The sequence below is a fragment of the Pseudopodoces humilis genome, chromosome 12 (genome assembly GCF_049639895.1).
Source record: "Pseudopodoces humilis isolate 2021_Gansu_Grassland_sample_001 chromosome 12, ASM4963989v1, whole genome shotgun sequence".
Classification (NCBI taxonomy): domain Eukaryota; kingdom Metazoa; phylum Chordata; class Aves; order Passeriformes; family Paridae; genus Pseudopodoces; species Pseudopodoces humilis.
Window position 1 is genome coordinate 16,258,359 of NC_142211.1, and position 144,179 is coordinate 16,402,537.

The 144,179-nt window shown below is 43.3% G+C and overlaps 2 protein-coding genes across 2 annotated transcripts; one reads left to right on the forward strand and one right to left on the reverse strand.

Annotated features, from left to right (window-relative positions):
• Positions 1-4,977: 4,977 nt before the first annotated feature.
• LOC148183436 (zinc finger protein 131-like) lies at positions 4,978-64,444 on the reverse strand. The gene is made up of 7 exons (XM_088061396.1): positions 64,157-64,444; positions 53,664-53,802; positions 35,899-36,000; positions 34,112-34,256; positions 29,750-30,432; positions 9,810-9,940; positions 4,978-7,406 (listed from the first exon to the last, which is right to left on the reverse strand). The coding sequence occupies exons 2-7, from the start codon at positions 53,785-53,787 to the stop codon at positions 6,747-6,749; spliced, it is 1,845 nt and encodes a 614-aa protein (XP_087917522.1). The 5' UTR covers positions 53,788-53,802; positions 64,157-64,444; the 3' UTR covers positions 4,978-6,746.
• A 66,396-nt stretch (positions 64,445-130,840) lies between these two features.
• On the forward strand, positions 130,841-142,144 carry LOC148183437 (nuclear factor interleukin-3-regulated protein-like). Its single transcript, XM_088061476.1, has 2 exons — positions 130,841-130,860; positions 140,703-142,144. The coding sequence occupies exon 2, from the start codon at positions 140,900-140,902 to the stop codon at positions 142,142-142,144; it is 1,245 nt and encodes a 414-aa protein (XP_087917602.1). The 5' UTR covers positions 130,841-130,860; positions 140,703-140,899.
• The last annotated feature ends 2,035 nt before the right edge of the window (positions 142,145-144,179 follow it).

The window sequence follows — 144,179 nt, forward strand, 5'->3', positions numbered from 1 at the left end:
AAACAGTCCAGGAAGACCTCTCTGCTCCGGCTAGTTGGAAAGCCAAGGCGATCTGTGTCTTGTTGTCTGTCTGTGCTGTAGTCAAAACTCCCGATGCGGGGGGAGCAAGTACAGTCTCTGATAACAGACTCGGTGCTTCTTTTCCACTCACTTTTACTCTGAGATGGAATTTTAAGAATACAAAACCTGTGTCTGGGTTAGGTGGACGAATGGGGATACAATTTAACATCATAATCAACCCAGGACACTGTTAAAACCAGCAAATATCAATACCCCCCTTTTCTTGGGAGTTCTGAGAAGTCAATTTGCCACTGTTGTCCAGGACCATGGCCTTTTCCAATCTGACTGAGTTTTGGTTTGGGGGTATTCTTAGGTTTAGTCTGGAGGCAAATGTCACACTGCCGAGTTACCTGAATGACAGTAGAGTATAAATTTCTGGCAGTAATCTTTTCAATTAGATAGCTATACAGGGGATCTATTCCCCAGCGTGTTTTCTGGTGCTCTTCTCTTACTAGTGACCATAACAAATGAGAAGGGATGACTATTGTCCCTTCTGCAGTAATAGTCCATCCCTCTTGGTTATATTTTCCCCCTTGATCTTGAATTAGTTTTCTATCTTTTCCAGTATATACTGGCTTACCTTCAAGGGAGATCTGTCCATCAGGAATTAAGGCTCCCTCAATTGTTATCTCACCTTTTGCTGCTTCTTTTGCATCTCTGTCCGCCAGCTCGTTCCCTTCCTCCAATTCTGAGCTCACCTTCTGGTGTGCCTTAATGTGCATAATTGCTACCTGCTCAGGTAGCTGGACTGCTTCCAGTAGCCGCAATATCTCCTGCGCATGTTTGATGTTTTTCCCTTGTGAGTTTAACAGTCCTTAGATCTTGTACTATCCGGTATGACCCATCAGGTTTTCGGACTGGCAAAATGGGAGTATTGAACTCAGATGGGCACTCTTTTAACAAGCCTAACTGCAAAAAGTCTTCAATTATGGGACTAATTCCTTCCCTATCTTCTCTTTTCAGGGGATACTGTTTAATTCTAACTGGTTGTCTTCCTTCCTTGAGTTTGATTAATATTGGGAGTGCATTTTTTGCTCTCCCTGGTACATTGGAGGCCCACACTCCAGGAAATACTTGATTTATTATTTCTTCACTAATTTCTCCCTCTGTGTGGACGGCTGTCAACATTAAACTCAATGCCTCCATGTACTGTTCATCATTTACCTCCAGAATAACCTCTCCATTTTTAAATGTAATAGTTACTTCTAATTGTTCCAACAAGTCTCTACCCAACAGATGTCTCGGGGATCTGGGCAGATATAGGAATTTATGAATACCCCATTGCTTTCCAAGCTTATACTTTAATGGCTTGCAAAAATATGCTTTTTCAGGTTGACCAGTTGCTCCTATTACTGTAACATAATCCTTCCCCACAGGTGCCAAAGTCTTATTCAAGGCTGAATATGTTGCCCCCGTGTCAACCAGAAATTCCACCTCTTTCCCCCTTTTCCCCAGTTTCAATTTTATAACCAGTGGATCTTCTGGGGTGAGATCTACCGCTCCTCTTCAATCTTCATATGCAATCATTTTCCCTTTTTCTCGGTCTCCCTTTTCCTGGAAGCCACCCCGTCTCCGCTCTGGGCACTGATTTTTCCAGTGACCATATTTCTTACAGATGGCACACTGGTCTCTGCCCAGTCGGGACGGGCCTTGTCTATATGATCCCTGTCCACGTTTTCCTCTCTCTCCCTCACTTACAACAGCTACAAACTTCTTCATTCCTTGTTTATATCCTTCTTCCCAGTTACAAAAAACTCTCCACACCTCATCTAACAAAGTCTCTAAGTTCCTCCCATCTGCCCCCCGAAGCTTTTGGAGTTTACGCCTTATGTCACCCGTAGACTGCCCCAGGAATAAATTAACTAACTGCTGTATCCCTACTTCAGACCCAGGGTCCAGTGATGTGTGACGGCGCATGGCATCTCTTAATTTTTCGAGGAATTCGAATGGTGACTCAGAGGGCCCCTGCCTGATTGCATATAAGGCTGACCAATTTATAGTTTTGGGGATGGCTCTTTCCATCCCCTTTGCGATCCACTCTTGATAGCTTTCTAGTTTTTTTAATTCTGCTAATCTGTTTGGATCCCACTGTGGGTTTTGGAGTGGGAAATAATCTTTCACATCCAATTGTTGGGTTTTATAATAATCTTCTGCCAGATCCCCTGCCATTTTTATAATTAATTGTTTTTCTGTCTCGGTCAGTGCATCCAATAATAATTGCATATCACTCCAGTCTGGATTGTGTTGTTTTATTATATATTGCAGACGTTTAGCTGTGTTAACTGGATCATTGCGGTAATTTTTAGCAACCTTCTCCCATGCCTCCAAATTGATTGTAGAGAAGGGAGCCTTAACCAATACCACTCCTCCCTCTGGTGCCACTGCCTCTCGCAGCGGTGCCTGTAATATGTGTGTCTGTTGTTTAGTGCGGTGTGCAACCGGAGGGGTGTCTACATCCCCTGAGTCCACATCCTCATCCTCCTCCCTTTCTGGTCTTATGTGGGGAGGCTTAAGCAAATCATCTGCCAGATCTTGTTCTTGGGCCTCAGTCTGGTAAACCTTATCTGATTTTGTGCATCTTTGCCCTATGCTACATGCTGAACAACACCGCTTAAGCCTCCCCCTCTTAGTCTTACTCTCCTTCTCCAGGGCCAATGCCAGAGGGTCAGAGGGAGCCCTGATCCCACAGTCCCTCTGCCATTCGGGGTGAATTCGAAGGGAGAAAAACATATCAGCATATGTTACCTCTGTCCACTTCCCTGCTGAGAAAGAGCATGAGTGGCAATAGCGTGTTATAGTCCAAAGTTCCACTAGGTGGCCACCTCGCTCCCTCATCCAATTTATATAGTGGCCACCAGTCCTTACAGAATTTTATTAAATCCTTCTTGTTCTCAGTTCCTCCACGTCCAGCAATACTTTTCCAATGTGCAAGAATACAACCTAGCGGACTTGCTTTAGGGATTTCTTTACTTTGTCCAGTGCCCATTGTTTCCCTTTCTTGTCCTGTCCCGTTTCTACCCAAACTTTTCCTCATACACAATTGCAATTAGTAGGTACCCAATGTGACTTTTCACACACAAACTTCAAAGTTTTCACTTTGCACGTGAAGCATATGCCCTGATGGTTATTAAAGCAACAATACCAGCGTCTACCCACGGTTAAAACAAATATTAATCACTTCGCACTCAAACACAACACTCCTCATTTACACTTGGGTTTGCTTCACGCTGACCCCAGTCTTTTCGCCTTTTTCCGGCCGCCTCAGTCGCCCAAGGTCGGAACCGCGGATAGAGCTCCACACTCGCTCCACACCTCTGGTGCGTCTCACTCGCTCATTCACACACCAAACACACTCAGTGACTCAACGTGTCCGGACTTAGCATTCACACAAAACAAGGGTTCGCTCGACTCACCCCCAGAGTCGCTAGCGGGCTGCTCTATCAGCTCAGCGAGAACCCCCCCTTGTCGGCCGCGCTATCGGCCAGGATCGATCCCTTTCCCTCTGTCCCCGGCCCCTCCTGGCCGGGTGCTTGCAAGCCCACCGGGACTGTGCTGTACGACAGACGTCTCTGGTCGCTTTACCAGCAGCCCTTCCCTTAATATTTAATTCATACCTTTATCCGCAGGCCGGCAGGTTGTTGTCTGTCCCCGCGGTGAGCTAACCGAGGCTCGGGGTCCCTCCCGGAAAGTCCTGGGGGCGTGCCAGGGAATCCGTTCCTCGGCCGCTCCCGCAGCCAGACAGAGACCCTCCTGGCTGGCTCGCCAAAATGAAGTGCGGAATAAAAGGAACCCTATAACTCGCAGAGTAGTTATAAGAGCAGGTATGAATTTATTCAGCGCTGAGGTGCATGGGGATATCTCCTCCAAAAAGCATGCACACCTTTTTGATTGGGTTTTCCCTTTTTATCCTTTACAGACCAGGTTTACACGATACGCCTAATACATATTAATTTCCTAACCCCGCCTGTCTTTACTTCATATTACAATTAGCCCCGTGCCCCTTTCAGTCCTTTGGTCACTTTTTTTTTTTTTTTTTTTTTTGGGACTTTAAATCCATTTCTTCTGGCTTAGGGTTTGAGGAATCTCCTTTATCCTGTGGTGCCTTTGTCTTTGCATCTTGCTTGTGTATTCCAGCTCCTTATCTCATCTTGCAGTCTGACTCTTTTTCCTGTTCTTGTGGATTAGGGTGTCAGGGTCTGGTTTTTGTCAGACACCCCTTTTAGTTAAGCTTTTTTTTTATTTTTTTTTTTTTAATTCTTAATTTCTTTGTTTCACTCCATGTTATCAAAAGGCAGGCTTCTTATCAAAAGCCAGGTATAAATCCAATAGCTATCTTTTACTTTCATGATTAACATCAGGCCACATTCTTTCCTCTGCACATAATCTCATCCCATATTATTTATATCTCAGAAAATACAAAACATCACAAAAAAAGAATGCAAGTTATGTTAATGATAGAGTTTGAAATTTTAATTAAGATTCATGTTTGTTTTCCAACAGTTTCTCCAAGGCTAGCTATCATGAAACACAACAATCATTTTGAATGATACTAAATAAAAGCACAAATCTAAAAAAATAATTTTGCATTTGGAGAAGACTGAATAGAAAAGCTTGATTTTAAGCAAGATCTACAGGAATACCAAGAGCATTAGGGAACATCCTTGCAAAAATCTCTCCCTTTCCTTAGGGCTTTGAAAACAGAGTTTTTCAGAAGTAGGGAGGCACCTCTAATCTCAAGGCAATAATTGAAAATTGGAAGTTCTTAGCATCCTTAAACATAGAGCCAAACAAGTATTTTCTAAACAAACTTAAGATTAATAGGTCATTACTATAAAGTTATTAAAATTATATAGATTCTTGCCACTGGGATTGGGCACTGTAATTGACAGTCACTCAGTTGTTCCTAATTCACCGGATTAAGCAAATAATGCAATATTTCATGGATGCTATTGTTTTGTTGTCTAATACCGATACAAATATTTACACTTCTACTTTTCAATTCACCTTTTAGCATTCATACCAATGGCTTTTACTTTTAGTACGTCTTTGTGTCAAGTGTCAGAATTTCATTAAAAAATGTTAGGAACTGGATACCATATAACAAGCCTTCTCTATATGTTTAAAAACATTCCTTTTCAAAAATGAGAATTTATAAAAAAAGAGTCTGCTAGTAGCTTTCTTCCAGCTCATGTTTGCCACAGATTCTACTGAGCTTTTCCTAATTTAAAATATCCCTTTTAGAGTGTCCTTCTGCCTCAACATGGAATCTATTTCCTCCCTCATCCCCTCTTAAATTTAATGAAACCAAAACCCTAAATCAGTAGCTGACAAAGCAAAAATATAAAGCACTATAACATTATCTGCATTGCCTTTTATTGAACTAGGTTGAACACTTTAGGAGCTTTGTGGAAATTTCACCTCTGTCAAAAAAGCACAATATTTTTGTGCTCTGAGACCTCCAGCAACAATGTTTTTTCCCCAGCCCGAAAGTTAGGGACTGCTGTTAGGAAACAGCAAACAAACAGTGTGTTAGAATCCAAAATAAGTCTCTGAGTCCCTCATAGAGAGAATTAAAATATATTAAACCACATAGACATGAAGTAAGAGTGTAGGTTTTAGTTTTAAGTAAGTTCTAATATAGCTTAAATGCCTTAAGAGTCTGTGTTAGCTTGTGAAAAGCCTTATTACCAGTTTAAAGTTCAGTGAAAATACCCTTCACAGATTCAACTTAGCTCTAGACATAATAAAAATATAGCTTGCATTCTTAGATAGAACAGACAGAATTATTCACGTAAACAGATAATATCCTATATGTAAGATTTAGGTAAAAAGAACACTGCTTTCGCATGTTAGAATTAAGCTTGGATTGGTGTAGAAAGTTTGTTTTAGAACAATGTTTTTAGCTAATTGGATGATTTACAAGTTTAATCCCCTGTACTGGGGATCTCACACACACACACCAGAAGAACAGGAGCACCATCATCACCAAGAAGAAGTTCTGCAACTGCTTCTGCGGCCCAGGACAACGGAACTCCACGCCGAGAAGCTGCTGCCCAGAACATCAAGACTTTATACCAGAGCTGCTGCTCAGAATTCGGGACTTTATGTCAAAGCTTTTAGCAAGGACTTTAATTCTCTGAATTCTTTGCCTTCAAGACTGATGCTTTTATACAATAAATATCTTTCTAGCAACCAACAACTGCTCATGTCTCCTTGAGACCTGGCAATCCCCTTGAATCCCCATTGAATCATCAACAAGTTTGCCCAGAAAATTCACAGATATCTGATTATCCACTTACATTAGAACCCACCAGATTTTACTGATTCTTCTGCCACAGACACCCTGCAAATCTATAACAAGAGTTTGCTCCTATAGCAAGAGGAAAAGAGGCAAAGTTACTCTTACATATACCCAGGGGTGATGCAAATGATACAAGCTATTCATTATTAAAATCATAACAAAGTTGTGGTGGTTTCTGTTCCATGACATTACATGAATGGTAAAGTTATTTTTCACATATGAGAGGTTTAATTGTACATGAAGAAAACTAACTTTGGTCCACTTGCTTCCTAAGGACAGCATATTGGAAAGGTGATCACTGATCATTGGTTCAAAAACCAATGTAAAAGCTAGCAAAAATAATTGGGTACTTAATTCCTAAAGCTGCACAGTGTGGTTATTTGTCCTAGTTATCCACCTTTTCGTTCTGTGTGTCCACTAATTGATGAGTTTTTAAGTTTTCAGCTTGTTCATGATCTTCCATATCTGCATCATCTACTTGACTAGTTTCATTTTCTTCTGCTTCTTGATCAACACTTTCATATTCTACTTGTTCAAGATGTGTTCCATCTATAAGTTCTTCCTGTACTTCTTCCATCTGTATTTGATTTACATGCCCAACATGCAATTGCTCCACATGAACTTCAGCACCTTGTTCAGTCTGAATGTGTTCAACTTCTAAATAACTAATTTGCACCTGTTCTTGCAGTTCCTCCATCTGTGTGCCTTTCACTTGATTGTCCTGTATGAGATCCTGGTGCATCTGTTCCACAGTTACCTGTGCAGGATCCACTTGTACCTGAATTACTGGTAGGACATGGACTTGTTCCACTTGTTCTATTATAGTCATTGATGTTACTGGTTCAGCTTCCATAGCTTCCACTGGAAGAATCTCTTCTGTCACTATTCGTTCTGAAATATTGTGCATGTCTTTGAGATGCCTTCTCAACTCACTGCCTTGCATAAACCACAAATCACATAAGGTACAGTGGTTGGGTTTGTCACCAGTGTGTATTACCAAATGATTTTTAAATTGATCCCAGCTGTTAAACATGCTGTTACAAACCTGAAACAAAAGATACAGTGTGTTAAACAGTGCCAACAGAAATATAACAAATTATAGTGCCTATTTCAGATCATGGCTTCACATAACGTAGCTTCTTGCTACTTGGATTAAAAAAACCCACCATGTATGTTAGAGGTAAAAGCTGAGAAGTCAGCTTCAAATGAACAGAAGACCTGGTATTTATTTATTTTTAAGATACAGTGTGCAATTTTGAGTTGTGCATACAGAGGATACATACAAAATTAATGAGCCAGTACAGCATGTAAAAGCTTTCTTATTTTAACTTTATGTGAAATTCACATACATATTCACACCCCAATAAATGTCAAATGCTAGAATTTTGAGTGGAAATCTATTTATGTGATATCATATGATCAAAGTGCAATTCAAACTGTTCTTTTACTGAAGTTCTAGATGCAGTTCTAATAGCCTACTTTTACTTATCAGTTTTCATTTCTTCATGGCATTGTAAGATTTAACCTGGATAGACTAAACTCTCACATTTTGCCATTTCAAAAAAAATATTTGAGCGATTTTAGCAGATAAAAATCTCTTAAAACTCCATCTTTTTAAGTCTCTTCCAGCTAAAAGTACTGCTCTGACTGCAGACATACTATTTTCACAAAGCACATGAGCACACTTCCTTCCCTTTAGCTGGCAGTGAGGTAAGTAGCTTGAAAACAATACACAGACTGCAGAAATGAATGAGGTGCCAGGGTAGAAGAGAGAGAAGAATGGGGTAGAGTCAGACTTGGAATAAAGAAAGGGGGTTTTGTCCACACAAGTGCTCTTGGCTTCAGAAAGAAGCAAAGAACATGCATTTCACTGTTGGAACCCCTTCCCTGTTGGCAAATAATTTTGAAACAGAATGTTCCATCTCCTCAATTTACAGCAACAGCACAAAAGTATGATAGAGTATCTGACAGGGATTAACTCAAGGAACAGGTCTGTGTAATAGAGCTGAATATCCCCATTTTGCTGTTGAAATCTTAAAACCACATTTGTGATGCTAGTAACATGCTTTTTGCATGTGTCCCCCTTAGGCTCATGCTTTAGAAAGAAGTTGCACACACAGACTTCTTAAAATACTAACCTTATTGATAAGCATTCAAAATTAATTAGTCATACATAAAGGTAATGACTATCAGTAATGCCCAAGTACATAATTACTGTTCTTGAGATGTGGAGCCTAATTCAATACTCAAGGCATTCACTGAAGAGCACCAAAAGTGCTCATCAAGCACGTGCAATTTTGTTTTTTCCTTCCTGTTCAGTGAGCCAAGATTTTATTTATTGAACACTATTCAAATTCAGTTCTAAAGAGAAAAAAAACCAAGAAGAATTTATCCAAGAATTCTTGTAGTTGCTGCAGGCTGAAATAACACTAACCCACATTGACAGTTATCTGTAATAAAGAAAGCTACAAGGTGAAGTAATTAAATCAAAGGGTCACAAAGACAGAACAGTATCTTCAATGAAGCTACTAGGTACAATTTTGCATTATATGGTAGTTGTCATGTTCAAAACAAACTTATCTTTAAGACAAAGGCATGCTCCCAAGAATTAACTTCAGTCTAGCATAACAACTAAGCAATGCCACAGCATTGGTGAAACTTCTGATTAAATGATGAATTTATTCACCTCCTGCAGTATTTGCTGCTTTCTGTGAATAAGATCACTCTTTTTTTGAACAAATAATGCCAATATCCAACAGTTTTCTTTACTACATGACCCAATTTAACCTCAAACCACAGCAATTCTATGAACTGAATAAGGTGAGAGCCTTATTTGAGACTGTCACAGTAGTGGGGCAGCAAAATGGCAAATAAAAATGCTACAACCAACCTCAGCTCTCGTATTTTATAGCTTTTCAGAATCAACTTTTAAAAGCTAAGTAATATTCTTCTGAACAGCTTTTCACATGTCAGTTGTGTAGTGACCAAGTACCCTAGCTATCCATCTACAGCATTTATATTTGCTTAAAAGACATTACGGATTGTCATCATAAGTAGAAATTACTTTCCAGCCAGTCAGTATATTTGTATTAATCAAAAAAATAATAAATTAGGAAATAAAATAGTAGTTTGTATTTTGGACTTCAGTGAAGCATGCTCACAAGCACGAAAGGCCTAGGTCTGTGCATCAAGAAGCAGAAAGATCAGTAAGATGCAGATGAACACTTACCTACTCACAAGAATCTAAGTGATTAACTATTATGAAGCTCCATATCAGTAATTTCATATTTTAAATGGAACTACTTAGATATAAGAATTTACCTTCATATCATGTTTGAATGCAACCTTTATAATTTATTTTGCTAAAAATAGTTCTTAGAGACAAAAGTCCACTCTTACTCCCTCCCTCAGCTCAGGAAGGGTCTAGCCTCAGACTTCTGTTACCCACCTGACATTCATACAGCTTCTTTCTTCCCTTTTTAGCTCCAGCTCCAGACTGACAGGCTGTCAGGTGACATTTGAGTGTACTATTCCTAGCAAAATGTTCATGGCAGTTTGGACATTCGAATGGTTTTTCACCTGTTAAGACAAACACAGGGATTTGTAAGTGTATAAAACCAGCCAACTTTTGGTCAGCTCTTCCTTTTGTGTAGTTTGATAAATATGCTGTAAAGATGTGCCCAACTGGACTATTCTACAGAAGAAAAAGACATTCTATGTAAATTTTATGCAAATAAAATTGAAAAAACCTAATGTGGAGTCATAACTTTCATTTATAAAAACAAAGCAAACTGAACAAAACAAAACAAAACCCAGACATGATAAAGTAACATAATTACTGGCCTGTATCAGGAATAGTGTGGCCAGCAGGACAAGGGAAGTCATTCTTCCCCTGTACTTGGCACTTGTGAGGCTGCACCTTGAGTACTGCGTCCAGTTCTGGGCCTCTCAGTTTAGATAGAACATTGAGACGCTTGAGCACGTCCAGAGGAGGGCAACAAGGCTGGTAAGGGGCTTGGAACACAAGCCCTATGAGGAGTGACTGAAGGAGCTGGAGTTGTTTAGCCTGGAGGAGACTCAGAGATGACCTTATCACTCTCTACAACTTCCTGAAAGGAGGTTATAGTCAGGTGGGGGTCGGTCTCTTTCTCCAGGCAACAACTGACAGAACTAGAGGACACAGTCTTAAGCTGCGCTAAGGGAAATATAGGTTGGATATTAGGAAAAAGTTTTTTACAGAAAGGGTGATAAAGTATTGGAATGGTTTGCCTGGGAAGGTGGTAGAGTCACCATCCCCGGATGTGTTTAAAAAAAGACTGGATGTGGAACTTGGTGCCATGGTCTAGTTGAGGTGTTAGGGCTGGGTTGGACTCAATGATCTTGAAGGTCTCTTCCAACCTAGTGATTCTGTTATTCTGTAATTCCCAGCGTCATTTAAGGTATATTCAGGTTTTTATGAAAGTTAGATTATTATTCTGATGAAATAGCCTTAAGAAATAGAAGCTATTTCTCTCTTTTTACCTGATAATAACAGTTAAAGACTCAACATTAGTATATACAAAGTGACACATTAAAGAAGGAGGTATTTAAATAATACAAAGTTTTATTTTCAAGAACAATGACAGCTTATGCTTGAGAGCTGAAACAAAGCTCCAGAAAAAGAAGTTGGAACAGAATGACCATGAAGTAACAATGCATTGGTATTAAAACAAACCAAGCCGAGAAACTGTAATTCAAAGTAGTATACTGTTATTACCATCATCAAATAGTAACAAAGAAGAACTGCTGTCTCTGTTTACTATTTTCATCATGTACAAATACAATGAAATTCAAGGAAATTAAAGTACAAAAAATTAGTAACAGTGTGTTTCTTCTAAGTCTGATAATCTGTGGAGGTACTGATACCAACATCACTATTGAAACAAACTATTTAATGAACTCCAAAAGAGGCTGAGACATTTCATTGAGTAACATAAGAATCTATTGTAGCTCGATTTAGTTTAAAAGCCTACATTTTCAGGGATGTAGTAATTATTGACAACTGAGATGGAAAGCAAATAAACCTATATTTTAAAAAATAAAGATATTCAGCAACATTTAACTAACTTTTCAAAAGAAATCCACAAGTAGCCTATAATTTTCACTTATACACCCAAAGGCCACAGAAAAATGATAAATGGAGGAAACATTCCCCTTAATGGCTAAAAAAGGCTAAATTTTTGGAAACTTTCATACAGGTAATGCAGAGTATGCTGAACTACCATGTCTCACAGATCAAAAATCACAGACATTGTACGAGCAACTGAATACATTCTTGAGCCTAAAGAATATCCCAGAAGGTGATCCCCAGGAATAAAAAAATGGACAAAGAAGGCAAGAGATTAGCATGGCTGAGTGGGTAACTGCTGGTCAAACTAAAGGGAAAGAAGGAAACGCACAGGCAGTGGAAACAAGGACAGCTGTCCTGGGAAGAGTATAGAGATGGAGTTTAGTTGTGTAGGGATGGGGTGAAGAAGGCCAAGGTGAAGCTTGAACTGAACCTGGCAAGGGACACAAAGAATAACAGGAAGGGCTTCTACAGGTCTGTCAGACAGAAAAGGAAGGTCAAAGGCGTTACCCCCTGATAAACAGTGCTGGAAAACTGGTAACAATGGACAAGGAGAAGGCTGAGGTGCTCAACTTTTTTGACTCTGTCTTCAATGCCAACCTCTCTGCCCACACCTGTCAAATGGATGGACAGCAGGACAGGGACTGGGGAAGCAAAGTCCCTCCCAATCCAAGATCAGGCTCATGACCACCTGAGGAACCTGAATGCACATAAGTCCATGGGACCTGATATAAATGCATACCAGTCCCAAGGGAACTGGCTGATGTAGTTGCCAAGCAACTCTCCATGATATCTGAAAAGCCATGACAGTAAGGTGAAGTCCCAGGTGACTGGAAAAAGGGAAACAGTCCCCATCTTAAAAAACAGTAGAAAGGAAGACCCTGGGAACCACCACCCTGTCAGCTTCACCTCTGTGCCTGGGAAGATCATGGAACAGATCCTCCAGGAAGCTCTGCAAAGGCACATGGAGGTGATTCAGGACAGCAAGCATGGCTTCATCAAGGGCAAGTCCTGCCTGACCAACCCAGTGGCCTCATCTGATGGAGTGACTCCATCAGTGGACAAAGGAAGGACTACAGATGTCCTTTCTGTGGACTTCTGTAAAGCCTTTGACATGGAGCCCTACAACATCCTTCTCTAAATTAGAGAGAGATAGATTTGATGGGTGGACTCTTAGATGGGTAAGAAAGTGGTTGGATGGTTGTTGTGGTTTGACACTTGCTAAATGCCAGGTACCCACGAAAGCCATTCACTTACCTTTTCGTGCTACAGTTGGGCAGAGGAGAAGGAAAAAAATTAACGAAGGATTCATGAGTTAAGATAAGGACTGGGAGAAAAGCACTCTAAGGGCAAAACATGTTCAAATTTAAAGGTATAAAGTAAATTTATTATTAACAGAGTTAGAGGAGGATAATGAGATGTAAAATAAGCCTTTAAAAAACTTTTTCCTCCTAGTCCTTCTCTCTTTTCCACTGGTAGCGCAGGGAGACAGGGTGTGGGGGTCTTGGTCAGTTTGTCATTCAAGACCTTTTTTTTTGTTTGCTCAGAGAGAGGAGTCTTTTCTCTGCTATGCTATGGAGTCCCTCCCATGGGCAAACGGTCTTCCCAAAACTGTTGTGGCATGGGTCACTTGTCCACGGGGTGCAGTCTTTTAAGACTAGGCTGCTTTAGTTTGGAAGCAAGGGTCTTTTCGCCCTATCTCTGGAAGCAGGGGCCCTCTCTCTTTATTTGGGTTTCTTACTAGATAACAGCTTTCTCTGGTATCTACCTGCTTCAGCGTGAGCACTTTTCTCATGGGCTACGAGTGGATTCTGCATCTCCCATGGACTTCATGCATTACAGGGGGACAGTTTGTTTCACCATAGTCTTCACTATGGCTTGTAGAGGAATTTTGGCTCCGACGCTTGGACCACCTCCTCCCCCTCTTTCTTTTCCACTGATCTTGGTGCCGCCATGTTTTTTCCTCACATGTCCTCACTTCCTCCTCTTCTCTGACTAGAAGAAAAATTGCTGCTTGTGGGTACCATTGCCAACAAGTTTCACTAATTCAAAGATTCCTGCAGGATCCCACAGCACCAAGAAGTTGATTTCATCCAGGTTCCGCACTGGAGAGTCGCTTGCCATGTTTTTGCCATCGGCCACGTGGCCCCACTGCCACCATGTGGGCAGTGGCGACTGCCGTGGTGCTGGTGTTATTTAATGCCTTTCTTCAGGTGGGGCGCCGGGAAGGAGAAGCCACCACCGCCACCCCTGTCCTTTTGTCCATGGGAAATTGAAAGAGGAACTGGAAAGGAAGGACCCATTTGTAGCCTTTAGAAATGGCTTCTCTCAAGCATGAGGGCAAGATATCCATTTAAGGAAGATCTTGTGAAATCCCCAGGGAAGTGGACCACTGCAGATGAAGGTATTCAGTACTTGACAGAACTAGCAGTGCTGGAAGTCTTCTATAGTGATCTGAAGAATGACAGTGTCTCTAAAGATCCAGAGGATGTCCCTTGTACACTAGCCATGTGAACAAAGGTGGTTCAAGGCACTCCTACATCATATTCCAGCAGCTTGGTAGCACTGTATTATCCGCAAATGGATACACCAGCTGTAGAGGTGGCATCCTCCTGGTTCCAAAATGTAGAAAAAACTCTGGGTACTCCCTCATCCCTATGAGCCAGTATCCCAACTTTTAGGGGCAGCCCAAGAGATTGCTCTTCTACAACCCCAGTCAGAAGGATGGGAAGCCCCAAGAACAGGCCACGTAACGGACTTTGGTTCTTTCTGCGCAACCAGGGGGAGGACATGAGGAAGGGGGATGGTGAATCCACCTTTAAGCCAAAAGTCTGTGTCTGTGAACTGAGAAGGAAGACACCCGTTCTGAAGGGGCTGCCCAAGAAGACAGTCAGTGTAGTTGCCACAGAGAGACCAGAAGACAATCAGAGATCTCCCAGATATAAGAGAACTAAAACCATTTCTTACAGCCCTGATGAGGGAACTTCTGATCTGGCATTGCAAAGATCAGATAGTGAATATTCTGGCCAGGAACAGGAATAGAGGGTCCCTGCCTTCAGCCAGGAGGAAGAAAAGAGATGACAGGGTATACTGGACTTTGTGGATTAGATGGTCTGGCACATTGGATCCACAGAAGTATAAAGCTTTAGTAGATACAGGTGCACTGATGCCATCAAGGCACTAGCGTGCAGAACCTATCTGGATCTCTGGAGTGACAGGGGGATACCAAGAGTTGTCTGTAATAGAGACTGAGGTGAGCTTAACAGGGGACAGATGGCAAAAGCACCCCATTGTGACTGGCCCAGAGATCCCGTGTATCCTTGGCATTGACTACCTCAGGAGACGGTACTTCAAGGATCCAAAAGGGTATCAATGGGCTTTTGGTATAGCTACAGTGAAAACAGAGAAGATCAGTTATCCACCCTGCCTGGCCTCTCAGAAGATCCCTTCATTGTAGGATTGCTGCAGGTAGAAGACCAACAAGTACCAGTTGCTACCAGGGCAGTGCACTGGCAGCAGTATCACACAAACTGAGACTCTGTAACTCCTATCCAAGAACTAATTTGTTGACTGGAGAGCCAAGGAGTAACCAGCAGAACCCGCTCACACTTCAACAGCCCCATATGGCCTGTGCAGAAGTCAAATGGGGAACGAAGGCTGACAGCAGACTATTGGGGCCTGAATGAAGTCATGCCACCTAAAAGTGCTGCTGTACCAGACATGTTGGAACTCCAATATGCGCTGGAGTCAAAAGCAGCCAAATGGTATGCCACAACTGACATCGGTAATGCATTTTTCTCAGTCCCTCTGGAGGCAGAGTGCAGACCACAATTTGCTTTCACCTGGAAGGGTGTCCAATACACCTGGAACCGACTGCCCCAGGGGTGGAAACACAGTCCCATCACCTGCCATGGCCTGATCCAGACTGCCCTGGAACAGGCTGGAGCTCCAGAATACCTACAATATATTGATGATATTGTGTGGGGCAATTGTGATAGATTGGCATTTAAGAAAAAAAAGTAGGAAACACCTATGGTTTCTTATCCTTGTAGTTTTGTTAATAAACTTTCTTTATTCCTTTTAAGTTTTAAGCCTGTTTTTCCCTTCTCCTAATCCATATCTCACAGTGTTGTGGTTTTAAAGCATTAGCTAAAAAAATCACTAGAAAACTTACTAATTTCTTGCTGTGAGATATGGATTAGAACAAGAGCAAAACAAGTTTAAAACTTAAAAGGAATAAAGAAAGTTTATTAACAAAACTACAAGGATAAGAAACCAGAATAAAACCTCCAGAAACCTTCTTTCCCCACCACCCAACCATTCCCTTGTTCACATGACAACATAGAGACAAAAAAACCTGGTGGTTAAAACAATCCCAACTTTGCTATAGTCTTTTCATCAGTCTTTGTAGAGAAAAAGAAGTTCTCTTTTGTCAATCTCTGGAGTTTTTCACAAGAAAACCATTTTCTCATGGCTTTCTATTTCTCTGATGCCAGCCGCCAGGAAAACTCTGCCATCAGTTCTTTCCTCCCATTTCACATCACTCTGATGTGTGTTCGTGGGCCATAGGTCAAGGGGTGTCATTTTAAGGATGAGTTATTCAAAGGCAAAAGTTCTCTTCATCTGTCTCTGTGATCATCTCTGGAAACAGAAGTTTTCTTTGTCTCTTAAGGGCCACAAATCTTCAACAACTCTCACTTCCCCTTTTCTCTTCCAGCATCTCATAGGATTACAACTACTTCACCATTTGCTTAGATCCACACTTTGAAATACTCCATTCCTCCCAAAATACTCTGTCATGAATTAAAGGAGTTTTTCAGAACATTATTGTCAATCTCCATAGCTTTAGCAAAAGAATATTTCAGCTTATTAGTGCATCTCCTTATTCTCTTCCCATCTGAGGCTTAATTCCTTTCTTCACTGTCTTTGATAGTTTGTTGTCTCTTTAAATGTTGATCACTCTCTCTCTTTCCCTCTCTCTCTAGAAAAAAGGATTAAATCTGCAAGTCTCATCTGGGCGTTGAAAGGGTTAAAATCTTGCCCCGGCCTTGTGGATGATCCCGTAATCTCTGCCAGAGCAGTGGCGGGAGCTGTCTGCAATGGAAGATTTTTATTTCCATGGCTGCTCTGGAGGAGTGTGGCTACTATCTCAGCATGCCGCAGGCCAATAGTTTTCCCTTCCCTTACTCAGCAGTCTCTGGTGAAACTCAGCAGCGGCAGAAACTGCAGCCGAGCTAGGGACCAGCCTGGCTCGGCAGGCCTGCTGTACAAGGCCCAGTGAGCCCTCCGGGAAGGGGCTCCTGACACTTCACAGTCTCCATCCTCCCCGGGACCCGCAGAGCTCCAGCCAGCCCCGCTCCCCCCATGGCCTTGTCCAGCCTGGGGGAAGGAGGTTGAACTGGAGCCCTGTTGCCTCTTCAAAGCCAGAAACCAAAGAGAGCAAGAAATTCCCGGGCTTAGGTCTTAAGGTGGTGTTCACAGGTTGATCTCACTTTTCAACGGTCAAAACTACTGTCAAGTCTCAGAAATGGCCGGTTATTGGCCAGGAGAAAAACTCCCATCAGCCTCCAGCAGTTTTAACTTCCTTAGGTGCTTCCCTTTGTTTTTTAAATGCCAATCCATCACACACAGCAAGAAATGAGTAAGTTTTCTAGTGATTTTTTAGCTAGTGCTTTAAAACCACGACATCATTTGGTGTGTTGGCCAGGAAACAAAATTGGCGAATCTAAACTACTACAAAATAGTGTTTTCTGCCTGGTTTTTGAACTGAAGCTGTGAGATAGGGATTAATTAAGAGAAATAAAAGGCAAAGCATGATTAAATACTAAGTTTATATAGCAGTAATGGTAAAATATCTAGGGGTGGAGGTTAGTGAATTTTTGTTTCTTCCTTTCTGTCAATTTAGTAGTTCTATTGTTTTAGGTAAAGTTTTATGTTGAATATAATTCTGATAATTTTTGAAATAAGTGTTCACAGGTTGAAGGGGTGGATTGTGATAGATTGGCATTTAAGAAAAAAAAGTAGGAAACACCTACAGAAGTTAAGGCTGCTGAAGGCTGATGGGAGTTTTTCTCCTGGCCAATAACTGGCCATTTCTGAGAATTGACAGTAGTTTTGACCATTGAAAAGTGAGATCAACCTGTGAACACCACCTTAAGACCTAAGCCTGGGAATTTTTGGCTCTTAGTTTCCAGCTTTGAAAGGTAACAGACCTCCACCTAGCTCCTGTTCCCCCCCCTCCCAGGCCATGCGGCCCGGTAGGGGCTGGGCTTGGCTTGCTGCAGCTCCTGGGTGGGGGATGGAGCCTGTGGGACTTCCCCTCCTCCCAGGCTGGAGCTGGGCTCTGCTGTGGACCCTGGCCCTGGGCTGGAGCAGGTCACGGCTGCTCGCCTCCACAGTTCGCACAGACGACCACAGGCTGAAAAAAAAAGCATCTGCTGCTTTTCCAATGCTGCCGAGCTGAAATCCGACACCATGAATACCTGCTGCAGCTTGAGCCAGATTTTAACCTTTTCACTACCCAGATGAGACCTGCAGATTTAATCCTTTTTCCAGAGAGAAGAAAACGAAAGTGATCAACATGTAGAGAGACAACATGAACTATCAGAGTTAGTGAAAGAAAGAATTAAGCTTCAGATGGGAAGAGAAAAAGGAGATGCCTTAATAAGCTGAAATATTATTTTGTTAAAGCTATGGAGATGGACAATAATGTTCTGAAAAAAAATTCCTTTAATTCATGAAAAAGCATTTTGGGAGGAATGAAGTATTTCAAAGTGTAGATCTGAGCAAAGGTAATTCATTGATGAAGCTGAGCAGATAGTGAAGTAGTGTTGTAGTTGATAGCTTGAAATGTATCTTTTCCCTTCTTCTAGTTGTGATTTCACCCCCCCCTCCCACTTCTTTTTCTCCTATTGCTTACCTGGAGGCAGGTTACCATGGTTACTGAAGTTTTTTATCCTCAGCTCCGCAGCGAGAAGCCAGATGGAGTGGAGGGGAGATCCTGCTGGCATTTCCAGCTGCTTGAAATCTCTTCAGCCCAGGAAAGCACAGGGTTGGGAGAAAAGAGACCCTTCTTTCCAGCATGGAAATTTGTAACTTTGTTTTTCCTGTCCCAGAATGCCTCTGAGCTATGGAAGCCTCTGAGCTATGGAAGCTGAGAGGGCATTCTTACCTTCCCTTTCTTTCCCTCCTGCGTTGCCAGGAAACCATTCCCTCCCCCCTCTCTCCCCCTCTGCCCCTCTGTGGAGTATGCTCCTACACCTTTGTGGGCATTTGAAGAAGTTTGTCTGTTATTTCTTATCTTAGCGTGTGTAACCTTGATTTGTAGAAAGTTTGTAATTGTACTAGCTAAGAGAAATAATTGGTTCTCTCTCTGATGTTCCCTCCCTCCAATAAACCCTGTTAAAAGAAACCCCCCGACCCCAAATCCTTTGTCTCCTGCCCTTTGGATTCCCCTTCACAGAAATAAACTGTGGAATGCAACCCAGGGAGAGATTCCACCCCTTATTTCTTTGCTCACTTGATAGACTTGACTTCCAAAAGTAACTGTAGTGGTTTAGATTTGTCAATTCCGTTTCCCGGCCAATGCACCAAATAAATGTTGTGGTTTTAAAGCAGTAACTAAAAAATTACTAGAAAACTTACTTATTTCTTGCTGTGAGATGTGGATTAGAACAAGAGCAAAACAGGCTTAAAACTTAAAAGGAATAAAGAAAGTTTATTAACAAAACTACAAGAATAAGAAAACTAAAATAAAACTTCCAGAAAACCCTTTTTCTCCCACTATCCAACCATTCTTTTGTTTACATGACAAAATAGAGACAAAAAACTTTGGAACTTTGGTGTTTAAACAGTCCCCAATTCCTGCTAGAATCTTTTCATCAGTCTCTGTAGAGAAACAGAAGTCTTCTTCTGCTAATCTATGGAGTTTCTCACAAGAAAACTATTTCTGTTATAGCTTTCTACTTCTCTGACGCCAGCTGCCCGGAAATCTGTCATCAGATTTTCTCCTCCCATTTCACATCACTCTGAGGTGTGTTATGGGCCATGAGTCTAGGGATGTCATTTTTAAGGATGAGTTATTCAAAGGCAAAAGTTCTCTTCATCTGTTTTTTGAGCCCCTCTGGAAACAGAAGTTTTCTCTTTGCCTCTCAAAAGGCCCCAAATCTTCAACTATTACTTCTCCCCCTCTGTTTCAGTATCTCACAGCATCACAACCACTTTACCATTTGCTCAAAATCCACACTTTGAACACTCCATTCCTCCCAATATACTCTGTCATGAATTAAAGGAGTTTTCTTTTCAGAACACTATTGTCCATCTCCATAGCTTTAACAGAAAAATATTTCAGCTTAATTAAAGCATCTCTTTATTCTCTCTTCTTTATCTAAAACTTAACTCTTTTTTTCACTGTCTTTGATGGTTTTATGATGTCTTTTTCATGTTGATTATAGTTCTTCCTTTTTTCTTTTTCTGGGAAAAGGAGTAATCTGTAAATTTCATCTAGGTAGTAAAAGAGTTAAAGTCTTGGAAAGTTGCAGATGTTCATGGTGTCAGGTTTCAGTTCAGTGGCAGAAACTGCAAACCAAGTCAGGCCGGCCGGCTCCGTTTCTCTCCCCCCCCCCCCCCCCCCCCCCCGCGGCCTTGTCCAGCCTGGAGGGGGGGGAGGAGGCCGACACAGAGCCTTGTTACCTCGTCAGAAGCCAGAAAGCAAAGAGAACAAGAGATCCCTGGCTTTACATCTTAAGGTGGTGTTCACAAGTTGATCTCACTTCTCAATGGTTAAAACCGCCGCCAATTCTCAGAAATGACCGATAATTGGTCAGGAGAAAAGACTCCCAGCAGCTTCAACTTCCTTAGCTCCCAAAGCTATCTTAAAGGTAAAGTCACCCCATGACAGCCCCAAAATAAAACATATGCTGGCTCGAAACCAGAGTGAAGAAAAACCTCATCACTGAGCTAAGCTGGGCCACTCTGGAGGTTTGAGTCAAAGTAGTTGTGATATCATTAAATGCTGGAATAGAAAAAGAGAAGTGAGAGTTGATAGAGATACTTGGCCCCTAAGAAGAAATGAGAAAACCTCTGTTCCCAGCAATGATCACAGAGATAGATGAAGAGAACTTTTGCCTTTGAATAACTCATCCTTAAAATGACACCCCTTGAATTCATGGCCCATGACCTCAGAGTGTTGTGAAATGGGAAGAGGAGCCTGATGGCAGAGTTTTCCGGGCAGCTGGCATCAAGGGAATGAAAATCCATGAGAGAACTGTTTTTTTGTGGAGAACTCTCCATAGAATGACAAAAGGAAACTTCTTTTTCTCTATAAAGACTGATGAAAAGACTATTATATAGTTGGTACTGTTTTAACCACCAAGTTTTGTCTCTGTGTTGTCAGTTAGACAAGGGAATGGTTGGGTGGTGGGGAAAAAAGGTTTCTGGAGGTTTTATTCTGGTTTCTTATTCTTGTAGTTCTATTAATAATCTTTCTTTATTCCTTTTAAGTTTTAATCCTGTTTTGCTCTTGTTCTAATCCATATCTCACAGCAAGAAATGAGTAAGTTTTCTAGTGACTTTTTAGCTAGTGCTTTAAAACCATGACAGCAATATAGCAGAAGTTTTTGAAAAAGGAAAGAAAACAATCTGAATTCTTCTGAAAGCTGGTCTTGCTATAAAACAATGTAAGGTGAAGGGACCTGCACAGGAGATCCACTTCTTGGGAATAAAATGGCAGGATGGACACTGCCATGTGCCTACAGTGGTTGACAAAATTGCAACTGTCTCCACCAGTTAATAAGAAGGAAACACAAGCTTTCCTGGGCCTTGTGGAGTTCAAGAGAATGCACATTCCAGGTTATAGTCAGCTTGTGGGCCCCCTCTATTGAGTGACCCAGAAGAAGAACCACTTTGAATGAGGCCCTGAGCAACAACAGGCTTTGAGCAGATCAGACAGGAAATAGCTTGTGTGGTAGCTCTTGGGCCTGTTCAGACAGGACCAGCTGTGCAAAATATCCTCTACACTGCAGCTGGGGAGCATGGTCTCACCTGAAGCCTCTGACAAAGGACTGCAGGAGAAATTTAAGGTTGACCATTAGGGTTTTGGAGCCAGAGATATCGAGGATCAGAAGCCCACTATACTCCAACTAAAAAAGTGATACTAGCAGTTTATGAGAGGGTTTGAGCCACCTCAGAAGTTGTTTGGACAGAAGCGTGTCTCCTCTTGGCACTGTGATTGCCCGTGCTACACCGGATGTTCAAAGGAAACATTCCCTCAACACATCATGCAACCAGTGCTACATGAAGTAAGTGGGTAGCATTAGTTACACAACAAGCCTCAATGGGAAAACCCAATTTCCCAGGAATCCTAGAAGAGATATTGGATTGGCCAGAAGCCAGAGATTTTGGAGCACTGCTGGAGAAGGTGACTCGTGCCCAAGAAGCACCACCATATAACGAGTTACCAGAAAAGAAAAGAAGCTATGATTTACTGATGGATCCTGCCAAGTGATAGGAAACCATTGGAGGTGGAAAGCTGTTGTGTGAAGTCCCACACAACAAGTCATTGAGACTGCTGAAGGGGAAGGTGAATCAAGACAATTTGCAGAGGTGAAAGACATTCAACTAGCCCTAGAGATTGCTGAGTGAGAAAAGGGGCCCATACTTTATACCAACTCCTGGATGGTGGCTAATGCCCTATGGGGATGGCTGCAGCAGTGGAAGAAAAGCAATTGGCAATGCAGGGGTAAACCCATCTGGGATGCTGCATCGTGGCAGGACATTGCTGCATGAATAGAAAACATGACTCGGAAAGTACATAATGTAGATGTGCACATGCCCAGGAGTCGTGGCACTGAGGAGCATCAAAACAATGAATGGGTAGATAAGGCTGCCAAAATTCGTGTAGTTCAGGTGGACCTAGATTGGGAAAGAAATGGTGAGCTATTTATAGCCCAATGGGCCCATGAAACATGGAGGCATCTTGGAAGGGATGCAACATACAGATGGGCTCGTGACTGAGGGATGGACCTGACCATGGAGGCTATTTCACAGGTAATCCATCAGTGTGAAACATGTGCTGCCATCAAGCGAGCCACACGAGTGAAGCCTCCTTGGAGTGGAGGGAGGTGGCATGGTTTCCAGTATGGTGAAATCTGGCAAATTGATTACATTGGGCCATTGCCACAAACATGCCAAGGCAAGAGTTATATCCTCACCATGGTAGAGGCCACAACTGGCTGGCTAGAAACATACCCAGTAAACTATGCCACTGCCTGGAACGTGATTTCAGGACTTGAAAGACACATTCTGTAGCGACACGGAACCCCAGATAGAATTTGATCAGACAATGGGACTGTCCTGGGTTGATTATGATGTTAAATTGTATCCCCATTCATCCACCTAGACCAGACACAGGTTTTGTATTCTTAAAATTTCATCTAAGAGTAAAAGTGAGTGGAAAAGAAGCACCAAGTCTGTTATCAGAGACTGTACTTGCTCCCCCCGCATCCCGGGATGGGGTTTTGACTACAGCACAGACAGACAACAAGAGACAGATCACCTTGGCTTTCCAACTAGCCGAAGCAGAGAGGTCTTCCTGGACTGTTTTCTTTTCCTTGAAACAGATCGAACCTGCTCTGAACTGGGGACTCGGGGGAGCACCAGGAGCTTGCATCCGTAGACTACCGAGAGCCCAGCCTGGGCAGCGGCATTTTCCAGCAACAGAGGGATTGATAACAGAGCGAACACCCACAGGAAAGAGACCCTCTGAATTTTGTCATCTCTTCAGAGCGACGAGAGGTTTTGTAATTTGATATTGCTCATTCTTGTGCTGGGTACTGCTGTGCCTGTTAAATAAACAGGTTTTTTCCACTTCTCTCAGAGAAACCTCTTCCCAAACCGATTGGGGGGTGGGAGAAAGGGGCCACGTGGGTTTGCTTCCTGGGGGGGGGGGGGGCATTGGAGGTTTTCTCCCAAATTTGCCCTAAACCAGGACAGAGACTCATTTTTTAAATAATCTTATAAACTCCTGGGCAAAGAGACATGGCATTAAGCAGATATATCACATTCCCTATCACCCACAGGCCTCTGGGAAGATTGAAAGATATGACAGGCTGCTAAAAACTATGTTAAGGGCATTAGGTAATGGGACAGGGGAGCACTGGGATGCAAACTTGGCAGAAGCCGCTTGGCTAGTCAACACTAGGGGATCTGCTAACCGCCCTCATCCTGCCCAAACCAGGCTCTTAGACACTGTGGAAGGAAACGAGGTCCCTGCACTACATATAGGGAAGTGGCTGGGGAACTCAGTGTGGATTTCTTCCCTCATGGGAAAAGGCAAACCCATTTGTGGGATTGTCTTTGCCCAAGGACCTGGGTGTACTTGGTGGGTGATGTGGGAGGATGGGGAGACCTGGTGTGTACCTCAAGGAGATTTAACCTTGGGGTAAGAATAACCTATATTCTAAGTTGTATGCTACAGAAGGTAAAGTAGCAGGAGGGACACGAACTGACGAAGAATGAATTTTGCGAGGAGCAAGAAGAATGCGATGATGAACAGGGATGGTGGCAGTATCCAACCATGAACCATCAAATGTACTATTTCTCCTGTCCTGATCCCACATCCTGAGAGACCACCTGAAGGGATGTGAAAGGACAGGTGATAGTTAATAAAATGCATGTTTAATATAGAGATGGTTTAAGGATCCTAGTACTGAGAGTATATAGCTTATATGGGATCCAAGCATGATGCAAATGGTATAGAATAAGGAGTAGAGATCATATTGGGTCTGACCAAGGTAAAGTTCACAGCCCTTACAGTGCTGTGCTTTGTATTGGTAGCTGGACAGGTGTTGATAACAGACTAGTGTTTTGGCTACTGCCAAGCAGTGCTGTCCCTCTGACATTCCTTCCCCCACCAAAGAGAATGGGAGTGGGCAAGATCTTGGGGACACAACCAGGCCAGCTGACCCAAATTGGCCAAAGGGATATTCCATACTATATGATAGCAGCTCAGATATATAAGCTAAGGGAGAGAGGAGGAAGGGGAGGCATTTGTGAGTTTTCAATGTTTGCCTTCTGGAGGAACCATTACACGTGCTGAAGCCCTGCTTCCCAGGAAGTGTCCGAACATTGCTGCTGATGGGAAGTAGAGACTGAGCTTTTTTCTCTTTAGCCCATGCAGATCTCTGCTTATTTCTTTCTTTTACTGTAATAAAACTGCCTTATCTCACCCTGCTGGTTGTCCTCCATCTTATTCTCTTCCCTGTCCCAGTGGGAAAGGGCATGATAGAGCGACTGAGTGGGCACCTGGCACACAGCCTCAACCTGCTACACAGTGTTATTTAATATCTTCATTAATAACACACACAAAGGGGTTGAGGGCACCCTCAGCAGGTTTGCAGATGACACCAAGCTCAGTGGTGCAGGTGACACACCTGAAAGACAGGGCCATCTAGAGGGACCTGGACAAGCTCAAGAAGTGGCCCATGGGAATCTCATAAGGTTTAAAAAGACCAAGTGCTGGTGCTGCACCTGGGTCGGGACAATCCCCAGGATCAATCCAGGCTGAGGGATGAACAGATCAAGAGCAGCCCTGAGAAGGACCTGGGGGTACTGGTGGGTGAGAGGCTGGACATGCTCCAGCGGTATGCACTGGCACCCAGAAACCCCCTGTGTGCTGGGCTCATCCCACAGTGTGGGCAGCACAGGAGGAGAGGATTTTGCCCCTCTGCTCTGGTAAGACCCCGCCTGCAGTGTTGCCTCCAGCTCTAGGGTCCCCAGCACAGAAAGGACATGGACCTGTTAGAGCAAATCCAGAGGAGACATCAAGATGATCAGAGGGATGGAGCATCTTTCTGTCTTGGAGTGAGTTATTATGATAGTATATTTCCTGATCCTCTGCTTTGTGCCCATAAAATGGTTGCTGTATCTTTAAGGCAAGGGATTGGATGTGTGTGGGGCTGGTGGTAGGGAGAGCCCCTGTTTTGGTGCAGGCGTTTTTAAAAGCGTTGCTGTCCAGGTTTTCTGCAGCTCAGGGGATATCATGAGAGGTGCAAGCTCGGCCTGGGACTTGGGGGGGTGGGGCCTGGGGCTCTCTCACTCTCGCTCTCTTCTGGTTCAGTATCGAGGTGGCAGCCGCGTGGGGACACAGTGAGTGCATCTGGCTTGAAATACTGTTGCCCTGTGTATTTTTCCTGGCACTGCAACCAGGGCCTGCCTGCTTGCTTCCCCGCTTCTCTGTTGTTCAGGAGTCACCTGGGACTGGGACCATGTCCCACCAGACCCCAGCCTGCAGTGTATTGGCCGCAGCTACTCCTGCATGTTAGGCTCCAGGACTTTGATCTGCCCCAGTTTCTGCACTGCAAGCCTGCTCGTTTTTTCCCTGTTTCTCAGCCGTTTGGAGGTCCAGAGCCAACGTGTGGTATGCTGTCAGGACTGGGGCTGCTCCCGCCAGGCCACTTCTCTGCACAGTAGCCCAACATTGTGACCAAGCCCTGCCCACCTCCCCAGAGTGTGCCATCTCCCAGTGGAGGTACCAGGACCAACTGCTGCCCATGAGCTTTGCAAAAGGAGCGATCTCCTGTCTTCCTCTTTGCCTGAGCTCCCACCATCACCTGAAGAGGTTGCCAAGCTCATGTCAGAGCATCCCCTAAAGCTGTGGGGAGTCACGGCAGTCTCTCTGCCCTGCTAGGAGCCAACAGTGCCCCCTGCCAGTTGTCGTTGTAACTACACCCAAGGGAAAAATTTACTTAACAGGTGGGAAAACTTCTGTTATCGTTTTGTTGTATATTATATTATATTTATTATATTATATTAGCCAGTAAAGAACTGTTATTCCTTTTCCCATATTTTTACCTGGAAACCCTTTCATTTTGAAGTGATAATTTGGAGGGAGGGGGGGTCATCTTTTCCATTCCTGGAGGATTCCCACCTTCCTTGGCAGACATCTGTCTTTTAAACTGAGACACTTTGCTATGAAAGGCTGAGAATTGGGATTGTTCAGCCTGGAGAAGAGAGGTTCCAGCGTGACCTAATTGTGATCTTCCAGGTCCTAAAGGGAGCTGACAAGAAAGATGGATACTATTTTCAAGGGCCTGGAGTGAGAGGACAAGCAGGAATGGCTTAAAACTGAAAAGGAGTAGGTTTAGATTAGATATTAGGAAAAACTCTTGACTGTAAGCAGAGTGAGGCCCTGGCACAGGTTGCCCAGAAAAGCTGTGGCTGTCCCATCCCTGGAAGTGTTCAGGGCCAGGTTGGACAGGGCTTGGAACAACCTGGTCTAGTGGAAGGCACTCATGGCAGGAGGGGCTGGAATGAGATGAGCTTTAAGGTCCCTTGTGGATATGATTTCTGAACCTGAGAGAATTTCAAGCTCTCAGGGGCTGATTGTTCCCAAGGGAAAGTATTTTGAGAACTTTTCCTCTCTCAAGGACTATTTGTGTAAATAAGGTTTTACTTTCCCAAAACAAGACACAGATGTTCTGAGAGTGTTTTCTCTCTTGTCCCACCAATGGGATGAGGGAGGTGTTGTTCCTTCTACCAATCAGGATAACCTGGATCAGAACAGCTTACAAAAGGGTTGAGAAAACCCTGAAATAAAGGCTTTTTGCCTCATGAAGAAACCTCTGGTTGTTGTGATATCGGAACCTTCGCTCTGTACTTCGTGTCCTCTAGCGACAGTCCCTTCCAATCCAGGCCATTCTATGATTCTATGAATAATACAGAACAAAACTCACACCACAAACCTTCACCTGCTCTGCAAGCTGGTCACATTAAAAAAGTTATGTTAAGTGAGGCACTGCCCAGTTAAGGACAGATTTATTCTATTTTTACCCAAATTCTTTAACAATCTTCATGTTCTGCCCAAAGTATCTGAAACTGACAATTCAAACACAACAATGGCAATATCCAAAGGCCAAAAAGACATTGTGTGACTTCTCGCACAGAGCAAATCAATGCTGTGACTTCAGCAGCAGCAATGGAAAACAGAGAGCGTATCAGCCTGCCTCTAGCTTGAGAAGTACACTGCCGAGCTGGGAACTGAATTCTTCTGCTAAAGGTGACAACTTGCTTCTCTTCCCCTGGGTATCATTAAACTATGAATTTGAAAAAAATCTCACTTAGGTAAGACTAAAGAGGAAGGGTTCTTGGCCTGATCTAACAGGCAAGATTTCACTTGCCAGTCATAAGTAACTCACAGGACAGAAATTCTCATCTAAGATAGTCCAATATTTTGCTGGACCTTTATAATCCCTGCAGCCGCAGGAAGGGGACTGCCCAAAATAAATATTTTTTTAAGCCAAAGACATTATTAATAACACAGTGACTTCTATTTGCCCAATATGTAAGAAATACCAGGGAATTCACCCATAACCATAAAGCTGCCATATCATTATTTAAATTTGGTTTAGAGAGAAATAGTAAGGTTTTTGGGATTTTTTTGTTTGGCTTTCTTTTTTTCTCCCCCAGAAACATAAAGGCAGGCATTTATCAAATGAACTTCTTGGGATCATTTATTCATGGTATGTAAATAGAGTCCATTTATTCACTCCTATGGAAGATGTTATTTGCAAGTCAAAGTACACTTCCTGTGAAACATATTTTGCAATCATGAAGAACGGCAAAGACCTTGATGAATTTCTCTCAAGAAGTTTGTATAATCTGCATACAAATTACTTCAATTACAGAGTTTTCAGACATGGGCTGATTAATTTGGCTGTTTCAAGCACATCACTGGAACTGGAAGTAATTAGATTCCATGTGTGATACTTGCATCAATAAATATTTAGAAAGTATTCTGCACCTCCTGTGATATGCTAAGTTGCTTCATCCCCAAAATCCTTCTGTCACAATAGCAATAAATATACTGTTATACTTGGCTTATTCTGTTAATCCTCTGTCGCTAGAGGACACAAAGTATAGCGAGGGTCCCGAGAAAATCACACACAGCAACCAGGTTTCGTGAGGTGAAGGAGCCTTTATTTCAGGGTTTTCTCAACCCTTTTATAAGCTGTTCTGATCAGGTCACCCTGATTGGTAGAAGGAACAACACCTCCCTCATCCCATTGGTGGGACAAGAGAGAAAACACTCTCAGAACATCTGTGTCTTGTTTTGGGAAAGTAAACCTTTATTTGCACAAATAGTCCTTGAGAGAGGAAAAGTTCTCAAAATACTTTCCCTTGGGAACAATCAGCCCCTGAGAGCTTGAAATTTTCTCAGGTTCAGAAATCATGTCCACAATCCTCCAGAAACTTTTCTCTGAAAATACTTTTGTTAGGTAGCTTGCATTTGGCTTGATCATAATGGAGAAACACTCCCTGCTTCATAGGGAAGAAGGATTTGCCAAAGAGTTTTCATAAATGCAACTTTTAAGGGGCTATTTGGAGTAGATTTGATGCAGTCATATACAGATGCAAAGACATTCCAATTAAAAGGCTTTTGCAACAGCAAGCTACAAAAGAAATAAGACTGCTACCCCTCTATTAAATTCTTACTGATGATTCATGACTGACATATTAAACAAAAACATCTGAAAGATCAGGACAACATATATTTTACATTCAGAGAGCTATCTATATAATACTTAGTACCTATTCAGATAGTACAGACTTTTCATGACATGAAGAAATAGCATCTTAACCTCCCATATTATATAGAAACACAAGTAATTTTTAACTCAAAAGATACTGTTCAGATTTCAAAGAGGCAGATTTTACAGTAACAAAAGTCTACTATAGTCACTAGAAATGTTTTGCTGCATTAATTAACAAAGAAAATGAAATCAGATGAGATGTCAAGAGCAAGGGGGTACTTTATGCCTAATGCATTAATAGGCATTTGCTCATATGTTCTGCTAGTAAAAGAAACTCTTTTAAAATGTATATTTCACTGAGAAGCTCATGGTTTAGATCATATTTCAACAGAAACATTTACTAGTAGAATTGCAAAAATAAGAGCAGCTCCTCAGTTTGGTACTTTTCAAAAAAAACAACATGCTTTAAGAAATTATTTTGAAATAAATATTTTAAGATTTAATAGACTGAAAAGAGAAGCTTCATTAGTGCTTCCTGGTTTTAGGCATTTCTTTTTAACCACCTCAATCCCTCAAAGTTTATATCAACATAAAACAAACAAAAGAAATTAAAACTAAACCAGCATTTTAGTTGCAACTAGAAGCCAAGCATTTCTAGCACTCAGGACTCATGCATTTTCTTCAGCACATTTTGTATTTCCCCAAAACATTAGATGCAAAGCCACAAGAACAGAACCATATCAGTATTCTTACCTGTGTGCTTTCGGAGGTGCTCTTTAAAATGTCCAAAGTGATCAAACTGCTTATCACAGTATTGGCATATATGTATTTTCTTGCCAGGTCTTTGCTTCTTGCTAGCACCACCTTCATCAAGGTGGTGACAAGTGAGGTGTTGTTTCAAAGCACTCTCTCGTAGGTAACTTTTATTGCATGTGTCACACTTGTAGCTCTCAGCAGAGTGTGTTTTCATGTGTTCCTTAAAATGGTACAACAATTTAAATGAACGGTTACATTTTTCACAGTGGAATAAATTCTTCACATGTGACAACTGAAGTTCCACAATTTCAATATCTTCTACCTGTTTGCATGAGGGATCAGTTGCACTACCACCTTCTTGAATCTGGCATTTTGTCTCTCCTTGACGATACTTACTGGTGATATCTGCCAAAAGAGCCAGAGCAGATTCATCTGATGTACCTGTTGCATGTATGTACTTTATAGATTGCTCTGCAGAAGCTACTTCAAGTGTTTCAATGCTGTCATCTTCCACTTCAATTGTCCCTTCAGCAATCTCAACCTCAATTTCAACAGGCTCTGATTCTGCAGATGGCAGTGTTTCTGTGATAACATTAGACGTTTCAGCAATCTTCCTCTTTTTTGCTTTATTTTTACCTTGCCTTTGATTTGATTCTAAGGGTGATGAATTTTCTTTGTTCCTGAAAAACATTTACATAAACATAGTTAAGATACATAAGCACTTACATAACAATTCCTGCCTGATGCTAAGCTTCTACATTAAACACTAGCTAGATATTTCTTAAAGAAGTTGAATGATGAGTTACCACATAACCTGCCCCCATTTCAGATGTTAATTTGTCCTTAATCTATACTCCTTAGAGCTGTAGAACAGCAGTTAAAGCTGTGGAGCCTTTAACATAAGGTTATTAAAGTGTTTTAAATGGTTCCACTTGAATGATACAAAGCACCTATCAAGATGGAAGGCCAGTTAGCCTAATGACATAGGTTTATATAAGAAATGCAAAATTCTGTACTTTGGCCTGCCTACTCAGAAATAAGATTCAAGTTCTTCCTACACTATTCACTTCTCAAGCTCTGGAGTACATGAAATTGCCTGCAGCACTTACAGCTTCTTAGAAAACACTACAGCTGTGACTTCACACAATGATTATTATAACATCTAGTACTCCAGGAAAACACACAGCTAACAGTTGTAGTAAAAAAGAAAAACGCCACTGGGATGTGAAAAGAGTATTTTAATTTAATTTATCTGGACTTAAGCACAGCTCCCAGCTCTGGTCTTCTTTTCCTTGAACCATAAATACAAAACCCCTTTCCTCCAAGATGTCAGAGATAGCATCCCAACTCAAACACGGACAGAGCTGACTGGGTGTCTCGGTTTAGAAACAAATTCTAGGAGAAAAACGTTCTAAAACAAGTGTTTTTTCTCTAAGGAGAGGGCTTCAATAACACCCTTTTCTTCTGCCAATGAGAGATATGGATACCAGGGGATGAAAGTGAAAAAAAGAGTAAAACTGTTTATTAACAAAGCAAGATGATCCACAAAGCACGGGAAAAAAAAATAAAAAAAATAATAAAAAAAAATAAAATTAACTTTACACCTCACCCCCACCTTGCCGCATGGCTGAGAGGCAAAGATGGCAACTGCCCTTTGTCTCTGTCAGGGGAGGAAAAAAAAAGAGTTCGCAAAGCAGCCTGGAACCTGCTGGATTTCTGGTGTGGGTCTTCTCCTCGCAGCCGGCGAAGTTAGTGGAGTTTATTATCCGTTCTTTTGCCGGCTGTCTTTCCAGGGTTCGGACTGGCCGGAGCCGCCCTGCAGGTTCCCCAGGCAGGAGCGAAAAAAATACCACAAACCCAAAAAAAACTTGCTGAAAGGATTTGCCAGTGAAAAGCCTCCAGGCCAGAGGAAGGGAAAAAAACAGAACACCCCCCCCGAAGCTTCTTGCCTAAATTGGCGAAAATTAATCCAGCAAACAAGTCAACGAAGTAACAATCCACGTAACCACCAACCACATCGGAGAGAGCTTTAACAGAGCACGAGCCCCAGGCTCCCCGCCCCACCCCCCGGGCCCATCTTAAAGCTACAGCAGTTGTGTTCTGGGCATAAAGCAGACAGGGAATAAAGAATAATCATAAAATCACCCCAAGACACTGGGCCAATGCTTTCAAGTCAAACACTCATGATTATCCACAGCATTTACATGCCGGAGGTTTAAATATTGATTATCAGTTTTGAAAATGAGTGGCTATCTTCCCCTCAAATCAGACTGTAATCAGAGTAATTTGTACCTTTACCTTCCTTTGCAGCCTGATAAATCCTTTTATGTAACCTACTCCCTATGACTTTCAGGTTTTCTAGCAATAGGGGTGATAAGGTTTTTCTCCAGTATCAGTATGTCATACAGCAAAGATGTGTGGCTAATGACCTAATGCAGGATACAGCTTATTAAACTGCACCTTATTATATTCAGACACAGGAAGACAGCAGCTAAACTTAAGAGTTTCACCTAGGCCATATTTCTGATGCCTAAAAGGTGACAGTTACTTTGCACATTACTGCAAGGAGCTCCAGGACCACGTACAAAAATAATAATCTGCTCAGCAAAGAGGAGACTACTGTCCTTGAGTACATTGTGTGGCTCAGGTGTGAAACTGAATGAGGACACACACATACAATACACAGTACCTCAAGGAAGGATAGCTGGTTTTCTTTTAAGTCTAGATTATATGCTGTGCAACTCTGATGCATTACACAAATGGTTAGTTCTATAATAACCTCTACTTTAGCTGAAGTTTCTGATGCTTGCCCCTTTTAGTCAAAGCTCAGCTAGAGGCACTGTATTGCAATTTGTCCCCTTCCTACTGTGAAGAAGAAAACTGAGACTGACAGTGGTACTCAAGTTTGTTTTTCTAACTAAAAACACTCATCCAAAAATCTATGAACAATGGAAATAATTCTAAGAACAGACTGGCTTGCACATGTGTGTGTTAAGCCAAACATTTATTTCCTTGTAACATAAGAATTACAGCATTTACTAGTGCTGCATAACCAACAAACATTATACGTTAGTGGGAATTAATTGCAGACTAGACAGTTTAACTTGACGGACAGATCTGAATCCTGGTCAAACAGCTCTACCAGTGTACAGAGACTCAAAGTGATACCAATTAGAACATAGTTTTTTCAATTTCAAGTGTCTTAAATTTCTCAAACAGACAGCAAAGGTCTGCTTTTCCCTAAATGAAGAAAAAAAAAAGTTATTTTGGTGATACCATGTTTAATCTCAATAATGTCAAAAAAGGATATTGTTGGGGTTGGAGAGTAGAACTAGAAATGCACAATCCTATCTTTTCTATTAAAAAACCGCACTACAGTTATTCAGCTCTGCTACCAATCAACAGAATAACTTGATTCCAAAAAACAAAAAAAACCCCACTGTTGTTGAAAACCAAGTTTCCAGGGTATCGTGTCATGGAGGTTTTGTTTGTTTGGCTACTAGAGGAACTCAGTGTCAGAGCTACTCTCCTTAGCTTAGTGTGTCTATGGGGAGATAAAGAAGAAACAACTGTCTTTCCTTAGCCTGAACACAAAGACCTTTCAAAATGTCTAGAAGAGAAAGCAAGGATAACTGTAATGCTGGGAGTTATTTATTGCCCCTCCCCCTGCTTCATGACAGGAGAACAGTATAGCATACAGAAGAAATGAGAACATGACAGCACTTTGTGAAAGAGAAGGAAGGGGAAGAAAAATAGCATGATGGAAATGGCACCTGTTTTTCTCAGGTCGGAGTTTGGTAATGGATTACAGTTCCTTTTACTGGATAAAAGGTGCTACAGCAACATTTGATTAAGTACTGATCCCATATAAAACCAATTATAACAACTACATTTGTTCAAGAAGTTTGAGAGACTAAATTTGCAACAAGAAGCTTTAAAATCACGGCCTATTCTCTTGAAAGCAGAAAGCTGCATGAAATCAAGAGAGCAGTGCAAACTTGCTAATGTGGTCTAATTACCTGAGAGATATCATCACTGTACAGCCAACTGTCAATCAGGTGTGGGCAGTCAGTATAGAGGTCTGGTACTAGTTATCATAAAGTCACAGTCCTACAATGTCTGCAACATTTACCAGCCATGTCACTTGTCACTGAGTTCTAGCCCAAAGAATGTGACATTCATTTTTTTAGCTTGTATAATTCTGACCCATATCTTATAGTAGAAGAGTATACAGTACCACATGAGTTTAGGAGGTTTCAGGATAAAGAAGAGCACTGCAAAATACTGGCAGCTCTCATACAAGGATTCTTAAAACTCTACATTTCAGTGTTGGGAAGAAAAAGAGGCTTATACGTTTACCTGATTTCAAGTGCTTTGATAGCTTCTAACATCTGTAGATACTCAGCTGCTTTCCAAACATCATTTGCTTCTTCCTCACCTTGGACCATTAGTTTTGCTGTATAGGTGAACTCAATTAGGTGACGAAATGCCATATTACTTACACCTGTTTACAAGCAAGAAAAATGGCCTCTTTTAACAATTCCTCAGTCTTTCACACTTGCCTGCTCACAGTACTCCAATAGCCAGTTTCAAGAAGATGCCACCCTTGAAAGGCTTACATTGGAATAAAAAGTCTACTATAGGAACAGGTGAATCTGGAACATCTACAGTCATTCCATGACAAAGATAAAAAGAAGGATAAAATAGACAAAAAGCTACTTGTATAAAATAAAAAAGTTCAAATTTAAACATAAAAATATGATATCTCTCTCTCTCAAGAGATCTCTGAGCAGCAAATTATTAAAAGCTGCATTGCTCCAGGAAATTTCTTCTTACTTACCAGGAAGATATTGCTCCACATCTATCATGTTCTTGCATCCCAGCAAAAGTATCTTTTTATTTTAAATTTTTCTTCAGGGGAAGTTTTTTCCACTGGCAATAGGTACCTGTACTGGTTTTGGTTGGGACAGATTTAAATTTCTTCATAGTAGCTAGCATGGGGCTATGTTTTGGATCTGTGCTCAATCATAGAATGGTTTGGGTTGGAAGGGACTTTAAAGATCATCTAGTTTCAACCCTCTGCCATGGACAGGGACACCTTCTACTAGACCAGGTTGTTCCAAGCCTCATCCAACCTGGGCTTGAACATTTCCAGGGATAAAAAATCCACAACTTCTCTGGGCAACCTGTGCAGGGCCTCATTACCCTCACAGTAAATAATTTTTTCCTAATATCTAATCTAAACCTAGTGTCTGTCAGTGTGAAGCCATTCCTCCTTGTCTTGTCACTCCAGACCTTTTTAAATAGTCTCTCTCCATCTTTCCTGTAGACTCCCTTCAGGTACTGGAAGATCACAATTAGGTCACCCTGAAGCTTCTCTTCTCCAGGCTGAACAATGCCAATTCTCCTAGTCTTTCCTCATAGCAGAGATGCTCCAGACCTCTGATCATCTTGGTGGCCTCCTCTGGACTTGCTCCAAGAGGTCAATGTCCTTCCTGTACTGAAACAGTGTTGATAACACACTGATGTTTCAGTTACTACTGAGCAGCACTTACACAGAGCCAAGGCCTTTTCTGCTTCTCACACTGCCCTGACAGCGAGCGGGCTGGGGGTGTGTGGGCAGTTGGTAGGAGACACAGCGAGGACAGATGACTCCAGCTGACCAAAGGAATATTCCAGACCATATGACATCATGCTCAGTATATAGTGTGTGTGGGAGGCAGGTGAAGGGGTGACTGCTAGGACATTGGTCAGTTGGTGGCAAGCAACTGTTTTAATGTGCATCACTTGTCTTCCCTGTTTTTTTTTTCCTCTTTCTTTTCTCTTTTACTTATAATTTTTTACAAAATTACTATTTCTTTTTAAGTATTAAACTGGTTGTATCTCAATCCATGAGTTCCTTTCTCACTTTTACATTTCTGATTCTCCCCACTATCCCACTGGTGGAAAATGAGCCAGCCTGGCTCTGTTGTGCTTAGTTGCCAGTGAGGGTTAAGCCACAACATTACTTCACAACTCAAAAGCTGATATCTAGAAAGCTAATCAATATGATCAAGCGTGCATTTAAGCTCATACCAGGGATACTACATTCATTTTGAGCATGGGCACACAACTCTGAAGGTTTTAATTTGCATGAATCGGACTACCTTCAATCTCCACCAAGGGCTCCTGAGTGAAATCTTGGAAGAATTTGTAGAAGAACTGGCTACAGGCAGCAAGAACAGCCTTATGAGCTTTGAAATAGTGACCTACAAAGAGAGACAAAAAATTTGGTTTAGGATAACACCTTCTTTACTCATGGTGCAGCATAAGTGCAGATGCAGAGAAGACAACAGCTGCAGAATCACCCAGTCTACAAATCTATTCCAGCAGCACACAATCACTTAGCATGTCTCCTTGTAACATGGGATACCACTGCAGCTAGCTTGTCCCATCTCATGCAAATCCTTGCTGACATCAGTGACCTTGCTGAAGCTCTGCAATTCAATCAGCTGAAGGACTCATTCAGGAGTGTTTCTCTTTTCAAATATTTAAGTTGTGGGAAATTTCTGTTCAAACTTTTTCCTGTGTGTCTTGGGCTCAGCTCTCAGATTTTATCCAAGCCTGTCATGGTTAAACACTGGCCAAACATCAGGCACCCATTAAAGCTGTTTGCTCATCTTCTCTTGCTCTCAGATGCGCAGAGGAGAGAGAAAAAAAATAATGAAAGGCTCATGAGTTGAGATTACGTATTGGTTTTATAGGGCCTGTTTTTTGGTAGCAGGGGGGTGTTGGGGGTTAGTTTTTTTTTTTTTAGTTCTGGCTTGCCTGTGGAATTTTTACCCATTAGTTTAGGGGAAAACCTAACTCTGGGTACTTGGTGGGTGCTTGACAAAAGACAAAGAGTTCGGCCAGGCTCGGGAGGGTGGGGACAGTTTGGCGGGCTTCTTCAGCTTTGGAAAAGAACACTTGGGGCGCAGAGCTGTTGCGGTGGGGAGAAAGGAACCTCGCAATCACCTAGAAGGAGCTGCTGCTTCTTCTCCTTCCCTCTTCGTTGGTGGCCTTGCACCCCTTGTCCTGCCGGGACGTGTGGCAGTGCCAGGCAACGCCGCGGAGCTGCTGATCCACCTCAGCCACCAGCCCGGGATCTCAGCTCATCCCTGCTGTTCCAGCTGAGTGTTCCTCAGAGCCCTGCAGGAGCACCGGGACTGCCCGCCCGAGGGGGTTTGTGAAGCAAAGCCTGTCCTCCATCCCTTCCCGTCTCAGCTGAGAAAGCTGTCACGGTGCCCCTGGTTCTGTTTTCTTGCTAATGCTGTAGTTATTGTTGTTTGTTTGCCTTGTTATGCATACTAGTAAAGAACTGTTATTCCTATCCCCATATCTCTGCCTGAGAGCCCCTTGATTTCAGAATTATAATAATTCGGAGGGAGGGGGTGTACAATTTTTCATTCCAAGGGAGGCTCCTGCCCTCCCTAGCAGACACCTGTCTTCTAGAACCAAGACAGATTTTGGCGCCCAATGTGGGGCACTGAGAGAAAAAGGGCAAAAAAGGAATAACAGTTCTTAAATAACCTAACTTTTGTGTGCTGGATTTAGAAACCTTGTTAGGTAGAACCATGTTGTTGAGCTTACCCAGGTTCGCGGGGCATGTGGTCACAGCTATATTTCTTCCATTTCCTGCACCTTACCTAAATATGGGTCCTATAGTTGTTGTGAATTCATGTTGTAAATATTGGCTTTTCACAATTATTCTGATAAATATATATGCTTTCACTATATTCTTTTCTCTCTTAGCAAGTTATAGGCTTAGATAGGAATTCTGAATGGTAAGAATATGTTTCATCCGGACAAGGCAAGACAATGGGAGGATCAAGCTGTGGAAAACAGGCTGTTATCAGCAGCAGGAAATGGAGAGCAAACTGTTATCAAAAAGCCGGTACCAGGACGTGGGCAGGGGGGAAAGATAAGCCCAGCTGCCCTCAGAAGAAGGATGAGGGGCCCGGACCCTTATCAACAACTGACCATCTGCAGAAAAAAGGAAACCAGACTCCAAAAGAATGCTGACCAGCTAGAATAATGATGACCAGCAAAAAAATTATGCTGACCAGCAGAAAATGAGACTGTGCAAGAGCATGATCCAAGAAGGCGGAACCAGGGAGGGGACATGCTTGAATATGCATTAACCCCTCACAGCAAGGATGGGATAAAAGGGGTATCCCTGAGATACCAGGTGTGCTCTTGGTCAGCGTGCCAAGGCACCCGGCCGTAACTCTTTGCTTTACTTTATGTCTCTTATTGTCTTTATTAAACTTTTTTAAAATTTTACAGGAGTGAACTTCGTTTTTCACAGAAATTGGGGGCTCGTCCGGGATGAAGCACCTCGCCCCGGGGAAACCAGGAGATTCCAGGCGGGGGAAGGCGCCTCCCTGCCAGCTTTGGTAATCCGCTTTGGCTCTTCTGGTGTCATCGGTGGTAGCAGGGCAACACCCGGAGGACAAGAGAGAGACAAGTAAAGCAAAGAAAAATAAAAAAATCAAAGTAATAAAGCGCTCCTTCAAAACCCCATAATCTTTCAGGACCTGAACAGGAATTGGTACATACTGATCAGTGGGGTGGAAACGGGGGGATGAATGTGTGTGAATGAGACGCAAGCTGGTTACCCCAGACCTGCGGAGCGAGAGCGGAGTCCATACTACCGCGGTTCCTATCTTTCGCGAGAAAATAGGCCGGGAATTGGACGAAGCGAATGAAAAAGGAGTGAAAGAATCCCCCCGGGGTTACTGGGACTGGGGTCTCAGGGAGGGGTTGGACCCCTGGAAAGGAAGGAGTCGGGAGTTCTCCTAAGTTCAGTGTACTAGGAGACAGGACAAAAAGGGGATAAAAAAATAATAAATCCCCGGGAATATTGCCAGGTTGAGGGTGCAAACCACGGGAAGTGTGGGATACAGTACCCAAGAAAATCTGGGGGGTTGGCCAACAACACTGAAGGTACCTTATTATTGTATTGTCTTGGTGTGAGTGAAAGTGAGTGTGGAAAGCCTATTAAAGAAATGAGAATGCATGTGTGAATGAGAGATCATGTATAACTGTATCTTGAAGGGGGGAAGGTGGACTCTAACAAGAACATTGAGAGAGGGATTTGGGGTTTGTTGGTTTTTGTTGGTGGTGCTGTGAAGGGTGATTAGTGCTTTAAAGAAGTGAACTCGTGTTTTTTCAAGGGAATTAACATAGGTATTTTAAAGAAGTGAACTGGTGTTTTAAAGGAGTGTAATTGGTATTCTAAAATAGTACAATTGGTGTTCTAAATAGTGGTACTTAAAAGGAGTAGGGTGAAACAGAGAACACTTGGAAAAATGGGACAGAGAACCAGTAAGCTGGCCTTAAGAGAAAAAAGAATTAATAAAATACCAGAGGATATACCTCAAGATAGTCCCCTCGGGATCAAACTAGCAAATTGGGATACAGATCCAAATACAAAGGGGAAAGACAAAGTAAAAATGATCCAATTCTGCATGAAGGAGTGGGTAAAAAAGGAAATTAGACCTGATCATGTTTACTGGCCAAAATACGGGTCCTCGGAGGCTTGGATCTGCCAGGCTCTAAATATATTTGTGAATTCAAAAGAGCCATACAATCCAGAAGAAAGAGAATATGCCTCTTGCTGGTTAGGAAACACAGAACCTCTGGGAGCCAGAGTTTTTAAAGTATCTAAAACTCCAGAGTTTGAGCAAACAGAAAATAAAAAAAAATGGGACCCCCTGGATGTCTTACCTCCACCACTAACACAGGGAGCCCTCCCGCTGCAGCCAGCCGCAGGGGTTCCCCAGCCTCCGGGAATTCCTCCGCCTCCAATGGCGCTGGGAATCCTCCCACCCCCGCTGATGCTGGGAATTCCACCCATCCCTGGAACTCCTGCCCCCCCCTTTGAACTGGGGAGAGCGCTGCGTGTCCCGACTCTGGCTATTGCTCCACCCGCCCTGGCGGCCCCGGCTTCACTGCTGGACACCAGCACTCCGGCTGCAGCAGCTCCGGCTTCAATGCCGGACCCCAGCAGCTCTGCACAGGCGGCCCTGGCTTCACTGCCAGGCCCCGCCCTCACTCCTTCTGCACTAGGGATCCCAGCTTCCCTGCCGGACTCTGTTTCTGCCTCTTTTCCTTTGGAGAGTTCAGCACCTGCCGCCCAGATAACATCCCTTCTTAACGAAGGGGCACCATATCAGAACACAAGGGGAGCAATTAAAGCTCAAAAGCAGCCTGATAACCTCTCTGTTACCAACACTAATACAAAACAAGGGAAGGGGGGTGTAAAAACAGATAGACAGGGAGAGTGGAACCAAGAAATCAATTTATTCCCATTACGAGAAGTACCTATGGGAGGAGTCCAGGGGGGAATGGGATTTGTGAATGCTCCTTTAACTTCTACAGAAGTTAGGAATTTCAAAAAGGAGATTAAAGGGCTATTAGAAGACCCTATAGGTACGGCTGAACAATTAGATCAATTCCTAGGGCCCAATATTTTCACTTGGGAAGAAATGCAATCAATAATGAAAATAATATTTTCCCAAGAGGAAAGAGATATGATTAGAACTGCTGAGATAAAAATATGGGAAAGAGAAAACCAACAAGGCCCACCAGGAGAACAGAAATTGCCAACTGCACCTCCTGATTGGAACCAGAATGATGAAGTTGGGAGGGGAAGTATGAATGATTATCGTAATTTGATAATCAAAGGGATAAAGGAGGGAGCGCCCCGAGGGCAAAATGTTAGAAAAGCCTTTGAGAGACAACAGGGAAAAGAGGAAACCCCAACTGAATGGCTGGAAAGGCTCCGAAAAAATATGAAACAATACTCTGGAATAGACCCTGAGTCCCTAGCAGGACAAGCCCTGCTAAGGGTCAATTTTGTCACCCGGGCATGGCCAGATATTAGAAAAAAAATAGAAAAATTGGAAGACTGGCACGACAAACCCTTAAATGACTTATTAAGAGAAGCTCAAAGGGTTTATGTACGGAGAGATGAAGAAAAAGCTAAAGTGGAAGCAAAAATCATGATAGCCACTATGAGGGAAAACACTTTCCAGAAAAATCTGAATCAAAAACCCTCAGGAATTCCTCCTAAACACTCAGGGGCTAGAAGTGGGGAAAAGGGAAGAAATAAAAATCCAGCACAATCAAAATTCCCGGGACAACCCAGGAATACCTGTTTTTATTGCAAAAAGGAAGGGCATTTTAAACGAGAATGCCCTCACTTAAGGAGGGATCTAAAGATATTTCAAGAGACACCCCCAGAGGAAGAATAGGGGAGTCACGGGCTCTATTTTTTGGGGGACAAATACCATCTGGAGCCTTTGAAAACTTTAAAAGTGGGCCCCCAAGAGGAGACATTAGAATTTATAGTTGATACTGGGGCAGAAAGGACTTGTGTTGTTAATATTCCAAAGGGATGCGATATAAGTAATGATACTGTAAAAGTAACAGGGGCAAAAGGGGAAGGGTTTAAAGTTCCTGTCATTAAAAATGTGGTCATAGAAGGAGAAACAAAAATAGGAATAGGAGATGTTTTACTAGTTCCTGGGGCTGGCAGCAACTTATTGGGAAGGGATTTACAGATACAATTAGGAATTGGGGTTATCCCAGTAGAAGGGAAAATGACAGCCAAAGTGTTAAAACTTGGCCAAGAAGATGAAGAGAAAATTAACAAAGAAGTTTGGGCTGGAAAAGGAAATAGGGGTGGATTGAATATTGACCCCATAAGGGTCACTATTGAAAGGGAAGAATGTCCCATACGTGTACGTCAGTATCCTATTTCTTTGGAGGGGAGAGAAGGCTTTAAAGCCAGTAATAGAAGAATTGATAAAGGATGGGACATTGGAACCTTGTAAATCTCCTCATAACACCCCTATACTCCCAGTAAAGAAACCTGATGGAAATTACAGATTAGTGCAAGATTTAAGGGAGGTAAATAAAAGAACACGAGCCCGTTATCCTGTGGTTCCTAATCCTTATACTCTTTTAAGTAAAGTCCCACCTCAACATCAGTGGTTCAGTGTGGTGGATCTTAAAGATGCTTTCTGGGCCTGCCCACTGGCAGAAGAAAGCCGAGATATTTTTGCCTTTGAATGGGAAGATCCAAATACCGGGAGAAAGCAACAATTAAGATGGACAAAATTACCACAACGATTCACAGAGTCCCCAAATCTATTCGGGCAAGCCTTAGAAGAGATACTACAAACTTTCCCCACTCCTGTAGGAATACAAATTATCCAATATGTGGATGATCTCCTAATATCAGGAGAAATAGAAGCTGAAGTTAGAGAAGCTACTATAAAACTTCTGAATTTTCTTGGGGAAAAGGGACTCAGAGTATCAAAAGGAAAGTTACAGTTTGTGGAATCAGAGGTAAAATATCTTGGTCACCTGATAAGCAAAGGTAGCAGGAAATTAAATCCTGAAAGAATTGCAGGGATCCTATCCCTTCCTCCTCCCTCTTCAAAGAAAGAGGTTAGGAAACTGCTAGGACTGTTGGGATATTGTAGATTGTGGATTGAAGGATACACACAAGCAGTAAAATTTTTGTATGAGAAATTGACAGGGGGAGACAATATAAGATGGACTAAAGATGATGATGATAAATTAGAACAGTTGAAATTGAAACTAGCCTCAGTACCAGCCCTAAGCCTACCCTCCTTAGAAAAACCCTTTCATTTATATGTTAATGTGGAAAACGGAGTAGCTCACGGGGTTTTAGTTCAAGAATGGGAGGGGTTAAGAAACCAATAGCCTTTTTATCCAAATTATTGGATCCAGTGAGCCACGGCTGGCCAGTATGTATTCAGGCAATAGCAACTACTGCTATTTTGGTGGAGGAAAGCCGTAAGCTCACCTTTGGAAGTAAATTAATTGTATGCACACCCCATGCTGTCCGAAATGTGCTAAATCAAAAAGCTGAAAAATGGTTAACAGACTCCAGGATGTTAAAATATGAAGCAATCTTAATTGACAATAATGATTTGACAATAGAAACAAGCAGGAGTCTCAATCCGGCCCAATTTCTGTATGGGGAACCAAAAGATGATTTGGCACATAATTGTCTGGAAATCATACAATGCCAAACTAAAGTTCAGGAAGATTTAGCAGAACAAGCCCTTTTGGAGGGAAAAAAAATATATGTTGATGGTTCATCCAGATGCTTGCAAGGAAAAAGAATGTTGGGATATGCTGTAGTTGATGGGGAAAATATGCAGACCATTGAAAAAGGAAGTCTACCTTCAAACTGGTCTGCTCAATCTTGTGAATTATATGCTCTAAAAAGAGCACTGGAGCATTTAGCACATAAAAAGGGGACCATCTATACTGACTCAAAGTATGCCTTTGGAGTAATTCATACCTTTGGGAAAATTTGGGAAGAAAGGGGGTTACTAAACTCAAAAGGGAAGGGACTAGTACATGAGGGACTTATTTTAGAAGTTTTAGAAGTGTTAAAACTGCCTGAGGAGATAGCTGTAGTACATATCAAAGGACACCAAAAGGGAATGACACCTGAAATAAGAGGGAATAACTTGGCGGATCAGGAGGCTAAAGAAGCGGCAGAAAATGGGGACAAACGAGTAATGTTAATTTTAACCCCAGACAGGGAAGAATTGGAAATCCCTAAATTTAGTGAGAAAGAAGAAAAAGAATTGCTTAAGATAGGGGGAGAACGGGATCAGTCTAGAAAGTGGAAACTCCCTGATGGGAGACAGTTACTTAATAAGCCACTCACCAGGAAAATATTAGAAGATATGCATCAGAAAACTCATTGGGGTACTCAGGCTTTGTGTGATCACTTTCTAAGGGATTTTGGATGCATTGGAATTTTTGGGGTAGCAAAACAAATAACTGAAAACTGCATAACTTGCCAAAAGGTAAATAGAAAAATAATGAGAAAAACACCATTAGGTGGCCGTGAATTAGCCTTACGGCCATTTCAAAGTATTCAAGTGGATTTCACTGAATTTCCCCAAATCCAAAAATGGAAGTTCCTATTGGTAATAGTAGACCACTTAACTCACTGGGTGGAAGCTATTCCCGCTGCCAGGGCCACAGCTAATGTGGTGCGTAAAACTCTTTTGGAACAGATTATTCCCAGGTATGGAATGATTAATAAAATAGACTCAGATAGAGGAACACATTTTACATCTAAAGTCTTACAGCAAATAACCCAAACCTTGGGAATAAAATGGGAATTGCATACCCCCTGGCACCCACAAAGTTCAGGCCGGGTGGAAAGAATGAATCAAACTTTAAAGAAGACCTTAACAAAATTAATGATTGAAACCCAGATGTCCTGGGTAAAATGTTTACCTCTGGCTCTATTAAGGGTTCGAACACAACCCAGGTCAGACCTGGGAGTGTCACCCTATGAAATGATGTTTGGACTACCCTTCCTTATCACCTGACATGAAACTGCCACTTATGAAGTAGGGGAAATAAGTGTCAGAAAATATGTCACCACAATTGCTAAAACACTTGAAAACCTAAGGCTAAAAGGAATGATCCCTCAAACCACCCCTTTGGAGTTCAAAATTCATAATATTCATCCAGGAGAATGGGTACTGGTAAAGACATGGAAGGAACAATCTTTAACTCCTCAATGGGAAGGTCCTTTTCAGGTACTGCTGACAATGGAGGCTGCAATCCGGACCAGGGAGCGAGGTTGGATCCACGCCAGTAGAATCAAGGGACCTGTGAAAAGACCTGAGGAGTGGATTATAACTTCTGAACCGGGTGATACCAAATTGACTCTAAAGCGGGGGCTGGGTGGTAATGAACTGGGACAATCCACAGGATCCAAGGGGTATGAGCAAAGAATCACGCCTAATTGGGAAGTGAGACCAAGCCTGTATCAGTGGTTTCAAGTCCTGCCTGGACAAGTTCTGAGACACCTTCGATATCCACCTTGGGGAGGAATACTCCCTCTCCAAACAGGAGGATCAGGGCTGTTTCGGTCGGGAAATCCTCATATTTTTGCTTTGGCCTGTGATCTGTATAAAGAAGGGGGAGAATCACAACTTCCATCAGTGCCACACCATATACCTTGTATAAATCATCCCAATACAGGACATGCTAGCTGGGTTAAATATAAGTGTTTAAGTTGTGGGAAAAATTGGTATTGCAGCTCACACAATCGGCGTTCTTGTTGTAGGGAGTGTTGAGCACATAATAGATCCTCTATCCAAACAGAATTGCAGGCAACTGAAATAATAACTCTGCTCTGTGGATGGGAATTACTGGTGCCTGTTGAGTGGGAAATACCTGAAGAACGGTGGGATACTACTGTTAAAAGGTGTCAAAAGAGATTTGCTTGGAAATTACAAAAGAGGAAGTGACAAGGAAATAGGGGGCAAGACCAGATTGGCCTCTATAACTCGCCACCAAGAAGAATATAAAACACCTGCTGTGAGCCGCAACCTCATAGGCAGGATGGGTGGGGGTGTAAGTCATACTGGACCCCTATTATTCCTTCTTCTGTCACTTATCCTTTTCCCTTTTGGGACACCAGCAAAGCCATGTTACAAATGCTATCGAAAACTTTACATGGAAAGACGCCGGGGTTTCTTTCTTATTACCCACACCAATATCAATAGTCACTGCTATAACCCATCCAAGTTAAGTGCCTGTATACATAAAGGGGAAAAATATTGGATCACAGAAAACTTAGGAGTCAGTGGTACTAGATTGGGAAGCACTTGCCCAAAAGGGGAAAAATGGATTTGCTTCACGGGGGCGGTCAAGGTTTGATAAAAGAGCAAGTGATAAGAAAAAAGATAAAACCAACACAGAAACCTAAACCTAACTTAACCTCATGTCAGGACCTGTATGCAAGGCTCAAACAGCAATTAAAAGGGGAAATAGATATCTCAAGACTAGGGAAAAACCTGTTTGTGGATTTAGGGGAGAGGATAAGTAAAGAACTTAACATAACGAACTGCTGGGTCTGTGGAGGAGCCTTGATGACGGAGGAATGGCCATGGAAAGGTAGTAGCATAGGCCCGGTGGAACTCCTTAAGTGGAACCGGACCAATATAAGAGGGGGGACTCGACCAGAAAGATGGATTCTAAGTTCAACAGTGATAGGGGAAGAATGTTTATGGCGAACTGGTAAGGAATTTATTAAAGAAATAGGGAAAACTCCCTGTAAAAGGTATAAGGTTAGCAATGGAACTTCTACATGGTGGATCCCAGAGGAACCAACTTTGTATTGGACTCAAGGAAAAGTAAAAGAAAAGAATTGTGTGTATGATAATCGAACCAGACTCTTCAGATGTAATGGTAAATGGTAATTCTGCTAGAAGCTGGCTTTGCCATCAAGAAGAACAAAGTCAAAGGTCCTGCTTGAGAGATTCAGTTCCTGGGGGTAAAGTAGCAAGATGGACGGCGTCAGATTCCCACTGAGGTCGTCAACAAGATCACAGCAATGTCTCCACCCACCAGCAAGAAGGAAACGCAAGCTTTCCTAGGCGCCGTAAATTTTTGGAGGATGCACATTCCTGAGTACAGCCAGATCGTGAGCCCTCTCTAGCTGGTTACCCGAAAAAAGAATGATTTCCACTGGGGCCCTGAACAGCAACAAGTCTTTGCCCAAATCAAGCAGGAGATGGCTCATGCAGTAGCCCTTGGCCTAGTCAGGACTGGACCAGATGTGAAGAACGTGCTCTACTCTGCAGCTGGGAGCCATGGTCTGTCCTGGAGCCTTTGGCAGAAAGTGCCTGGGGAGACTCAAGTCTGACCACTGGGATTCTGGAGCCAAAGCTACAGAGGGTCCGAAGCCAACTACACTCCCACAGAGAAAGAAATCTTAGCAGCCTATGAAGGAGTTCAAGCTGCCTCAGAAGTGATTAGCACAGAAGCACAACTCCTCCTGGCACCCCGACTACCGGTGCTGGGGTGGATGTTCAAAGGAAAGGTTCCTGCTACCCACCACGCCACCGACGCTACATGGAGCAAGTGGATCGCCCTCATCATGCAGCGTTCCCGTATTAGAAACCCAAATCGCCCTGGGATTTTAGAGATAATTACAAACTGACTGGAAAGTGAAAATTTTAGTCTCACTGATGAAGAGGAGCAAGAACAAGTGACACGAGCTGAAAATGCTCCACCGTACAACCAACTGCCAGCAGATGAAACATGCTACGCTCTGTTCACTGATGGTTCCTGTCGCATCGTAGGGATGAACTGGAAGTGGAAAGCAGCCGTATGGAGCCCCACACAACAGGTCGCAGAGGCCACTGAAGGAGAAGGTGGATCAAGCCAACTTGCTGAACTCAAAGCTGTTCAGCTGGCCCTGGACATTGCTGAAAGAGAGAAGTGGCCAAAGCTCTACCTCTACACTGATTCATGGATGGTAGACAATGCTCTGTGGGGATGGCTGGAAAGGTGGAAAAGGGCCAATTGGCAGCATAGGGGAAAACCAATCTGAGCTGCTGATGAGTGGAAAGACATCGCTACCAGGGTAGAGAAACTGTCTGTGAGGGTCTGTCATGTAGAAGCCCATGTTCCCAGGAGTTGGGCTAATGAAGAGCACCTAGACAATGAGCAAGTAGATCAGGCTGCAAAGATAGAGGTGTCAAAGATAGACTTAGATTGGCAACACAAGGGAGAGTTGTTCCTAGATCGATTGGGCTCGTGATGCCTCAGGTCATCAGGGTAGAGATGCCACCTATAAGTGGGCACGAGACTGAGGGGTGGACCTATCCATAGACAGCATTTCTCAGGTCATTCATGACTGTGAGACATGTGCCACGATCAAGCAGGCCAAGCGGTTGAAGCCGCTATGGTACGGTGGGCGTTAGTCCAAATATAGGTATGAGGAAGCCTGGCAGATTGACTACATCACATCGCTCCAAACCCACCAAGACAAGTGCTACGTGCTCACAATAGTAGAAGCCACCACTGGATGGTTGGAAACCTACCCTGTGCCTCATGCTACAGCATGTAACACCATCCTGGGACTTGAAAAGCAGGTCCTTTGGAGGCATAGCACCCCTGAGAGGATTGAATCAGACAATGGGATTCATTTCAAGAACAGCCTTATAAACAGCTGGGCTAGGGAACATGGCATTGAGTGGGTGTACCATATTTTTTATCATGCACCAGCAGCTGGGAAAGTTGAACAGTGCAATGGCCTGCTTAAAACCAGCTTGAAGGCACTGGGTGGGGAGACTTTCAAGAACTGGGAGATTAACTTAGCAAAAGTCACATGGTTAGTGAACACCTGAGGTTCCACTAACCGAGCAGGCCCTGCCCAATCTGAGCCCTTTAGAACAACAGATGGAGATAAAGTTCCAGAGGTACATATGAGAGGTATGCTGGGAAAAACTGTTTGGGTTAATTCTGCCTCCAGCAAGGACAATCCAATCCGTGGGGTTGTCTTTGCTCAGGGACCGGGTTGCACTTAGTGGGTGATGCAAAAGGATGGAGAGACCTGGTGCATACCTCAAGGGGACCTTGTTTTAGGGTGAACTACCCATGACACTGTACTTGTATCTGTATCTGCATGTACATATGTATATAGTTAAAGTAGTGTGTGTTTGTGTATAATTTAAAGGTTTAATATTTGATGTAACATTTTGGTCTGGGAAAAAATTTGGGGTGGATAATGTTTGGGCTTAGGTGGTTTTTTTGTAGTTCTGGCTTGCCTGTGGAATTTTTACCCATTAGTTGGGGGGGGGGGGGGGGGGGGGGGGGGGGGGGGGGGGGGGGGGGGGGGGGGGTGTGGGAAAACCTAACTGTGGGTACTTGGTGGGTGCTTGAGAGAAGACAAAGAGTTCGGCCGGGCCTGGGGGGGGGGTGGGGGCGGGCCGGAAAAGGGGAGGGCGGGGACAGTTTGGCGGGCCTCTTCAGCTTTGGAAAAGAACACTTGGGGCGCAGAGCTGTTGTGGTGGGGAGAAGGGAATCTCGGCATCAGCCAGACGGAGCTGCTGCTTCTTCTCCTTCCCTCTTCGTTGGTGGCCTTGCACACCCTGTCCTGTCGGGACCTGTGGCAATGCCAGCTACCACCACGGAGCTGCTGATCCACCTCAGCCACCAGCCCGGGATCTCAGCTCATCCCTGCTGTTCCAGCTGAGTGTTCCTCAGAGCCCTGCAGGAGCACCGGGACTGCCCGCCCGAGGGGGTTTGTGAAGCAAAGCCTGTCCTCCATCCCTTCCCGTCTCAGCTGAGAAGGCTGTCACGGTGTCCCTGGTTCTGTTTTCTTGCTAATGCTGTAGTTATTGTTGTTTGTTTGCGTTGTTATAAATACCAGTAAAGAACTGTTAATCCTATCCCCAGATCTCTGCCTGAGAGCCCCTTGATTTCAGAATTATAATAATTCGGAGGGAGGGGGTCTACATTTTTTCATTCCAAGGAAGGCTCCTGCCCTCCCTAGCAGACACCTGTCTTCTAAAACCAAGACAGGAGGCCACAGAGGTGGCTCTTGTGGGAAGCTGCTGGAAGCTTCCACCATGGCCAGCAGAGCGAATTCCTGATAGTTCTGAAGATGGACATGCTGCTGGCCAAAACTGGGCCAATGAGAGAGGTTGGTAATGCCTCTGTGATTACATATTTAAGAAGAAAATCAACACAAAGTGACACAATTTTTCTTCTAGTCAGAAAAGAGGAAGAGTGTTGGAAAACAACGTGGCGACACCAAGGTCAGTAGAAAAGGAAGGAGAGGAGGTGCTCCAGACTCTGAAGCCAAGATTTCTCTGCAAGCTGTGGTGAAGACCATGGTGAAGCAGGTTGTCCCCCTGCAGCCCATGGGTCCACGGGGCATGCAGAGATCCACCCACAGCCCATGGGGGAGGTGCCCATGCCGGAGCGGGTGGATGCCTGGAAGAGGCTGTGATCCAGTGGAAGACCCGGTGGAGAGAGGGCCCTTGCTTCCAGACTGGAGCAGCCTGTCCTTGGAGGACTGCACCCTGTGGAAAGAGTGACCCATGTCACAGCAGTTTTGGGAGGACTGTTTGCCCATGGGAGGAATTCGCATTGCAGCAGGTGTGGTAAGACTGCTGCCTGTGAGAGTGGACCCACTCTGGAGAAGTTCATGGAGTCTTCCATGGGAGGGACCCCATGGTCTCACAGGGGAAGGACTCCTCTCCTGGAGCAGTGGGAGAAAGTCTCTGTGATGAACTGACCCAAAAACACCCATGCCCTGTCTCCCTGCACTGTTGGTGGGAAGGAGGAAGGGGCTGGAGGTGGAAAAAGGTGTTTTAAGGGCTTATTTTACTTCTCATTATCCTCCTCTGATTCTGTTAGTAATAAATTCACATTGTACCTCTAAGCTGAGCCTGTTTTGCCCTTGAAGTCTTTTTCTCACAGTCCTTATCGCAACTCATCAACCCTTCATTAATTTTTTTTCTCTCCTCTGCTCAGCTGTGGCAGAGGAGGGTGAGTGAGCGACTTGTGAGTACCTGCAGTTGGGCCAGTGTCAAACCATGACAGATGAGGATTGGGAGAAAACATTCCAGGGCAAAACAGGTTCAAATTTAAAGGTATAAGGTAAATTTATTATTAACAGACTCAGAGGAGGATAATGAGAAGTAAAATAAGACTTTGAAACACCTTTTTTCCCTCTCAGCCCCTCCCTCTTTCCCACCAACAGTGCAGGGAGACAGGGTGTGGAGGTTTTGGTCAGTTTGTCACCCGAGATCTTTTTCTGTTCGCTCAGGGAGACTTTCCTCTGCTATGCCATGGGGTCCCTCCCATGGGAAGACAGTTCTCCGTGAACTCCACCATGGCTCTAATCTCATGAGCAGCAGTCCTGCCAAAATTGCTGCAACATGAGTCCCTGCCACAGGCAAACAGTCTTTCTGAAACTGCTGTGGCATGAGTCACTCGTCCAGAGGGTTCAGTCCTCTAAGGCTAGGCTGCTCTAATTTGGAAGCAAGGGCCCTCTGTCTCTCTCTCTGGAAGCATGGGCCCTCTCTCTCTATTCAGGTCTCCCACTAGATCACAGCTTTGTCCGGCATCCACCCACTCAGGTGTGAGTACTTCTTTCACAGGCTGTGGATGGATCTCTGCATCCCCTATGGACTTCATGGGCTGCAGGGGGACACCTTACTTTAACATAGTCCTCACCACAGCCTGCAGAGGAATCTTGGCTCCAGTGCTTGGAGCACCTCCTCCCTCTCTTTTAACACTGACCTTGGTGCCACCATGTTGCTTTCCCTCACATGTCCTCACTTCCTCCTCTTCTCTGACTTGAAGAAAAACTGCTGTCCATAAGTACCATTGCAAATAAGTTCCACCAATTCAAAGATTCCTGCAGGATCCCGCAGTGCCAAAAGGTCAATCTCATTTAGGTTCCGCACCAGGGAGTCGCTCACCGTGTTTGCAGCCAGGCGGCCCCACTGTCACCGCATGGGCAGTGGTGGCTGCCATGGCACTGCTGCTATTTAACGCCTCCCTTCATGTGGGGCACTGTCCTGATGGGACACTTGCGGTTGGGTTCTTTTTCCCCCTTGGACTGTGATTGATGAGAGAGAGGCAGTTTTCTCTTGTTCAGACTTGGTTGTTTATTCTTCTTTTATCTACATTATATGCATACAAGGTACAAGGAGCTATGTGCACTAAGATAGAAAGGTGCAAAATAGCTAACAAAGATCTTCAAGGTTTTTTATATGTCCATTTACCCAATTAACAAATGCCAAGTAGATTATTTTTCTTAGTGACCCAACGACCCAACACCTGTGTGCTGCACTGCAGCATTCTTTATCCAATCACCTACTACTACCCAAAAACCTCTAGAAGAAGATGAAGAAGGAAGAAGGAAAAGAGACAATGCCCTATTTCCTCCATCTTGCCTCTTATTTCTTAAACTAGCTTAAATCTCAAACTTTCTTACCCAGTAACTTAAGAAAACTCTCTAATTTACACACATTTTCAGTTTCTCTACTTAACTTTGTTGTCTCCATGGTGTTATGTGAAATTCAGTGCTTTCTTGGGTGTCAGAGTTAGGCATCACAGATAAAGGTATATATCTTGCATCTCTGACCCCAACAGGGCACCAGGAAGGAGACGCCACTGCTGCCACCCCTACCCTTCTGGCTGCAGCACAGCTAGCTAAGGGTGGCCAGGCAGGCAAGGCTCACCGCAGGCTGCACCAAGATGGCAGCGGCTGTGGTGCCTTGCCACCCCTGGAAAAACTGTGCGTGCGCTGTTTTGGTTTTCTTCACAAATATGTCATCACAGAGGCATTACCAACCTCTATAACTGGACCAGCAGCATGTCCATCTTCAGAGCCATCAGAGATTGGCTCTGTCAGACATGGTGGGAACTTCTAGCAGCTTCTCACAGAAGCTACTTGTGTGGCCCTCCTCCATTACCAAAAACTAGACCGTGCCAAATCAACATAATGCTCTCCTTGGATTTTGCTGCTCTTACATATGGATGTATTTAATCATCTTTTCTGCCAGCATAAAGATCCCTGCAGATCAAAATTGGTTTATCTCTGTTCTTCCTGTTTTCCAGACTATGTATTCCCATCACAGTGTTGCCTTCTCCCTGGTACAGGCATGAACATCCAGAATGCTCCGTGGGACAGAGCTAAGAGAACAAACATGTATTAGAACTACACAGCTGCACAAGAAAAAACAGTTTTGAGCTCAACACATGGATTTGGTAATACTAGAACAGGAACAAACATTCAGGATAAGTTTTGTGCAAGTGTTGTCAGTGAAACTACAGTGATTCCAAAGAATAAATTTTTTCTTCATTTGCTTACTTTTTTCTAATCCAAGCTCTGTAGGTCCCTTTTCTTTCAAGTGAATCCTTGCTATCCTTTTAAGGATCAGGTGGTACTCCTTTAGCTAAGTCTGTCCTAGTGGACACTGCCTATCTTCACTGAAGTGCTCATCCATTCTATGACATGTTTGGGATAAGAAGCAATCTTAGGTGACCTATCAGACACCACCTTTTCTAATGAGATAATAAGCATTTGCATCTCCATCTTCCTTTTAAACTAATACTTATGTCTTTAGAACACATAGAAAAAGTGAGTTGCTCTACCCTATTTTAACTATAGATTAAAATAGTAGGTAGATACCCAAGAAGCAAGGCGACCTCATTTCAAGCTGTTTTTTTTTTGTTTTTATTTTTTTTTTTAATAATTAATAATCAACCAATATTTGTACAAATTCAGCCCCTTGTTTGGAAGGGGCTCCCTACTCTCCCCCTCTACTCTGCTCTCATGAAACCCCACCTGGAGCACTGCATCCAGGTCTGGAGTCCTCAGCACAAGAATAATGTGGACTTGTTACAGTAGGTCCAGAGGAGGCCACAAAGATGCTCATAGGGCTGAAACACCTCTCCTATGAAGACAGGCAGAGAGAGTTGGAGCTGTTCAGCCTGGAGAAGAAAATGCTCTGAGGAGACCTTAGAGCACCTTCCAGTGCCTAAAGGGGGGTTAAAAAAAAAAGAGTGACTTTTTACATGGGCAGATAGTGATAGAAGTGGGAATGGTTTAAAACCAAGAGGGGAGATTTAGATTAGCTATTAGGAAGAAATTCTTCCCTGTAAGGGTATTGAGGCCCTGGCACAGGTTGACCAGAGAAGCTGTGGCCACTCCATCCCTGAAGTGTTCAAGGCCAGGTTGAACGGGGCTTGAAGCAACCTGGTCTAATGGAAGGTGTCCCTGCCCATGGCATGGGGTTAGAACCAGATGAGCTTTAAGGTCCCTTTCAGCCCAGGCCATTCTGGGATTCTATAAAAAGCAGAAACAAAATTATTAATCTCTGCTGGAGACTCTGTTCAGCCCAAGATTAATAACTGAAACTCTGCAAGCAACTCACACACCAATACAGAGCCAAGAATGTTAGCAGCCCAGTTTGACAGTTGACCTGTGACAAACCCAACAGCTTCCTAGCACAGCTTTCAGAATTCTCTGGGTACCAATGGTTCTCAGGTGTATACATACCATCAACAATCAGCGTGATATCTGTAAACTGGTCCTGCTCACGTTGTTCATTCAGTCTATCCAAAATAACTTTATAGTGTTCAGGGAATTCCTGGATACATTCCATAATTTCTTTGGCTTCCATGGCAAAAGGATTAGTCTGCAAAAGATGTGGTAGGACAGTAAGAATACTGTGCCACTTAAAAATTACTAAGCATAGTCAGCTTATTATACAGACATGAACTAACTAGCACTTTTCAGAGACTACAAAACCAATTGAAACATCAAACTGTCTTGGTAACAGGTTTACCTGGTTTTATCTGTCAGGTAGGAAACATGAGGGTTAATGAAGCATGGCCTTATTTATATGCCATTTATAAGTAGTTTCTTTTACTTTCCTCCAAGAAATTCCTTTCGGTGGGAGGAGGGAGTGCCAAGACCTGACTTCTTCAGAGAAGACAATTTCATAATGTTTCCTCCTAACTTGTCTCAAACCAAGACAGCACAAAGAAACAGTCAAAGTTGGTAAATGCATTTCTTTATTCTACAAATTCAGCAAGGACCCACCTCCCTCAAAGCAAATATTGCAGGGGTGTAACGTCTCCACAGCTAACTATTCTCCATCTTGGCAACATAATATCAGAATCTTTATAGTTACTTCTTGCAATTCTACCAATCCTCTGTAAAAGAATGGTTCTAAAATTTTTCATACTTAAGTCACATTTTGTATCTAGTAAACTCAAGATGTTTACTTCCTTTAAAGAAGGATATAATAAAACAACACTTTTCAGCTTCTGGGTATACAGGAGTTGCCAGGGATTTAATGTGTTGTCACATCCAGGAGCAAAGAGCTTATTATCCACCCAGGCTTCTTATACTTCTCCCCCTACAAAGTGAAATATTCTTTGCCAACTTTTAAGAGACATATGGGCTTGTAATCTCATGGCTTTTCCTCCCTTACTTATACAACAAACATAGCTGGAGGTGGGAGTTGCAGAGATCCTCAAACTTGAAAAAGTTTAGCAGAAGTCTGTGCCTGTGGATGAGACACAGGTGTGCTGCTGATGCAAAATAATCTCTGGAGAGAATTCAAATGCTTCAATGAAAGCATTTTACAAATTAACACTGGGCAAAATTACTTCAGATCTGTGCGGCAGCACTCATCTTCAACTTCCACATTCACATGGCTCACACTGAGAATGACACAAAAAAAGCAGACATTTCAAAGTCACATTAATGCAGAAACTTTTCTTGTCATAGTCTAACACTTTGAAGAACATATGGTTTCTGAGAGAAGATGGTTATTAGGCTTGAATGACTTTTATAGAGAAGGGTATGTCTCAAATTACTTTATTTTTGTACTTAGTATGGACCAAAGGAAGTATCAAACCAAACATTGAATACAGAGATGGAAAATTAAGGTGTGGCTAAGAAGCAGTTTTCTTTAGTGCTAGAAGAAACTAGATAGCAAGTGTTCCCTAACTTGTGCAGATTTTTTGTATGGGATTAGAACTGAAAAGTCCTGAGCTGATGCCACCATGCTTGCTAACACCCCTGTGCAGATGTTTAAATCCTACCTTGCATCCAACAAACATACTGAAGAAGAATTACTTGGTTATGATAAAAGCAAAGTTATTGTCTTATAACTAACAGACATCAGGTAAAGGAAATTGTGGAATTCCTATTTTTACCACAAAACACGCTCTTTCTTGCATCTCAGAAAAACTGTCCCATGGAGAAATCATTTTGCCAAGAGATGGAAAAGAGCAGAAGCAACTGATTATGGAAGTCTAGTTCTATCTGCTATCACTGCTTTGCCAAGCAGATGCTGAGATACATATCAGGATCTTGTGAGGGCAAGAGAGAAAGCGAGGCTGAAGAAAAAGAATGCTGCTGCCTTCACCTCATCTGTAATGATGAGTCTAAGACAGATGATCGGCATCTTTCTTCCATCCATCATTCCATAAAGTTTCATGTACAAAGTTGTCAGCCATTTACTTCACTGTTTAATTTTTCTTGCCCACTTTTGACATATACATATACATTGATAGGGGACTTGCAGTTAAAAGTGTAATTCCCTAAAAGTTAAAGCAAATTTCAACCTCAAATCTCATTATTTCCACCTATCCAGAATTTACTTCCAAATTGTGTTTATAGAGAGATCTCACACTCCCAAAATAACAGAGCAAGTCCCCCAATCTAAGAAATTTTTAAGTTTCAGTCTCTCAGAACACTAAAAATCACAAATAAAAAAACAACTTATGATAATTTATTGTCCTGAATTAACACAAGACTAGTAAAAGTGAATTTATCACCCATCTAAATACAGTTGCAGCATTCATTGAATCTTCTCATTTCAAACTCAGTGGTATTGCAGAAGAAAGCCTAATATAACAGCATATGTTCAATGAGAGCATGACTACTTTGGAGCAAGAAGTGAAATGCAGTCCTGTCCTGGGTTGATTATGATGTTAAATTGTATCCCCATTCGTCCACCTAACTCAGACACAGGTTTTGTATTCTTAAAATTCCATCTCAGAGTAAAAGTGAGTGGAAAAGAAGCACCGAGTCTGTTATCAGAGACTGTACTTGCTCCCCCCGCATCCCGGGATGGGGTTTTGACTACAGCACAGACAGACAACAAGACACAGATCGCCTTGGCTTTCCAACTAGCCGGAGCAGAGAGGTCTTCCTGGACTGTTTTCTTTCCCTTTTTTGAAACGAATCGAACCTGCTCTGGACTGGGGACTCGGGGGAGCACCGGGAGCTTGCACCCGTGGACTACCGGGAGCCCAGCCTGGGCAGCGGCATTTTCCAGCGCCAGAGGGACTGATAACAGAGCGAACACCCACAGGAAAGAGACCCTCTGAAGTTTGTCATCTCTTCTGAAGGGCGAGAGGTTTTATAATGTGATATCATTCATTTTTGTGCTGGGTAGTGCTGTGCCTGTGAAATAAACAGGTTTTTTCCACTTCTCTCAGAGAAATCTCTTCCCGAACCGGTTGGGGGGTGAGAAAAAAAGGGCCACGTGGGTTTGCTTCCCGGGGGGAGCCCCACTGGAGGTTTTCTCCCAAATTTTGCCCTAAACCAGAACAAATATATTCATTGGCGCCCAACGTGGGGCTCGAGAGAGTGGAAAAACCCTGTACTGATTGTACTGAAGTGGCAATTACTTTGTATTGGGATAAGATAAAGCAGTCCCTAGCCATCCAGCCATGCTGCTTGAATTAATAATGTCTTTTGGGGTGCAAGCCTTCATGTGTTTCTGGTCGCTAGGCTTTTTTGAGGTTTTAATACCTTTATGGTCCCTTGGTTTATTTTCTTATCCACAACTAGCCCCGGTATTGTCCCTAACACATAGCTTTTACAATAGAGGAGCACGGATTAGAATAGCTATTGGGCTGGGCCTAGTGATTATGATTTCCAAGAAGTTTATTCAGGTGCTGCAGTCTGTTCCAAATATAAAGGATTCATGAGTATAGTTATGCACCCAGTTTGTTAGAGGAGGAGCAGGGAATGAGGCTTTTCAACCTTTCCTTTCCTTCTTCTCTGAATCGGTTACATCACTATTGGCGAGTGTTCAGTTTCCCCTGAATGTTAAAGAGACCATCTTTCTGGCATTTAATCTGGTAAGTTTCCTCTATACAGTCTTCAGCCTCTCTAGAATGAGGGCTGAGATTTCTAGAGGGACTGATGAGACCCCTGAACCAAGCATGGAAAATCCTGAGTGGGGTGGAGAATGGGAGGATATGGGCCAAATCCTGAAGGAATTTTCTGACCCTGTAGTTTGGGACTTTCCACATGAACAAATTCTGAATCCAGCTGAGGTGGGGAAATATCTGAAAGAGAAGTGTCAGGATAATTCCAAAGAAAAAAAGATCATTGCAGTAAGCTGGGCCCTGGCATATGCGTACCGTAAATTGCTAGATACTGTAGGGCAGCAAACAGGAGGAAGGGGACAGAGAGATAAATCAACAGCTACCCCAATTACTCAGGCTGCAGCCAACCTCCCAGTTACAAAGCTGGTAGCTAAACCGGACAGCAAGCCTCAACCAATGGCTGTTACTACTAGCACAAGAAGTGCACAGATAAAACCGATCGACCAGTGGATGATGATGATGATGATGATGATGCAGGAGAAGGACCCTCAACACCTCCTGACACAAAACCGAGAGTCAAAGCAACTGGCACAAGATCAGAGGCTAATATTGAGTCTTTTTCTCTGAAAGATCTTCGTGGCCTGAGGAAAGACTACACTCGACGACCTGATGAATCTATAATTAGTTGGTTAGTCCGTCTGTGAGACGCTGCAGGTGAAGCTACAGTTCTGGATGGCACTGAAGCGAGGCATCTGAGATCCCTGTCACATGATCCGGTTATCGACCAAGGGATGATGAGGGGGGCTAACCCTCGCAGTCTCTAGGCACGGGTCCTTGAAAGTGTAGCCCAAAGATATCTGTGTGTAGATGATCTCTACATGCAGCAAACGCAGTGGAAAACCATCGAACAAGGGATCCAACGCCTGAGAGAAATGGCAGTGGCAGAGAGTGTTTTTTCAGATGACATACCAACTAAGAATCCAGACTTGGTGCCATGTACATCTGTGATGTGGTGAAAATTGGTACGACTTGGGCCACAAGAATATGCATCTGCTTTAGCAATGATGAAACGAGATGAAAGGGAGGAGACCGTGCTGGATATGGCGAAGAAGCTTCGAGCATACGCAGATGCCGTACATGGCCCCACACATGCAAGAATTGCAGCTGTGGAAACACGTCTGCAGAAATTAGAAGATAAGATAGAGGAGAATCACAAGAAACTTAGAGATGAGATTAAAGAGGACCTTCTCCAAATCTCAGCAGTACAGATCAGAAGTCCTGGCACTCAACACAGACGTTCCCCCGATCGGGAGAGAAGGTATACCCCACGAGCTGAGCTGTGGTTCTTCCTGCATAATTGCGGAGAGAACATGAGGAGATGAGATGAGAAATCTACTGCAGCTCTGGCACAACAGGTGCGTGAATTGAAGGAGGAGAAGAGTCACAAAAGAAGTTCCACCAAAAGGGAAGCAGCTCCAGTTGCACGTAGCCAAACTGCCAGGTATGATGATGATGACATGTCCGATCCCCTTGAAGGAACATCCAAGACATATACCAAAGGAAAAAAGGATAACCAGGCTTAGAGGGGCCCTGCCTCTAGCCAGGTAGAGGCTAAGGAAAATCGTGTTTTTTGGACTGTGTGGATTCGTTGGCCTGGCACATCAGAACCACAAAGATATGAGGCCTTGGCTGACACTGGTGCACAGTGCACGCTAATCCCATCAAGACATGTTGGGGCAGAATCTGTTTCTATTGCTGGCGTGACAAGGGGATCACAGGATTTTACCTTGGTGGAAGCAGACGTGAACCTGACGGGAAATGAGTGGAAGAAACACCCCATTGTGACAGGCCCAGAGACCCCATGCATTTTGGGCATAGATTACCTCCGAAGTGAGTATTTCAAAGACCCAAAAGGATTCAGGTGAGCATTTGAGATAACAACTGTGGAGACAGAGGGTGTCCAGCAACTGAACACCTTGCCTGGACTGTCCGAGAATCCATCTACAGTAGGACTTCTGAAAGTGAAAGAACAACAAGTACCAATTGCCACCTCGACGGTGCACCGCCGACAATATAGAACAACTCAAGATTCTGTGATCCCCATCCACAAGATGATCAGAGAGCTGGAGAGCCAAGAGGTGGTCAGCAAAACCCACTCACCCTTCAACAGCCCCATTTGGCCTGTGCGTAAATCTGAAAGAAAATGGAGATTAACTGTAGACTATCGTGCATTGAATGAAGTGACTCCACCGCTGAGCGCTGCCGTGCCGGACATGCTGGAGCTCCAGTACGAGCTAGAGTCCAAGGCAGCGAAGTAGTATGCCACTATTGACATTGCTAATGCATTTTTCTCCATTCCCCTGGCAGCAGAATGCAGGCCTCAGTTTGCCTTCACCTGGAGGGGAGTGCAATACACCTAGAACCGACTGCCCCAGGGGTAGAAGCACAGCCCCACCATTTGCCATGGACTGATCCAAGCTGCCCTGGAAAAGAGTGAAGCTCCAGAACATCTACAGTACATAGATGACATCATTGTGTGGAAGAACACAGCAGCAGAAGTGTTTGAGAAAGGAAAGGAAATCATCCAGATCCTCCTGGAAGCTGGTTTTGCCATCAAGAAGAGCAAAGTTAAGAGACCAGCTCGTGAGATCCAGTTCCTGGGGGTAAAGTGGCAAGATGGACGGCGTCAGATTCCTACTGATGTCATCAACAAAATCTCAGCAATGTCTCCACCAACTAATAAGAAAGAAACGCAAGCTTTCTTAGGTGCCATAAGGTTTTGGAGAATGCATATTCCTGAATACAGTGATTGTGAGCCCTCTTTACCTGGTCACTCAGAAGAAGAATAATTTCCATTGGAGCCCTGAGCAGCAGCAAGCCTTTGCTCAGATCAAACAGGAGATCGCCCACGCAGTAGCCCTTGGCCCAGTCAGAACAGGACCAGATGTGAAGAACGTGCTCTACTCTGCAGCCGGGAACAATGGCTTGTCCTGGAGCCTCTGGCAGAAAGTGCCTGGAGAGACTCAAGGCCTAACATTAAGATTTTAGAGTAGAAGCTACAGAGGGTCCGAAGCCCACTACACCCCAACAGAAAAAGAAATTTTAGCAGCCTATGAAGGAGTCCAAGCTGCCTCTGAAGTGATTAGCACTGAAGCACAACTCCTCCTAGCACCCCAACTGCCAGTGCTAGGATAGATGTTCAGAGGAAAAGTTCCTTCCACCCATCATGCAACCAGTGCCACATGGAGCAAGTGGATTGCCCTCATCACGCAGCGCGCCCGTATTAGTAAACTGAATCGCCCTGGGATTTTGGAAATAATTACAAACTGGCCTGAAGGTGAAAATTTTAGTCTCACAGATGAAGAACAAGAAGAAGTGACAAGGGCTGAAAAAGCTCCACCATATAACCAGCTGCCCGCAGAAGAAACACGCTACGCTCTTTTCACTGATGGTTCCTGTCGCATCGTAGGGATGAACCGGAAGTAGAAAGCAGCCGTATGGAGCCCCACACGACAGGTCGCAGAGGCCACTGAAAGAGAAAGTAGATCAAGTCAACTTGCTGAACTCAAAGCTGTTCAGCTGGCCCTGGACATTGCTGAAAGAGAGAGGTGGCCAAAGCTCTACCTCTACACAGATTCATGGATGGTGGCCAATGCTCTGTAGGGATGGTTAGAGAGGTAGAAAGAGGCTAATTGGCAGCATAGAGGAAAACCAATTTAGGCTGCTAAAGAGTAGAAAGATATTGCTACCAGGGTAGGGAGACTACCAGTGAAAGTCCGCCACGTAGATGCCCATGTCCCCAAGAGCAGAGCTAATGAGGAACAACAAAATAATAAGCAGGTAGATCAGGCTGCAAAGATACAAGTGTCAAAAATAGATTTGGATTGGGAACATAAGGGAGAGTTGTTCCTAGCCCAATGAGCTCATGATGCCTCAGGTCATCAGGGTAGAGATGCCACCTATAAGTGGGCACGAGACTGAGGGGTAGATTTAACCATGGACAGCATTTCTCAAGTTATCCATGACTGTGAGACATGTGCTGTGATCAAACAGGCCAAGCGGTTGAAGCCCCTCTAGTACGGTGAGCGGTGGTCCAGATACAAGTATAAGGAGGCCTGGCAGATTGACTATATCACACTGCCCCAAACCCGCCAAGGCAAGCGCTATGTGCTCACAATGGTAAAAGCCACCACAGGATGGTTGGAAACCTACCCTGTGCCTCATGCCACTGCCCGTAACACCATCCTGGGACTTGAAAAGCAGGTCCTTTGGAGGCATGGCACCCCTGAGAAGATTAAGTCAGACAACGGAACTCATTTCAAGAACAGTCTTATAAACAGCTGGGCTAGGGAACATGGCATTGAGTGGGTGTACCATATCCCTTACCATGCACCAGCAGCCGAGAAAGTAGAAAAGTACAATAGACTGTTAAAAACTACCTTAAAGGCACTGGGTGAAGGATCTTTTAAAAACTGGGAGCAACATCTAGCAAAGGCCACCTGGTTAGTCAACACCAGAAGTTCTACCAACCGAGCAGGTCCTGCCCAGTCTGAGTCTTTACATGTAGTAGACGGAGACAAAGTCCCAGTGGTACATGTCAGAGGTCTGCTAGAGAAGACAGTTTGAGTCAATTCTACCTCGAGCACAGACAAACCCATTCGTGGGGTTGTCTTTGCTCAAAGACCAGGTTGTACATAGTGGATAATGCAGAGAGATAGAACAACACAATGTGTACCTCAAAGAGACCTGATCATTAGGTAAAAGGTTACTGCCATTGTCTGTACATTAAACCACGCAGACATGAAATAGAAAGAAATGTGTAAGTGTTAAAAGTATGAGCAAGTGAAAGATGGTGTTTTGAGTGAGTAAAATGAGAGAGTGGGAAATCCTGCAGCTCTCCAGCGTGGGGGTCTGGATTCAGTAGCTTAGTGTGGGGCGTGACAAGGGCATGATGGATATATTGCTTGCATTTTTTGGGTGGAATGGAGGGGAAGTTTCTATGTACATAAATGTGTGCAGAGTTAGAATGTTAGTTTTGGCAGTAAGTCGACGATATGGGGATAAGGGGTGGAATGTCCTAGGTTGATTATGATGTTAAATTGTATCCCCATTCGTCCACCTAACCCAGACACAGGTTTTGTATTCTTAAAATTCCATCTCAGAGTAAAAGTGAGTGGAAAAGAAGCACCGAGTCTGTTATCAGAGACTGTACTTGCTCCCCCCGCATCCCGGGATGGGGTTTTGACTACAGCACAGACAGACAACAAGACACAGATCGCCTTGGCTTTCCAACTAGCCGGAGCAGAGAGGTCTTCCTGGACTGTTTTCTTTCCCTTTTTTGAAACGAATCGAACCTGCTCTGGACTGGGGACTCGGGGGAGCACCGGGAGCTTGCACCCGTGGACTACCGGGAGCCCAGCCTGGGCAGCGGCATTTTCCAGCGCCAGAGGGATTGATAACAGAGCGAACACCCACAGGAAAGAGACCCTCTGAAGTTTGTCATCTCTTCTGAAGGGCGAGAGGTTTTGTAATGTGATATCATTCATTTTTGTGCTGGGTAGTGCTTTGCCTGTGAAATAAACAGGTTTTTTCCACTTCTCTCAGAGAAATCTCTTCCCGAACCGGTTGGGGGGTGAGAAAAAAAGGGCCACGTGGGTTTGCTTCCCGGGGGGAGCCCCACTGGAGGTTTTCTCCCAAATTTTGCCCTAAACCAGAACAAGTCCTCAGAGAAAAACCAAGATGCCAAGGAAGGCAGACAGAAGTGATTCAAGTTGACACTTACATGCAGGCTCATTTATGAGTGATGAAAACTGGATTAATTCAGTTATTTACCTGGATTTTTCAGTAGACCCAGTTGACTACTGACTTAACCATATTAACTTCTGACAATAGATGCATCTCACAATATGCACACAATTAGCAATTTTTTTCTTATAAATCTACCTCAGTGAAGCCACCCTATTACTTTCACACTCCTAGACTTCAACAGGAATTCCTCTTATTTCAGGCAAAAGATATTTGTTTTCTTTGTCTATATGTATTGTATGCAAATGCAGGCAGGCAAAGCAGACAACACAGAATAGCAGACTGAGCACTGGCCAAACCCCTGCCATCTCATTGTAGCCACATCAGGAAAGGAGAATGAGGGGTGTTTGGTGGGCAACAGCAGTAGTTGCTCCAAAATATCACAGACATGAGAACTTCTTGTGCACTTTTCTATTTATTTTTCTTCAAAGATAGCAACCACAGAGCAAGGACACAAGCCAGTCCCTCAGTTCCCTCTCAATTACATACAAGGCCTCGCTATCGCTAAGACAGAGGCGACCAAGGCACCCACGCCCTAACAAGCAGGGTAGTGCATACATTGGGGTGTCGCACTTCCAAGGGGCAGGAGAGGCCTCGCGCTGTCCGTAGCAGCTAAGAGGCGGAACTGCGACGCGCCACCAAAACCCCTAGTAGTTCCCGTCAGCTCGAGTCTGCGCGGAGCTCTCGAAAGCGACACCGAGGCCCAGCCCTGTCTAAGCCCCTCACAGCCCCGCGGACAGCCGCAACCCCACTGGCGGGCGTTGACAGTGGTCTGCGCGAACCCCGCCAATCGTAAGGCGGCAGCAGAGCCCGCCTCAGGCGGAGAAGCAAATGTGCGTCCGCCGAGTCTCAGAAGCGGCAGAAGGCCTAATCAGCGGTAAGTGTCTGCCGGGCACGGACATTCCGTGAGTTGTGCACAACCGTCGGCAGGCGAAAGTATCCCACAAGGGCGCCCTTGAGAAAGGGACCCAACCAGTGCCAGCCCGAGCCATGCGTTTAGCACACCGCCACCTCATTAGTCGTTATTACGTCATCAAAGGGCGCATTAAATCGATTCCTTTTCAATTCCCGGCCGGGTCACACTGGAGGCAGTTCTGTTGGGTAACTCACCGTGAGGAGCCCCTCACCCTGCCGCGATCGCTCTGCCGTTACCGCTTCCTGCGTCCCTGCACGTTGAAAAGCGGGGCAGGCGCCGGCCAATCGCTACTCGCATTCCCGGCCTGCACAGCGTGAGGAAGTGACGGTAGGGTCACCTTTCACACGACAGGGTGCGCAGGTAGTGAAGGGCGTAGTTCGACTGCTCGGAGCATTCTGAGAGTTGTAGTCTGGGACGTGTGCGTATGTCAGCACCGCATGGCTGCGGGTGTGGATAGGACGTTAGGGGCGGGTGACGCCGCCGTGAGGCGCCGCAGCCGGCTGGGTTGGGCCTGGGAACGGCGGGGGGAGGGGGCAGGGGGGCTAATTCCCCTAGGATTGGCCCGCCTCCGTGTCGCTAGCTCTCTCCGCAGGGGAGCCGGTAGTGCCCACGGGGGATGGGGTAGCAGCGGGAACTAGCGGCTCCGACGGTTATTTCTCGCTGTCCCGGTCCTGAGCTGTGGTGGAAGTCCTAACGCCGGCGGGTGGCTATTGCACCTAGCAGGACGGTTGGCTGTCGGAGAGGCTTTGACTGTTCCGGCACCGGGAGGTACACCGATGCTTTCTGAACATGAAAGAAAAATACAATTTAATTCATCATTAGGATAAGATTAAACACCGTCGTTTTTTCCCCAGACTTAAAGTCTACGTTTGCCAGTTTCATAAATGAACCAACAAGTAAGTACGTGCAAATTGCTTGTAACCGAGTGTTGGCAATAATTAACTGCCTTTACTGTGTTATGGAAATTATACATGCTGTCCACCATAATAGGGTTCAATTCTAGGTTTCTGCTGAATCAATAAGTCGAAAGGAGCTTCTTTTATGTAGTCCTTTTTATTCATAGCATGATAGCTTAAGTTGGATATTTCCGAAGAGGGACCTCAAATAAAAAAAATACCTAGGCAATTATACCCTTATAATCTCAATTCCCTTCCCCTCATGCAACAGTTCAGACCAGTAGTAATATTAGGATCTTGTGTCTTCTGGTTCTTCATTGTGAGAAACTAAGCCTACTCCTCAGTTAAAATTTAAAGAAAATTTAATAAGGGACAATAGGGGACAAGGTCAATAAAGCAAAAGGAACAGTGCTGGAAGGCACGCCAGTCATCACAGTAGCACCCCTTATATACCCTGGGTATTGCATCAGCCTAATACATATTTAAAAATGGTTATACATATTCAAACATTTTAATAGTTCCTCCTCTGTCCTGTCTTTTTGGAGCATGTGCAGTTGTCCTAGTGGTGGTCATTTGGTTCTTTTTGACACATTCAACAGGTTTCCATTAACTTCATTGGTTAAATGTTAATATTACAGCAACTCTTCACCAACATTGGCATCACAACACATTTGCATTGAAAGGACTCTAAACTTTAAAACCACGGCACATGGATTTGCTTGAATTCCAAAAGGGAAAAGACAATAAAGGAGTAACAGACAAAAAAGGAATAACAGAAGTCTAGTATGGCGTCTATCCCCACCTTCCATGCCTATGTGATTTCTACCCATAGCAGGTGTATATGATATTCTTGGCAGTGAGTACAATGACCAACCCGATCTTTCCCTCTATTTCCTTGTCACTCTCTTTTTGCTAATTTCTAGGTAAATCACTTTTTGCACTTCTGTATTGTGATTTTTTCACTGTTCCTCAGGTACTTCCCATTCAACCGACACTAGTAGTTCCCATACACAAAGTAAAATAATTGTATTAGTACAAATCACATGCTAATGCCAGTACATTATGACCCCCTGACCAATACAGTCCTGATCCTCCTGCTTGGAGTGGAAGTGTCCCTCCCCAGAGGGGTATTGGAAGTATCTCAAAACTTGTCCAGACAGTACTTGAAACCACTGATATGAACTTGGCCTTGTTTCCCAGTTATCTGTGATCCTTGGAACATTCCTTGGATCATTTGAGTCAGTTCATTACCAACCAGTCCTTGTTTAAGAGTCAGTTTTGTATCACCCAGCACTGATGTTATGGTTCATTCCTTAGGTTCTTCCACAGGTCCTTTGATTCTGCTGGAGTGGATCCACCCTCTTTCATTGGTTTGGATCGCAGCTTCAGGTCTCAGTAGTACCTGAAAAGGACCTTCCCATTGTGGAGGTAAAGATTGTTCTTTCCATGTTTTAACCAATACCCATTCTTCTGGGTGAACATTATGGATCTTGAAATCTAAGGGGGTGGTTTGAGGGATTAGCCCTTTTAACAGTAAATTTTCTCAAGTTTGTGCAATTGTGGTGACATTTTCTAACACTCGCTTCCCCTTCTTCGTGAGTAGCAGTTTCATGTTGGGTGGTCAAAAAGGGCAATCCAAACATCATTTCATAGGGTGGCACTCCTTAAGCCTGATCTGGGTTGTGTCTGGACCCTCAGTAGTGCCAGAGGGAAACACTTTATCCATGACATCTGAGTTTCAATCATCAATTTAGTTAGTCCTTTTTAAAGTTTGGTTCATCCTCTCTACCCAGCCCAAATTCTGTGAGTGCTACAGGGTATGTAATTCCCATTCTATTCCCTGTCGCCCTGAAAATTAAACCTTCTGATAATGTGTTCCTAGTTTTAGTTACTTCCCCATGAGAGTCCTGTAAACATAAGTTGTTTACACATTCCTTTTGAGAAATGTCTTTTGATGGACGTTTTGCATGACCAGTGTGCTTGGGAAGGTGGTAACTTAATTATCCAATCCCTGGTCATTGTCAAGAATCTATAAATACTGGAGTCAGAAAATAAAGTGACGTGGTTTTGTTCTAACCCTGAAGGTAGTAGTGTGAATCATTTAGTGTCCTTTAGTGACAACTCCCAGGACTTATTTGTTGTAAGACTGGGCATAAAATGTGTTCCTCTATCCGAGTCTATCTTGTTAACTATTTCATACCTGGGAATAATTAGTTCCAAAAAGGTTTTATGTGGGTGCGGAGGAGCGAGCCCGCGGAGCCCAAAATCCTGGCTCTCTCCTGGAGGCAAGACACCTTTCACTCAGAGAGAGACAATGTATCGCTCCCAGGGGTCTTTGAGTTAGATATGTTAAACTGTTGTGCCCCATTGGTGTTCCCCCCTGCTGTCCCACCCCAATACATGTATCTCGGGCTTCCCCCCACCCCTCTCCTTCCCCATAAATACCCCGGGTTTTCCCCTGTTCGAGAGATTCGCTGTTGCCGGCGCCCTTCGCCGAAGCTCTGCCTGAATAAAGGTTTGTGCCTTGGTGGAACGCTGGACCAGCTTTCTCGTCCCTGCTTCCTGTGTTGCCTGCCTGCCGCCACCGAGCTGAGCTGAAATCACTCGACTGCTGCTGAACTGAGCTGGAATCACTCGACTGCTCAAAGCTGCTCACGCGCTTCGGCCCAGCCCTTCTCAGGGCTATTTCTTTAGAGAAGTCGCGGTGCTCCAGGCTTTCCGTCGCCGCAGCAGTTTTACATACCACATTAGCTGTAGCTCTAACAGCTGGAACAACCTCCACCCAATGAGTTAAATGGTCTATTACCAATAAAAACTTCCATCTCTGCACTTGGGGAAGTTCAGTAAAGTCCACTTGGATGCTTTGAAATGGTCACATAGCTAACTCATGACCTCCTGGTGTTCTTCTCATAACCTTTTTATTTACCTTTTGGCACGTTATATGTCTCTCAGTTACTTGCTTTGCTAATCCAAAGATCCAAATGCACCAGTAATTCCTTAAAAAGTGATCACACAAAGCCTAAGTACCCCAAAGAGTCTTCTGATGTATGTCTTCTAATATTTTCCTAGTAAGGTGCTTATTAAATAACTGCCTCCCATCAGGGAGTTTCCATTTTCCAGATTGATCTCGCTCTCCCCCTATCTTACTTAACTTCTCTTCCACTTCACTAAATTTTGGAGTTTCCAGTTCTTCCTTGCTTGTAGTCAAAATTAACATAACCTTTTTTGTTGGGGAGGATGAAACAGGGAAACCTTATGAATGTGATTGTTTGGCACTAGATTCTGAAAATATGAAGGCTAGAATAAAAGTAGAAATGAAAGCCTGCTTTGAGTCCTAGGATACTGAGTACTGGTTAACCAAAGAACAATAGCCTAGCCAGTTGAAGGAGAATCCCTGCTGACAAAACAATGTCCTTCTGCTGGTAGAAAAGTCCAAAGGTAAAGAAGCAAGGAAAGAACTTGTAAAGCTCTGTAGAGTATAAAATGCAACACTGTATGTTAATATAGGGAAGCTCATAGGTTGTATGTAAATTCTTTAGTGGGTGTGTCTCATGGTGATTGGTTACTAAGAATTAGAATATTCACTATAGGAAAGCATATAATGGATTGTAACAAGAGCCTCGCTCTCTTACTCCCTCCCTCCCCTTTCCCAACCTCTCCTCTCCTGCTCTGCCGTCTCTCCCTCCACGTGGACGCCGAGGCTGGTGGCGGACACGGGTCTCCCCTCTTTTTACCCTTATAATAAATTGCTTATACTTGAACAGCTTGACCCAGGAGAAGTCTCTCACCGCGAGTGAGTGTTTTTACACTCCAATACTTTTTGCTCTCATTTTTAGCTGCATCTCTAACCTCTTGGTCTGCCTAATTATTCCCTCTTACTTCTAGAGTCATTCCTTTTTGGTGTCCCTTAAGATGTACTACAGCTATTTCTTTGGACAATTTTAATGCTTCTAAAATCGCTAGAATGAGTCCCTCATGAATCAGCCCTCTTCCTTTTGAATTTTAGTAACCCCCTTCCCAAATTTTCCCAAAAGTGTGCACTACCCCAAAGGCATATTTCAAATCAGTGTATATGGTGCCTTTCTTATGTGCTAAATATTTCAATGCTCTCTTTAGAGCATATAATTCACAAGACTGAGCAGACCAATTTGAAAGTAATTTCCCTTTTTCAATGGTTTGCATATTTTTCCCATCGACTAAAGCGTATCCTGACATTTTTTTTCCCTGTAAGCATCTAGATGAACCATCAACATATATTTTTTCCCCTCCCAGGAGGGCCTGTTCTGCTAGATCTTCTCAGACTTTAGTTGGTACTGTATAACTTCTAAACAATTATGTGTTAAGTCACTCTTTGGTTCTCCATATAAAAACTGAGCTGAGTTTAAATTTTTGTCTACCTCCAATGTCAACTCATCACTGTTTATCAAAATTGCTTCATATTTTAACATCCTGGAATCTGTTAACCATTTTTCAGCTTTTTGATTTAGCACATTTTGGACTGCATGAGGTATGTACACAATTAGCTTGCTTCCAAAAGTAAGTTTCCTGCTCTCTACTAGGATGGCAGTAGCTGCTATGGCTTGAATACATAGTGGCTGTAGGAAAACATTTTAACAGAGCAAGGGCATGATATTTTAGTCAAAGCCTGTCTGCACAACTCAGCTTTCAACTTAGACGACAATTCCAAAACCAGTGTCCTTGGAACTTGCCTGGAGCAGTGAGAATGAAGAAAAACAATTATGTTGTATACAAGAAAAGGAATGATAAACAAAATTTATTAGTCAATAGTAACTTGTTAAGCCGTGTGAACCCTGTGGGACCCTATAAGAGTGTGCTAAAGATAGAAATAAAGTGAAGTTCACTTTTACCTCTATGAGGACTCCGTGAATATACCGAGCGGTTTTCCATTAAGTGGCCAGCCACAACTCACTGGATCTAACAACTTAGATATATAGGCTCCTGGTCTCTTCACTCCTCCCCATTCCTGGACTAAAACTCCATGAGCTACTCCATCTTCCACATTCACATACCTATAAAAAAGGGCTTTTCTAATGAGCATTAACTCAAAGCTGGTACTGAGGCTAGTTTAAACTTTAATTCCTCTAATTTATTGCCATCTTCTCTGGTCCACTTTACCTTGTCTGCCTCTGTCAGTTTTTCATATAAGAACTTCTCTGCCTGAATATATCCTTCAATCCACAGCCTACAGTACCCCAATAATCCAAGCAGTTTTCTAACTTCCTTCTTTGAAGAAAGAGGAGGAAGAGATAAAATCACAGCAATTCTTTCAGGATTTAGTTTTTGGCTATCTTTGCTGATTAAGTGACCAAGATACTTCACCTCTAACTCCACAAATTGTAGTTTTCCTTTTGAACCCCTCAATTCTTTTTCCCCGAGAAAATTCCAAAGTTTTATAGCGGCCTCCCTTACTTCAACCTCAGTTTCTCCTGATAATAAAAGGTCATCAACATACTAGGTAATCTGTACTCCAGGAGAAGAGGGGAAGGTCTGTAATATTTCCTCTAAAGCTTGCCCAAATAAATCTGGAGATTGAGTAATACCCTATGGCAGTTTTATCCATCTTAATTGCTGTTTTTGTCCAGTACCTGGATCTTCCCATTCAAAAGCAGAAATATTTTGACTATCTTCTGCTACCAGAGAAGCCCAGCATGCATCTTTAAGATCCACAACACTAAATTATTCAGAGACCGCCAGCTATTCACGACTCTTCACAGAAGTAAAAGTGAACACCATTTATTTCTATCTTTAGTACACTTTTTGTAGGGTTTGCCAGGGTCTGCGGGCTAAGCAAGTTGTTGGTTAATGCACATAGGTTTACATTTTTTCTCTTATACACAAGGATATTGTTTTGCTTTACTCTCTCTTCTGCAAGAAGGTTTCAAGGACTTTAGCCTTTAATATCACGACTTATTCCAAAGGCTGGTTTGTGTAGACAGGCCTTTACTAATATATAAATTATTCTCTACAAATCCCCCTTTCTGTTTTTGCACAAGCCAGGCTTTGGATGCGACTCGTTCTACACTTCTATGAAGACAAGATAACATACAACTTAAAACCACTATCCCAATTAACACCATAAGTAAAATCCATCCCCCTTCTAGCACAAGAGACTTCAGCTATTCAGTGATGCTCCAGCTGGCGAACTAACTTCCAATGGGGTCACTATCTTCTTTCAGGGCATGTAGCCCATCTTGTAGCTGTTGTAGTTGCTTATGGATGGAAACTGAATGATCAGTAAGACTCAAGCAGCACATGCCTTCAAACTCTTCACAACCATATCCTTGTGCTAACAGCAAGAAGTCAATTGCAGCTCGATTTTGCAATACTGCATGACGTACACTACCACATCAGCGGAAAGTTCACTTAACATTGTTGATATTAAGTTTAATTTTATTTTTTTTTCTAGTCGAGTAAGCAAGACTTTTTAGAGTTGCTAATCCTTTAGCAGCAGCTGCTCTTGGAATGAAGAAGGAGGCTGCTTATATCATGATTCTAAAAGTTTGGGTCTCTAACATCATTACATTGTAATTCATTTAGGCTTCGAGTTGACTGTTTGATGTTTTTTATTTTGTTAGCTACATTTAGTAATGGATGTAAGCTAGGGTGGAACAAAGTAAGTTTCCTAAGAAAACAGGGTCTTCTATGTGGACTAGGCTTAGACACATTGATTTTTGGCTTGTCAAGTGTGCTAGGGTGATGTCGTTCTAATTAGGAACGGTGAAAAGAACGACATAGACTCTCAAGGGAGTCAGAACAGGAGAATCTCTTAGTTCATTGCTTCAGGCCTGTTTTATAGACAGATACGTGGAAAGTACAGAAAGGAAACTCTTATTGGTTAGTTAACTGCTACATTACCATCATTGGTCAGTGGGGCTCACCACCCCCTGACTTTCTCCTGCAAGGAGAACAAGAGGACAGACAAACAGCACCTGGCATGGCTGTTTTCTGTTTCTGAGGATTGTTTTGAAATCCTCCTATGAATTTCTCAGGCTAGCTCTCAGGCAGGATCGAGCTCTGTGTAGCTTGTAATAGCCACAGGCACTCTGGTTCAGATTTAGCATCCATAGGGTGACCCATATGTTGTGTCGCTTTTGGATGTTAGTTAGAAGACAGTTGACTGGGACTATGCACAGCACAATTACTATAAGCAGTTTGTTCTATGCAAATGACACCATGCTTTCAGGATCACAATTAAGATTTTAACGTTAAATGAATTTTCAAATATGCTTACACGAACTCTTGAAGGGGGAATACTTATACCTTATACTAATATCTTTTTGAAACTTAGCAATAACCTACTGTAAGAGACGGTCCGAAGATTCCCTCATCTGTCTCACAACCGTCTCAAGGACTGATACCGAGACCCTGAATATCACAAGGGACTTGGTTTGGGGATTTGGGCCTAGTTGAGGTGGATGTTTGCTAAGTGATTGTTTGCAGGTGGTTGCACGGTACACTGCTCTCGTTCCTGCTGGTGAGCAGAGGCTTGTGCGTGGTAACCTGCGCAGTGGGTTTTCCACGACACATTGCCCTCGTTCCTGCTGGTGAGAAAAGACTTGCAAGGCGTGGTTTGCTCTGTACCCTACACCTGCCCCCTGTGCAATGGAATTCATCACAATGATCATCAATCTCCTCTGTTTTTGGCCCTGCGCCCTTCGCTTTGCAAAAGACTATAAAATTAAACCCCAAACTTACCTTCCTTTGAGATCTCCCCAAGGGACAGAAGACTCTGCGTCGTTGGACGGCTGAGTGGACTTTGACGTTGGTAGCTATAATCCCATTACTCTCTTTTTCTTATGCTTTGCTTTCTCCTCTTTTCTCTCTATTGCATATTAGTGCTGATGAGCACTCAATAAAGTGTGTTTTGCTGTTTAAGTTCTGGGTTTGCTGATAATCTTTTGTACTCTAAGACCAACTAAAAGAACCACATCACTGTTACCGCTGAAGATGAATAGATAACGCGGACACAGGTCGAGGTGTGGTGAAAGAAAGAGCAGTTTATTTTTCCTCCCAGGATTTATAGGCTTGTGACCACGGCCAGGGATTGGATGGTCAGGATAACACTTCCTCACTGCACTGGCCATGAGAGATGCCCATCACAAGACGTGTAACAGAAAGAATGTACACATATCTATGTTTACAGTTACTGTCCTGGGAAAGTCCTTAGATAACTATGTTAGCAAGCTCAGAAGCTGAGTTTTCAGGGCGACATCTCACCCTTTTTGGTTTAACAAAAAGAAAATAAAACAGAGAAAATGAACAAAGAAACTACCAACATTATAAACAATCAAAAAGATAAATAATAGGAAAATACAATACTCCATACAATCAGAAGGCTGTAATTTCAGGGTGATATCTCACCCTTTTGTTATTACAAAAAAACAAACAAAAAAAACAGCAAAACAACAGAAACCCAAAAAAAATAAATGAAACAAATGTCTAACATCAACACCTGCTTGTGGATGGCTCTCAATTTGGTCACGGAGGCAGAATCCATGGCCAAATTGAAAGGTGCCTGGGAAAACTTATGAAATGCTATGACAGCAGTCTGTAATTCTATCAATTGGGCTGATCCAGCCTCATGACTCTCTAAAAAAAAAAACTAAAAAACAAAGCAGCAACATCAATGGAAAGATTAATGTAATAAACTTGAGGAGCAGAAACTGCTTGCAGAACCTCCTCCAGCATCTACTGTGCCTCTGGGGTCAGTGTCAGAGGTGACTTTAAATCAGAGTCCCCCTCTAATAGACCAAACAAGGGAGACATTTCTGTCGTGGTCAGTCCCATATAGGGACACAACCATGTGAAAGTCCATTAATATCTGGACACCACTCATGCAGTGTCTGCACTGAATGCAAAAAAATAATTGCACCTCCAAATGCGGGACTGTTTGTCCCAAAATTATTTTGACCCTCAATTAATTTCAAGGGGGTTGTTTCTGGAGTCACTTGCAGCTCCATATCATTGGCAAATGCCGGCAAATTTTGCATGCCTTATGGCAAAATCTCCATTGATATCTCTGTGTGGGCTCAGCATTAATGATAGCTGGCACCAAAAAGACAAATTTTGGTCTGTCATCGGGATGCAAAAGAATCGTAAAAAACAATCCTTCAGATCCACAATGAGGACTAGCCAATCAGCAGGAAGCATGGCAGGTGAAAGCATGCTAGCCTGCAACATCCCCATGCTTCCCATCATAGCATGAACTTTCTGGAGGTATTGTAGCAACCTCCATTTCCCAGACTTCTTGATACAGAAAACAGGAATGTCCCAGGGACTGGTCTAAGCTCCAGATCACTGTGATCCAACTGTTCCTGCATCAAGTCACGGAGGGTGACTAGTCTATCATGAGAAAGAAAAACAGAATCTGCTGAACAAAGAGTAAGTCTCAAGTTCTTCTTTGCCTAGAATGTGTCAGCATCAGGTCCAAGGGTCACTCCAGGGCCCATCAGCAAACCTGACAATCGTGATGTCCATGCCAGTGTCAAAAACCCATGGAAGCTAATCTCTGACAGCATCTCACCAAGGATGGACAGGGTGCAGACCCGTTCAGGATGATCCCTGGCTGTCAGAACAGCAGTCCGTGAACCCAGGGAGGTCCAGGGAACCCGAAGCCACCATCTCCCCGCAGCTGGTTCTCAGCTCTGCGAACATAAAACTCAAATGGCACAAGGTGAGCAAATCCAGGTCCCGCAGGGATAGGAACAGGAGGGGTGAGTGTGGAACCCATGGCAGAAATGCACCCCAGGAAATCCAAATCAACGTCCCCTAGGTGAACAATGGTGCCCTGAGCAGTGGTATTCAACCACGCCACAAGAAGAGCACTCATGGCCTCACCCACCGGACCAAAGCATTCGGAAGCACATGGAATGCCTGATACGCTCAGCTGCACAGTCATTTGAAAAGAGGACAAGGTCCACAGGCCAGCCGAAGAAGCTCCAGCAGCCTGGGAGCCTTTGTCCGTCAAGGCCACCGGCTTCGCCCCCGCGGCAGCACCACCGGAGCCAGTGGTAAACAGCTCAGGACCTTGGTCTGCCACAGCCACAGGAGGCGATGGGGGAGGGCCGGCTCCAGCCGCAGGCTCGGGTGATGCCTGGGAATCCGAGGCGGGGGGGGTTGAAGGCAGTTCGGCACGGCCCGCTCCCGGCGCGGGGGGGAACCGGGGCGCCGGTAGACGCACAGCCTGTGAAGCCGCGGCACCGTCCTGCTCTGCTGCCAGGGAACAACCCGGGCTCGCAGGAGGGGAATCTGGCAGCATGGGGCCAGCAGGACCCAGCCCGGCGTCCTCAGCACCCGCCCCCACGCCCCACGAATCCGGCGCGGGGGGGGCAGCGCTTGGAACCACCCCTAACAGTGGTTCCTCAGGGGCAAAAGGTCCTAGAAGCGGTGCTGGCCGCTCCTGCACTGGAACAGTGTGCATGGCCGCTGGCGCGGAGCCCGGGCCCTGCCCGCCCCCCACCGCGGGGCAGGGCACGGCCCAGCCGCAGCAGGGACACGGACCGACCCTGAGGCATCCCCCAGGGCCGGTGTGGCCCCCCGTTCAGGCAGCCCCTCATCGGTCTGTGCCGGGAGGGCACACAGGGGAGGCAACCCCGCCCCGGGCTTCCACTGCTGGGGCGCTGGCCGAGGCGGGGTTGCGCCCCCAGGGTCCACGGCACCCCCGACAGCTCTCTGGCAAGGATCAAACCCCGCCCCGGGCCTACAATGCTGGAGCGCCAGCCGAGGCGGGATCACGCCCACCGGTCCCACAGCGGCCCCGTTCAACCCGCCGGGAGCCCCGGCAATCCCGGGGGAGCCGACCTCGGGACCCGACCGCAGAACACCGCCGCACATTCACCAGATCCCAAGCAACCGGAGCACCCGGGGCTCATAACCGACCAGCAGAGACTCGATCAGGGAATCGCCTAAAGTGTCCCAAGCTGACTGCGAAAAAATCGCTTCAACCACAGGGAAAAAACCCTCAATTCTGCCATACTCACACAATCGCTGAAAGTCAGCATACGAAACATCAATCCCTCTCTGATCAGACACCGCATGCCATATTTCTATAACCAGGCCCTCCGTAAGAGAAAGCCCAAAACCATCCATAGCCACAGGCTAGACAGTACCCTGTAACACACGTGCAAGACACGTCGGGGTTCACCAGATGTTACCGCTGAAGATGAATAGATAACGCGGACACAGGTCGAGGTGTGCTGAAAGAAAGAGCAGAGTTTATTTTTCCTCCCAGGATTTATAGGCTTGTGACCACGGCCAGGGATTGGATGGTCAGGATAACACTTTCTCACTGCACTGGCCATGAGAGATGCCCATCACAAGATGTGTAACAGAAAGAATGTACACATATCTATGTTTACAGTTACGCTCCTGGGAAAGTCCTTAGAAAACTATGTTAGCAAGCTCAGAAGCTGAGTTTTCAGGGCGACACATCACGAATCCCACCTTGCGGATCGTGACACCTACAAATAATTACCACACAAACTAAAACTCCTTATCTTAAACTATTATCTAACCACCTTTAACACGTGTGCTCCGGCACACATGCTGTCCAAGCGTGAAAGCAACCCACCCAAAGGGTAAACACACAACTACAATTTGTTTTGTACACAGTTAGATGGAGTCTCCACACTCTTAGATCTTCTACAGAGTTTCTCTCATGAACAGACTATGATTTAACACGATTTAGTCTTGAAACATTTGCTGCTCTTGTGATGTCAGCTGGCAGCTGATCAACGACTGACTGAGGGCATCAACGCTCTGATTGTTCTTCAGATCTTTCGTGGCTGGTTTGGTCCATCGGCTAGGCACCCATAGTGGTCCAGCATCTGTGGAAACACAACTGTAACCTCGCCTGTTAAACAGCAATGGATTTGGTCCCTCCCAGATACTTGTCTTTGGGTCTTTATAATATAATTTAATTTCTGGGGTAGCTTGCATCTTTACCTGACTATTATGAATTACCACTGGGGGCTGCTCTAAATCTCCAACTAAACTGAGGAAATTTAGAGTGAATAACACTTGCTGCAATCGCATGGTAGGGTCTGATTGTTCAGGTGTTTTCGATTTTCTTAAGTACTCTTTTAAGGTCTTATGGGCTCTTTCTACAATGGCTTGTCCAGTTGACACATGGGGAATTCCAGTTACATGCTTGACTCCCCATTTTTGTAAGAACCGAGAAACTCATGTTCCTACATATGCAGGCCCATTGTCTGTTTTCAGTTCTTTTGGAACTCCCATTACAGCAAAGCAAGCTACTAAATGTTGAATTACATGTATGCTTCTCTCTCCTATTTGTGCAGTGGCCCAAATCATTTTTGAAAAGGTATCTACTGTGACATGTACGTGTTTGAGGCAATCTAATTCAGGTACATGTGGTACATCCGTTTGCCAGATCTCACAGGCTTGAAAGCCTCTAGGGTTAACACCTAAGCCTACAGTGGTTCCATATTGACTACATTGTGGACAGGATTTTACAATGCCTTGTGCATCTGTTAAGCTGATATTAAATTGTCTCTGCAAGGCTTTTGTGGCTTGATGAAAGAGAGCGTGACTCTCTCTTGCAGCTGCAAACGAATATCTTGGTGCTGCTACAACAGGACTGACAAGCGTATCAGCTTTTGCATTGTCTAACTCTGTTTGATGACTACAGATGTGAATGATGCAACAGGATTCTCTCCTGTCCTCAACAGCTCTTTTGATTTCCAAGAATAGTTGACACAATCACTTATTACTCGGTGGCTTGATAAGAGCATGTTCAATACGTTGTACCACTCCTACCACATATAATGAATCTGATACAATGTTCAGCTCTCTGTCTTGCCAATGAGACAGTGCCCATGAGACGGCGGTAAGTTCTAATGTCTGCAGTGAGTCATGAGCATCTCCATCTATGGTTCTGCTTTTCCAACTCGAGCCTTCTCGCCTGGTGCAGGCTGCTTTTTTCTGCCGATTTCCTGCATCAGTATATACCGTAAGGCCTTTCACTGGCTGCTGCACTACTTTGGGCTGTTGCAACCACTGCTGCTTTAGGATGATCTGTAGATGTGGATCTTTAGGTTGCTTGTTGTGTACAGTTCCTGGATAATTGAGCAGCGCTAATTGAATTGGTTCTGAATGTCTCAGCATCCACTCAAAGTTTTCTATCTTTATTGGTAGACTGATATGCTCTGGCTCAGCACCATTAATTTCCATGATTCGTGTTCTCGCCTTTTTGATGAGATAAGCAATTGCTTCTGTCCTCTGCCAAATACTCATTGGTGGCGTATGCGGCGTAAAAATCCATTCAAGGATTGCCAAAAGCTCTGCACATTTCCTTGCTAATCTCACTGACCGTACCTTCTTGACAGGCTGCTTGGCATCTTGACAGCTCTCAGGTGGGTCTTCTCCCCCTTTCTCTTTTTGCCAAGCAGGCCATTGGAATATGATAGCACATGGGGCAATAGGGTGGTTACAAATCAGAAGTCCCAAAGGCACATCTGGCAATCTTCTGTCTGCTAGTGTTGAAAGCAGTTTCTTCCCTAGGTATTGGAGATATTCCTTCTGTTTTACAGAATGGGTAATCGGAGTTTGTGGATCTGTGCCTTTTAAAAGGTCCATTAAAGGTGCTATCTCATCATTTCTGATACCAGCAATGGACCCATTGCAGATCTCCAATAAGTTTCTGTGTGTCATTAAAGGTGTTGATCTCAGTGGTCAATTCTAATTTTTGTGGGCGAACTGCTGAAGATGTCAGAATCCACCCTAGATACTTCCCTGGAGCTTGCTTTTGAATTTTCTCTGGGGCAACCACCAAGCCTAGTGCTGTGAGTTGAGCGGTGATAAATGCAAGATCTTCATCTTGGAATGGATCACGTTGACAGAATAAGATATCATCCATGTAGTGATAAATAATTGTCTGGGAGAGTTTGGCACGCACAGGTGTCAGTGCCCAGTGTACAAACAGTTGGCACATTATTGGAGAATTTTTCATCCCCTGTGGGAGGACCACCCACTCAAATCTCTGAGATGGACTTTCTTTGTTGATTGATGGTAAGGTGAAGGCAAATCACACTGTGTCTTCTTTTTGCAGGGGTATTGTGAAGAAACAGTCTTTCAAATCTATAACTAGAAGATGCCATTCCTGTGGCAGCATTGTGGGAGAGGGCATCCCTGGTTGTAATGCTCCCATTGCCCACATCTGGTCATTTACCTTGAGCAGATCATGCAGCAATCGCCATTTCCCAGATTTCTTTGGGATGACAAAGATTGGAGTATTCCATGGGCTGAGCGATGGTTGGATGTGCTTTGCTTGTAGCTGTTCTTTAACAAGTTCATGCGCAATTGCCAGCCGCTCCTGAGAGAGAGGCCACTGCTCAACCCACACTGGCTCATTAGATTTCCACTGAATCCTTGGGGTCGGTAGCCTGTCAGCAGTGGCGACTACTGAAAAAGCAATTGAGTAGGAAGAGTTAGTGTTGCCCCGATCTGGCTGAGAACGTCTCGACCAACGAGCCCTCCAAGGCTCCCAGGCAAAGGCATGACATATGGACATAAGGTGGTAGTCTGTCCTTCAGGAAATCGAAACTGAATTGGATGTATGCTTCTCAGCGGTGTGGAGTATCCTCCTACACCTTGTACTGAGCTTAAAGCTCTGTGGAGAGGCCACTCTTTTGGCCACCAAACTCGACTGATGATGGTAACATCAGCTCCTGTGTCTAACATCATCTTGACTCTCTGCTGTTTTGATCCGTGGCACAGGGTGATTTCAACTACCGGCCGATGGTTCATTTGTTAAACAAGATTCACCACTGTGTCTCCTGTCGACCCAAATCCTCTGGCTCCACATCTAGGAGCACTTTGAAAAATGTCTTTCTCAGTTGCCACCTTTGAAGCAACACCAACTGAGCAATTCTTGTCCCTTTTCTAATCGTAAGTGGAGGGGCTAAGGTGTAGGCACAAACTTGGATTTCACCGGTATAGTCAGCATCAATAACTCCTGGGAAAACAATAAGTCCTGCAATTCCAGCAGATGATCTTCCAATCAACAAGGCACCAAGTGCACTGGTGACAGAATAGATGGGTCCTGTAACTCCAGTTGGGATCTTATGGATGGTTCTGTCAATGAGAGTGACATCTACTGATGTTGCCAAATCAATTCCCAGGCTTCCTCTGGTTGCTGGTGGGTTGAGCTGCTGAATAGAGTTGTGCCGGCAACTTGTGTCCCCACGCAGCGGCTCCTCGCACTCTTGTTCATGTTTTTTGTGAAATGGTAGGCAGCAGTGGCATGAGTGTCCATTTGGCATCAGTCACACCACACAGGGACTCGACAGAATTTTCGAAAGTGTCCTTTGTTGCCACATCGGTAGCAAATGCTTGAAGTAGTAGCAGAAGATTTACATTTGTTTTTTAGTTTACTAACTGCAGCAGTGAGTAGACTTGTAGTTGGTTTCATGGCTTCTGCAACTGCATTGGCTACAAGTTGTCCTTGTTGTGTCTGATTAACTCTCAGAGCAATATCTAGCATGTCTCCCACATCTGCTTGTTTTGGGAGCATGGCAAGAATAGGCTTTATTTTTGAATTAGCATTCTCAAAAGTTAATAGCTTAAACATGCTGTTTTACCTCCTCAGTCATGTCATTCTGAGCCTTCAGGACTGCCAACAGACGGTCGATGAAATGAGGATCCGGTTCCGTGAGGCCTTGCCGTACTGTTGTGAAGGAAGGATGAGGTTTAGAATCAGGCACAGCATTGAAGGCTTGATGAGCAAGCTGTGCAGACAAATGATGCATTGCAAGAGGGTAGTTTAACTGTACAGCCATATGACTGTAAATTCCTGAACTGGTGTGCATGTCAGGATTAAGTCCATACAGTATATCATTCTGATCTCAAGGTCGATGGGCTTCCAAAACTGCTAACCTTTTCTATTCCTTCTCCCACACCATAAGCTGTGATGGATTTAAAAGCAGACATGCGAGATTTTGGCTGTCTATGGGACTATTAACATCAGAGGTGAACAGCCAATCCAATGCAGTGTTTGCAGCTTCAGATTTAATGCTATGCTCAGTAACTGTCTTTTTGGCTTGCTGCAAGATCTTCCAGTCATGCTGTTCATAGCGTGGATTTTGCTGATCATATAAAATGGGACAAGCTACTGCCCCTACTGCTTGCCATTCTCCTTCAAGGATTGCGTCTCGAATGATGCCAGTCCACCTTTGCTGTGCTCTGTGTTTTCTGTTCTCTTCCTCCAGGGTAGTAGAATTAGAGCTGGAACAAGATTGTGGTGTTAGCAGTGTCTCCAAAGGTGGAGCAGATGGTTCAGGATGCAGCATATCCTGCAGTTGTTGAACTGACTCTGCCCACTGCCTTGGTGTTTGCTGCAGAGCTGTTTTCTCTTGTTGATGTTGTGCTCCGTTTGCACGTAGGGTCTGCTCAATCTGAGCTTGCAGCTGGTGCACGAGCTGCTCTATTTGTTGTTGCCATTCCAGTAGCTCTTTCTTTGATGTATCATCGCCATTAATTGGCTCTGCTCCTGCTGGAGGCCGTCCGTCATCGGAGTGCATAGAGATGTCATCATCTGGGGGGAGCGGGACATCTTGCGGTCTTACCCAGTGAAGAGTAGATGGCAGCGAAGGGTAGATCTTTGGTTTGCACTCTGTGGCTCTTATTTCCATTGACATATCAGGCTCTGCCTGGCTGGAGCTGGCACCCACTCCTTCCGGGGAACCATCATTTCTACATCAGCGTTTGGCAGGGTAACTTCCGGCTTAGGCTCCGCTGGCATGGATGCAGCCGCACCTGAGCACCCCTGAGATTTTAAAAGTTCTGATACGGTGATATACTGCCTTCCTGTGAGCCCCTTCACTGGCTGAACGTGCCCAACCCCGAGAAAGGCACCCAGATGGCTGATTGATGTGGCAGGAGGTGAATGCGGTGGCATGTCCATTTTGGGCCGAGCCATGGCTTCTAAAGCAGCGGCTGCGACCGACGACTCTGCCTTCATATCTCTTAAGGTATTCAACACAATTTTCCATATCGAACCAAGCACTACTGCGTCTTTACTCTTTCCCGTGATTGCCATTTCCCACATCAGATTCCCTATATACATCCATTCTTCAACTGCAAAAAGCAGTGGGGGCACCGCTAAGCGCCTATGTTTTTTAGCCCATATAATGAGCTTTTCCTGGTCCTTTTCCCTGACTGCTTCGCCTCGTTTAACGAGAATACAAAGAAGCAGTTTTTTAGCTGCCGCTAACTCCACATCAATTTTTCATGCGGCCACGGCGGGGAGAGGGGCGCGCCCCCTCACTTACTCCTCCGCCTTCGGACTCCCCCAGCGACCCGACACCCTTTTCACCGCACTCAGGTAGTCTATCCGGTACTGATCCAAGGCAGCGTCTATCCGTGCTCAGATCCACTCCACCAACCTCGGTCCAAGGCCTCGTCCCACCGTGCGTGGACCTGCCGAAGCTCCCCTGCCCACAGGGTCCTGTTCTGAGCGCCAGATATTGAAAGACTGCCAGCTATTCACGACTCTTCACAGAAGTGAAAGTGAACACCGTTTATTTCTATCTTTAGTACACTTTTTATAGGGTTTGCCAGGGTCTGCGGGCTACGCAAGTTACCATTGGCTAATGCACATAGGTTTACATTTTTTCTCTTATACACAAGGATATTGTTTTGCTTTATTCTCTCTTCTGCAGGAAGGTTTCAAGGACTTTAGACTTTAATATCACAACTTATTCCAAAGGCTGGTTTGTGCAGACAGGCCTTTACTAATATATAAAATATTCTCTACACTAAACCACTTATGTTGAGGAGGGATTTTACTTAAAAGGGTATAGGGATCAGGTACCACTGTGTAGCGTGTCCAGGTCCTTTTGTTAACTTCCCTTAAATATTGAACTAATCTATAAGTTCCATCCAGCTTTTTTATTGGGAGAATGTCGTTCTATTAGGAACGGCGAAAAGAACGACACAGACTCTCAAGGGAGTCAGAACAGGAGAAAATCCCTAGTTTATTGCTTTAGCTTTGTTTTATAGACTAGTTCGTGGAAAATACAGAAAGGAAACTCTTATTGGTTAGTAAACTGCTACATCACCATCATTGGTCAGTGGTGTACACCACCTCCTGACTTTCTCCTGCAAGGAAAACAAGAGGACAGACAAACAGCACCTGGCATGGCTGTTTTCTGTTTCTAAGGATTGTTTTGAAATCCTCCTATGAATTTCTCAGGCTAGCTCTCAGGCAGGATCGAGCTCTGTGTAGCCTGTAATAGCTACAGGCACTCTGGTTCAGATTTAGCATCCATAGGAGAATAGGTGTATTATGAGGAGACATACAAGGTTCCAATCTCCCATCCTTTATCAATCCTTCTCTTACTGGCTTTAAGCCTTCTCTTCCTTCTAATGATATAGGGCACTGACGTACACGTATGGGACATTCCTCTTTCTCAATTGTTAACCTTATGAGGTCAATGTCCAATCCTCCCCTATTTCCTTCCCCGGCCCAAAATTCCTTGTTAATCCTTTCCTCATCTTCTTGGCCGAGTTTTATCACTTTGGTGTTGTATTGCATTATGTTACAAGAAATGGTTTATTCCTGTTGTCCCCCCTCTGGATCTGTGGTTGTGCTGGTTCCTTCCCCCTCATTTCTCCCCTTCGGTTTCTCCCCATTGGCTGTAACCTGCCTTCCCCTGCTCCCTTTCCCTCTGCTCAAAATCTCCCGCCAGCCCTCTTTCTCTCTCTTTTCTTCCCTGGATCGTTTGGAATAAACTGAGGGACAGTGTCCCAGAAGAAGAGAGCCTTCTTTATCTTTTATCTCTGTCCTCGCCATTTTTCCCCCTCCACCCCAGTTGGACTGGAGCTAGCCGGAAGAATTCTCGGGGCTGGGAGTGAGGGAAATTTGGCACTTTGGCTTCCATTTTCCTTTCTTCAGGTATAACCCCTATTCCTAATTGTACCTGCAAGTCTCTCCCTAATAAATTGCAACCTGCTCCAGGGACTAGTAAGACATCTCCCATCCCTATTCTAGTTTCCCCTTAAATTACTGTGGGTGAGTGCTTTAAATATTATGGGAACCCCTCCATTCTTGTCCCCCAGGGGGATGTGCCCGCCCTTCACAGAACACGGGCCGGGGGGAGGGGGTTGTTTCATAATATATTCAGCATGAACTTAGGTATTTAGACAAAGGAAGCTCAATTTTGCGGGACGTGGTCCCAGGTTTATTGTATGTGAATGTCCCGGGGCAAGAGAGAGAGCGAGGTGCCTCGAGTGCTGTCTCTTAAACTAGGGGAAGGGGGTGGTCAGGGGATACAGGGGAGTTACAGCCAATGGGATAGGGAAAAAGAGAGGGAGGCTAGATAGGGACTAACATTATACAAAACCAAGGGTGAGTTCTTCCTCTGGGACATACCATAATTTTTAAATGCACTACAGCAGGTGAGGTTCCGTAGTGACGCAGAGTCCTCCAGCAGATGCAAAGGAGAGCCGTTTTGTTGCAAAAAGCAGGCCTTTTTAAGCAGTTAGGCCTTTATGAGTTACGTAGTTTTAAATCATAACAAACATAATTCAACCAACCACCATACACCATGATGTGAACACGTGATGGTTATATAACTTGTTTTTTTACCTCTAATTCAGCTGAGTCACTCCTGAGACAGGGGTTTTACAGGGTTTAGGATTTAATTAATTAAGGAGATAGTTAACCTGAAAATGTATATCGCCTTCTAGAATGTATTAAGCTCAGTAGAAATCACATACTGTTTGTAACCATTTATCATCCCCATGTAAGCTTCTGCTGTGCTTGCAAGAATGTAAGCAATCTTCTTGTCCTCTTGTGTGATAAGGAGAGAAAATAACCTAAACATACAGGGCCAGGAGTGCAGAAGACCTAGATAAGAGGGGCCCTCAGACTCCTGAACTGGATAGAGCTGGTCCAGTGGTTTGGACAGTTACCAAAAAACAACTGCGTACGCACAAAGCAGAAAGGTGAAAAGTTCAGCGAGATGAAGAGTTAGAGCCTTCATCCTCTGATGAACACCCTGCGACCAGCAGAACGAACTGCGCATGCCCAGAGGGGTGTGGAACTGATTACCATATGAAACAGGGATTGGTGGGTGTCTCAGTTTTGGAAGACAGGGGTCTGCTAGGGAGGGCAGAAGCCTCCCTTGGAATGAAAATTTAGACCCCCCTCCCTCCGAATTATTATAATTTTGAAATCAAGGGCTCTCAGGCAGAGATCTGGGGATAGGAATAACAGTTCTTTACTAATATGTATAACGAGGCACACAAACAACAATAACTACAGCATTAGCAACAAAACAGAACCAGGGACCCCACGACAGCCTTCTCGGATGAGACGGGAAGGGATGGAGGAGAGGCTTTGTTTCACAAACCCCCTCAGGCGGGCAGTCCCGGTGCTCCTGCAGGGCTCTGAGGAACACTTAGCTGGAACAGCAGGGATGAGCTGAGATCCTGGGCCGGTGGCTGAGGTGTATCAGCAGCTCCGCGGTGGTGGCTGGCACTGCCACACGTCCCGGCCAGGACAGGGGGTGCGAGGCCCAGCAATGAAGAGGGAAGAAGGAGAAGAAGAAGCAGCAGCTCCGTCTGGGTGATGGTGAATTCCCTCCACAGCAACAGCTCTCAGCAAAAGTGTCCTCTGAAGCTGAAGAAGCCCACCAAACTGTTCCCACCCTCCCTTTTTCTTGTCCCTTTCCCCCTGGGCCCTGGGCAAGTTCTCTGTGTTTCTCAAGTACCCACAGTCAGAGTTTCCCAGCAACTAATGGGTAAAAATTCCACAGGTGAGCCAGAACTAAGAGGACACCTAACCCCCAACAGTGGGATCAAGAAATGAATATACATTAAGCGAATTGTGCAATCCTATGCATATGCAATACTTCAAGGGATAAATAGAGAATGTAAGCCTTGTGATTTTCACACACATTTTTGGAGGAGCAATTCCCTATGTGTCTGGGCCTGCCAATAAAGCATACCTAGTTTAAAACCACTACAGTTTTGGAGTCTTTCCGCAAGTCACTCCCATAGTCCTTTTCTACTTAGCTGAACTAACAGGCCTGAGACATGATTTTACAAGGCCTTCCTTTTGTAAGGTTTTACCTATATGCAACAAATTGCTACATTTTTGATTACAGGAACCTTAAACCCTTCTCCTTTAAGCTCCCGTTACTTTTATAGTGTCATTGCTTATTTTACACCCCTTTGGAATAGTAACTACACAAGTTCTCTCTGCCCCAGTATAAATTATAAATTCTAATGCCTCTCCCTGAGAGCCTACTTTTAAAGTTATCAAGGGCTCTAGATGGTATTTATCCCCCAGGAAATAGAGCCCCGATGGAATAAACTGGTCAGGAGACAGACTCCTGTTTTATGCCTCTATTAGGATTCAGCCTTGGGGTGGGGGCCCGAGGGGTCACTTGCACCACGACTGCTCCCACACTGGCAGCTCCAAGGAGGAGGCACAATTCAGCTTTGCAGCACACACTGCAGAGCTGGGACTTCCATCCTCATGAGAGTAGCCAGGAGGCCTGTTGTTCTGGCTCATTGTCCAGGGGGGGGGGTCAGTCGTTTCCAGTCCTCTTTAGGTCATGGTGATGCAGGAAGATGGTTTCTAAGCAGGCTTAGGTGATGCAGGAAGACGATCTTTTATTATAGCTTGCTAGAATATGTTTCTTTGTCCTTTTATTCCTTTGTTAGCTCATTGTTTTGGTGTCTTGCAAGCCTTAGTTTGCATATTACTCAGGCGCACAGCCCCCTGGGAGCAGCCTTGTTACATAGTAACAGGGAAGTAAGGGAAAGGGGTAGAGGTATGTCTTATAAGAACTCTTAAAACACTTCAGTAACTGGTAAGTAATTAACATTACTAACAACTATCGGGGTAAACAAGGGTTACAACAAACAAGGTTTACAAATGCGACAAGAACATTAACTGTACACAACTAAGCACAGTATTTTAACCGGGGTGGATTTCTTGAGAGATTTTATTCGTGACACTGACATCCCTAGTCTGCTAATTCTTCTAAATGTACCTCTGAATACTTTCAGGTCCTTGTTCTGGTGAGGGCAATGTCTCTTATAGTGTCCCTCTTTACCACAATAAAAACAGACATTTCTAGTTTGCTCCTGAGACCTTGATCATATGGGGGGCCCCGTTTCCTCCCCTTTCCTTATCTCTGGAATCCAAATATCTGGGAATAGTGCCTGGGAGCTGTGGATTCCTTGAGGGGTTACTTTCTTGCATGGTGGCTACCATAATTTCAGCTTTTGCCTTGGCTTTTTCTTTATCCTTCCACACAGAAACTTTTTGGTCTTCTCTCAGTAATTTATTTAACCCCTTATCTTGCCATTCCTCAATCTTTTCCAACTTTTTCCTAATATCTGACCAAGCACAGGTGACCAAGTGAACCTTTAATAGGGCTCGCCCTGCCATACTATCAGGGTCTGTCCCAGAGTATTGCCACATGTTTTTCCGGAGCCTCTCTAGCCATTCAGTTGGATTTCCTTCTTTGCTGCTCATCAAAAGCTTTGCTAACATTTTGCCCTCGGGGTGCTGTCTCTTATCTCTTTGATTATCAGATTACAATAATCATTCATATTTCCTCGTCCTGATGCATCATTGTGTTTCCAATTAGGGGATGCTATTGGCATTTTCTGGTTCCCTGGTGGGCCCTGTTGATTTTTTATTTCCCAAATTCTCATTCCGGCAGCTCTAATGATCTGCCTTTTCTCTTGGGAAAATATTATGCCCATTATTGACTGCATTTCTTCCCAAGTAAATATGCTTGGGCCTAAAAATTGGTCCAGTTGTTCAGCTAAACCTATGGGATCTTCTAATAACCCTTTAATTTCCTTTTTAAAATTTCTGACTTCCGAAGAGGTCAAAGGAGCATTTACAAATCCTATCCCCCCTTGAGCCCCTCCCATAGGCACTTCTCTTAAAGGAAATAAGCCAACTTCTTGATCTCTTTCCAAATCATACCAGCCTTTCTGTTCCTCAGTCACCATGACCTTAGGAAAAACCTTTTTCCCTTGCTTTGGGGTGGTGTCAGGGGATGATGTCTTGAGTGGCCCTCGAGTTTTTACTGAACTTCCCCTAGTGTTTTTGTATGGTCCCCCACCAGTGGGAGGGGGAGCCGGGGAAGCAGCAGGGGCCGCTCCAGCAGCAGGGGCTGCTGGAGCAGTGGGAGGGTATGGAGGGGGTAATGCCTCTAACGGTTCCACCTCTTTTACTTCTTTTCTTCTGCTTGCTCTGTCTCTGAGGCTTCTGATACCTTAACATTTACCCTCTGGGGCCAAATTTCTCCTGTCCAACAGGAGGCATATTCACTTTCCTCAGGATCAAGAGGTTCTTTTGCATTTACAAATATGTTTAGTTCGACAAATCCAACCCTCAAAAGATCTGTACCTAGGTAAATAGAAATTATTTGGTCTTATTTCCTTTTTCATCCACTCTATCATGCAATACCAAATAATTTTGACTTTATATTTTCCTTTTGTACATGGATTACTATCCCAGTTAGCTAATTGAATTCTTAGGGGACTGTCCTGGGTTATGTCTTCCTGTGTCCTTTTGCTTCCCTTCTTCCTTGGACCTGACTTACTTGTTCTTTGTACTATCTTCCTGGGACCTGACCTGCTCGTCCCTGATTCTTAGTCCTTTGCTGTAATTCACTCCTCTGGCAGCTTGGACATCACCCACTCCTTGCAGTTCTTTCTTACACTAAGCACAGAAAATCTTTCCTCTCCAGTAACACAATCTGTTATAACGCAGTTAGGAAAAATTGTATGACCCAAAAAATGTACCCCCGAAAATGTAGAGTTGTAAGTTGCTTTCCCTTATCTTGTTCTCCCCAGTTCCCCTTATTGGTTGTGTAAATTCCTCCACACCCCTTTCCCCTGTCTTGAAAAACGACTGCTTATCGATACCTCTTCCTCTTTCCCTCCTGCAGCCTCACCCTGAAAGATCCCAAGAAATAAAGCTGTGACTGCCATCCCAGAAAAGGGAAAGAGCTCGTGTTTAGGATCTTCTTTGGCAAGATAATCTAACTCCCCTGTCTCCCTGGCTGCTGCGGGCGGACAGTGGTAGAGAGAGGCAGGGGACCTTAGAAATTATAGCAGGTGGCACCCAATGTGAGGCTCGACCCCCTTAAAACTGGCTGGAAATACACGTGTGTTTCGCAAGCCTGGGCTTGTCAGCTACATTGAAAAGCTAAATATAGTTTACAAGGACTGGATTGGTAACTTTCTCATGCCCAGAGAAAATCAATTCACAAAGGAGAAGTTTCTACTGTTTGGCAACGTAAGAGTGGTGAGTCAGACCAGCCAGTACGGCAAACGTGAAAGCGGGGCGAAAGCCGAGCCGGGATCAGCTGAGCGCGCGCCCGAGCTGACGGCAGTGATGTGTCCCCGCGGGCAGCAGGGAACAGCCACATGGGCTGTGGCACCAGGTGTGCGCGGGCGAGTGCGGGCCGGTGGCGGCGGTGGCAGGCGCGGGGAGCGCGGGCGGCGTGGGCCGGGAGAGCCATGCGCTGGGGCAGCAGCGCGGTGAGCTGGTGCGGGCCGGTGCTGGTGGGTGGCGGCGCAGCAAGTGGCGGCGGGCGCGGCACGGGCGGTGCGGGGACCGGCAGCGGCTTCCGGGCGGCCCCGAACGGGGTGATCGGTGGTCGCGGTGAGGGAATCCCCTCCCCGGGCGGAGCGGGGACCGAACCGCGGCTTCATGTGACAGCCGCGTGGCACGGCAGCGACAGCCGCGGGACAGCTTATCTCAACCCAGTGTGTGTGGGGGGGTAGTAAGCTGAGAGAGAAAAAAAACAAAAAAAATGCCTGCCTTTGCACCGCTTTGTTGCTTTGCAGTAAAACAAGATAAAAACGAGTTGTGAAAACACAATTTTAATAACAGGCATGGGATGTACCACATCTACATCCCAACCAAATTTAGAATCCAAATTGCAAGAATTTTTAAGTACTATAAATGTTAAGATCTCTAGAAGAAAGTTAAAATGTTTCACAGCGTGGTTATCTCATAACAATCCACAGCTTGATTTGTCAGAAATAAATTCTATCTCTACATTGGATCAAATTGACCATATTTTCACTCTAAAAATAAAGGAAGGAGACAAAAATGCTTCAAAATAGATCCCAGTTTTTCTTATAATTCAAAAAGAATTGATCAACAGAGAAAAAGACATTAAAAAACAGCCATTGCAGCCTTCATCAGTATCTCATACCTTTTTACCCATACCTTCTGCTCCTGTGCTGAAAAAGATACATGGAACAAATCCAGAAACTCAAGAAATGCACTGTAATAGTGCCATTTCTGGTGCCATGTGTCTCATTCAGCCCCCCAGCTCTGATAGTGTTGTGCTAACTACCAGACAGTCTTACCTATACCCAAATATTCTGACCATGAAATCCCCGTGCCTCCACGTGCCTGAAGTTCAAAATGGAGTTGGCCATGTGCCAGCTACCCATGTGGAGGAACCCCCTGCCTATCTCCCTCCCCCTTCCCATGACTCTTTCTATCCACCTCACTCTGCCCATTTCCCTTACTCCTCCCATAACCCCTCCCTCCCACATCTCCCTCCCTCCTACTATACCCTGCTCAAGCATGGCATCATCTTGCAAACCTGCCCCCAAATGTTGCAATCTTTCTCTCCACGCCCCTGCCCCTTGTCCCCATGGGGAGGGGGGGAGTGAGAGGGGTGGCCCTGCCCCCTGCTCCCATGGGGGGGCTGGGGAAGGGGTGTCCTGGCCTTGCCCATCGGGGAGGGGAGATGTGTCCCTGCCCAGCCCCTGTGGGGCTGTGGGTGGGACCCTCCACCCATCCGGGAGTGAGGCAAGGCCCCCTGAGCCCACTGGGGGTGCAGAAAAGTCCCTTCACCAGCCCAGGGGTGAGCCAAAGCCCCCATTGCCTGGTTGGGTTGGGGGCGGGGGGGGGGCTGGGCAAGGAAACCCCGGAGATACAGGCTCTGGGGAAAATAAAGATAAACCTACAGCGGCACCTGTGATATTTACTGGTTAAAAAACAACTAATAGACAATATCAGCCTTTCTCTTACCATGATATCAGAGAGATATGTAAAATACAACGTGAATTTGGCAAAAAATAGTGAAATATTAAAAAGAATGATTAAAGCTACTTTAAAATCTCACGAGTTAGTTCCTGCTGACATCAAAGATTTCTTCAGGTGCCTCCTAACACCTACTGAATTTGATTTTTGGGAAAGTTTGTGGAAAAGGTCGTTAAAAGACCTCCTAGATAAACTCAAGCAAAGCATACAGGATGCAAAAGATGCAGAAAATAATGAGATTACTTTTGAACACCTATGTGGGGAGGGAAGGTGGTCTAAGCCTGAAGATCAGGCTCAAGTGCTAACAAAACCTACTTTAGATAAAATCTGTGAAGTAGCAGAAAAAGCTCACAATAAAATACCTACACTAGAAACCCAAGTCAGTTATGTTAATATTAATCAACTCCCATCGGAGAGTTTCTTGCAGTTAGTGGACCGCCTCAGATTGCAGATACAACAGCAAGTGCAAGAACCAGCAGCACAAGCAGAATTGATTAAAGAAATGGCACAAAGAAATGCCAACGAGGCCTGCCGTAAAGTGATCTTAAATCTGCCCATCTATCCTCCACCTACCATAGCAGATATGATCCAGGCCTGTGCCAAGAAAGCAGATCTGTACAGTGCACATGACAAGAAACCAGGACCATTCACCCCAAGGAATGTAGCAGCTGTAACACCCAGGATGAACAAGCCACAGATGTCACCCGAACAGCTGCAGCACATCATCTGCTTCCAGTGCAAGAAGCCAGGACATTTCGCAAGGAACTGTCCTCAAAACCAGCAAAAAGGAAAACACCAGAAAGAAGCTATAGCAAATCAACAAAAATACCTGAATTTAAAGATTTAAAGTGCCTTGCTGCCAGGTATGAAGACATAAATATGGCAGACCTGAAACAGGAAAAAGACTCTATTTTAATGGGAAAAGGGGAGGAAAGGGAGCGGGGTGAGAGACGGCAGACAACTAATTGTGGGGAACGTTTGCCTAATAAGATCTGGCAACTGCAAAAGTGATTCAGACTTGTAACTGCTAAAGCTTTTTGTTTCAGATCTAATCGTTGGACTGTCATTGGAGTGGACTTGCAAGACAATTCACAAGACCTAGCTGGACTGGATAGTAGGTATTTTGTTATTGGAGACACAGCACACACACCAATAGAGATTGAGGTGGCTCCCATGACAATTAAGGGAGACCTAACACATCTCATTCTCTTGGCAAGATGTCCTCAACCACCCTTCTATGTAGCCAAAAGGCAGATAATAGCCCAAGTGATCCCTGTTCCAACAGAAGTCCCAGTAGATGACAAAGCACCAGGAGTATACTGGGCAGAAGTGGTGGGTGAAGACAAACCCATTATGGGGTGCAACCTGACACATAAATCAGAACATCTCCATGTAGAAGGGTTAATTGACACTGGGGCAGATGTGACTATCGTACCTGAAACAGTGTGGCCCTCACATTGGGAACTGCAACCCGTGGCAGGAAAAATACAGGGTGCTGGAGGGGTAAAACTGGCAAAAATCTCTAAAGCTATTGTCCAGATTGAAGGCCCGGATGGTAGATTAGCTAATGTCCGTCCTTTTGTCACTGACTACAAGTGCCCCCTGTGGGGAAGAGACACCATGTCCCAGTGGGGTGTAAAACTAACAATTCTGGAAAGCCCCCAGGATTTTTGATGGAGGCCACTGTAGAGCATCCTGTCCAAAAGCTATCTTGGCTAAATAATAATCCAATTTGGGTGAACCAGTGGCCTCTTAGCAAACAGAAACTCGGGGCGGTAGAAAATTGGTGGAAGAAGAATTGGCCAAGGGACACATAGTGGAAACAACCAGCCCTTGGAACTCCCCAGTATTTGTAATAAAAAAGCCAGGGAAGGATAAGTGTCGCCTTTTTCAGGATTTGAGAGAAATAAACAAAAAAATAGAGGACATGGGGTCTCTTCAACAGGGTATGCCATCCACGACTGTTACCACAAAAATGGCTATTAGCAGTGCTAGATATTAAAGACTGTTTTTTCCAAATTCCCCTACACCCAGCTGATGCACCACAATTTGCTTTTTCCATTCCCACAATTAACAGGGAAGCACCAATGAAACGGTACCACTGGACAGTACTACCTCAGGGGATGAAAGCAAGCCCCTTCATCTGCCAGTGGTATGTGGGGTTTTTGCTGTCCCCAGTGCGTGCTGAAAAAAAAGATGCCATCATTTTGCACTACATGGATGATGTGTTAGTGTGCTGTACCAATAACAACATGCTGCAAGACACCCTTGACCTAGTGGTTAAAGTTTTAACCTCTGCTGGATTCCAATTGCAGGAAGACAAAGTTCAAATGATGCCACCTTGGAAATACTTGGGTTTGGAGATTACTAAACGGACTGTTGTTCCACAAAAATTAGAAATTGTTAGCAATCCTAAAACTCTAGCAGATCTCCATTCCCTATGTGGGTCACTAAACTGGGTCTGACCCTTCCTAGGTCTCACTAATGAAGACCTGAGCCCCCTGCTCAATTTATTGGCATTTCAACAGTGGTGATCAGTTTAAATTGTCACAGCATCCATCGGTTTTAATCAGGGACCCTGAAACTTGGCAAACCAAGGGCCCCTATGAACTTGTCACCTGGGGGCGTGGCTACGGGTGTGTATCCACCCCTGCAGGCCCCCCGATGGATTCCTCAGAAATGGGTAAAACCTTTTGTTCCAAAGAATCCAGCCCTAGCAAGAAGAGAAGAGAAGAGAAGCAAGTGGCTGTTGCTTCCAAGAGAAGATGCCGCTGGAGGGAGCAAGAAGAAACCTTTCTAGCCTCTGACCTGCATACTTTGGCTGCAAATATGTTTAAAAAAATATCTGTTTCCTTTTTTTTTTAGAAATAACCTACCTCTCACTCAAATCCATGATGAGCCTTAACCCTGCTGTCATCCTGCTCGCACTGAGCAGCCTGACAGAGGCTTGGATCGTCCCTCAGCCACAACAGAACACCTGGGTGACCCTGGCACAAACACTCCAACAAGAGAGCATCTGCCTGTCCACTGCAGCAACAAAAGACCCTATGTCCACCTATCTGGTAGGAATCCCACTGCAGGCTGAAGAATTTTCAGCCAGCTTTAGTGATCCCTAGTTCAATACAGATCCCAAAACACACAGCACCCAGCCACTCGAAAACCGTAAGCGGAGAATGGTAACAGTTAAAAACCCTGTAGAAGAGTGGCTACCAAAATTGCCCAGATCAGAAAAGGAACCCCAAGAATTAGAGCTATTAGGTTCTGCTCCTGCACCCTTTTGTATCCACCTTATGTATAACACACTGACAGACCCTAAATTATATTATCACGTAGTTCAATATCGAAATGAATTTAAGGCAAGGCAATGGTGTAGTGTGCAGAGTCACGTCACAGCAGATGATCCTCTCCGTTCACATCCAAGAACCCTCCCTAAAAGCATATTTCTGATTTGCGGAGATAGAGCATGGGCAGGGATCCCATCTCGCCTTCGAGGAGGACCATGTACCTTTGGGAGGCTGTCCCTGTTGGCACCTAACCAAACCCAAATTAAAAAATGGCTTTGAAAAGAAAATTCAACCCACAAAATTTACAAAAGGAACACTGACATTTTAGATCCAAATTGTGATTCTGACATTTTTCATTGGGCAAAATCAAAAAGAATTGCTGCATCCATATTTCTTCCACGGGTTGCAGCTGCCCAGGCATTAGGTGAATTAGGACAATTAGAATGCTGGGTAGTGAAACAGGCCAACTTAACATCCACTGCCCTCAGCTCCCTCCTCGAAGACGAAGAAATTACCAGACAAGCTACCCTCCAGAACAGGGTGGCTAAAGATTTTCTTTTGCTTCTGCATGGACATGAATGCCAGGAGTTTGAAGGACTTTGCTGTTTGAACTTGACTTCGAAAGCTCCCAACGTCCATGGAGCCCTCCGAGAGATGAAAAACTTGATTGGACAGGTGAAACAAGAATCAGAGGACTGGTTTAGTGAGCTGTTCAAAGGCTGGGGACTCACAGGATGGTGGACTTCAATAATCAAAACAATCTTGTTGTTTTTTGTTATTTTGTTTTTGATTGTGTTAGCATTTGGAATTGTCCGTTGTTTAATTTTAAAGGCCCTTAGTAGTGTAATTTCTACTACCTCAGAAGCTAACCACATGGAACTAGCTGACAGAAACAAATCTAATTGGCCCACCAATTGTGAGTGATGGGCAAGCTCACAGTAAAGGAAAAAATAAGCTAAAGGTTTTTTTTTCTTTCTCATTTTTGTATAACAGAAAAGGGTGAGGTGTTGTAGTGCATCTAAAAATCTTGGTATCTCCCAAGGGTAAAACTCACCTTCGGTCTGTGTAATGTTAGTTCTTACCTGAGAACCTTTTTCCCTTCCCCCAGTCCCATTGGCTGTGACCTCCCTGTATCCCCCGATCACCCCCACCCCCTAGTATAAGACCCAGGGCATTTTCGGTCTCTTTCTTGCCCCGGATGGATGACATGTAATAAAACCGGGACTATTCCAGCAAGTTTGGGCCTCCTGTGTTTAGATACTTTGAGTCCGTATTGTATCCACTCCAGGACCTTTCCCCCACCCGTGTTCCGTGAAGAGCAGGACTCTCACCACTGCGGGTAGGACAGAGGGGTCCTCCGGGAGCGGATTGCAACAAGGGGTGAGTACATTTTTATAGGTTTTAGGAAATTAACATAATTGTTAAAAAGCACCAATTACGAGGACAAGTGGTGATGCAATTCCCCCCCTCCAGGTCAAGCCCCTTCTCTGGAGCCCCCCCTTCAGCACTAGTTCTATTTTGTCCATGAGAATGTATCTTGCAGATTTGTTCTCTGCCTTGGCTCCCAGGAAGAACCAAGATAGTACTGGGACTTGGAGCTCTGGAGTTTGTTCTATCTGCTTAAGGAAAGGCCATGGAAAAGCACTGGGAAAACTAGTCACTAACACAATAGACTACAGAGCTACAAATATGTGTGAAGAATACAGAGAACACAGACAAAAAAGGCAAAACCTAAATGGCATCACCTCTCTACTCAGCCCTGGTGAGGCACATCTGGAATCCGGTGTCCAATTCTGGGTTCCTCAGTACAAGAGAGACATGGAGCTTGGGATCTTATAGTCAGTCCTGATTGCAGGTTGGATGGGGGAACAGATAATCAGGCTGCAGAGACTCATATTATGAGGGAACTGTCTCCCGTGTGAGGGACCCCATGGTGCAGCAGGGGAACAACTCTTCTCCCTGAGCAGTGGGAGAAGCCCCAGGTGATGAACTGTGCAACAACCTCTGTTTTGATTTCTTCTTAAATATGCTATCTGTTTTGGCTTAGAGACTAGTTTAGGAGAAAATGCTCTGGAATGAGTGTTTCCTCTAAAGCAAAAGGTCTTCAGAAATCCCTTTTCTGCCAGTGAGAAAAATGGATACCAGTAGGTGAAAGTGAAAAAAGAAAAAACAACAAACCCTGTTTATTGACAAAGTGCCCGCATGGCACGGGAAAAAAAAAATTTAATAAATGCTAGATATTGAACCATCAGAACCTTACCCCCCCCCCCCCCAGCAGAACAAAAACCCCAAAATGCCAGGGACAGAAACAAACTGACCCGTTGCATTGCAAGGGGAATAAAATGGCGCCAGCTTTTTTGTCTCAAGGAAGGAAAAAAGTTCACGCAGCAGCTCAGGCACAACATCTATCTATTCAACTCAGATAAGACAGAATGTTATTCAGGGTTGAGTCCAGTCTTCATGCATAAACTATCTTTGAATTAGTGAAGCACAGATGTCCTGATTTTTTAGCTATATAAGGCAGGCTCACTTTTGCTCTTTGTTTCCAATCTGCTGACTTTTTAACACTTTCTCTGCATATTAAGACACTTTCTATGCATCCTCTTGACACATGTCAATTTTAGAACTTTGTAGTCCAAGAGTTAGAAAGCCTGCAATGCAATGAGAGTTTGTAACAATAGGTAGTTGGTAGAAATATTTCAAAGTGTCTATCAGATAAAGCGCAGCTCAGGTAAATCAATGATGCATTTCTAGGGCCTACTTGGACTTATCTGCAAGAAGGGCACATCCCTGCTGCATGTACAGCAGAAAAACTTTGGCTGACTGAGCATGTTAAGGGGAAAAAAGAATGGTAGCAATGCTATTTCTGATTCTTTGAGGTTACCAAGTAGCCAAGCACAGAATTTATGGAGCACAAGTTTGAATTTTTGAACTGAGACATCTACATGACTTTAAATTATGAAGTCCACGTGAAAATTGCTGTTGAGCAACTAGATGTTTTTCTGTTTCCCTACTCTTTTTCACCAGGTGCTGGTCTGTTATGATTCCAGTAAGAAAGGCACTCAAAACTCTATAAGGTTTCATTTAAAATGCTTTTTATTAGAGCTAACACTATAAGGAGAGAATAATATAGATAATCTCATGTCCTTTTAGATGCTGAAAACTCTGAGTAGTGTAGCATCAAATGGGCCTCAAATCCATGTGCAGCACACTGGCAGACTCAGTCCATAGAAGAGGTTCTCCCATTTCAGTAATTTGAGCTATTTTATATTTTTTCTTACAAGAAAAAATCCCTTCTGTCATAAAGGACATTCACACAAGAACCTCTTGCTGCAGTTTTAGATAAAGGCAAGTATAATCATGGTACCAAGTGGGAGTTGTTTGCAGGCTCCTGTTCAAATGAGCTGGATGAGGTTATCCTGTGACCAAGGGATTTGTGCAACACAGCACAGGCCTGAAGACTCAATCCTGTTAGATCACTAACTAATCCATGTACAGTGGTCTGCCAGTCATGATCAGTATACCTGCTAAGTGTTTTTCCAAGCTGCCTACAGTCCTTGAGAGTGAGTCTAATACTAAGAATTAGACTCAGTTCTTTCACAAGGCTATAATTAGCCTGCCAACAGTGCATACATCACTTCAACATTTAATAACCATAAAAAGTCATACAAAGTTCTCCTGCACTGAACAAAGATGACTTTTTGTCTGTCTGATAATCATTGCTGTGACAACATTTTAAATATCTTTAAATTTACTGCTCATCTTTCAGTTCAGTAGAACACATTTACAAAGTATTTTGCAAAACATAGAGGCTTCAACAAATGACTCACATAATTAGTATCATAGAAGAGCTAATTGCTAATATTTTAATACATATTTTATTATTCCTGTTATGGTGGCTGTAGATCATATCATGTCATGTTTGCTTTTAACATCATTCCTCAAAGCACATCATAGGAAAATGTCTGTCCTCAGTGCCTGCCTTCAGTGGTCAAGCATAATAGTCTTCCAAACATTTTATTGGAAATCAAGTGAGATATATTTATTATCGATTTTGTACTGTCACTTGAGAAAGGATTATTCACAAATGTAATATCATAAAAGGTAATGGGAAGACTAATGTCAACAAAGATTAAATGGCACAACCATGTCTCAAATGTATCTAAGAAATTACTGCAGAAAATATCTCATTGGCTTTCTTTACAAATCTCTCACTTTGGAGTATGACAAATAAAGTGGGAAAGCAGATGACTGGCAATATATAAAAAGCTGTATCTAAGATTTTTCTTTCCCTTGTCCTTACCAAGCACCCACGATAGGGTTTGAAGGGTAAGATCATATTTTTCTGTAGATGTTGACTAGCCTTACTTTTAGGTAACATGAAATACAGTAGCTTGTCTTTATTGTGAATCTGAGAAAAAGATCAGGTCCAGATTTACAGCTGATTATAGTTAGTGATGAAAGTAAAAGCAAATATGTGAGCAAACTCCATCTTGAGTATTATTTCCAAGACCCACATAAGAGGGCTATTATTGCCTCGGAGACTTCTTTCTATATTTCAATAATCTAAGCTATGAAGGCAAATTTGAGGCATTTGCATTTATTCTTTCCAGAAAGTTGCTAAAAATATATGCTCAGATTAATCACAAATATTTTCCAAAGTAAAAAAAATAATGTACTTTTCAATTAAAAAATTGTCTGCAATTTTGAGGTTTGCTTGAATTTTTTACAGTCCTGGGGACTCTCACTAATTTATATTAAATACAACATTTATAGTATGGGAAATAATGTTTGCAGGACAAGTTAGCTAAGACGACTTAAAATACACCAATATTAATAAGCAAACAAATCTATAAGCTCATTGCTAGCACTCAGTTATGAAATTTCCAATAGCATGTCAATTGTTTTTGTGTGTCTTCCGGCAAGCACAACTATGGCAAACAAATTGACAAAGCAGCCCACAATGGGAGGCAACCATAGATCTCTGACTTGGTCTGCTGATGTATCCCATTTATAGTAATGGTGGGCTCTGTAGTCTCTTACCATTATCAAGGCTCTATATTCTACATATTAGAAGATTAGGAGTGGAGAGAGGAAAATCAATGTGAGTAAAGTTTATTAGATTTGCACAATGAATAACTTGAGGACATAAATATAAAAGAATTCATAGATTTTTTTGGAAGGTATAGATAAGTATGATAAAAAATCAGGGGCAGATACAAGTATTCAATGAACTAATCTTGTGTAACTTTTCTCTAAATAATCCTTTTTCTATTTTTCTGATTCTGCTTCATTTCTTCTGTATTTTTCTTTTTCTTCTTGGATTTCTCAGCCCCCTTTGCAGAGTGTTTAACAGGATGAAATCACGAATATTTTTTGTTCTAGAATTAAAGTTTAATAAAGATTTTTTTTTTTCTGTTCTCATCAGATATTTTATTTGTGGAAGAAAAAAAAGGAGTGATAAACCTGTGAAGAAAAAAATATGAGGAAAACATATCACAAAATCAAATGTATATACATTCAAATACATTCTGAGGGAGTTGGATTTCTTGCTGGACATCTGTCATTTTATAAAATGAAGGTTAAACAAGGGTCAAAACAATACCAGACTATTCTATTTAGTCTTCTTTGTTTGTAATACACTGCAAAGAGAAGCATAATTTGAGAATGTGGGAGATGTTGAACTGCAGGCAGGCACTCAGTCACTATGGAGGAATTACCTTGTTATGGCAAGTGGGATTAGAAGCAATGTAAATGGGTTCTCCAAAATATTTCCTTGCTTTTGAGTATTTCAGCACTGGGATGAGAGCAGCAATTAAGTCAATTGAAGAAATATAGTAAAATCTTTCATCCTTGAAGATCAGTAAAAGAAAACTCTGGCTGTACTCTGATGCATACAGTGTAAGCTTTGTAGCTCATAGGACAAAATGCCAAGTGGTATAACAGCAGGAAACACACCCAACACTGAGTCAGCCTATCTTCAGAAAGCTTTTTTTTTTTTTTTCCTTCTCTTTGTTATAAATGCATATCATATTATTGGCTTTTCGCAAATATTATAATGAATGTTATATGTATAAGATTAGAAAATTTAGCTGTATTAATATAGTTTCCTTTATTTCTGTTATTGATGAAACTTAGAAATAGTGGTATAATACATATATGTTAAGCTATGGCATAGTATTAAAACAAAAACTACTTTTGTTTGTATAACCCAAAGACTGAAAAATATAGCTAGAGACCCCCCCTGCATTTGTAAACTATCTTATCCAGATGAAGACCGCCTGACCAGAGTTCTGGGGGAGGAATTTATTGCATTTCTAGTATCAGGGAATGTAAATCTCGATGGCACCAAGAAGACTGATCTATTGGAAAGGGGGCAAGAGAAAACTGAACAGAAGAACACAAAAATCCTAAGAAGAATGTATGAATATGTATGAGAATTTATGGATATGTAGTAGGGTTCTGTTTTTAAGGGACAATCCTTTGTTAGTAAGGTGTGCTCTCTTGGCCGAATGCAGAGACACCCAGCCGTATCTGGATACTTTATTTTTATCTCCTAATTGTCTTTTTATTAAACTTTTAAATTCTATAAGAAAAATATGTGAACCTCGTTTTTCCCAATTGGTGGCGTCATCCAGGATAAACACCTCATCTCTGAAGACCACTGAGGGATCCTGAGTGGGAAAAAGCACGCACCCTACTGAGTTCAGCAGACTCCGCTCCGTTTCCCCTGGTGTGAGTCAGCAGTGGCTGCAGGTAAATACCTCGAGGACAAGGAGAGAAATAAAGCAAAGGAAAGGGAAAAGGCTCCCTAAACCGCGGTATTTGGCTCCATAATTCTTGTGCATAAAGACCCAAAGAAGAAAACGGATTGTAAGTAATCTTTGGGGGAGCAGGGAGCGGGGGTTGCAAGATACCCCCGGGTGACTGGGACTGGGTCTCAGGGGAGGGGTGAGCCCCTCGGGAAAGGGAGCCGAGGGTTTTCCTGGCACAATCCACTGGGAAAACGGGATAAAAGTGGGATCTCCAACACTGCCGGATTAAGAGGTACACCCAAGAGAATCTGGGGTTAACACAGCCGGATTGAGGGGTACACCCAAGAAACCTAAAACATCCAAGGCCTTATAATACCCATGGGAAGATATTAATAACTTGAAAGTAAAAAGTATTTTATTGTTGTCTAACTCTGAGTAAAAATGAGTGAGAGTGAGTAAAATAGATGTGAGTGAATGTGAGCAAATAAATGTGTAGTTGTTAATTTAAAGGTTGATTTTGGTTTGTTTGGAAGGAAGTGGATTGTATTAGGTTGTGTTGTGGTGAGGGGTTGAGGACTGGTGTGATACTATCAGGGAGCTCTTTCTGAGCCAGATGTGCAAGTAGAATGCAGAGTGGTGCTGGTGTGTGGCATTAGCTGCAGTTGTGGGGGGGGGGCACCCTGTGGTTATAGATTTTGTTTTACTAAGTCCCAAGACAATCTCCTGTGTGATTGTGTGTAAGCATTTGCAACAGTGGGATGGGTTTTTGGTTTAAAGTCTGGGATTGCAGGAGGAGCAGAGAAGAGACAAAGAAATAAAAAGAGCGGGTGGAAATGGATGAAAGAAAATGTTGTTGAATTTATGTTTAATTTTATTTTTTTGAGGCAAGTGTATTGTGTTGTATGGTATTGTATAATATTGTATTGTTAAGAGAAAGGGTTTTTGGTGCCTGGAAGCGGGGGGAAGAAGGTAGTGTTTAGGTTGGTAGAAATAAATAGATTAAAAAAAAAAAAAAAATGGGGCAGAAAACCAGTAAGTTTGGTTTGGGGAAAAACAAAAGGAAAAAAAAAGTTGCTAGAAGAAATACCCCAAGATAGCCCTCTGGGAGTTATGTTAGCTAATTGGGATATTAACCCAAGTACAAGGAAAAAAGATAAAGTAAAGATGATTCATTTTTGCATGATCGAATGGGCGAACAAGGAAGTAAGATCCGACCATGTTTGTTGGCCTAGATATGGTTCTTTTGAAACTTGGATTTGTCAGGCTTTAAACGTATTTGTAAATTCAAAAGAACCATTTAATCCAGAAGAGAAGGAATATGCCGCATGCTGGATGGGGGACACAAACTCCGAGAGAGTAAAAATTCTAGAAGTATCAGAAATCTCAAAGACAAAACAAGAAGAGAACAGGAAAAAGAAAAGCTGGGATCCTCTAGAAGTGTTGCCCCCTCCTTTCCCGCTTGGCCCCCCGCCTGCCGCAGATGTCCCGCTGGGGGTCCCGCCTGTCCCAGGTGCAGCCGCGTGGCTCGCGGCCGCCCCGCCGGCTTTGCCGGGGGTTCCGTCTGGCCCGGTTCCGGCTGCTTGGCCCGCGGTCGCTCCGCCGGTGGCACCGGAGGCCCTGTTTGCCCCGGCCGTCCCGGCCCCGGCAGCTTTGTCCGCGCTGGGCACCCCCGCCCTGGCTGTCCCGCCCCCGGCCACTTCTCCCGCAGCTGCCCCGGCCGTCCCGGCCCCGGTGGCTGTGTCCGCGCCGGCTGCGCTGGGCACGGCTGCTCCTGCCGCCAGGAGACACGTGCAGACTGTCCACACCCCGGTTTGGTTTCCGCCGAGAGACTCCGCTCTCTCGGTGGTTCCGGTAACAGTTCCTGCCTACGGCCCCCCCTTGGAGGACTCAGCGGTGGGACGGATCCCTGCCTTCACCATCCCATCAACCTCTGCCATGGACGTGGCGGTTTGTCGCCCTGAAAACTCAGCTTCTGAGCTTGCTGACATGGTTTTCTAAAGACTTTCCCAGGACAGTAACTGTAAACATAGATATGTGTACATTCTTTCTGTTACACGTCTTGTGATGGGCATCTCTCATGCCCAGTGCAGTGAGGAAGTGTTATCCTGACCATCCAATCCCTGGCCGTGGTCAGAAGCCTATAAATCCTGGGAGGAAAAATAAACTCTGCTCTTCTTTTCACCTCACCTCGACCTGTGTCCATGTGATCTATTCATCTCCAGCGGCAAGAGCGGTTCTAAAGAATTTCTCCCTTAAAGGAGAGGTACCATATCAAAATACAGGAAGCTCAGTTCAAAAGCGGGTTTCCCCTGACTCCTCCCCAAAACAATACAGAAAGGCTACTAGTTTATTCCCATTACGAGAAGTCCCAATGGGACGTGGAAATACGGGATCTGTAAACGCCCCTTTGACTTCTTGAGAAGTCAGAGATTTTAAAAAGGAACTAAAAGGACTACTAGAAAATCCTATAAGCACAGCAGATCAATTGGATCAATTTTTAGGTCCCAACATATTTACTTGAGAAGAAATGGAATCAATAATGAAAATTATATTTTCCCAAGAGGAGAGACAGATGATTAGAGTTGCTGGAATAAAAATATGGGAAAAGGAAAACCAGCAAGGACCACCAGGGGACCAGAAAATGCCAATGGTACCTCCCAATTGGAATAAAAATGATGAGGCAGGACGAAGAAATATGAACAATTATCGTAATCTGATAATCAAAGGAATAAAAGAGGCAGCACCTCCAGGGCAAAATGCAAAAAAAGCATTTGAAGGACAATGAGGAAAGGAGGAGACCCCAACTAAATGGTTAGAAAGACTCCGGAGGGATATGAAACAATATTCTGGGATAGATCCTGAGACAATAGCAGGGCAAACCCTTTTAAGAGTTAATTTTGTCACCCATGCCTGGCCAGATATTAGGAAAAAACTGGAAAAAATGGAAAACTGGGATGACAAACCTTTAAATGATTTATTAAAAGAGGCTCAAAAAGATTATGTAAGATGAAATGAAGAAAAAGCTAAAGGGGAAGCAAAAATCCTGGTAGCAACTATGCGAGAAAGTAGTTTCCAGAGAAATTTGAAGCCTCTAAATACTGCCCCTAGGCATCCAGGGCTTAGGGGCGGGGAAAAGGAAAAAAACAGAACCTCAGTACAAACAGAATCCCAAGAGCACTTTAAGAACACCTGTTATCACTGTGGAGTGAAAGGGCACTACAAGAGAGAATGTCCTCACCTGATAAAGGACCAGAAAATTTTCCAAGAAATAGGCCCAGAAGAAGAATAGGGGAGTCATAGGCTCTATTTTCTAGGGGACAAATACCATCTGGAGCCTGTGATAACCTTAAAAGTAGGTCCCCAGGAGGAAGAATTGGAGTTTGTTGTTGACACGGGGACAGAGAGGACCTGTCTATTACGGATTCCAACAGGTTGTGATGTAAGTAAAGAAACTGTAAAAGTAACAGGGGCAAAAGGAGAATGTTTCACAGTTCCAGTCATCAAAGATGTGGTGATTGAGGGAGAAACTAAAATTTGGATGGGGAATGTTTTATTAGTCCCTGGGGCAAGTAGCAACTTATTGGGGAGGGACTTACAAGTAAAGCTAGGAATAGGAGTTATACCTGAAGAAGGGAGAATGACCGCTAAAGTTCTAAAACTTGACCTAGAGGATGAAGATAAAATAAACAAGGAAGTTTGGGCTGGGGAAGGAAATAGGGGTGGATTGAACATTGACCCCATAAGGGTCACAATTGAGAGAGAAGAATGCCCCATACATGTATGTCACTACCCTATATCCTTAGAAGGAAGAGAAGGTTTAAAACCAGTGATAGAAGGACTAATAAAAGATGAGACATTGGAACCTTGTATGTCTCCTCATAATACCCCTATTCTCCCCATAAAGAAACCTGATGGGAATTACAGATTAGTACAAGATTTACGGGAAGTTAACAAAAGAACCCGGACCCGTTACCCGGTAGTTCCAAATCCTTATACTCTCCCAAGCAAAGTTCCACCCCAGCACCAGTGGTTCAGTGTGGTAGATCTTAAAGATGCTTTTTGGGCTTGTCCATTAGCTGAGGAAAGCAGAAATATCTTTGCCTTTGAATGGGAGGATCCAAATACTGGGAGAAAGCGGCAACTGAGATGGACAAAATTACCACAGGGGTTTACTGAATCTCCAAACCTATTTGGACAAGCTTTAGAAACAGTATTACAAACTTTCCTCACTCCTCCTGGAATACAAATTATCCAATATGTTGATCTTTTGTTATCAGGGGAAGCTGAAGGTGAAGTTAAGGAGGCTACTATAAAACTTTTGAATTTTCTTGGGGAAAAAGGACTACGAGTATCAAAAGGGAAATTGCAATTTGTAGAATCAGAGGTAAAATTTCTCAGACATTTAATAAGCAAGGGTAGCCGAAAGCTAAACCCTGAGAAGATTGCAGGAATTCTAAATCTCCCCCCTCCCTCTTCAAAAAGGGAGATTAGGAAATTACTTGGATTATTGAGATACTGTAGATTATGGATCAAAGGTTATACAGAGGCAGTGAAATTTTTATATGGGAAATTGACAGAAGGTGAAGACATAAAGTGGACCAACGAAGATGATAGCAAATTAGAAGAACTGAAGTTAAAAATAGCCTCAGTATCATCTTTAAGCTTGCCATCATTAGAAAAACCCTTTTATCTGTACGTGAATGTGGAAAGTGGAGTAGCTCATGGAGTTTTAGCCCAGGAGTGGGGGGGAGTAAAAAAACCAGTAGCATATTTGTCAAAAATGCTGGACCCAGTGAGTCATGGCTGGCCAGTATGTATTCAATCTGTAGCAGCTACTGCAATCCTAGTAGAAGAGAGCCGTAAGCTTACTTTTGGAAGCAAACTAATTGTGTACACACCTCATGCAGTCCGAAATGTGCTAAACCAGAAAGCTGAGAAATGGTTATCAGATTCTAGAATGTTAAAATATGAAGGAATCCTGATAGACAGTGATGATTTGACACTAGAAGTAAGTAAAAGTTTAAACCCAGCTCAATTTTTGTATGAAGAACCAAAAAGTGACTTAACTCATAATTGTTTGGAAATTATCCAATATCAGACTAAAGTTCGGGAAGATCTTGAAGAACAAGCTCTCGCAGAAGGAGAAATAATATATGTAGATGACTCTTCCAGATGTTTAGATGGGAAAAGGATGTCAGGTTATGCAGTAGTTGATGGGAGAAACATGCAAACTGTTGAGAAAGGAAAATTACCCTCAAACTGGTCAGCTCAAACTTGTGAATTATATGCTCTAAAAAGAGCATTAGAACATTTAGCACATAAAAAGGGAACCATCTATACTGATTCAAGGTATGTCTTTGGAGTGGTACATACTTTTGGAAAAATATGGGAGGAAAGAGGATTACTAAATTCAAAGGGAAAAGGATTGATACATGAAGGACTCATTTTAGAAGTTTTAGAGGCATTAAAACTGCCTGAAGAGATAGCAGTAGTACATGTTAAGGGACACCAAAAGGGAATGACCTCAGAAATAAGAGGAAATAATTTGGAAGATCAAGAAGCTAAAGATGCAGCAGAAAATGGGATCAAAAGAATTCTGTTAATTCTAACTCCAGACATGGAAAAATTGACAATTCCCAAATTCAGTGAAGCAGAGGAAAAAGTTAAACAAGACAGGGGGAAAACAGGATGAATGTGGAAAATGGAGACTCCCTGATGGAAGACAGTTACTTAATAAGTCACTTACTAGAAAAATATTAGTAGATATGCATCAAAAAAACTCATTGGGGTACCCAAGCTTTGTGTGATCACTTTTTAAGGAATTATGGGTGTATTGGGATTTTTGGAGTGGCAAAACAAGTAACTGAAAGATGTATAACTTGCCAGAAAGTGAATAAAAAGGTAATGAGACAGATGACATTTGGAGGCCATGAGTTAGCCCTCCGACCATTTCAAAGTATCCAAGTCAACTTCACTGAACTTCCCCAAGTACAAAGATGGAAATTTTTATTAGTAATAACAGATCATCTAACCCATTGGGTAGAAGCAATTCCTACTGTCAAGGCCACAGCCAATGTGGTATGTAAAACCCTTTTAGAACAAATCATTCCCAGATATGGGATGGTTAATAGGATAGACTCAGACAGAGGAACACATTTCACATCAAAAGTCTTGTAGCAAATAACTCAAGCCTTAGGAATAAAATGGGAATTACATACCCCATGGCATCCACAGAGTTCAGGCTGGGTAGAAAGGATGAATCAGACTCTAAAAAAGAACTTTAACAAAATTAATAATTGTCGCCGCTGGAGATGAATAGATCACATGGACACAGGTCGAGGTGTGGTGAAAAGAAGAGAGAGTTTATTTTTCCTCCCAGGATTTATAGACTTCTGACCATGGCCAGGGATTGGATGGTCAGGATAACACTTTCTCACTGCACTGGGCATGAGAGATGCCCATCACAAGACGTGTAACAGAAAGAATGTACACATGTCTATGTTTACAGTTACTGTCCTGGGAAAGTCTTTAGAAAACCATGTCAGCAAGCTCAGAAGCTGAGTTTTCAGGGCAACAAATAATCAAAACCCAAATGTCATGGGTAAAATGCCTGCCTCTGGCTTTATTGAGGGTTCGAACACAACCTCAATCAGATTTAGGAGTGTCACCCTATGAAATGATGTTCGGGTTACCTTTTCTGACCACCCAACATGAAACTGCTACCTATGAAGTAGGGGAAATGAGTATCAAAGAATATGTGAAAACAATTGCAAAAACCCTTCAAAATTTGTAGTTAAAAGGGATAATCCCTCAAACCACACCTTTAGACTTTAAAATTCATAATATCCATCCAGGGGAATGGGTACTGGTGAAAACATGGAAAGAACAATCTTTAACTCCACAATGGGAAGGTCCTTTTCAGGTACTGCTGACAATGGAGGCTGCAATCCGGACCAGGGAACGAGGGTGGATCCATGCCAGAAGAATCAAAGGACCTGTGAAGAAACCTGAGGAGTGGACTATAACTTCTGAACCGGCTGATACCAAATTGACTCTAAAGCGGGGGCTGGGTGGTAATGAACTGGGACAATCCACATGATCCAAGGAATGTACAGAGAATAACACTTAACTGGGAAGTAAGGCCAAGCTTATATCTGGTTTCAAATGCTGCCAGGACAAGCTTTAAAACATCTCAGATACCCACCTGTCCTGGTTTAGGGCAAATTTGGGAAAAAACCTCCAATGGGCCCACCCCCCCAAGGAAGCAAACTCACCTGGCCCCTTTCTCCCACCCCCCAACCGGTTCGGGAAGAGATTGCTCTGAGAGAAGTGAAAAAAAACTGTTTTTTTAACAGGCACAGCACTACCCAGCACAAGAATGAACAATATCAAAGTACAAAACCTCTCGCCGCTCTGAAGAGATGACAGAATTTAGAGAGTCTCTCCTGTGGATGTTCGCTCTGTTATCAGTCCCTCTGGTGCTGGAAAATGCTGCTGCCCAGGCTGGGCTCCCGGTAGTCCACGGGTGAAAGCTCCTGGTGCTCCCCTGAGTCCCCAGTCCAGAGCAGGTTGGATCCATTTCAAGGAAAAGGGAAAGAAAACAGTCCAGGAAGACCTCTCTGCTTTGGCTAGTTGGAAAGCCAAGGCAATCTGTCCCTTGTTGTCTGTCTGTGCTGTAGTCAAAACTCCCGATGCAGGGGGAGCAAGTACAGTCGCTGATAACAGACTTGGTGCTTCTTCTCCACTCACTTTTACTCTTAGATGAAGTTTTAAGGATACAAAACCTATTTCTGGGCTAGGTGGACAAATGGGGATACAATTTAACATCACACTCACCCCAGGACATTCCACCCCTTATCCCCATATCGTCAACTTACTGCCAAAACTAACATATTCTAACTCTGCACACATATACATACATAAAAACTTCCCCGCCATTCCACCCAAACAAATGCAAGCAATATCATGCCCCTGTCACGTCCCACACCAAGCTACTGAATCCAGGCTCCACGCTGGAGAGCTGCAGGATTCCCCACTCATTTTACTCACTCAAAACACCATCTTTCACTTGCTCATACCTTCAACACTTACACATTTCCTTCTATTTCATGTCTGCGTGGTTTAATGTACAGACAATGGCAGTAACCTTTTACCCAATGATCAGGTCTCCCTCAGGTACACATTGTGTTGTTCCATCTCTCTGCATTATCCACCATGTGCAACCTGGTCCTTGAGCAAAGACAACCCCACAAATGGGTTTGTCTGTACTCGAGGCAGAATTGACCCAAACCGTCTTCCCTAACAGACCTCTGACATGTACCACTGGGACTTTGTCTCCATCTACTACATGCAAAGACTCAGACTAGGCAGGACCTGCTCGGTTGGTGGAACCTCTGGTGTTGACTAACCAGGTGGCCTTTGCTAGATGTTGCTCCCAGTTTTTGAAAGATCCTCCACCCAGTGCCTTTAAGGTGGTTTTTAACAGTCCATTGTACCTCTCCACTTTCCCGGCTGCTGGTGCATGGTAGGGGATATGGTACACCCACTCAATTCCATGTTCCCTAGCCCAGCTGTTTATAAGGCTATTCTTGAAATGAGTCCCATTGTCTGACTCAATCCTTTCAAGGGTACCATGCCTCCAAAGGACCGGCTTTTCAAGTCCCAGGACGGTGTTCCGGGCTGTAGCATGAGGCACAGGGTAGGTTTCCAACCATCCAGTGGTGGCTTCTACCATTGTAAGCACGTAGCGCTTGCCTTGGCAGGTTTGGGGCAGTGTGATGTAGTCAATCTTCCAGGCCTCCCCATACTTGTATCTGGACCACCGCCCACTGTACCAGAGGGGCTTCAACTGCTTGGCCTGTTTGATCACAGCACACGTCTCACAGTCATGAATAACTTGAGAAATGCTGTCCATGGTTAAATCCAACCCTTGGTCTCGTGCCCACTTATAGGTGGTGTCTCTACCCTGATGACCTGAGGCATCATGAGCCCATCGGGCTAGGAACAACTCTCCTTTATGTACCAAATCCAAATCTATTTTTGACACTTGTATCTTTGCAGCCTGATCTACCTGCTTATTATTTTGGTGTTCCTTATTAGCTCTATTCTTGGGGACATGGGCATCTACATGGTGGACTTTCACTGGTAGTCTCCCTACCCTGGTAGCAATATCTTTCCACTCCTTAGCAGCCCAAATTGTTTTTCCTCTACGCTGCCAATTAGCCTCTTTCCACTTCTCCAACCATCCCCACAGAGCATTGGCTACCATCCATGAATCAGTGTAGAGGTAGAGCTTTAGCCACCTCTCTCTTTCAGCAATATCCAAAGCCAGATGAACAAAATTTCCACCTTCAGGCCAGTTTGTAATTATTTCCAAAATCCCAGGGTGATTCAGTTTACCAATACAGGCGCGCTGCGTGATAAGAGCAATCCACTTGCTCCATGTGGCACTGGTTGCATGATGGGTGGAGGGAACCTTTCTTTTGAACATCCATCCTAGCACCGGTAGTCGGGGTGCCAGGAGGAACTGTACTTCAGTGCCAATCACCTCTGAGGCAGCTTGGACTCCTTCATAGGCTGCTGAAGTTTGTTTTTCTGTTGGGGTGTAATTGGCTTCAGACCCTCTGTAGCTTCGACTCCAAAATCCTAATGGTCGGACTCGAGTCTCACCAGGCACTTTCTGCCAAAGGCTCCAGGACAGACCATGGCTCCCAGCTGCAGAGTAGAGCATGTTCTTCACATCTGGTCCTGTCTTGACTGGACCAAGGGCTACCGCATGAGCGATCTCCTGCTTGATCTGAGCAAAGGCTTGTTGCTGCTCAGGGCCCCAATGGAAATTATTCTTCTTCCAAGTGACCAGGTAAAGAGGGCTCACAATCTGACTGTATTCAGGAATATGCATTCTCCAAAACCCTATGGCACCTAAGAAAGCTTGTGTTTCCTTCTTATTAGTTGGTGGAGACATTGCTGTGATCTTGTTGATGACATCAGTAGGAATCTGACACCGTCCATCTTGCCGCTTTACCCCCAGGAACTGGATCTCACGAGCTGGTCCCTTAACTTTGTTCTTCTTGATGGCAAAACCAGCTTCCAGGAGGATCTGGATGATCTTTTCTCCTTTCTCAAACACTTCCACTGCTGTGTTCCCCCACACAATGATGTCATCAACGTACTGCAGATGTTCTGGAGCCTCACCCTTTTCCAGGGCAGCCTGGATCAGTCCATGGCAGATGGTGGGGCTGTGCTTCCACCCCTGGGGCAGTCGGTTCCAGGTGTACTGCACTCCCCTCCACGTGAAGGCAAACTGAGGCCTGAATTCTGCTGCCAGGGGAATGGAGAAAAATGCATTGGCAATGTCAGTAGTGGCGTACCACTTCACTGCCTTGGACTCCAGCTCGTACTGGAGCTCCAGCATGTCTGGCATGGCAGTGCTCAGCGGTGGAGTCACTTCATTCAATGCACGATAGTCCACAGTCAATCTCCATTCTCTGTCAGAATTGTGCACAGGCCAGATGGGGCTGTTGAAGGGTGAGTGGGTTTTGCTGACCACCCCTTGACTCTCTTGTTCTCGGATCATCTTGTGGATGGGGATCACAGCATCTCAATTTGTCCTATACTGCCGGCGGTGCACCGTTGAGGTGGCAATTGGTATTTGCTGTTCTTTCACCTTCAGAAGTCCTGCTGTAGATGGATTCTTGGACAGTCCAGGCAAGGTGTTCAGTTGATGGCCACCCTCTGTCTCCACAGCTGCTATCCCAAATGCCCACCTGAGTCCTTTTGGGTCTTTGAAATACCCACTTGGGAAGTAGTCTATGCCCAAAATGCATGGGGCCTCTGGGCCTGTCACAATAGGGTGTTTCTTCCGCTCACTTCCAGTCAAGCTCACATCTACTTCCACCAAGGTAAAATCCTGTGATCCCCCTGTCATGCCAGCAATAGAAACAGATTCTGCCCCTACATGTCTTGATGGGATTAATGTGCACTCTGCACCAGTATCAACCAAAGCCTCATATTCTTGTGGTTCTGATGTGCCAGGCCAACGAATCCACACAGTCCAAAAAGCACGATTTTCCCTAACCTCTACCTGGCTAGAGGCAGGGCCCCTCTAAGCCTGGTTATCCTTCTTTCCTTGGGTATATGTCTTGGAGGTTCCTTCAAGGTAATCAGACATGTCATCATCATCATACCCGGCAGTTCAGCTATGGGCAACTGGAGCTGCTTCCCTTTTGGTGGAACTTCCTTTGTGACTCTTCCTTCAATTCACGCACCCGTTGTGCCAGAGCCGCAGTAGATTTCCCATCCCATCTCCTCATGTTTTCTCCACAATCATGCAGGAAGAACCACAGCTCAGCTCGTGGGGTATACTTTCTCTCCCGATCTGGGGAATGTCTGCGTTGAGTGCCAGGACCTCTGATCTGTACTGCTGAGATTTGGAGAAGGTCCTCTTTAATCTCCTCTCTAAGTTTCTTGTGATTCTCCTCTATCTTCTAATTTCTGCAGACCTGTTTCCACAGCTGTGATTCGTGCATGTGTGGGGCCATGCACGGCATCTGCATATTCTCGGAGCTTCTTCGCCATATCCAGCACGGTCTCCTCCCTTTCATCCCGCTTCATCATTGCTAAAGCAGATGCATATTCTTGTGGCCCAAGTCGTACCAATTTTCACCACATCACAGATGTACATGGCACCAAGTCTGGATTCTTAGTTGGTATGTCATCTGAAAAGACAATCTCTGCCACTGCCATTTCTCTCAAGCGTTGGATCCCTTGTTCGATGGTTTTCCACTGCGTTTGCTGCATGTAGAGATCATCTACACACAGATATCTTTGAGCTACACTTCCCAGGACCCATGCCCAGAGACTGTGAGGGTTAGCCCCCCTCATCATCCCCTGGTCGATAACCGGATCATGTGACAGGGACCCCAGATGCCTCGCTTCAGTGCCATCCAGAACTGTAGCCTCACCTGTGGCGTCCCACAGACAGACTAACCAACTAATTATAGATTAATCAGGTCGTCGAGTGTAGTCCTTCCTCAGGCCACGGAGGTCTTTCAGGGAAAAGGACTCAATATTAGCCTCTGATCTTGTTCCAGTTGCTTTGACTCTTGATTTTATGTCAGGAGGCATTGAGGGTCCTTCTCCTGCATCATCATCGTCATCCACTGGTCGATCGGTTTTGTCTGTGCACTTTCCACTTCTCGTGCTAGTAGCAACAGCCATTGGTTGAGGCTTGCTGTCTGGTTTAGCTACCAGCTTTGTAATTGGGAGGTTGGCTGCAGCCTGAGTAACTGGGGTAACTGTTAATTTATCTCCCTGTCCCCTTTCCCCTGTCTGCTGCCTTACAGTATCCAGCAATGTGCAATAAGCATATGCCAGGGCCCAGCTTACTGCAATGATCTTTTTTTCTTTGGAATTATCCTGACACTTCTCTTTCAGATATTTCCCCACCTCAGCTGGATTCAGAATTTGTTCATGTGGAAAGTCCCAACCTACAGGGTCAGAAAATTACTTCAGAATCTGGCCCTTATCCTCCCATTCTCCACCCCACTCAGGATTTTCCATGCTTGGTTCAGGGGTCTCATCAGTTCCTCTAGAAATCTCAGCCCTCATTCTAGAGAGGCTGAAGACTGTATAGAGGAAACTTGCCAGATTAAATGCCAGAAAGATGGTCTCTTTAACATTCAGGGGAAACTGAACACTCTCCAATAGTGATGTAACAGATTCAGAGGAGAAGAAGGAAATGAAAGGCTGAAAAGCATCATCCCCTGCTCCTCCTCTAACAAACTGGGTGCATAACCATACCCATGAATCCTTTATACCTGGATCAGATTCCAGCACCTGAATAAACTTCTTAGAAATCATTATCACTAGGCCCAGCCCAATAGCTATTCTAATCCGTGCCCCTCTACTGTAAAAGCTATGTGTTAGGGACAATACTGGGGCTAGTTCTGGGTAAGAAAATAAACCAAGGGACCATAAAGGTATTAAAACCTAAAAAAAGCCTAGTGAACCAGAAATACATGAAGGCCTGCACCCCAAAAGACATTATTAATTCAAACAGCATGGCTGGATGGCTAGGGACTGCTTTATCTTATCCCAATACAGAGTGTTATAAATGCAAAGGCAAATTTAGGTTAAATAAAAGAACAGTTTATTATAAAAAAATTTTTATAATAAAAATAAACAACGAGGAAAAACCACAATAAAATAAACAGTGCAGCGCTGGGTGGACAGGGGTCTATACCCAAAGGTATAGGTGTTCCCAAATCCCAATTTTGGATGGTGTGGATCTGATGGCCTGGCAATTCAGAGCCACAAAAATACGAAGCTTTAGTTGATACTGGTGCAGTGTACCCTAATGCCATCAGGACATGTGGGGGCAGAACCTGTTTCCATTGCTGGGGTGACGGGGGCATCGCAGCAATTGACTCTGTTGGAAGCTGAGGAAAGCCTGACTGGGAAGGAGTGGCAGAAACATTCCATTGTGACTGGCCCAGAGGCCCCGTGTATTCTGGGCATAGACTTCCTTCGGAATGGCTATTACAAAGACCCAAAGGGACTCAGGTGGGCTTTTGGAATAGCTGCTGTAGAGACAGAGGACATTAAGCAATTGAACACCTTGCCTGGACTATCAGAGAACCCATCTGCAGTAGGACTCCTGAAAGTGGAAGAACAGCGAGTACCAATTGACACCTCAACGGTGCACCACCGACAGTATAGGACAAATCGAGATGCTGTGATCCCCATCCACAAGATGATCCGAGACCTGGAGAGCCAAGGGGTGGTCAGCAAAACCCACTCACCCTTCAACAGCCCCATTTGGCCTGTGCGTAAATCTGAAGGAGAATGGAGATTGACTGTGGACTATCGTGGCTTGAATGAAGTGACTCCACCGCTGAGCGCTGCCGTGCCAGACATGCTGGAGCTCCAGTACGAGCTGGAGTCCAAGGCAGTGAAGTGGTACGCCACTATTGACATTGCCAATGCATTTTTCTCCATTCCTCTGGCAGCAGAATGCAGGCCTCAGTTTGCCTTCACGTGGAGGGGAGTGCAGTACACCTGGAACCGACTGCCCCAGGGGTGGAAGCACAGCCCCACCATCTGCCATGGACTGATCCAGGCTGCCCTGGAAAAGGGTGAGGCTCCAGAACATCTGCAGTACGTTGATGACATCATTGTGTGGGGGAACACAGCAGTGGAAGTATTTGAGAAAGGAGAAAAGATCATCCAGATTCTGCTAGAGGCTGGCTTTGCCATCAAGAAGAACAAAGTCAAAGGACCTGCTCGAGAGATCCAGTTCCTGGGAGTAAAGTGGCAAGATGGACGGTGTCAGATTCCCACTGAGGTCATCAACAAGATCACTGCAATGTCTCCACCCACCAGCAAGAAGGAAACGCAAGCTTTCCTAGGTGCCATAGGTTTTTGGAGGATGCACATTCCTGAGTACAGCCAGATCGTGAGCCCTCTCTACCTGGTTCCCCGAAAAAAGAATGATTTCCACTGGGGCCCTGAACAACAACAAGCCTTTGCTCAGATCAAACAGGAGATCGCTCATGCAGTAGCCCTTGGCCCAGTCAGAACTGGACCAGACGTGAAGAATGTGCTCTACTCTGCAGCTGGGAACAATGGCTTGTCCTGGAGCCTCTGGCAGAAAGTGCCTGGGGAGACTCGAGGCCGACCACTGGGATTCTGGAGCCGAAGCTACAGAGGGTCCGAAGCCAACTACACTCCCACAGAGAAGGAAATCTTAGCTGCCGATGAAGGAGTTCAAGCTGCCTCAGAAGTGATTGGCACAGAAGCACAACTCCTCCTGGCACCCCGACTACCGGTGCTGGGGTGGATGTTCAAAGGAAAGGTTCCTGCTACCCACCACGCCACCGACACTACATGGAGCAAGTGGATCGCTCTCATCACGCAGCACGCCCGTATTGGAAACCCAAATCGCCCTGGGATTTTAGAGATAATTACAAACTGGCTGGAAGGTGAAAACTTTGGTCTCACTGATGAAGAGGAGCAGGAACAAGTGACATGGGCTGAAGAAGCTCCACCGTACAACCAACTGCCAGCAGAAGAAACACGCTACGCTCTGTTCACTGATGGTTCCTGTCACATCGTAGGGATGAACCAGAAGTGGAAAGCAGCCATATGGAGCCCCACACAACAGGTCGCAGAGGCCACTGAAGGAGAAGGTGGATCAAGCCAACTTGCTGAACTCAAAGCTGTTCAACTGGCCCTGGACATTGCTGAAAGAGAGAAGTGGCCAAAGCTCTACCTCTACACTGATTCATGGACGGTAGCCAATGCTCTGTGGGGATGGCTGGAAAGGTGGAAAAGAGCCAACTGGCAACGCAGAGGAAAGCAAATCTGGGCTGCTGCTGAGTGGAAAGACATCGCCACCAGGGTAGAGAAACTGTCTGTGAGGGTCCATCATGTAGATGCCCATGTCCCCAAGAGTAGGGCTAATGAAGAGCACCGAAACAATGAGCAGGTGGATCAGACTGCAAAGATAGAGGTGTCAAAGATAGACTTAGATTGGCAACACAAGGGAGAGTTGTTCCTAGCTCGATGGGCCCATGACGCCTCAGGTCATCAGGGTAGAGATGCCACCTATAAGTGGGCACGAGACCGAGGGGTGGATCTAACCATGGACAGTATTTCCCAGTGTGAAAAACGAGGTTCACATCATAATTTTTATAGAATTTAAAAGTTTAATAAAAAAACAATTAGGAGAGAAAAATAAAGTATACAGATACGGCCGGGTGTCTCTGCATTCAGCTAAGAGAGCACACCTTACTAACAAAGGATTGTCCCTTAAAAACAGAATCCTACTACATATCCATAAATTCTCATACATATTCATACATTCTTCTTAGGATCTTTGGTGTTCTTCTGTTTAGTTTTCTCTTGCCCACTTCCCAATAGATCAATCTTCTTGGCGCCATTGAGATTTACATTCTCTGATACCAGGAACGCAATAAATTCCTCCTCCAGAGCTCTGGTCACTGCTGTCTTCATCTGGATAAGATAGTTTACAAATGCAGGAGTTCTCTAGCTATTTTTTCCTCAGTCTTTGGGTTATACAAACAAAGACAGTTTTTATTTTAATACTATGCCATAACCTAACATATATGTATTATACTACTATTTCTAAATTTCATCAATAACAGAAATAAAGAAAACTATATTAGTACAACAAAATTTCTCATTCTTATACACATAACATTCATCTTAATATTTGCGAAAAGCCAATAACATGAAATGTATCTATAACAAAACCCCCCTTTTTCTTTTCATGAATCATTTGGCTTGAGCAATATTTCTTGTCTTCAAGCCTTTATTATTCGCTCATTTTTTTCCCAAATTAATCTTGCTTCTTCAAGAGGATCTTCTATGTTGTTCTGCTTCTTTAACACCATAATTTTTTTGTGCTGTTCTAGATGTAGTCAAGTTTGGATCTATAGGCATTGTTATCACCTGCATACTCTGAACTACTCTGGTGATTAGCTGAATAAAGCAGGGGATTAAACAAGGAAGAAATATCAAGCCAGTTGTAGCACACAAAAGGAAGAAGCCTAACTTTTTCCACCATTCTATTCCAAATAGATTATCCCACCAACTGCTTTTTAGCATTGGGTCCCATTTTTGAACTGGTACATGTGCTGTTTTTCTGATATCATTGACTATATCCAGAACGGCATCCCCGTTGTCATCTATTTTTAAACAACAATCTGATGTATTAAATTTCCTACAAACACCTCCTTCTTCAGCTAACAAATAGTCTAAAGCCAACCTATTCTGATATATTGCAGCTCTGGCTTGACGTTGCTGAGTGGATATTAATTCTATTACTCGAGCAGTTTTATTTGTTATTACTTCTACAACTGCCTGGAGTCTTATGATGTGATTTAGCATATAAATTGGGGTTCGGTATCCCCAACTCCCATCTTGTGCCCAGGTAGCTGGCCCATAGGTTTCCAACATGCGCTCAGGGGGCCATTCTTCATCTCTCCATTTTTGAAATCCTCCAGTCTCCTCCCTTTTGCTTCTTTTTAGGTCCTCATATACTGGCACTCCTAGTTTGTCTCCATTTGGTCCTGGCAGAAGAAAAAATCCTGGCTGTATAATTCCCAGAGTACAACTCCCTGTCCATCGTGGGGGGAGTTTTGGGTATGCTCTTTTACCACATATCCAAAATAAGCCATCTGGTGCTTTCCAAAAATCAATTTCCTGTTGATTTAAGTTCTCCCAGAGTTTGGAGATTTCAGGTATACTAAAGTAAGGATTCTTGCCTTTATCCTTACATTGAAACAGTTTAGTTTCATTATTATATATGCAATCTCCTTCCTTTGTTTTTCTGGGAGCCCAGTACAGAGTTGGTTCATCTGGGATCCACCATGTGGAAGTTTCATTGCTAACTTTATATCTCTTACAGGGAGTATTTCCTACTTCATTAAGGAAATTCCTCCCCGTGCGCCAGAGACATTCTTCTCCTATCACTGTTGAGCTTAAAATCCACCCTTCTGGACAGTTTTCTCTCTTTGTAATTGTCTGGTTCCATTTTAGGAGTTCAATTGGACCTAAGCTGCAGCCTTTCCATGGCCATTCCTCTGATGTCAAAGCCCCTCCACATACCCAACAGTTAATGATGTTAAGTTCCTTACTGATTCTCTCTCCCAACTCTACAAACTGGTTTTTTCTCAGTCTTGAGATATTTATTTCTTTTTCTAATTGTTGTTCTAGTTTTGTATACAAATCTTGAAGTGAAACTGACACAGAATTAGATTGCTGTGCTGGTTTTGCCTTTTTGCTTATCAGTTGTTCTTTTACTAAATCTTGGGTTTTGCTCCCAATAATATATGTCAAACAAATCCATCTCTCCCCTTTTGGACATTCACTTCTCAGTTGCTGCTTTCTCCCAGTAGTGGGATCCTCCCATTCAAAAGCAAAGATATTTCTGCTTTCCCCAGCTAATGGACAAGCCCAAAAAGCATCTTTAAGATCTACCACACTGAACCACTGGTGCTGGGGTGGAACTTTGCTTAGGAGAGTATAAGGATTTGGAACTACTGGGTAACGGGTCCGAGTTCTTTTGTTAACTTCCCGTAAATCTTGTACTAATCTGTAATTCTCATCAGGTTTCTTTACTGGGAGAATAGGGGTATTATGAGAGGACATACAAGGTTCTAATGTCCCATCTTTTATTAGTCCTTCTATCACTGGTTTTAAACCTTCTATTCCTTCTAAGGATATGGGATACTGACGCACACGTATGGGGCATTCTTCTCTCTCAATCGTGACCCTTATGGGGTCAATATCCAGTCTTCCCCTATTTCCTTCCCCAGCCCAAACTTCCTTGTTTATTTTATCTTCATCTTCTAGGTTCAATTTTAGAACTTTGGCAGTAATTTTCCCTTCTTCAGGTATAACTCCTATTCCTAGCTTCACTTGTAAATCCCTCCCCAGTAAGTTGCTACCTGCCCCAGGGACTAATAAAACATTCCCCATCCAAATTTTAGTTTCTCCCTCAATCACCACATCTTTGATGACTGGAACTGTGAAACATTCTCCTTTTGCCCCTGTTACTTTTACAGTTTCTTTACTTACATCACAACCTGTTGGAATCTGTAGTAGAGAGGTCCTCTCTGCCCCCGTGTCAACAACAAACTCCAATTCTTCCTCCTGGGGACCTACTTTTAAGGTTATCATAGGCTCCAGGTGGTATTTGTCCCCTAGAAAATAGAGCCTATGACTCCCCTATTCTTCTTCTGGGCCTATTTCTTGGAAAATTTTTTGGTCCTTCAATAGGTGAGGACATTCTCTCTTGTAGTGCCCTTTCACTCCACAGTGATAACAGGTGTTCTTAAAGCGCTCCTGGGATTCTATTTGTACTGAGGTTTTGTGTTTTTCCTTTTCCCTGCCCCTAAACCCTGGATGCCTAGGGGTAGTATTTAGAGGCTCCAGATTTATCTGGAAACTACTTTCTCGCATAGCTGCTACCAGGATTTTTGCTTCCTCTTTAGCTTTTTCTTCATCTCGTCTTACATAAACCTTTTGAGCTTCTTTTAATAAATCATTTAAAGGTTTGTCATGCCAGTTTTCCATTTTTTCCAGTTTTTTCCTAATGTCTGGCCAGGCATGGGTTACAAAATTAACTCTTAAAAGGGTTTGCCCTGCTATTGTCTCAGGATCTATCCCAGAATATTGTTTCATATCTCTCCGAAGTCTTTCTAACCATTCAGTTGGGGTCTCCTCCTTTCCTCATTGTCCTTCAAATGCTTTTTTTGCATTTTGTCCTCGAGGTGCTGCTTCTTTTATTCCTTTGATTATCAGATTACGATAATCATTCATATTTCTCCGTCCTGCCTCATCATTTTTATTCCAATTGGGAGGTACCATTGGCATTTTCTGGTCCCCTGGTGGTCCTTGCTGGTTTTCCTTTTCCCATATTTTCATTCCAGCAACCCTAATCATCTGTCTCTCCTCTTGGGAAAATAAAATTTTCATTATTGATTCCATTTCTTCTCAAGTAAATATGTTGGGACCTAAAAATTGGTCCAATTGCTCTGCTGTACTTATAGAATCTTCTAGTAGTCCTTTTAGTTCCTTTTTAAAATCTCTGACTTCTGAGGAAGGCAAAAGGGCATTTTCAAATCCCATATTTCCCCCTCCCATTGGGACTTCTCGTAATGGGAATAAACTAGTAGCCTTTCTGTATTGTTTTGGGGAGGAGTCAGGGGAAACCCGCTTTTGAACTAAGCTTCCTGTATTTTGATATGGTACCTCCCCGTTAAGGGAGAAATTCTTTAGGACCGCTGCGTCCATGGCAGAGGTTGATGGGATGGTGAAGGCAGGGATCCGTCCCGCCGCTGAGTCCTCCAAGGGGGGGCCGTAGGCAGGAACTGTTATCGGAACCACCGAGAGAGCGGAGTCTCTCGGCGGAAACCAAACCGGGGTGTGGACAGTCTGCACGTGTCTCCTGGCGGCAGGAGCAGCGGTGCCCAGCGCAGCCGGCACGGACACAGCCACCGGGGCCGGGACGGCCGGGGCAGCTGCGGGAGAAGTGGCCGGGGGCGGGACAGCGGGGGTGCCCAGTGCGGGCAAAGGAGCTGGGGCTGGGACGGCTGGGGCAGCTGCGGGAGAAGTGGCCGGGGATGGGACAGCGGGGGTGCCCAGTGCGGGCAAAGGAGCCGGGGCAGATGGAATCCCCAGCAGGGCCGGCGGGGCGGCCGCGAGCCACGCGGCTGCAGCCGGGGCAGGCGGGGCTCCTAGTGGGACATCTGCAGCAGGCGGGGGGCCAAGCAGGAGAGGAGGGGGTAACACTTCTAAAGGGTCCCAGCTTTTCTCTTTCCTTTTTTCTTCTTGTTTTGTCTTTGAGATTTCTGATATTTCTAGAATTTTAACTCTCAGAGTTTGTGTCCCCCATCCAGCATGCTGCATATTCTTTCTCCTCTGCATTAAACGGTTCTTTTGAATTTACAAACACGTTTAAAGCCTGACAAATCCAAGTTTCAAAAGAACCATATCTAGGCCAACAAACGTGGTCAGATCTTACTTCCTTGTTTGCCTATTCGATCATGCAAAAATTAATCATCTTTACTCTATCCTTTTTCCTTGTACTTGGGGTAATATCCCAATTAGCTAACATAACTCCCAAAGGGCTATCTTGGGGTATGTCTTCTAGCAATTTCTTTTTACCTTTGTTTTTCCCCAAACCCGACTTACTGGTTTTCTGCCCCATTTTTTTTTTTTTTTTAATCTATTTATTTCTACCAACCTAAACACTACCTTCTTCCCCACCTCTTCCCAGGCACCGAAAACCCTTTTCTTAACAATACAATATTATACAGTACCATACAACACAATAAACTTGCCCCCCAAAAAAATAAAATTAAACATAGATTCAACAACATTTTCCTTCCTCCATTTCCACCCGCTCTTTTTATTTCTTTGTCTCTTCTCTGCTCTTCCTGAAATCTTAAACTTTAAACCAGAAAAAAAACCAAAACAGCTCACTATCACAAATGCTTACTCACAATCTCAAAAAAATTGTCTTGGGGCTTAACAAAACAAAAGCTATACCTACAGGGTGCCTCCCCCATTCCTTCTTAACTGCGACTAACACCAGCACCACTCTGCATTCTACTTGCACATCTGGCTCAGAAAGAGCTCCCTGATAGTATCACACCAGTCCTTAATCCCTCACCACAACACAAACAACCTAATACAGTCCACTTTCTTCCAAACAAACCAAAATCAACTATTTAAAATAACAATTACACATTTATTTACTCACATTCAATCACATCTATTTTACTCACTCTCACTCATTTTTACTCAAAGCTAAACAACAATAAAGTACTTTTTATTTTCAAGTTACTGATATCTTCCCATGGGTATTATAAGGCCTTGGATGTTTTAGGTTTCTCTGCTGTACCCCTCAATCCAGCACTATTAACCCCGGGTGCTCTTGGGTGTTCCCATCAATCCAGCCCTATTAACCCCGGATGCTCTTGGGTGTACCCCTCAATCCAGCACTGTTAACCCCGGGTGCTCTTGGGTGTTCCCATCAATCCAGCCCTATTAACCCCGGATGCTCTTGGGTGTACCCCTCAATCCAGCACTGTTAACCCCGGGTGCTCTTGGGTATATCCCTCAATCCAGCACTGTTAACCCTGGATGTTCTTGGGTGTACCCCTCAATCCAGCACTGTTAACCCCGGGTGCTCTTGGGTATATCCCTCAATCCAGCACTGTTAACCCTGGATGTTCTTGGGTGTACCCCTCAATCCAGCACTGTTAACCCCAGATGCTCTTGGGTGTTCCCCTCAATCCAGCACTGTTAACCCCAGATGCTCTTGGGTGTTCCCCTCAATCCAGCACTGTTAACCCCAGATGCTCTTGGGTGTTCCCCTCAATCCAGCACTGTTAACCCTGGATGCTCTTGGGTGTACCTCTTAATCCAGCAAAGTCTTGGGGATCCCCGCTTTTATAACGTTTTCCCAGTGGATTGTGCCAGGAAAACCCTCGGCTCCCCTTCCCGAGGGGCTAACCCCTCCCCTGAGACCCAGTCCCAGTAACCCCGGGGGTATCTTGCAACCCCCGCTTCCCGCTCCCCCCAAAGATTACTTACAATCCGTTTTCTTCTTTGGGTCTTCGTGCACAAGAATTATGGAGCAAATACCGCGGTTTAGGGAGCCTTTTCCCTTTTCTTTGCTTTATTTCTTCTCCTTCTTGTCTTCGGGGTATTTACCTGCAGCCGCTGCTGACTCACACCAGGGGAAACGGAGCGGGGTCCGCTGAACTCAGCAGGGTGCGCGCTTTTTCCCACTCAGGATCCCTCGGTGGTCTCCAGAGGCGAGGTATTTATCCCGGCAATGAGCCCCCAATTGTGAAAAACGAGGTTCACATAATTTTTATAGAATTTAAAAGCTTAATAAAAAAACAATTAGGAGAGAAAAATAAAGTATACAGATACGGCCGGCTGTCTCTGCATTCAGCTAAGAGAGCACACCTTACTAACAAAGGATTGTCCCTTAAAAACAGAATCCTACTACATATCCATAAATTCTCATACATATTCATACATTCTTCTTAGGATCTTTGGTGTTCTTCTGTTTAGTTTTCTCTTGCCCCCTTCCCAATAGATCAATCTTCTTGGCGCCATTGAGATTTACATCTCTGATACCAGTGTGATAAATATAGCATTGGATAAAAATTCGTGAAGGAGAATAAAGAATTATATGTTATATTTGTAATATTGTAAAGATACAAAATGTAAAACAATCCAGAGATTCCTTCCCGAGTCAAGCAGTAATGATCGACAGCGACGCTTATCAGCACAGAAGCTGGACACAGGCAATCAAACCGGACAATAAGAATAGCCGGGTTGAGATATCCATCTGCTCCGCACCCAAACTGGCCATTCCGCTCCGGGAGATGCAATCAGAAGACACTCAGAGCCATTCGCATGTGAAAGGACTCTGCCCCACCGACCATTGACTCAGCTCGATGGATCCAGGAAGTCTATTCACCCACACATCTAGACTCTTTGTTGGACTGTGCCCATCCCGGGTTTTGCCTCAGGATACAAAAATCCTTATAAAAACCCGGACCGCAGTCCCTTCCTCGTGGATTTGGGAAATCTGTACCTCTGGGTGCAGACCCCTATCCACCCGGCGCTGCGCTGATTTATTTTATTGTGGTTTTTCTCTCGTTGCTTGTGATTGAAATTGTTTTATAATAAATCGTTTTTTATATTAACCCTATTTTGCCATTGCATTTATAACACCAGGAATGCAATAAATTCCTCCCCCAGAGCTCTGGTCACTGCTGTCTTCATCTGGATAAGATAGTTTACAAATGCAGGAGTTCTCTAGCTATTTTTTCCTCAGTCTTTGGGTTATACAAACAAAGACAGTTTTTATTTTAATACTATGCCATAACCTAACATATATGTATTATACTACTATTTCTAAATTTCATCAATAACAGAAATAAAGAAAACTATATTAATACAACAAAATTTCTCATTCTTATACACGTAACATTCATCTTAATATTTGCGAAAAGCCAATAACATAAAATGTATCTATAACACCAGGTTATCCATGTCTGTGAGACGTGTGCCACGATCAAGCAGGCCAAGCAGTTGAAGCCGCTATGGTACGGTGGGCGTTGGTCCAAATATAGGTATGGGGAAGCCTGGCAGATTGACTACATCACACTGCCCCAAACCCGCCAATGCAAGCACTATGTGCTCACGATGGTAGAAGCCACCACTGGATGGTTGGAAACCTACACTGTGCCTCATGCCACTGCCCGGAACACCATCCTGAGACTTGAAAAGCAGGTCTTTTGGAGGTATGGTACCCCTGAGAGGATTGAGTCAGACAATGGGACTCATTTCAAGAACAGCCTTATAAACAGCTGGGCTAGGGAACATGGCATTGAGTGGGTGTACCATATCCCCTACCATGCACCTGCTGCTGGAAAAGTTGAACGGTGCAATGGCCTGCTTAAAACCAGCTTGAAGGCACTGGGTGGGGGATCTTTCAGGAACTGGGAGATTAATTTAACAAAAGCCACATGGTTGGTGAACACCCGAGGTTCCACTAACCGAGCAGGCCCTGCCCAATCTGAGCCCTTTAGAACGACAGATGGAGATAAGGTTCCAGTGGTACATATGAGAGGTATGCTGGGAAAAACTGTTTGGGTTAATTCTGCCTCCAGCAAAGACAGTCCAATCCGTGGGGTTGTCTTTGCTCAAGGACCGGGTTGCACTTGGTGGGCGATGCAAAAAGATGGAGAGACCCGGTGCATACCCCAAGGGGACCTGGTTTTAGGGTGAACTACCCATGACACTGTGCTTGTATCTGTATCTGCATGTACATATGTATATAGTTAAAGTAGTATGTGTTCGTGTATAATTTAAAGGTTTAATATTTGATGTAACATTTTGGTATGGGAAAAAATTCGGGGTGGATAGTGTTGAGGGTTAGGTGTCCTTTTGTTTTTTTTTTGTTTTGTCCTTCTGGCCTGCCCGGGGAATTTTTACCCATTATGTGCTGGGACAACCTAACTACCGCTACTTAGGGGTGCTTGACAACGGACAAAGAGTAGCCGGGCCCGGGGGGGGGCGGGAAAGGGGGCAGAAAAGGAGGGTGGGGACAGTTTTCTAGCTGGCTTTTCTTCGGCTTCGGGGAAGGACGTTCGTGTGCTGGGTCGCGGAGCTGCTGCGGTGGAGAGAAGGGATTTTTCGCCATCACCCAGACGGAGCGGCTGCTTCTTCTCCTTCTCCCCTCTTTGTTGGTGGCCTCGCACCCCCTGCCCTGCCGGGACGTGTGGCAGTGCCAGCCACCGCCGCGGAGCTGCTGATCCACCTCACCACCGGCCCAGGATCTCAGCTTGTCCCTGCTGTTTCCAGCCGACTGTTCCTCGGAGCCCTGCAGGAGCACCGGGACTGACTGCCCGAGGGGGTTTGTGAAAACAAAACCTCTCCTCCATCCCATCTCGGCCGAGAAAGCTGTCCCGGGGTCCCTGGTTCTGTGTTCTTGTTATTGCTGTAGTTATTGTTGTTTGTTTGCCTGGTTATACTAGTAAAGAACTATTCCTATCCCCAGATCTCTGCCTGAAAGCCCCTTGATTTCAAATTTATAATAATTCGGAAGGAGGGGGTCTACATTCTTTCATCCCAAGGGAGGCTCCTGCTCTCCCTAGCAGACACCTGTCTTCTAGAACCAAGACAGGCACACACTCTATTCCAGACTCCAACACCTTTTTTATCACTCATACCCGTATCAACAGGGACTGTTATAACCCATCCAAACTAAGTAACTGTATGCATAATGGGAAAAAATATTGGATTACAGAAAATTTGGGAGCAAGTGGTAATAAGATGTGATGTGAAAGCCCAAAAGTGGATAGATGGATTTGTTTTTCATATGTTATTGGAAGCAAAACCCAAGATTTAGTAAAAGAACAACTGGTAAGCAAAAAGGCAAAACCAGCACAGCAATCTAATTCTGTGTCAGTTTCACTTCAAGATTTGTACATAAAACTAGAACAACAATTAGAAAAAGAAATAGATATCTCAAGACTGGGAAAAAAACAGTTTGTGGAGTTAGGAGATAGAATCAGTAAGGAACTTAACATCACCAACTGTTGGGTATGTGGAGGGGCTTTGACATCAGAGGAATGGCCATGGAAAGGCTGCAGCTTAGGTCCAATTGAACTCCTAAAATGGAACCAGACAATTACAAAGAGAGAAAACTGTCCAGAAGGGTGGATTTTAAGCTCAACAGTGATAGGAGAAGAATGTCTCTGGAGCACGGGGAAAAATTTTCTTAATGAAGTAGGAAATACTCCCTGTAAGAGATATAAAGTTAGTAATGGAACTTCTACATGGTGGATCTCAGAAGAACCAACTCTGTACTGGGCTCAGAGAAAAACAAAGGAAGGGGATTGCAAATATAATAATGAAATTCAACTGTTTCAATGTAAGAATAAAGGCAAGAATCCTTACTTTGGTATCCCCAAAATATCCAAACTTTGGGAGAACTTAAATCAACAGGAAATTGATTTTTGGAAAGCACCAGATGGCTTATTTTGGATATGTGGTAAAAGAGCATACCCAAAACTCCCCCCACGATGGACAGGGAGTTGTACTCTGGGAATTATACAGCCAGGATTTTTTCTTTTGCCAGGACCAAATGGAGACAAACTAGATGTGCCAGTAAATGAAGACCTAAAAAGAAGCAAAAGGGAGGAGACTGGAGGATTTCAAAAATGGGGAGATGAAGAATGGCCCCCTGAGCGCATATTGGAAACCTATGGGCCAGCTACCTGGGCACAAGATGGGAGTTGGGGATATCGAACCCCAATTTATATGCTAAATCGCATCATAAGACTCCAGGCAGTTGTAGAAGTAATAACAAATAAAACTGCTTGGGTAATAGAATTAATATCCACTCAGCAACATCAAACCAGAGCTGCAATATATCAGAATAGGTTGGCTTTAGACTATTTGTTAGCTGAAGAAGGAGGTGTTTGTGGGAAATTTAATACATCAGATTGTTGTTTAAAAATAGATGACAACGGGGATGCCGTTCTGGATATAGTCAATGATATCAGAAAAACAGCACATGTACCAATTCAAAAATGGGACCCAATGCTAAAAAGCAGTTGGTGGGATAATCTATTGGGAATAGAGTGGTGGAAAAAGCTAGGCTTCTTCCTTTTGTGTGCTACAGCTGGCTTGATATTTCTTCCTTGTTTAATCCCCTGTTTTATTTGGCTAATAACCAGTGTAATTCAGAGTATGCAGGTGATAACAATGCCTATAGATCCAAAATTGACTACATCTAGAGCGGCACAAAAAATTATGGTGTTAAAGAAACAAAACAACATAGAAGATCCTTTTGAAGAAGCAAGATTAATTTGGGAAAAAAATGAGCGAATAATGAAGGCTAGAAGACAAGAAACATTGATCAAGCCAAATGATTCATGAAGAGTGAGGATATTGTTATAAATGCATATCATATTGGCTTTTCGCAAATATTATAATGAATGTTATATGTATAAGATTAGAAAATTTAGCTGTATTAATATAGTTTCCTTTATTTCTGTTATTGATGAAACTTAGAAATAGTGGTATAATACATATATGTTAAGCTATGGCATAATATTAAAACAAAAACTACTTTTGTTTGTATAACCCAAAGACTGAAAAATATAGCTAGAGACCCCCCCTGCATTTGTAAACTATCTTATCCAGATTCTTAAAAACGAGATTCACTTAATAAATTATAAAAAGAATTTAATATAAATAAAAGACAATTAGGAGACATAAGAAATAAAGCAAAGGGTTAAAACGGCCGGGTGCCCTGGCGCCTTGCCAGGAACACACCTGGTATCTTAGGGATACCCCTTTTATCCCATCCTTGCTGTGAGGGGTTAATGCATATTCAAGCATGTCCCCTCCCTGGTTCCGCCTTCTTGGATCATGCTCTTGCACAGTCTCATTTTCTGCTGGTCAGCATAATTTTTTTGCTGGTCATCATTATTCTTGCTGGTCAGCATTATTTTGGAGTCTGGTTTCCTTTTTTCTGCAGATGGTCAGTTGTTGATAAGGGTCTGGGCCCCTCATCCTTCTACTGAGGGCAGCTGAGCTTATCTTTCCCCCCTGCCCACGTCCTGGTACGGCTTTTTGATAACAGTTTGCTCTCCATTTCCTGCTGCTGATAATAGCCTGTTTTCCACAGCTTGATCCTCCCATTGTCTTGCCTTGTCTGGATGAAACATATCCTTACCATTCAGAATTCCTATCTAAGCCTATAACTTGCTAAGAGAGAAAAGAATATAGTGAAAGCAAATAATATATATTTATCAGAATAATTGTGAAAAGCCAATATTTACAACATGAATTCACAACAAGATGAAGACAGCAGTGACCAGAGTTCTGGGGGAGGAATTTATTGCATTTCTGTTATCAGGGAATATAAATCTCGATGGCGACAAGAAGATTGATCTATTGGAAAGGAGGCAAGAGAAAACTAAACAGAAGAACATCAAAAATCCTAAGAAGAATGTATGAATATGTATGAGAATTTATGGATATGTAGTAGGGTTCTGTTTTTAAGGGACAATCCTTTGTTAGTTGTTGGAGTCAGAGGCACAGAGAGTGTGCCCTTATCTCTGATACCTGGCTCTGACATCCAAGAAAGCACTGAATTTCATATAACATCCTGAAAACAACTGTTAAGGTTAAATAGAAAAGCTAGGAATGTAAATGTGTAAATTAGAAAGTTTTCTTATGTCACTGGGTGAAAAAATTAAAGTTTGGAATTTAAAGTAGTTTAGAGAGCAGAAGACAAGATGGAGGATTTAGGGTGTTGTCTCTTGTCCTTCTTTCTTCTTCATCTTTTTCTTCTAGAGGTTTTTGGGTAATAGTAGGTGATTGGATAGAGAATACCGCAGTGCGGTACACAGGTGTTGGGTCATTGGGTTATTAAGAAAAATAATTTACTTGGCATCTGTTAATTGGGTAAATGGACATATAAAAGACCTTGAAGAAGATCTTTGTTAGCCATTTTGCGCCTTTCTATCTTAGTGCACATAGCTCCTTGTGCCTTCTATACATGTAATGCTGATAAGAAAAGAATAAACAACCAAGCCTGAACGAGAAAAAACTGCCTCTCACTCATCAACTTCAGTTCAAGGGGAAAAAGAACCTAACCGAAGTCCATAACTGGACAGTTAGTAGGTGTGCTCTCTTGGCTGAATGCAGAGACACCTGGCCGTATCTGTATACTTTATTTTTATCTCCTAATTGTCTTTTTATTAAACTTTTAAATTCTATAAGAAAAATATGTGAACCTCGTTTTTCACATCTTTTTGCTTGCAAGTCAAAGATTAATTAATTAGAGGATTACCCGTATGCCATGGCTAGATGGCAGAGATGTACCTTAGAAACAGAGTTTTTCAGTCTCGTGTAATTACTTTGAAATGGTTCTTCTGTCACATCAGATTTTTATTTTTACATTCTGGTCAGATACAACAGAATTATATCACATACCAAGTAAACTGTAAAGCTGTGAGAGATACAGCTCAATTAATTTTCCCTATAAAACTGTCAGCACTGAAACTTTTGCATTAATCTTCCTTGGAATAAGGGCAAAAGCCCTCTCCACGAACCTACGCACACAGCCGCGCACCAGCTCACTGTGGCCCTCACTGAGCCTTTCGCGGCCGTGGAAGCCCACCAAACACGCCCCACCGCTCCCGCAAAACGTTGGAAAGAACACCCCTTTCCACACTGCCCCAGCTTGCTATGGGTAATTACATAAATGCCAGCCCCACCTCCCCTCTGCGCGCTGCCTTCCGCTTGGAGAGTTATACAATACCTAGTACGTAGACCTACGGTACAACATACAGCCCCAACAGCGCAAGGGGCGGGATGTCCGCTCCGGCCCCACCCCCCGGCAGCCTTCATTGGCCATCCCCCGAGAGTGCTCGGCACGGATTGGGTTTTTGTTGGTGTCCCTTGTAGCTGACTGACAGGCCAGCTGGTCGGCCGTAAGAATGCCTGCATGCCTCCATCCGTAGTTCTGACCTACTAACATACATCTTTTCGTGTTGTCACATGCTCCCTCACTCCAGCTTACTCTGCTCCCGGACAAGCGGGACGTTGTTACTTACCTGTCCTTACCCGCTTCACCTCGACCAGATGCTCCTCTTACCGCACGGCACTGAAGGTAGGAATGAAGGCTCAGAGTGGCGTCATGGGAGGAAGCCTGGGGGGAGGCGGGGCGTGCGTGCATGGGTGGGTGTGGAGCTGTTAACGTTTTGCTGGCGTATCAGTGTCGGAGCTCGGCACGCCTAAAAGGTAGCAGGCGCTACGTGTGCGTGAGTATGAAAGGCCATAGTAATTTCGGTACAGAGTTAAGGTCATTAGTTACAACCCTTTTGTGCGTTAACGAGAAAAATCAGAATTTTGTGCCGATGCCAGAGGCTGCCGGAGAAATCCCACTTTCACACGGTATCGAAGGATATTGTTTGTGGGCAAACTGAATTAATGTTAGCAGTCTGCCCCACAGTTCCCGTGTTTTGCTAGACTGTGTTTGCTTTAAGCCTTTTTCGTCACTTTTGTCGCTGTTTTTCAGACTCTAAGGGACCAATCACATAATATCTCCTGGAAATGTTGCATTATATTACCACAGAATTTGCTGGCAGTCAGGCTTGGAATAGGGACCTAATTATGCAATTTTATCATCTTGCTACAAAGAAACTGGGACAATCCCACTTAAAAATGTAACTAACAGATTTTGTTAAGTACATTTAATAAGGAAAGTAGACAACTAGGTAAGTGGGGAGGTAACTCATGCTTGCTGACTATGTGTTGTGTACCTTAAAATGAAATTTGTGTTAATCTATATTTAGCCCTATCACATTTTAGCAACTGTTGCTTTATGTGCTATTCCTGGTCTTTTCTCCAGAGTTGTGCATATAGACGTTCAAGGCCGTTTGCTTGGATTTTTAACTCCATGCTTTTAAGAGCCTTTTTGATAAGGCTGCATTTTTAGGAATGCATTTTATCTAGACACTAAATCATGTATTTGGTACTGAATTTTACTTGTTACCATTTAAAAAGAGGGGAACATGTAATTTAAGAAAGGTATGAATTTAAGAAAATTACAATGGTGCTGAAGAAGCAAGATGGCCTGCCTGTGTCCTGACAGCTGCAGTGGACTCTTGTGAAGAAGTAAGGCCAGGCCCAGGGGGCAGGAGAATACCCTAGTCTCACGAAATCAGGTATTTTAGTGTGGCACACAACAAAAGCAGAAGTAGGTTAGTTATGATGTTCTTGGTAGCATTAATCTTCGGTTAGTTGGTACAGGATCACAACCGGAATGCGGGCGTTGTGGGTCACGGGGGAAGTATCACAGTACTGCCAATATGGGGTGTAAGAGGTTGTCCTGACCCTGCACCCCGGAGGTTCCCACTGCTCCGAAGACTTGCACAACACGGGGCGTGGAGGTTACTATGTCCTGCTGGGGATGGCGGCAGATTGGGACCTTTCGAACGTTTGTGCGGCAGCAGGCAAGGGCTGAGAGCATTGCTGTGACCCGCCGTTCTGGGCCTGGGGCAGGCACGGTGGCAGAGGCTTGAGAGGTCAGGAGGAGTGATAGTGCGGGTGTTCTCGCTATAAACAGAGCGAGCCGGGCGCCATGCACCATCGGTTACAGAGTGGGACTCCTCGCCGCCGCGACCCGCCCACCCATCACCCCCTGGTGGGGGCTTCGATTGGTCGCAGGGTGGGTAGCGGCAGGGCGGATGTCATGTCTGTCTGCCTCTTTTAGTTAAGGCGAATCAGAGAGAGCCCCGGGGGTTTCCTTGAGGGCACGCGTCCCCTCTCGGTACCCGCCCGGCTGCCCAGGGACACTTCCTCCCTGGGATTTTGGCCATGCCCCGCTGCCACAGGTTGGGTGCCACTGTAGGAAGAGTACGGCTCACATATAGGCAGTAGAAATCATACACACACCCCCATCTGAATATTTAGGATTTCTCCTTAAGTCACAATGAAAACTGGCCATTGCCCAATTCTGTTGTTGGCAAGTGATTTCGACATTTCAGTGGCAAAAGTTGTGGCTGGATGTCCCACATTCTCGGTTCATCTTGTATTCTGTCCTTGATAGAAGGCTACCTTGAAAGTTGCTGATGGTAACTTGTGCTCATTAAATATGAGGCAATTTGTGCACATGTGTGTGTGCATGCCTACAAAGATCTTTTAAGTAGACAAAACCAAAATTACCATGTTGACTAAACCCTCCAAAGTGAAAATTTGGTATCACAACCATGGTGTATGTTCAGTATAACTGTTGTAGGTAGTAACAGTAAAAACCATATATTTTTAAAAGATTATATTTTTTATAACATGCACAAACTTTTCTGCTACTTGATTGTTGGAGTCAAGTACAGTTTTGGCATAGTAAAGCTGTTTGGATTAACTGTGTTAAAAAAACATTTTTTTTTCCTTCTTTATAATTTGAATGATTGCACTCAGTTTCACTGTGTTCACTAGTATGTATGTAACCTACTTTGAGTCACCTTTGTTCTTTTCAGTAATTAATTCAGTCTAGAGCATAGTTTAAAATATTACTATAGGTATTAGTTTTACCATCCTTATTCAATTAAACTGTTCCTTAGATAAGAAATTAGAGTGAATTTTCATCCAAAAACCTGATTTAAACCAACCAAATCAAGGATTACCAATTGAAGATCCTTAATATTATTTGCACTACTAAGTATATCATTGAGTTCTCACATTGCAGATGTCTTTATTTAACTGTTGATATATTAAAAGTTTGTAAAATTATCTGCCTTCATTTTCCATTCTTATACATTTTTTAACTCATTCTTTAAAGGTCTCTTAACTAGCTTTTAATATATCCAGCTTCCTGAATTTGATTTCATGACTTCAAATTTCTTTTGGAATTTATTTATTTATTTATTTATTTATTTATTTTAAAGAACCCAATTTAAAAGGTGTCAAAAGGCTTACAGTTTTCCTATGAACAATAGGAACTTACATGACCTTTTCACAGCATATCTTATCCTAAGAAGGAATAGTATTTGCCATGTTTTGGCTGATACTTGTACAACGTGTGCATTCTATCTATTGCAATAAAAGGAATGCACAGTCTGGAAAAGATATCAGTACTCTTGGTTTTTTTCAATCCTTTATCTTTACATAATGTGCATAAATAAAAGAAACCTTTAACTCATTCTAAACTGACTTATTTTAGCAAATACTTGTGGAGACTGTTTATGAAATAGTTTCCTTTTCCAGACAGCAATCTTGCTGCTGTTATAACATCATGCAATAATGTATACAACTGAGTCTTATTATACCCTGTTAAGCAATGTATCTGACTCCTCAGCTTAATTGACTCGTCATGATTATTACAGTCAATTATAAGATACAAATCTGCTTAGGATGTGTAATAAGAAAAAATCACGCTACTTCCTGTGGCCCATTCTATGACAAAATGACAATTCATTTAAGTGTTAGTATTTTACAGTGTTTGATGAGGAGGAATTTCAAACAAGAGATTTATAACTGTCTAATACTGATGGTAATGACTGTCAAAAATAAGACTGTGTAAACAAGGACATATTTGGATGTGATTCAAAATGTATTAGAAGCAATGTTTCTGAAAACCTTTTGGTTTTAAAGGTATACCTGAAATGGATTAGTATTGGGACCTTGTTAAATATCCTGATTTCTTTTTTTCTAATTCATATCTTGAATTGATCCATGTCCAAGTTGGCATACTCTGAGACCAAATCTGGTCACAGATATTATATAAATCTATTTTCTGTTGGAAAGAAAGCTTCATAAAAACATTTTTCCCTTTTTTGTAAGTTGTCACATCTTAAGGTAGCTTTCAGTTCTGTCCTCAAAGTATTTGAATAATAAACCACTTTTTTTACATAGACATGGTTTCACAGCAGTTAGAAATATAGATGCCAGTCTTGTAAGACCTCCTTTTATGATTATAACCCAACACTTAGTCTCTCAATAAAGAAAATGATTCTTTGTGTGTGCCATAGATTTCCCTTCTGGAATATCTTGCAGGATTAGAGCTCTAAAGATTGATATTTCTCCATTTTGTTTGCAGTGAGTGGTAGAGATCAAGATTTTTTTACAGGCAATGTTTATTTTGTATACTTAAACTTATGAACTTACATTTTTATATAATAAGATGCAAGTTTAGAGCATCAGCTGGGATTTACTGACATAATTCTACTGCCTTTAAATGGAGTTATATAAATTTAGATCAGCTGAAAGTCTGGTCCATGCATGACATTAGTAAGACTACAGTTAAAGCATCTTATTAGGGGCATTGTCCAAATGCCTCTTAAACACTGACAGACCACCTCTCTAAGAAGCTTGTTCCAGTGTTTGACCACTCTCTCAGTAAAAAAAATGCTTCTTTCCAGTTTAATCCTCCTTGGGCTCAGCTTTGAGCCATTCCTGCACATCCTGTTGCTGGATACCAAGGAGAAAAAATCAGCACCTCCCTCTCCACTTTTACCCCTCAGAAAGTTGCAGAGAACAATGAGGTCACCCCACAGCCTCCTTTTCTCCAAACTAGACAAATTCTGAGCCTTCAGCCACTCTTCATAGGACATTCCTTCTAGCCCTTTTGCCAGCTTTGTTGCCCTCCTCTGGATGCATTTAAGTACATTCACATCTTTTTTTAATTGTGGGACCCAGAACTGCACACAGTACCCAAGGGGAGGCCACATCAATGTGAAGTATAGTGAGATAATCACCTCTTCTGAGTGTTTGATGCACCCCAGGATGTGGTTTTCCCTCTTGACTGTCAGGGCTCACTGCTGACCCTACTGGACTAGCCAATAACATTGTCTAGCTTCCAGTCAGCAGGGACCTCCCCAGACTACCAAGAGAGGAGTCCTGCCATAACATTTATTAACTCTTTCGGTACTCTGATGAATCCCATGAGGCACCATGGACTTATGAACATTCAACTGATGCATCTCATTCCTTACAATTTCAGTGTCCACAAGTGGCACATCATTGTTCCTGCACTCATGGTCCTCTGACTGAGGGGACTGGGCAGCCCAAGTTCTATCAATATTATTAAAGCTTGTGGCAAAAAATATTGAATTCTTCCACTTTTTCTTCATTCCTATTTGTTACATGACCATCTTCAACAAGTATCAGTCCAATGTTTTCTTTAGACCTGTTGTTATTAACATACATTAAAAAAAGCCTTTTTTGTTATCTAAAATAACACTGGTCAGTTTCAACTCTAGTTGTGGTTTGGCTTTTTGTGTTTTCTCCCTACATATATGAACCATGTCTCCGTGATCTTCCTGCGAAGCCTGACCTTACTTCCAGAGATCATACAATTTCTTTTTCTTCTTGAATTCTATGAGGAGTTCCTTGTTCAGCCAAGCTGGTCTTTTGCCCCACTTGCTTGACTTACAATATGCTGGAATTGCCTGTTCCTGTGCTTCTAAAAGGTACTTAAAAACTGACCAGCACTCATGGACCCCCTAAGACCTCGAAAGCAGATTCCCTGGGTACTCTGCTAAGTTTCTCTCTGAATAGCTTAAAGTTTGCTCTCTAGAAACCCAGGGTAGCAACTCTGCTGGCCATTTTTCTCATTACACCAAAAAATTTTGAACTCAGTTCTTTTGTGATTACTGTGGCCCTACCTACCATGATGTCTCCCATAAGTCCTTCTCTATTCACAAACAAGTCTAGGAGGGCATCTTTCCTCATTGGGTCAGTGATCATTTGTGTCAAGAAGATATCTTCCACATCCTTCAGGAATTATCCAGACTTGCTTGTCACCTCCTCAACAGGCTGTAGCCTTCTATCCCAGCATTCCAGTCATGGGACTCATTCCACCAAGTTTCACTAATACCAATGATATGGTGTCTCTGGGAGCTGAATAACACTTTAAGCTCATTCTGTTTGTTTCTTGTACTGAATATGTTGGTATACAAGCATTTCAGATATGCTCCTGAGCTCTCAGTGGTCCCTGGGGAGCAGTGTAAATGTTCCCACTAGCATTGCCACATTCAGGTAATGCTATGCCAATCCTTGGCTTACCTCCTGCAATTCTCTTGGTGTCCCCTTCCCCTATCAATTCTAGTGTAAAGCTCTCTCCATCAGCCCTGTCAGTTTATGCCCAAAGATGTGTTTTTCCTGTTTGGATCCTATTAGGCCTCAGCATACCATGTCTCTCAAAGGCTCTTCCATGTTTTAAAACCCCAAAGTTTTGGTGCAGGTACTGGTCCTGGAGCCAGGTATTGATATCCTGGGTTTGCCTGTTTCTTCCAAAGTCTTCCCCTGTTACTGGGAGGACTGAGGAAAATACTACCTGTGATCCAAAACTTTTTGTCATTCTTCCCAGGGCTCTGAAGTTTCTTTCAATTGACTTCAGACTTTTTGTTGTGACATCATTTGTACTCATATGAAAAAGTTAAATAATAAAAATATATTTGTCAGAATAATTAACATTTGATTTTGTATTTTTGTTTTGTGGCCCTTAATTAGGGGAAAACAATAAAATGAAATAATGCATTTCAGTATTTGAAGTTAGGAATGCTCTGATTTTATTTGCAGAACATTGTTACTGTTAAGTTACTGCTTAGTGCATTCTAGTTTTTCCTACTGTCAAGTGATGTGATATTTAAATAAAATGGCATGATATATATGTATTAATTAAAACTCAGAGAAGCACAGGGAATTTATATATTACCTTATATTAATATTTAAAGGTTTTCCTGGTTTTGGACAAATTGAACAGGTCTGACTTCTAAACAAGTTGAAGAAAATATAGGTTGAATTCGCACTTTTTAACCTTGACTGACCTTTCTGAAGAACAGCTATTTTTAACATGTGTTTAGATTTCTCCAAATAATAATTTTACTTTCACAATTTGTGTATTTTACCATTGGGGAAAAAAACCCTATACTTTCATTAGTTAATTTGTAGTTATTAGGATAAACAGTAACTTAACTACTTTTCTTTACAATGGAAGTATTTTCTACAAATTGCATATGACATCACCTTTTCTGGATACAACTTGGAGTTGGGTAATATGAAAGTGGAATAGTATTCCAAGTGCCATGATGAGCTTATTCTTTTTTTTTCATATATGATTTAAAAGTGTCCTAATAAATTAATTCTTCTTGATATTTGCTTTTCTTTCAATAAGACAAAGAAATTCAACATGTTATCAAAAATGCTTTATTTTATATGAAACATCATCATTAGTGTTCCACTGACCTAATTACATGTTGATCCTGGAACCATAAACACTTAAAATTCCTATTAAGTTGTAAGAAAAGGGAACCCTAATGCAGGAGCAGTAGTTCTGTATTTCTCCATGTTGCTGTAATGGATTCAGTAATAATTAGTGTTAACATTAGCACTGTAAATTTTGTTTCCTTCTTTGATCTTGGATAACCTATTATTGAGAGACCGCCAGCTATTCACCAGTCTTCACAGAAGTAATTGTGAACGCCATTTATTTCTACCTTTAGCACACCTTTTATAGGGTTTTACAGGGTCTGCAGGCAGAGCAAGCTACTATTGGCTAATACACACAGTTTACATTTTTTCTCCTACACACAAGGATATTGTTTTGCTTTACTCTCTCTTCTGCATGAAGGTTTCAAGGATTTTAGCCCTTGATATCATGACTTATTTCAAAGGCTGGTTTGTGCATACAGGCCTTTACTAATATATAAAATATATCAACAACCTATAATAGCATAACGTCTAGTTATTCAGTGTGTCCAGAAAGTTTGAACTTCGTTTGCTCCCCATTGCCTAGACTCTCTTGCCCACAAATCTAGGGATAATATTGCTATTCCATTAGAGTCAGCATCCACATTTTTCTTCAGCAGGAATAGAATTTCACTGATGGTGCTAGATATAAGGCAAGAAAGAGTATGTTGGATGATTTCAGTAGATGTGGATTTGGACTTTGGAGGCTACATCCTCAGTTAAAGAGGATTTCTTAATTATTATAGACTTGAAAGGTGCAGAATTTCATGGCATACTTTTTGTCTATGGAAAGCAGTAGTGGTAGAGTAGCTCTGAAATGTTTAAGCAGTGTTTAGTTATGCTGTGTATCCATCATCTAAAATTAAACTTAGTTTCCTTCATTATATGTGCATAATATTATTTCTGTATCTCATAAAAGTCTTGAGGTAGTTAGCAAATGTTTTTTAAATGCTTTGTATATAGAAAGTACAAAATATATTCCTCGGTTTTTCAAATTACAGAATACAAATTTATTTTTCATGTTTGGATATCTATGAGCAGGTTCTATATCAACCTTGGTATGTGGACAAATTTTAAAATACATAACCTTTGACAGAATGCTATCAATAACAATTAACAATACATATGTGGAACATAGAAGCAACAACTAGAAATATATGCATACATATCGATGTGAGATGTGAGCTTTTATTGTTTTTCAGCACTTTACTGCATAGTGGTTTGTTTTGTTTAATAAAAAAACAGTGTTAAATGCATGGTTCTTCTTTAAAATGAGAGATGAATTTGCTTTTTCTTTTAAGGACAGAGGTAAATTTTTATAGACACAGCCTGACAAAAGTAAAGTAAAGTTTATTTGAAAGTATCTGACTGCTTGAAATGGGATTTAATATAGTTTTGTAGAATTGCTATCAAAATGTTAGATCAGCAGAATTGAATTATTAAGTATCTCATTACAGAATATGTTTTGGAAAACTGAGATCGGAAATAATGTGTATTTTGATAAATTCAAATAATAATGTGCAGTTACTCTGAAGAAACACGTATGTATGTCTGGAGGCCTATTTGCATACTGTAAAGCAGAACTGACTTATTTAATTAAATTACAAAGAACAGAGGCAAGATTGAAGGTCTGGATCACAACTCTGACACTTTTCAAGTGCATTTCAATCTGAATACACAAGTCTCCAGGGTCAAATTCTAAATGTACAATTTTGACATGGATAAATTAAATTTTCCTGATTTCTGTATATGTAATTTCTTGCTTAAATAGTATGAATTCTATGGAAGTCTCATTAACATTTTTATCTGAGATTGTATCCTGCTTCTATTGAAGCCAATGGTAAAATTGCTGTGGGAGGAAGACTGAATCCATAATTCATAGGGTCAAGAGTTATTACGCTTACATTGGCACTCAGTGTTATTAACATCAAGCAACAACAACAAAACATCTTTAATAATGACTAGTGTAAGGTACTCTTAAATCTTGGGTTTATAATACTTTATGAGGAAGTGATAAAGCAATTGAAAAAATATTCATAAGGGGAAAGATTACAATTTGAAATATAGTCAGAGGAATCATTATAGTTCATTAATTTACATGTAAATACTGATGTTTTCCAGTGGAATTCTAAATTGCAAGTGAGCTGGAGACTATACAGATAAATACAAAGACAGTTCTTGTCCTGAAACAGTCTTATTTAAGAGAAAACATGTTGCTTCCATATTTGCCAGAATCATGTGTGCGCTTACTAGTTTCAAGTTATATGATTGATCAAAAAGGGATGTTAAAACTTGAAATATGTGTGTATACACACATGCACACAACACGCATTTTATATATAAATTTACAGGATACAAAAGCACTCGTTAAATGTTTAATAACTTTATGAATAGCAGTGTTATTTTAAGACAATAGAAAGCATTCTAGCTTCTCTATATCAGCTTGTTATTTTTAGTCTGTGGAGGACCCAACTATATAACATTGCCAAATCATGCACTGCAGCTGTATTCTGAAGAGATGTTTTAATTTGGAATGACAAGATACCTTCCAGTGCTGCTCATCAACACATATAGTGTTCAGCAGCGTTAAGTGCTAGGTTTAAGTTGGTCAATGATATTATGGAAAGTTATGTGACATTTTTCTCAGATCAAAATTCAAAGATAAAATTTCTTTTATTAATTTTCCTTGAATAATATTGTATTTGTTTTGTAAGCAAATCTGCTATCTAGGTATCATAAAGCTTAGAATATCAGTTGTTTCAGTGTCAAGCTTCCTTCATATTACAGCAAGTTTAATGAATCATATGCTAGTCTAAGCTTTTTATTGGAAGTTACTTTTGAATGCCAAACCCCAGAAATTCTTAAACAGTAATCAAATTCTCAATTTGTTCAAGGTTATTTAGAAGATTGTCATCACCTCTGCCAATAAAATTGAATCTAGACACTGTTGTTTGAGAATATGAAACAAAAGGAAGGATATGCGTGCATTTTTAAAGTACTGAAGTTGTGATATGAGAAGTACTGGAGAAATAGTTTGCTCTGCTGCTCATTGTAGATCTATTACAAATTGTTTCTGATACAGCTGAGAAAAATGCAGACCCTTAAAAAGGAACATGGACCTGTTGACACAAGTAACAATGGGGACAAAATCATGGTACTTAAATCTACTTTAGTAGAAGTGTCTGAAGAATTGTCTGCAAATGTAGAGATGCTACTCACTGAAGCTAGTGGAAAAAGCAAATCTTCAACTTGCCGGAGAAAGCGAGAATTCATTCCAAATGAAAAGAAAGATGCTATGTATTGGGAGAAAAGGCGGAAAAATAATGAAGCTGCTAAAAGATCTCGTGAAAAACGACGACTGAATGACCTTGTCTTAGAGAGGAAACTAATTGCACTGGGAGAAGAGAATGCCACTTTGAAGGCAGAGCTGCTTTCTTTGAAACTGAAGTTTGGTTTAATTACTTCTGCAGCCTATGCCCAAGAGATACAGAAACTTGGTAGTGCAACAGCTGCATATTTTCAAGATTATCGAAGTCCCAAATCAAATATTAACTCATTTGTGGATGAACATGAACCATCTATAGCTGGTAGAAGTTATATTTCTGTCATTAAACATTCTCCTCAAAGCTCTGTGTCTGATATGTCTGAAATATCATCACTAGAGCATACTCAATCAAGTTGTATGCGAAAAAACTGCAGAAGTCCTGAAAATAAGTTCCAGATTATAAAACAGGAGCCCATGGAATTAGAGAGAGAGACAAGAGATGGCAGAAGTTCACAGAAAGCATCCATATATCCACACTATATGGGAACTAACTTTAACATGTCCTCACATTCTCCTCTGTTCCAAGTCAATAGGTTCTCAAGTAATTCCCCCAGAACTTCAGAAACTGATGATAATGCAGTTAGAAAGTCATCTGATGGAGAAGATGAACAGCAGGTTCCTAAGGGTCCAATCCATTCCCCAGCTGAACATAAAAACATTTGTGCAACAGTTAAAGTTCCAGAAGTGAATTCTTCAGCTTTGCCTCACAAGCTTCGAATTAAAACCAAAGCCATGCAAGTTAAGGTGGAAGCAGTAGATAATGACTATAAAGCTGCACAGAAACTATCATCACCTATTGATATGTCATCAAAAAGACATGCTGAGCTTAAAAAACACACTGCACAAAATTTGGTGCATTCTTCTCTTACTCCTTTCTCAGTTCAAGTGATTAATATCCAAGACTGGTCTTTCAAACCAGAACTCTGGCATCAAAAGGAACTAAATGTAAGAATTCAGAGTGGTTGCAAAGCTGAAATAGGTGAAATAAGACAGTATCTTCAGTGTCTCTGAATCAAAGAAGCTGTATTTGAAGCAGAGCATGGCAAACATCTGCAGAGTTTGCTTTCCTTAAAAGAATTATAACTACACAACAAATCTCAGCATCAGACTGGTTAAGTTACTACTGAATAAAAGCTTATTGTTGTTTTTATATTAAAAAAAGTCATTTGCAGTAGATAAATTTGTTTTGTATTATGCTAACTTATCACTGGACTTGTGATGTCTTTTCACTGTAATGTTCATATAATGTCTGGTGTCTTTTTGTGCACAAATTATTATGGAGACTAGGCTGTGTTATGATCATTATGCCCTGTTGTCATGGTTTAGGAATAGTACTCTCTAATTTAGTGCTCCCACTGAGACTCTCCGAACCACAATTGTGCATGTTCACTCCTCTTTCCCGTCCTTCTCTTCCCTTGTGGCAGCTGGAGAGGGGAACTGGAGGTACAAAAGGTGAAGATCATGGTTTGAGATAATAACAATTTACTAGAAACAGCAATGAGATAAGAAAATGAACAGTAACAGTAACAATATTACTAACAGCGATTGCTCCCTCCCTTGGGACTGGCACCCCCCAAATTGCTCCCTCCAGTTTGGGACCAGAACCATCCAACCACTCCATCTGGCTTGGAACCGGTGTTAGACCACCGCTCCATTCACCATGCTTGCTTGACCAGAAGAATCCCCTTCTCCCCAGAAGAGAATCCCTTTCCCCCGCCCCTGGCAATAACTTGAGGTGGTATAGAATAACCTCCAGGTCCTGGCCATGCCCTCTCCTGGCTACTGCAAAAATTAACCCTGTCCTGGCCAGAACCAGGACACTTGTTTATAGTCAGGTAACCAGTACAAATGATATATATAGTAAACTTAGTTTTCTTTTTCTTCTTCTAAGCTCTGCAAATAACCTGTTACAATAAAATACTGGTGTCAAGCACAAAACATCTACTCCGGTTCAATAGTTTTTTATGAACTTGTAAATATTATGTTAATTAAAAAAAAGGCTTGCTTCTTACACTGTGTTTAACTTAAATTATATGTTTGGTTTTTACAGCCAAACTTACACTATTTTAAATTTCTTTTTTTCTTTAAGACCTCTTTTTAGAAGAGAATTTACGTGGATATTTACAAATGAAACAGTATCCAATTAATAGCCTTAACTTTCTTTAAATAACTTCTTAGTATAAATTAAACAAAAGCCACACAAATTCTAACAGTAATTGTAATATCAAGGAAGTTTTTCTCCTGTCTCAAATGAGTGTGTTGGGTTTCCTGAATGGCTTACTATAACAAACTTTTTCATTATTATAGTTTTTTGGTTTATATGAAATCAATTATATTGGAGTTGTGCATCTTCAGGTTTTAAGAGTCCTGAAGTAATTGGACAATGTCATCTTTGCCAAGGGTTCTGCTTATGTCTGTCCAGGCATGGAAAGGATAGTCAAAGGCTGATGAATCTGTAATCTCTGAGCTTAACTTGGCAAAATCTATATAAGGACAGACAATAGTAAGTAGCAGCATTAGAGATGATAATCTACTATTTCAGCTCTGTGGTGCATAACAGAATTGTAAGTATGAAATAAGGCTTACAGCCAATATGGTTTTTGGTTCTAATGGTCTAGTTACCTGAACTGGAATACCCTAGCTGACTACAAGGCATTTTGCCAAAAATTTTTATATATGAAACAGAATACGTGGAGAACAATCCAGATAGTACTAGCCCCTTAAAATTTGCATAGTCAAGGACTTCTTCATATGATAACTGTACAGAGTTTTAATGTTCTTATCTAAGAAGAGCCATTGGAGCATGGAGATTGTATTGCATCATACCCACTTGTCTGGGCTTACCGAAGTCTTTAATTAAAAATTAAAAATTATTTACAAATATAGTGCTAGATGAAGAATTGTTTGCACCTGATAGGTTAATAAAATTCTTATTCTTCAAAAACCACTGGCCTATGGAACTGCACAATGTTTATTTTGTAGGATCATGTTAAACACTGACCAAGAAGAAGAACCGGAGAGTAAAAAGTCCAATTATATCAATTTT

What these genes read in the sequence shown, in the direction of transcription:
- LOC148183436 (XM_088061396.1), bottom strand. Translation starts at nt 53,787, where the DNA reads ATGGAAGCCAAAGAAATTATGGAATGTATCCAGGAATTCCCTGAACAC. An exon ending in TATCACGCTGATTGTTGATG is followed by an intron (nt 36,001 to 53,663) that starts GTATGTATACAC and finishes CTCTCTTTGTAG; the next exon opens with GTCACTATTTCAAAGCTCAT. An exon ending in GCCCTTGGTGGAGATTGAAG is followed by an intron (nt 34,257 to 35,898) that starts GTAGTCCGATTC and finishes GCTTGTAAACAG; the next exon opens with GTGTAAGTAATATGGCATTT.
- LOC148183437 (XM_088061476.1), top strand. Translation starts at nt 140,900, where the DNA reads ATGCAGACCCTTAAAAAGGAACATGGACCTGTTGACACAAGTAACAAT.